The sequence below is a fragment of the Cebus imitator genome, unplaced genomic scaffold (assembly GCF_001604975.1).
Source record: "Cebus imitator isolate Cc_AM_T3 unplaced genomic scaffold, Cebus_imitator-1.0 Scaffold586, whole genome shotgun sequence".
NCBI lineage: Eukaryota > Metazoa > Chordata > Mammalia > Primates > Cebidae > Cebus > Cebus imitator.
Window position 1 is genome coordinate 860915 of NW_016107901.1, and position 103536 is coordinate 964450.

The 103536-nt window shown below is 42.2% G+C and overlaps 1 protein-coding gene and 1 long non-coding RNA gene across 3 annotated transcripts; one reads left to right on the forward strand and one right to left on the reverse strand.

Moving 5' to 3' along the window:
• Positions 1–20776: 20776 nt before the first annotated feature.
• LOC108294540 lies at positions 20777–67674 on the reverse strand. Its single transcript, XR_001821086.2, has 3 exons — positions 67476–67674; positions 41268–41381; positions 20777–21085 (listed from the first exon to the last, which is right to left on the reverse strand). It is a non-coding gene; the product is annotated as an uncharacterized LOC108294540 (long non-coding RNA).
• Positions 67675–67719: 45 nt separating this feature from the next.
• Positions 67720–74327, forward strand: SEC61G (SEC61 translocon subunit gamma). Of its 2 annotated transcripts, none has more exons than XM_017516425.2 (4): positions 67720–67843; positions 69361–69460; positions 70991–71093; positions 74158–74327. In XM_017516425.2, exons 2-4 carry the CDS (start codon positions 69367–69369, stop codon positions 74165–74167), a joined length of 207 nt encoding a protein of 68 aa, XP_017371914.1. In that variant the 5' UTR covers positions 67720–67843; positions 69361–69366; the 3' UTR covers positions 74168–74327. The 2 variants fall into 2 exon arrangements, with proteins under 2 accessions (XP_017371914.1, XP_017371915.1); XM_017516426.2 differs by having other exon boundaries at positions 67747–67843; positions 69358–69460.
• The last annotated feature ends 29209 nt before the right edge of the window (positions 74328–103536 follow it).

Sequence of the window (103536 nt, forward strand, 5' to 3'; positions counted from 1 at the left end):
GTTGGTGCTCCAGTCGCCTGTTGAAGAGGCACCGCGGTGTGTGTTTTTTCCCGTGCGACAACTCACTGCGCTGGCTTAAACAGCAGCACTGAGATTCATGGGGCTTTTTTTTTTGCCCTGGAATCTACTGTCCTGGTTCCCTGCTCAGTCCCCTTTTTAACCAGAAGAATGGGCGACTTTCCGTGGCTCCAATCACCAGCCAAAAGGGCACCCGGACCGGCGTATTTTGTATGGAGAACTGCTGCTCCAGGGCGCCGACAAAGCAGCCGCGCAGGGCAAAGCAGCGGCGCCGGCCGGCACAGCCGCACTGGCCGAAACAGCCGCGCTGGTGACCAGTGGAGCTCCTCCGCCTGGGAATTTCCTAGTCTGTGGACAATAAAAATGCGGCGTCCACTCACCCTCTGTGCTTTCACTGGGAGCTGCAATCCTGAGCTGTTCCTAAAAGGCCATCTTGGATCGATCTCCAAAACAGGCTTATTTCTATAAGGAAATAGACTTTAAAGGAGTAATTTGCATCATAATAGAATCCCTTATAACGTTTCTTAACCAGGATGAGGTAAAAACAATTCATTTTGCTTGAGGATCACTGTGAATTAATTGTTTAGATTATAACTGAGTATTATCAAGTTTTGAACTTCTTGTCAAAATTTAAGGCTGAATGCTGGCTTTGAAAACAATGACAGACATATTTGTTTTTCAAGGAATAAGACTGAAAGAAACCTTATACAAACAGTAGTAGAGATATTTTATAAACATTCAGTGTGGTTTTTCTTTCTTTTTAAAATTGCCTTACCATGCCGTACTGACCTTCATCTTTGACCTGCAGGGAAATGTGGCTTATGGTGGTGTGATGTGAAGCCGGCGGAAGCAGCAGTGGAGGCTGTCTGGAGAGAGCTGTGGTAGAACCACCTGGAGACCTTTTGAAAAGCAGAGACTCCCAGAACCTACTCACAGGGGTCCTGCCTCCATGTGTCTTGTGTGAATCCTGGGGATTGGTATCTAGAAAAGCTTTGCAGAAGCTTTCTGTGGTGCTGCCCAGTCTCTTGCTAACTCCCCCTGCTGATGACGCGGTCCTACAGGCCTGGTTTTGTAGAAGGAGAAATTCTCCTTTTATATTTTCTCTAGGTTTAGTAAAACTTTCTATTAATCTGGAATCAAACTAGGCTTTTTTTCTGGAAACAATTTTGCTCTTTATTCATATGTTTATTCATTCAGCAAATATTTATTTAGCAAGCCTTTTGAAAAAGATACAGCAGTCACTTCTAAGACTCACAGGTTAGTTCATTCATAATGTTTATGTTCCAGTGGGGGAAGATTCTTTCAATCTGAAAAAATGGAAAGAAGGAAGGAAGGAAGGAAGGAAGCGAGGGAGGGAGGGAGGGAGAGCGGGAAAGAAAAAAGGGAAAAGAACAGAGGAAAAGGAACCCTAAGGAGAAATATGTCTAAAGAAGCATTTACTTTCAAAAGAAATATTTACAAACGAGTGTGTGTGTGGAACAGTATGTATTGGTGCAGTGTTCCCGAGTGACAGGCAGTCTGGCTTGTATCATGTGTACAGAGGATGAGAGTGTGGCTACTTGAATCCAGAAAGCAGCTAAATCCTGTACAGTGGGCTGTTTTTAGAGAAGCTGCACCTTTACATAGAGGCACAGAACCTGGTATAAACTGGAAAAAGTTATTACCAGCATATATATCTGACAAAGGATATGTATACAGACCATACAAATAACACATACAACCCAATGATAGAAAATAACCTAACAAAAATTGGCCATTTCCCCAGTAAGTACACAAAAAGGTGTTTAAGAACATTACTCATCAGAAAACACAAAATAATAATGGACCCACTACAATGGCTACTTTTTAAAAAACTCAAGCAGTAACAGATAGCAGCAAGGATGCAGAGCAAGAGGAACTTCATACGTGGCAGATGGGAATGTGAAATGGTACAACTACTTTGGAAAACAGTTTGGCTGTTTCTCCTAAAGTTAAACATATGCTTGTCAAAAGATGCAGGAATTCCTCACCAAAGCATTCCCTCACTCCCCCAAAATGAAAACTATGTCCATATGAAGACTTAACTTGAATGTGCATTGTAGCTTTACTTATAGTAACTAGAACCAAGCACGACCCAAATGTCCATCTAGAGGTGAATAAATACACCTCTTTGTGTATTTGTGGTATAGTCACATAATGTAATACTACACAGCAATAAACATGAAACAAACAAGCAAACTGATATGGCATGCAGTCCCAAGGATGACTTTCAAAAACGTGCCTACTGAAAGAAACCAGACATTGGAAAGCCCCTAGACAGAATTTTAATCTACAGAACAGGATAAAGTCTTACAGGGAAATTATGTATATAAGGAAGAAAATGAGCCCAATATTTGTTCTAGAGTTTCCCAGTATTTCCAGGCCAAGCAGAAAAAGATGATCCCAAAAAGAAAGCTATGGAGTGACAGCCCAAGGGATAGTAGAAAACCAGGAGAGCAGGGCACCACTGATATCAAGAGCGAAAGGAAGTGATGGCTGTCCTAGTCTGCTGCTGCTGAAAGAGCAAGTGAAATCAGAACAGGAAAGTGATCCCTGGGTATAACAAAACAGGGCACATTGCTGACCTCAACAAGAGCTGCCTCAGTGAAGAAATGGAGAAAGCATGGCTAGAGATGTTAGCAGAGGAAATGTGATGAGAGGAAGTGGAAATGGCAGCTCCAGGCAACACTAGCCAGCCGTTTTGAATTGAAGGATTGCGTAGAAATCAGGCACAAGCTGATGCAGAACCAAGGGAAGTTAATTTATATTTTATTAGCTTGTGTTTGTTTGTTTGTTCATTTTAAGATTGTAGACAACAGCCCACGTTTGTATATGGGAATGATCTGTCAAAGAGACAAAGATAAGTAGATGACTCAGAAGAAAGTATAATTGCAGAGGAAAATAGAATGGAATTGCAATAATATGAAATTAATCAAAAATACATAGTGTCCTTTTAATTCATTGTGGTCCAACTGTATATTTACTTTGTAATACAAGTATTACTCCAAACATCCCCTAATCAATCATCGTCCAGAAAACTTTGATCTCAGGTATCCTTGGTTTATTCCTTGTATAAACACCAATTTGATTTTACCTGCTAGAACAAGTAAGAAGGAAAGAGTTGGAAAATAAATTGATGCAAGGGCTCTTTTTTTTCCCCTTTATTTATTTCATTGCATTTTCAGTTTTGGGGTACATGTGAAGAACATGCAAGATTGTTGCATAGGTACACACGTGGCAGTGTGATTTGCTGCCTTCCTCCCCATCACCTACATCTGGCATCTCTCCCCTTGCTATCTCTCCCCAGCTCGCCATCCCTCACCGTCCCTCCCCTATTTCCCCCCAACTGACCCCAGTGTGTAGTGCTCCAGGGACGAACAGTGCCAGAGAACTAAGTGACAACTGTCTTTCTCAAAGTCACAGGGAGATAGCCATGAAAAGATAGGATAGAATTAACACAAGAGACAGCTGTACTCATGTATACAACTTTAGCAATGATCACTTGTATAATATTTATAAATAACCAAAATGCAACAGAATTGGAAAGAAATAAATGTAATAGAAAAAGCAAGCAAAGGCAAATTTAAAAGATAAATGTCAAAAAAAAAAGAAAAGAAAAGAAAAAGAAAGAAACCACACAGTCCACAGAGGGATAATAAACGTGTAAAAGCTATAACAAGTAGATAAGAAAAAAATGGACTCAATAATTTTTTAATGAATAGAAATGTGAAATTACTCATAAGAAAGAAATACAAATAATATAAAAAGGACATTTTATTTACTACTGATGGAAGTGCAATTTTGGGTGACTTTTCTGTAGAAATAATTACTACTGTAAAACAAAAGCTTTCAAAAGTCCTTAAAAATTGACTTAATCATTCAATTTCTAGAATTTTCCTGGAGAACTAATCAGACATATCTTTAATGATTTTATATACAAGAGTGTCTGCTATAGGAGAAAAGGGAGTATATGCTCCAAGCACTCAATAGAGTAAGATTCTACAGCATTATAAAATTGTACTGTGGTGAAATATTCATGCTGCGCTAGGAAGCAGAAAAAGGAATTTCACAAAGCAATATATAAAATATTATCTCATTTTAATGTATTTTACATATGCTTAGATTAACAATGAAAAATATATATGACTAAATATTGATAAATTATCACTGTATTATGGAATACAGCTAATTCTTTTATTGTGCTTTCATATTTTTTTCTAAAGTGTTAGAATTATATATCCAAAGGATTATAAATTGTTCTACTATAAGGACACATGCACACGAATGTTCATTGCAGCACTGTTTACAATAGCAAAGACCTGGAACCAACCCAAATGCCCATCGATGATAGACTGGACAGGGAAAATGTGGCACATATACACCATAGAATACTATGCAGCCATAGAAAAACGATGAGTTCGTGTCCTTTGTAGGGACATGGATGAACCTGGAAACCATCATTCTCAGCAAACTGACACAAGAACAGAAAATCAAACACCACATGCTCTCACTCATAGGCGGGTGTTGAACAATGAGAACACATGGACACAGGGAGGGGAGCACTACACACTGGGGTCTGTCGGGGGAAAATAGGGGAGGGACAGCAGGGGGTGGGGAGTTGGGGAGAGATAGTGTGGGGAGAAATGCCAGATATAGGTGATGGGGAGGAAGGCAGCAAATCACACTGCCATGTGTGTACCTATGCCACAATCTTGCATATTCTTCACATGTACCCCAAAAACTAAAATGCAATTTAAAAAAAAGGAAAAAAAAGAATTACATAAAATGCTACTTTAAAAATATTAACTTGTGTATCTATTTTTAAATCCAACCTCTCAAATAACTAGTGAGTTAAGGAGGAAAAATAAAAACACAAAAATATAGATTTAGAAAATAATGAGAAAATAACATATTTTTAGCTTTAACTTTGCCACAATCATAGATGTCTTTATTACTCTGAATAAAAGGAGGAAAATAAATAAGTTGCCCAACCAAGAAACAGGTGGCAACAAAGACATTTTTAACAGAACAGGAGCAAGAACATAATAAACCTAAACTAGAAATAATTCAAATAAGCACAATATATGCAATAATAAATAAAAATTTATTTTACATGATGACTGAAAAAGTTCTGTAGCAAATGTAGTAAAGAAAAAACAATGAAATTGCACATCTATAAAGAGAATTTTTAAGTCTACAAATTGTAAAATAACATATCATATAATCTCAATTTGTACGTGTGTGATGGATGTGTATACACAAAGACGAAGCGAAAACAGCAAAATGTTAACAATTGTTCTCTCTCTGTGATGGTATTACAAGTTATTTGCTGCATGTTTATATTTGTGTTTATTTCCCAAATTTTATAATGACAAATATTTTAATTATATTTAAAAATAATATTATAAACACCTCTTCCTAACAGAATGTAACTATATTTCTCACACAGATGAATGCAAGTTCACTCTCTCCCCGAAACAGGGAGCACAGAGTGGGCCCCTGTGAGGGGCGGCTCCGGCCACTGCACTCATCCCAGAGTGATGTGAAATGCTCATCCCTTTTAGTCACCATTCCACCTTGGACATTATATAAAAACATAGATTAAAGGGTAGATTGTAAAATTTACCACCAACACTCAACGTTATGCACAATAAACAAGGAAGAAAATGTGTGTAGCTGTTTTGGTAATAAAACTAGCCGATTGGTTAAAAGAATAACATTATAAAATATTTGAAAATACAAATTATAAGTACATACTCCATATAATTATAAATAATTGATAAAAATGTCTAAAGGAAATAGAAATATATGAAAAATATAATCAAATATTAAGCATGATCTGTTAATAGTTACAGATAAAGATAACGATTTCTTAGCAACAGTATTTCTGAATCATAAAATTACAGACAATTTAAAATGTCTTTCCTTCACCTGAATTTTCTACAAGACACACATATCACTTTTTCTTTTTTTGACTGAGTTTTACTCCATTGCCTAAGGCTGGGGTGTGGTGGTGAGATCATGGCTCATTGTGGTCTAAACCTCTTGGGCTCAAGTGATCCTCCTACCTTAGCCTCCCAAGTAGCTAGGACTACAGAGACACACCACCATTTATTTATTTATTTATTTATCTATTTCTTTAAAGTTTTTATAGAGACAGAGTGGTGCTATGTTGGCTTGGCTGGTCTCTAACTCCTGGCCTCAAGTGATCCTCCCATTTCAGCCTCCAAGTTGCTCGAATTACAATTGTGAGGCACTGTGCCCAGCCATGACACATATCACTTTTTAATAAAGGAAAATAGTATTTATTGCTCCAAACAAAAAGGAAGAGTAAATAATGTGATTCCTTTTAAAAAATATATTGTATATTCTTATTTGTAAGTAGGAGCAAAGTACCCATAGACACAAAGAAGGGAACAGTAGACACGGCAGCCTGCTTGGGGGTGGAGAATGAGGGAATGGGGAGATCTGAAAATCTACCTGTGGGGCACAATGCTCACTACCTGGGTGATGAAAGAATTTGTACACCAAACTCAGTGACATGCAATTTACTCATGTAACAAACCTGCACTCATAGCCCTGAACCTAAAATGAAAGTAAAAAAAAAAAAAAACCCAGTTCAATGAAAATAAAAAAAAAAAAAAAAAAACAAAACACTGAAACAAAGTAAAAATAGCAAAAAAACCCCAAAACACCATTGTCAATGTTTTCTAAATTCTACCAATTTCCTCAAAAGCTACATTTATACATACGTACAGTTAGTATTGATGGTGGAGGTGCTCGAACTTTCAAGAAATGAATAAATCCCATTCCAAATAAACAGTCTCACAGAACAGTAAAAGTTACTGTGTGCAATTCAGGTTTCACACATAAGCATTGCAAGCATAAATCTCAGTTCATAGGTTTGACCACGCAAGAAATGAAACTTTTTGTTTCTCTTTTTCAATTCAGGATGGCAGTATTTTAATCCTGGTTTCCTCAGGATTCCGCTTACATTCTAAGGAGTGTAATAGGTACCACAGTGTTTCAGGTGACTATCTGATTTATCCCTCAATTACACTTATTAATGGAGGTCATGACTGATTGGTTCATCATCTGCTGTATTCCAGGCAGCTGCTGGCATGCCCATTGCCCAGGCAGTTAGTTGTATATGGGGCCTGCCCTCTTCCCCACCTGCATGGTCTTTGGGGTTTCGTGGTTCTCTCTGCCACTCCCGTGATGCTCCTGTGTGCTTGGGAATTATTCTGCTCTTCCTGGATCTTGCTGTCTCTCCAGGAAACGCTGAATGTCTCAGATCCACACATCAGCCTGGAGTTTCTGTCTTCCTCCTGTGGCATGGTCTGGGGAGGAGTGTGAGAGGTCACTCTTTCTTGGACCTACTAATGTTTTCATCTCTAAGTTTCCTTCCAACTCTATGTTTTTCCCTACTTTAAGGAACAATAATTATGGTGAAGAAGTCTTGTTTTTAATAATTTTCTTACCATCCCATAAGAACTTCCTCTCCTTAAGGGTCCATTTTTTTCTCTCATTTTTGATATCTCATGCCTTTTCTTAGGTAATGAGCACAGGTGACCAGGTCATGACTATGGGAGAGGGCCAAGGGAAATATTGAGATAATAAGCTCTTCATATTGAAAAAATAGTTCCAATATAAAAATGTAACTGGCCGGGTATGGTGGCTCATGCCTGTAATCCCAGGACTTTGGAAGGTTGAGAGAGGCGGATCATCTGAGGTCAGGAGTTCAAGACCAGGCTGGCCAACATGGTGAAACACTGTCTCTACTAAAAATACAAAAATTAGCTGGCTATCGTGGTGGACACCTGTAATCCCAGCTACTCAGGAGGCTGGGGCAGCAGAATCACTTGAACCCAGAAGACAGAGTTTACAGTGAGCCATGATCATGCCATTGTACTCAAGCCTGGGCAACAAGAGTGAAACTTCGTCTCAAAAAAAAAAAAAAAAAAAGTGACTGAGATAACATACATAGAAGTGGAGTAGGCCGAGGTAGAAGGACTGCTTGAACCCAGGAGTTCAAGGCTGCAATGAGCTGTGATTACTCTACTGCACTCGAGCCTGGCCAATATGGTGAAACCCCATTTCCACTAAAAATACAAAAGTAGCCGGGAATGGTGGTGCATGCCTATAATCCTAGCTACTCAGGAGGCTGAGGCAGGAGAATCACTTGAGCCTGGGAGGCAGAGGTTGCAGTTAGCCAAGATCATGCCATTGCACTCCAGCCTGGGCAAAAAGAGCAAAACTCCACTCAAAAAAAAAAAAAAAAAAAATGAACAAAGCTTCCAAGAAGTTTGGGATTATGTTTAACAACCAAACCTAAGAATAATTGGTGTTCCTGAGGAAGAAGAGAAATCTAAATTTTTGGAAAAGATATTTTAGGGAATAATTGAAGAAAAGTTGCTTGGCCTTGCTGGAGACCTAGATATTCAAATAGAAGAAGCTCTAATAACACCTGGGAAATTCATCACAGAAAGATCATTGCCTAGGCACATAGTCATCAGGTTACCTAAAGTTGAGACAAAGGGAAGAATGTGAAGAGCCGTGAGGCAAAAGCATCAGGTAACCTATAAAGGAAAACCTAACAGCAGATTTCTCAGCAGAAGCCCTATGAGCTAGAAGGAATCTGGGGTCTCATTTTTAGCTCCTTAAACAAAAGAATTATCAGCAAAGAATGTTGTATCCAGTGAAACAAAGCTTCATAAATGAAGAAAAGATACAATCTTTTCCAGACAAAAAAATGCTGAGAGAATTTGCCACTACCAAGCCAGGACTACAAGAACTACTAAAAGGAGCTCTAAATCTTGAAACAAAGAGGAACATTATATAATGCAAAAAGGACTAGTCCAACAGGAAAATATCACAATTCTATATATATATGTGTGCACCTAACACAGGAGCTCCCAAATTAATACAATAATTACTACTGGACCTGAGAAATGAGATAAACAGGCTGGGTGTGGAGGCTTACACCTATAATCCCAGCACTTTGGGAGCCTGAGGTGGGCAGATAACGAAGTCGAGAAATCAAGGCCATCCTGGCCAACATGGCGAAACCCTGTGTCTACTAAAAATACAAACATTAGCTGGGTGTGGTGGCACATGCCTGTAGTCCCAGCTACTCAAGTGGCTGAGGTAGAATTGCTTGGACCTGGGAGGTGGAGGTTATACTGAGCCAAGATTGTGCCACTGCACTCCAGCCTGGTGACAGAGCTAGACTCCATCTCAAAAAAAAAAAAAAAAAAAGAAAAAAGAAAAGAAAAGAAACGAGATAGAGAGCAACACAATAACAGTAGGGAAATTCAATACTCCAATGATGGCACTACACAGGTCCTCAAGACAGAAAGCCAACAAAGAAACAACAGACTTAAACTATACGCTAGAACAAATGGACTTAGATATTTACAGAACATACCACCCAACAACTTCAGAATATACATTTTATTCATCAGTACATGGAATATTCTCCAAGATAGATCATATGAGAGACCACAAAACAAATCTCGGCAAATTTAAGAAAATTAAAATTATATCAAGTATCTCTCAGACCACAGTGGAATAAAATTAGGAATTAACTGCAAAAGAAACCCTCAAATCCATGCAAATACATGGGAATTAAATAACCTGCTCCTGAATGATCATTGGTTCAACAATGAAATAAAGATATTTAAAAATTCTTTGAAATGAATGACAATAGTGACACAACCTATCAAAACCTCTGGCATACAGCAAAAATAATGTGAAGAGGAAAGTTCTGTGAACCTCAAAATTTTGAAAAAAGTCTCAGTTAATTTAGAGAGTTTATTTTGCCAACGTTGAGGACACACCTGCGACACAGCCTCAGGAAGGCCTGATGACACGTGCCCAAGGTAGTCAAGGCACAGCTTGGTTTCATACCTTTAGGGAGACATGAGAGCCATCAATCAATATATGTAAGAAGTACATTGGTTTGGTCTGGAAAGGCGGGACAACTTGAAGCAAAGGCAGGAAGACTGGAAGCAGGGAGGGAAACAGGGAAGAGAAAAGTGGAAAGCATTCCCCCTGAGAACTGGAAAAAGACAAGGATGGCCACTTTTACCACTTCTATTCAACACAGTACTAGAAGTCCTAGCCAGGGCAACCAGAGAAGAGAAAGAAATAAAGGGCATCTAAATTGGCAAAGAGGAAGTCAAATCGTCATTGTGTGCTGATGATATGATCATATACTTAGAAACCGTAGAGACTCATTCAGAAAGCTCCTGGAACTGGTAAATGAATTCAGTAAAGTTGTAGGATACAAAATTAATGTATACAAATCAGTAGCTCTGCTATATACCAACAGCGACCAAGCTGAGAATCAAATCAAGAACTCAACTCTTTTCACAATAGCTGCAAAAACAATTAAAATACTTAAGGAAATACCTAACAAAGGAGGTGAAACACCTCTACTAGCAAGACTACAAAACACTGCTGAAAGAAATCATAGACAACACAAATGGAAACACATCCCATGCTCATGGATGGGTAGAATCAATATTGTGAAAATGACCATACTGCCAAAAGCAATCTACAAACTCAATGAAATTCCCATCAAAATGGCACCATCATTCTTCACAGAATTAGAAAAAAGAATCCTAAAATTCATATGGAACCAAAAAAGAGCCTACACAGTTAAAGGAAGACTAAGCAAAAAGAACATATCTGGAGGCTTCCCATTACCTGACTTCAAACTATACTATAAGGCCATCATCACCAAAACAGCATGGTACTCGTATAAAAATAGGCATGTAGAGCAATGGAACAGAATAGAGAACTCAGAAATAAAGCCACATATTTACCACCAACTGATCTTCAAAAAAGCAAACAAAAAAACAAAGTGGAGAAAGGATACCCTATTTAACAAATGGTACTGGGAAAATTGGCAAGCCACATGTAGAAGAATAAAACTGGATCCTCATCTCTCACCTTCTACAAAATCAACTCAAGATGGATCAAGGACTTAAATCTTAAGACCTGAAACTGTAAAGACATTAGAAGATAACATCAGAAAAACCCTTCTAGACAATGGCTTAGGCAATGACTTCATGGCCAAGAACCCAAAAGCAAATGCAACGAAAACAATAAATAGATGGGACTTAATTAAACTAAAAAGCTTCTGTACAGCAAAGGAAATAATCAGCAGAGTTAACAGACAACTCACAGAGGGGGAAAAAGTCTTCGCAATTATACATCTGACAAAGGACTAATATTCAGAATCTACAAAGAACTCAAACAGATCAGCAAGAAAAAAACAAATAATCTCAGCAAAGAGTGGGCTAAGGACATGAATAGACATTTCTCAAAATAAGATATACAAATGGTCAGTGAGCATATGGAAAAATGCTCAACATCACTAATCATCAGGGAAACGCAAATCAGAACCACAGTGTGACATCATCTCACTCCTGCAAGAATGGCCATAATCAAAAAATAAAAAAATAATAGATGTTGGTGTGGATGTGCTGAAAAGGGAACACTTTTACCTGTTGATGGGGCTGTAAACTAGTATAACCACTATGGAAAACGGTGTGGAGATTCCTTAAAGCACTAAAAGTAGATTGACCACTTGATCCAGGAATCCCGTTATTGAGTATCTACCCAAAGGAAAAGAAGTCAGTACATGAAAAACATACTTGCATGAGCGTGTTTATAGCAGCACAATTTGCAATTGCAAAATTATGGAACCAGCCCAAATGCCCATCAGTCAATAATTGGATAAAGAAAATGTGACATATATATACCATGAAATACTACGCAGCCATAAAAAATAAATAAAATGATGGCATTTGCAGTAACCTGGATGGAATTGGAGACTATAATTCCAAGTCAAGTAAGTCAGGAATGGAAAACCAAACATCGTATGTTCTCACTCATATATGGGAACTAAGCTATGGGGATGCAAAGGCATAAAAATGACACATTGGACTTTGAGGACTTAGGGAAAAGGGTGGGGGGAGTGAGGGACAAAAGACTACACATTGGGTGCAGTGTACACTGCTTGGTTGACGGGTGCACCAAAATCTCAGAAATCATCACTAAATAACTTATTCATGTAATCAAACACCTGTTCCCCAAAAACGTATTGAAATAAAAAAATAAAATAAAATAATTAAAAAAAAATGGAGTAGACACCACTTAGGGTGGCTGCCTGACTCCAATTTCCTTTGCTCTAAAAGCTCTCCCAGTACACAGTGGTTTTTGCCAACCATCGTGTCCATGGTAAGAAGCCCTGCCTCCTGCTAGAGTTAGTAAATATTTGACTCAAACTGAGCCAGTCAAATTTTATGCCAGCATTGTGTAATTTGGAGCTGGGAATCTAAGGGCGTATAAACCTGCAAAGTTGAAATTATGAGCCCCACGGTGTATCAGTAGACAGACGCACTCTACAGCGACAGCCAGGAATCCCTGGGTGCAAAACCTCGGAGCTGCCCTGGTTGCCCTTCCAATGGAATCTTCCGTGATTCCATTCTATGGACCATTCATTGCAACATCCTCCAACTGGGAAAACAAACAAAAGGATAAACAGAAACAAAGTCAGGAAAATGCAAATCAACCTATTTCTGCAAGTCTCCTCACTAGGGAGAGAGGCAGGGCCATAAGCGGTAGTAAATTGAAGACTTTACGTTCACCCTATTTGGGGGCTGAGACTCAGGGTGACCACATAATGTATTTTCTAAACTGGATCAATTTGCAAGTAAAAGTGCGTTATTAATTATGTTGGAATAGGAGCTGCAGTCTGATATACGAGGACAAATGGTCACTCTTCCCTGATTGCACTTGATGCATCTTCCTCAATCCAAAATCTGTGATAGAAATAAACCAATCTGGACCTATTTTCAACAGGTAGCTGCAAATCAAAGGCAAAGGAGGGCTTACAAATGATGACCTTGTCTAGGAAAGTTTCTATGTGAAGGAGTCTGCAAAACAATGCAGGAAAGCACAACTTCCGTGAAATGAATAAAAAGCGGAGCACACAGGCCAAGCTGAAGGCAAGTCAGAAAAGGGAGCCGGAGGTTTTACGTCTCTCTGGCAGGAAGAGTTGCTTTCTGCACTGCACCAGAGCTGAAATGGTTGCTCCATTGTTCAACACCATTTTTCTTCCTATAAACACAGCAACATTCTTCTGGCAACAGCTTCAGGGTGCGAGCTTTCCAATTTTACATCCAATTCTGTGGTTTGCACATGCACATGAGCTAACTGGAATTCAGGGTGGGGTGTAAAACAGGGACAAAAACCAGAGCAATGCTCTAAAGAAGTCCCATCCAGTTCAGCGCTGTCCTGTGCAGCTGTCTCCCGAAGGCACCCAGCACGGCAGTGGGCTCAGGCTTTCTGACTTGTGACTGCTGGTAAAACAAGAGAGACCATCTCCTGTAGCGGAAGGTCTCTGATGGAAAAGATCCACAACCAACACAGAAAATACGTTCTTGAGGTAATTAAGGGGAAGATGACATTTCGAAAGGACTGAATACATGATGTCAATTGAGAAAAAAATACAGCTTCTTTTTTTTGTAAATAATTTCAATTCTCGTTCAAGGAGACATGCGGTAGAATTACACAATCGATAATTAAGATGGTCTGTAGTTGATGAAAACAAAGGGAAAAATGATAATAATGATAAAAACAGAATTCTATATCGAGCACTTAGGTGTTCCAGAGACCGTATTAAGCATGCTAGTTTAGTGGCTCATTGCCCACAGTGGTGGGAGGACGTCATATCTGAGCCTTACAAGTGAGGAGACAATACGTTTTCATAGCCAGTGCATGGTAGAGCTGGTAGGAATTTGCATCCGGCCAGTCTGAAGGAGGTGGACCACCATTCCAAACTACCACCGAGTCTTGGCTCCGACAGGGATCGAAACAGAAGCTTCTCGGAGCCCCACGTGTGCACACTGCACACTTAAGTCAGTGAACTGTGCAGCAGGCATTTACAGACCCTGTGAAGAGGACTCCTAATGGGTAATGTACCGATTGGATATTACTCCAAAATCAAGTGCGCTTTACATCCATGAACTAGAACCCCATTTACAGTAAATATAATTAACCCACCGAATATCCATGACTAGCCAGCTTTCTGCAGAGGAAGATTTAATAAAATGTTGTTTTTAAAATAAATATACTTTTTTTCCTAGGAGCCCACAGCTAATGTTAAAATATCTTTAATGGCCGGGCGCGGTGGCTCACGCCTGTAATCCCAGCACTTTGGGAGGCCGAGGCGGGTGGATCACGAGGTCAAGAGATCGAGACCATCCTGGTCAACATGGTGAAACCCCGTCTCTACTAAAAATACAAAAAATTAGCTGGGCATGGTGGCGTGTGCCTGTAATCCCAGCTACTCAGGAGGCTGAGGCAGGAGAATTGCCTGAACCCAGGAGGGGAGGTTGCAGTGAACCGAGATCGCGCCATTGCACTCCAGCCTGGGTAACATGAAACGCCGTCTCAAAAAAAAAAAAAAAAAAGAAAAATCTTTAATCAACTGTCAAGCAGCGGGGTCCGTAAGTCTCCTGTTCAGTAAGAGGGCGGAACTTTGTACTCAGTGTAAGTAAACTGAACAGTTTTCAAACTCTACATGGAAAATGGCTTTTCCCTGCTTACATCAAACAAGTAGACAATTTATCAACACATCACTTCTGACTATTTCACATCTGAGCTAGAGCCAAGGTTTAAAACCCCAGTCTGAGAAAGGCGTACATGCTCTCTGAAGGAAAGGTATACCGTTCTGACTTTGGCATACGTCCTCAGGAACGCGTTTACACTGAGAAGCCTGTGGTATGATGAAGGTCACTCGGCAGTGTGGCCTTTCCTCTGTTTGGCAGTGGGAGGCCACGAGAGCCAGAATTCTCACGAGCAGCAGCGGCTGGGCAGCACTTGGAAGCAGATGTGGCACAAGTCTCCCCATGCGGCTTCGCTGTTGACTCTCAGGACATCTATCCTGGGACTCCCCGCACCAAGAAGACCTTGAGGTGAGATAAATAGGCATCTTTTCTTCAACATATTAAACAAAAGCGGATAACTCGATGGAGTAGCAGCAAGTCAAGGCCACTTGCTTTTAGAAATGTGGCCTTATAACGTGAAGGTGAATTGGAACATCTGGAAATATTTTTGAAAATAAATCACTACTCAACTGAAACATTAAATAACATTTTTATTTGGCAAGTGATCTATCTTAGCATTACTTAGAAATGAACTCCTGGCAAACCACAAACTTAATGCTCTCCGATGAGATCAGCACATAATTTGCTGTATTTTTAGGATTATTGTGCTTGACCTATTTCAAGAGTTTGGCCTGGCAGGAAATGAGTTTGGGGTGAAGTGGGGATGACAGGCACTAGGATTTCTCATAGTAGATTTATCAATCAGTATTCAAATGGAGAACAGCATAAAGTCAGGAAACCTTACAGGAAATTGTCTACACATACTTGGTTAAGAATTTTATTCCCATAAAACCACAGTTAAAGTAAAAAACATGTGAAAAGCCATGTTTGATGGAAGTAGAGACGCTCTATAAAAAGAAACAGGAAAGCCCCAGAGTGGAATTAAACACACAAACTCACATTTACTTCAAAGAAAATAGAATAACTGTGTCAAGGCCTCATACGATGGGAACCTCCTCTTTGCAGAAAAAGCAATGTTTCCTGTTTTGGGTTTTCACTATGTTTCTAAAAATCCCTGGGAACAGAAAGTGTGATTTCTGATCATTCTTCAAACACCATATGTATGACAAAAAGTAGCATTTCCGTGTGTGTGTGTGTGTGTGTGTCTTTGTGAAATGCTTTGGCCAACACAAAAAATTAGTGGCGTACATCAAATATTTTTGTGTGTGGAAAAATTTAAAAAATCATAAACAAAATGATACTACAATGACAATAATGCAAAGATATGCTAACTTGAGAATAGCAGATAAAATGTGTTTACAAACAAATGAGCCAGAGTCCTGTAGGAGGGGCTGAAGCACATTGTGTTGACTTTATGTATTTTTAAATTAATAGCCCTTGAGATCTTAGGAGTACTCTGTGGACTAACCTGGATTTTGAAATTTCCTCTGAAAAAGAACTCTGATCAGCAAGAATTATAGGGGTTTTTCTGTCTGTGTAGAAGCGTTTCTTCAATGATTCATTTCGTTGTTTTGATAGCCTCAATGAATTGGTAAGAAAATATTTAAGATGGATAAGAACTCATTTTCTTAGGAAGAAGAAAACATTTCTGGAAACTTGGAAACACCCATTGAGCATGTGTAAGGAAGTGAAATAATCTTTTATAACGTGTATACCAGTAGGACACAGAATGATATTCTGTTCTTTGTGAAAAGGTGGCAGGAAGGATTCCCAACTCACTGCTGAAGGAATATCTTGCCGTCTAAACAGATGGTTTAATCTGTCTTCCTTAGTAGAACATTCACCAGTAAGAATGCTAAAGGCAGTCTAACTATAGAGAACAGTGTGATTTTATTTATGTGTCCCTAAGAATGTCTTTATTCTAAATGCAGAGTGTACTGTAATTTTGTAAGTGGCTTTGCTCCTGCAGTTGCTGGGGTCTAAGTGAGTTCACCCATCAGATCTGAGAACTTATGCCCAGCACTAACTTTACTTAGAAACATTTTCACATCTGTCTGGGGTCTTTCACCAGAGACCTTTAAAACCAAGATGAAAATCGATTTTAATACATTGAAATGTATTCAACTTGAGCAAATTAAGACGTATTAGTAGTCAAATTGTCATTTGCTTCACTTGATTTCCTCTGTCTAGTTATCTGCTAACTTTGATAATATTTGTAAATAGAAAGATTAACTAGCATTTATTGACTGCTTAACCAAATGTTAAGAAAATTGCTATAACTGGCCGGGCACGGTGACTCATACCTGTAATACAGGCATTTTGGGAGGCCAAGGCAGGTGGATCATTTGAGCCCAGGAGTTTGAGACCAGCCTGAGCAACACAGTGAGACATTGTCTCTACAAAAATTAAACAAAAAATTAGCCGGGCGTGGGTTGCATGCCTGCAGTTCCAGGTACTCAGGAGGCTGATATGCGAGGATAGCCTAGGAGGTGGAAGTTGTGGTGAGCCGAGATTGTACCACACTGTACCAGCCTGGGCAAGGTTAGTGAGACCCTGTCTCAGAAAGATTGCTATAGTTGAGTATTAAATTTAGCCGAGACAAAAAGATGCCACAAGAAACGTATAACGATTATTGGAATATTTTTTTAAATATCTTGATGGAGGCCGGGCACAGTGGCTCACTCCTGTAATCCTAGCACTTTGGAAGGCCAAGGTGGGCAGTCATGAGGTCAGGAGTTCGAGACCAGCCTGGCCAACGTGGCGAAACCCTGTCTCTACTAGAAATACAAAAATTTGCCAGGCATGGTGGCACAGGAGCTACCTGGGAGGCTGAGGCAGGAGAATTGCTTGAATCCGGGAGGCGGAGGCTGCAGTGAGCTGAGACTGTGCCATTGCACTGCAGCCTAAGCAACAAGAGCAAGAAAACATCAAAAAAAAAAAAAAAAAATCTTGGAGGAGAAAAGCATGTTTCTGGCCATATCCTTTAAACAAATATTGCCCTATAAATTTTGCTTTGACAAATATTTCAGTGCCTATTTGTACCAAGTCTATTGTGGGCAAAGGTGGATATATCAGTGTACAAAATAGGTGAAACCCCTGTCCTTTTGCATTTTGTAGGCAAACCACTAATAAAACATATAGGATGTCAGATGATGCTATGAGGAAAAATTACAAAAGAAGTGGCAGAGGGTGAGGTGTGTGGGTCTCCAGGATGGGCTGGCCAGGCCTCACCAGAAGGCGACACTTGAATTCCCATTGCAAGGGAAGTGAGGAAATGAACCATCTAGAGAAAGAACATTTAGGGTGCAGCACGCAGCCACACAAAGGCCTGGAGCTAGTACAGTAATACGAGATCTTTTCATTTGAGAATCTTCCACACGACCTATATCGTAATGTCCTTACAGAGAGTGCAAATGAAGTTGAGCCTATGCTATTTAACAGGAATATTTTCCTTAGATACCTGAGCAGATACTTTATTTGGGACTGATATCCAAGGAGGTGGCTGGAAAAGTCAGACAAAAAGGAGAAAAGTCAGAATAGGGTATGCCCATGAGCGCGTTACTGGGCGCACAGCTAGGCCTCCATTCACCGGGACCCCATTCACACAGAGCATGTCTCACTGTATAAAGGCAGCTGGGCACTTACTTTTCATTATCATTTTTTTTGCAGAGACCAGGGGTTTCACCATGTTGGTCAGGCTGGTCTCGAAGGCCTCAAGTGTTCCTCCTACCTTGGCCTCCCAAAGTGCTAGAATAACAAGCGTGAGCTATAGCTCCCGGCCCCAAGGAATTCATTCACTGCATTTTCTTTCCCATTGGTTGAGGATTTTCCTGGGCATTTTACCCTTCACCACCTCAAAGTTTCTGATGGTTGGGTGTCCCCCCAACTTCAGGGAGAGCCCAGAGGACGCAGGGCAGAGAGATGCCTGGCAGAAACCTGCGGACGAGGGCTCACCACGCAATGCATCGTGGGTGGCTGTGGAAAAGAGAGCAGTTACTGTCACTTCCCGCTCAGCGTGGATAGTGTGACATGAAACAGGCAGTGTGGCTACGGAGTTGACAGCGTGTTATTACAATCTGGAAGCCCCACTTCCCTCTCTCGAGCAGCAAGCTGATATGCACACTCACCAAAGAGGCTCTTTAAGGTGCCACCAGGCAACGCCCTTTAATTTTAATTTTGTGCAAAAAAAATCTGGATTTGTTTTAAAAAATTAAGAAAACCTTGTTGAAATCAAGGAGATTTATCAAAGAAGCAGTTTGACTTTAAAAATCTCAGTAGACTCCAGCTAGCTGGAATAGCGTTAGATCTTCTCTGACATCTCAGGAGAAACCCTTGAAAATATACCTCAAATACCTAAATGTGTGACGTGTAAAGGGAGTTACCGGCTAACATTGGAAGATCCCGGGGCTCAGTCCTCACTCCTCTTCTCTGTCTACAGCCACACGCTTGCTGCTGTCCCCTCCTCTGATGGCTGTAAATTCTGTCTGCCTGCTGCTGTCCATGAACGGAAGCCTGCCGGGGACTCTCTCCTGACCTGGGGGCCCCGATGTCCACCTGCCAGCTTGGCAGCTCCTGTGGATGTTTCATGATCAATATTCCCAACAGTGAAATCCTGAACACTCCTCCCCAAATCCGCTCCACGCACCGCCTTCCATGTCCCTTGCGGTGGCAACTGCATCCACGGTGGGCCTGTGGGCCCCCCTTTCTTTGACTCCCCAGCTCCAGTCCCCCAGCAAGGCCAGCTGGCTCTGCTCTCCGCACGGCCAGGATCAGCCCATGCCTCAGGGCCCTCACTGCCAAGCCCACACATGATGCTCAAAGAGATGCTCGCATACGTCCAAACATTTAAAATTTATAAATCAAACCCACAAACTTTGTTAAGTAAAAAATTGTTTAAATAAACAACTTTAAAAGTACATTTAAAAAGTTCTCCTTCCTTGGTAGAGATGCCTTCCTAATGATGTAGAAGGCAAAGTTCTACAGAGCTTGGGACTCCTGAATTTCCCTGATAGGAGGTATATGGGACTGAGGGTGAAGGGGGCAGCCTGCCCATGGCCTACCCCCTGGCTTCCCCTCCCGGCTCTGTGTGCACCCCTGGTACCCCATCCACATATTCACTTCCACACACACGTTCCTCACACCAGTCTCAGGGATATGCACGCTCACTTCGGTCTTCCCCAAATTGTAGTTGCCCATATAGCAGATTTGTTTCTTTCATCTTATCTTACATTTTCAATTCACTATGCTTCATTTCTGTTTCTTTCTTTAACCTTCCTCTGAACAGTTCAAAATTTCTCTATACCCCGAAAGCTGTCACGCTCTGATTTTGCTCATAGTTGTTCTCATATTGACAGCTGACTTCTTGGCTGGCTCACACTTGCGCTTTCATTCTCCTGACACTGTTTCAAGATTATTGCTGTTTATGCCTGTTCTCGAAGCAGCTGAAGACCGTAGCACACTCTCATCTGCCGGGTGCGAGTCCAGGGCATTGGGTTTGGGGTGACTGATGTGTGGAAGTCATTGCTGGTGTGTGTGTGTGTGTGTGTGCGCGTGTGTGCGTGTGCGTGCGTGCATGTGTGCGTGCGTGCGTGTGTGTGTGTGCACCAAGAGCAGTAATGGGCTGTGAGCTTCCCATGTTCCATGCCAGCTCCTAAGCCAAGGCAGCACTGGGCAGGGCATGGGAGGTGATGCTGCCCAGCTCTGGATGGACCAAGCCCCAGACTCTGACAGCAGCTCTCTACCAAGTCTCCTGTGGAAAATGTGAGGGATTGCAGGGGGTGCAGAGAACACTTAAGTTCATATCCCCAGGATGGTCAGCCCTTCTGTTCCCAACACCTGTCCCCAACACCTAAATTGGAATTGAATCATCTCCTGTCTCTGCCTTACCTGTTTATTTCAGGTGCAGAGCATTGTTCTGTACTTTTGACCTGCTGCATTCTCTCTGGAGTCACTGGAGACAGGTTGGCGGGAAGGGGTGGCTGTCTCTGTTTTACTTGAATTCTCCCCCACACAGACAGGCTATATGTTGAAGGTGTGTGGCCCGAAATGCATTGGGAATAAAACTATTAAATAAGCCACGCTGCTTATAAGCAATACTCCAAACTACCACTGTGGGTGGGGAAAATTAATGTCACTACCCAGAAAGTATTGTGACAAACTTTTTGAGACATCTACTTCAAAATCAGTTTATTCAAAAGAGATTAACATGTTTACTCCCACGCCTGCCCTACAGACCTATGCCGTCAGTGTGCCAGGGAAGGCCCAGGGAAGAAGTGCTCCGAGATCACAGACAGTCAGTCCCCCGCGGTGTGAGAGACCCACCTCGCAGTGAGGAAAACAGTGCGTTTTAAAGGAGCACAAGGCCCCGGCAATGTTCATGAAAGCTGCTCTTCAGTGGATCTTTCAGGAAGTGATGCATAAAGATGATGGACTTTCTATAAGCAGTTACAAAATGTTCAGTCTTCTGACTAGGTCAAGAGGGAAAAAAAATCCCAGACACAGGTTATACATCTGTCTGCACTGGTGGGATGCTCCCATCCCCGCGAGGGGACCCCAAGCTTGGGAGCTCCCAGCTGGCACTGCCAAGTAAGAAGCTCCTCCTAAAAAACGCAGTCTCCAGCGGGCTGTTTAGCCTGGGTGTGCCACATGTTGACACTCTGCCCGAAAAACAGCTGTTTTAACTAAAGTGGAATATTCCACACAGCATTGATACAAAAGCAAAATACCTCTTTGTCGTAGACATTAGTGGAAAATACAGGCTTCTCTCTTTGTCAGTTCTATAAATGTAGAAACAAAATACAGAAAACATAAAGCCTAATGCACAAATTGGAAAGCCTGTTTATGTTGTGACATCATGTTACATTCAAATTACAGAGACAATTCACCGGAAATGCTCATTGCTGAGACCAGTTTGTTTCTGAAGAGACCATGGATGTTGGCAAACCCTCAGCTGCATGTAAGACAGACGATGGGCATCTCAGGTCGGGTTCCACACCCAGGGTTATCCGGGAGGCAGCTCCTGTGGGCTCCAAGCACCAATTGTTAAATGCACAGGAATTCTATGAGCAAGTTGTTAATTGTTTATAGCTTGCCATCATCCATGGCAGGAAACTTTACACCACAGAAATCAGCAAATTCTGCAAATCACAGTAGTTGCTGTTGTTGTTGAAATTGAGAAAGCATGTTTCCACCACCATGCCACCTTCTAGGAGAAGGAGGGTAAAATGTGGATAATTACTACAGGGTGATCGCGCCGCTTGGAGCAGTCAGATACATCATCCAGAACAGCATACGGTACCGGGAACATTTTTAAAAGCTGCCTGCTAACATGTTTCGGTCTCTGAATTTGGTTGGATTATTCAAGATTCACATCCTGCATATTGTTATAATTATCATTTCAGCCTAAGAATTAGCTAGCCGACGTTTCGTCTCCTATATGTCAGAAAAACTTGCCATGACTGGTTACCATGCTTTCAAAGGACATCTAGTGGAGAGGCAGCAAAAAGGAGCAGGCCAGGAAATTGCTCAGACGGATTAGAAGAGAAAGTTGTCAGCAACCTTGTCGGAAGTCCTAGTCACCTTCCGACCAGTTCCGACTCGGCAAGCCGCGCAGGAGCGCACCCACCAAATCCAGGGGAAGGCCTGGTAGGTAGTGAGGGAAGGTGCCAGTCCAGCACCCTCAGCTGAGATGTGAGTCAGTGAAAGACAGAAATAGGCTCCCCTGACTCAGCCACATTGTGCAAAGGCAACAACCCAGTGGCTAAGAGCCAAGTGTGATTTTTCATGGAGAGAAAATATAGACGCAAGAGCACATGTAGGAGTTTTTCCATTTATCTCACAAATTATCCTGATTTAATTGACCCAGGCATCAAAAAGCCAGTACTCAGAGAAAAGTGGCAGGCAATAGCATAAGGGAGAGAGTGAGATAGATTTGCAGACGTCAGAACGTCAAGGAGGCCAGGCCTGAAGACCCAGAAAAAGATGTAGAATAATTATCTGAGCAAGAGAGATCCATCTGAGACTTAGTGAAGGAAACAGGGGCATTGAGTTACAATCCAAGGGCAAATGCAAGAAGGATTAGGGCCATCTTTCAAGTAACTTTATTCCAGGCAGAAATTTCTGCATATCAAGTAATGTCTGAGAGAATGGTCCAAACTTATTCTGGGGGAAAAAATAAGTAGTTTTGTTTAGATGCAAAGGAAAGACACAGTAATAAATGAAAGCAAAGTGTACGAATGCAGGTATGAATGAAGAAACTGGAGAAGCCCTGCCCTGGAGTGTGGCCCTGTGCCAGCCAGCAGCTGCTGGGGTTGGCATTGCGCTGTGGCTGGTGAAGAATCTGCCTCTGACTGCAAGTTCACCTCTTACCATAGCCTTCCCTGATGCTAGCCTCTGATGGTTCTGATTTTTCTGCCAGAGCTGCCCTGAGTTTTCTCTCTCTGCTTTTTAGATTTCCTTGGCTATTTTAAAGGGAAAATTAAAAAGAATAAGATGCTATATCCTGTTCTAAAACATTTTCAGGAAGGCCACTACAAATTGCATTTGTGAAGAAATAATAAGTGGATTCAAAGGATTAGGCATGTATTTCTATTCAGCCCACAGCCTAGCAGAGCCAATAAAACCAAAGTCAAGTCCCAGTTTCAGGTGGAGGCCTCTCGAGTCATGACATCCCTTTTAATGATGTTAGGCTTATTTATATTCAGGAGGTGGATGGAAGAACATGGTTTGTGGATGTTACCATTTTCGTTCCATTAGGAAACAGTTTTATATTCCTTGACTACCAAACAACCGGGCTAAAAGCTTGAAATTAGCAATCCTTGTCATAAAGACAGAAGGGTATTACCTTGAAATGGGGGAGGAAGAGTATTTCATTAATTCAACAAATTATTATGGAGCAACTGTTTGAAACAGTTACGCTGTCAGATACTGGAGTATGTAAATGAATGAGACAAATTCACCACTCTGGAGGGACCCGAGGGACTGCTGAGGAAGACATCTGGAAAGGTTGTTACCATCCAGGTCAGTGAGATTTCATGTGAGTAACGTACGTAATCACATGAAATGCGGAGTTACTGAATGCCCATGACGTCCTCACATCAGAAGGCTAGCTTACTGATGTGCAGAGCTGGCTAGTCACCAGAAGTGGAGAAATCAACTGTATAACAACTCTAATTCATTCAGGCAGAACATAATAAAAGGAACTCTTAACGGTTAGTTAACAAAAAGCATCCTGGAAATGCAGAGGGGAACTGCACATGGTCTGGAGAATTGGGAAGGGTGTCCTGGGGAGAATATTTTTGTTGTCAAAATACGAGTTGGCCAGAGAGGGACGATATAAAATTGAAAGGTGGTTAGAAACGGCACAGTGAGTGTGGAGACCACAGGCCATTCTGTTTCTGGATCGTGACGTGCAAGGCACAGCTGGCAATGGCAGTCTGAGAGGGAGGGCTCTGTGTGTGCTGGTAGCATTCATGGATTTCTTATGTGGGCAATGGCAAGGCACTAAAAGCGACGAAGCCAGACAAATTTCCCTTTAAAGGTGAGGGCCCAGACCCCAGGGTGGAGGACAGATTTAAGAGGGACAAGACTTGAGACTAGAGATGCTTTTGGAGGCTACTGAGTTGTCTAGGTGAGAGCGAGGGATCGGACCGGAGCAGCAGCAGAAGAGGAAAAGTGAGTAGAATGGAGAAATACTCATGAACGGAAATTGGCAAGACTTCCAGGGATAGAGAAGGTGATGGAAAAGACAGAACTTCTGAGTTTTGATAACTGGTGACAGCCCCCACCAGCCACAGCGAAGTACAGCAAAGGCAGGGACTAAAGAGGTAAATGATGATGTCATTGGAGACACGAGAGGAACAGTGATGATTCCCCAGAGGCAATGAGGTTCTTGTCTCTGCGGCCTGAGGAAGGGCAGAACTGGAGAGCAGGACTGGAGAGTCAGAGAAACAGGCAAAGAATCCAAAGAGTGCTCGTGACATGAATTAAGGGGAGTATGTGGAGCAGATAAGCCGGGAGCCAAGAATTTAAGTTCTGAGCCAAGAAAAAGAAAGGAAGCTATGGAAACACTAGAGATACCTCTAACGTTTGGGGACAGGCATTTGGGGGTGACTGGGCCTGCTGCCCTCAACTTTCTTGAAGAAGTAGGATACAGAGTGGCCTGCTAGCACACGTGAGGGGTATCTTGAGGTGAAAAAGACAAGTCTTAAATAGATACGATTCTTAATTTTAAAACAAATTCAAAAAAGAAAAAAAGAAAATTCTCCCCAAAGACAATTAGAAGAATGAAGTGAAACCATGAGGCCAGCTGAATGCTGAGAACGTGCATCTTCAGTGGCGCAATCCTGCCACGCTGCGTCGTGATCCTTCTCCCACGCTGGCCATCAGCCACTAAGGTTGGAAGAGAGAATGCTGACCTGAGCACAGACACTGCTGGATTCCCCTGGGCTGTGTGAGGAGAGGCAGGATAGTGGGGAGGGAGGGGGGCGGGTGGGTTCACCTGGGGTGCAGAGGGACTCCAGGCCAGGCCAGACCAGACAGAGCGTGCTGTCACTTAGAACCGCAGTACTTTCTAATTGGCTGTGTTTATCAAAGCTATTTCCCTCCTCTTCCTCCTCATCTGACATTGGTGTCTCCCACTTATGAAAGTTGTCCTTAGCTCTTCCATGGTTAAGAACTTATTAATACTTATTTCATTACTCTTATCCCATGATAATTTTCCTTTTATCTGGGGTTATCTCCCAAACACTAATATAAGCCTGATACATGAACAGCAATTCCATTCTATCTTGCTCACCAAAAATATTTCTGAAGAAATCGTTAATGTGTTCCACCCCGTAGAACCAAATTAGGAATGTTGAAAAGTCTTCCAGCCATTTGTCCCATGTTAACCTAATTCAAGCCATTTCATGTTTTATGAGTGTGGTTACACAACACATAACCGTCTAATTGGCTTAGCTCCTCCCCTGAAAGTAATTTGAAAACGTTTCCCTGAGGTCAGGAGCTCCTCTTGCGTGTTAGTTCTCAGACTGAAACATGCGTGAACTTCAGAAGAGTGGCCACCAGGAAGGGGAGTAAACCAAGTTCAGAGGGCAAAGGGTGACTGGGAAAACAGTCTAGAGTCTGGAGATGTCCGATTCCTGGACATAAATGAACGACTTTGCAGACCTTCACCCCCAGTCGTCCACCCTTGCATCTGCCCCTGCATGGGAGAAAAGGCTTGGGCCGTGCGAAGTTCTGTCCCTGAAATGTTCCCTCAGTGTCCCACACTTATCTGGAAATCCACCACAGGGAGGATGGTTTAAAACGTGCGTATTTGCCAGTATGTGTAAACGTTCCAGTCGCGGGCAGCCCGGTGTGAACGAGTCTCAGACGAGATCTGCCTCCTCCTAACCTGCTGGCCACATCGTCACACACTGGCCGTGCTCGCGGTGGGCGTTTGCTGTTCTTCGGTTAGCACAGTCCCATGGTTCACCGTTTTTCTAAAAGTGAGTTTGGGCCTGGGAGAGACGAAGGCTGAACGATGAGAAGCTAAAACGTCCGAGAGCTCTGTGATGTCCAGCGCCCTGGCGCGGCCTGGGTAGTGCGGTGTGCTCACACACCCTCCCACCCTCAGCGTGGATGGGACAGGGGACACCACACAGCCGCCTCCGTTCTGCTGGCGGCCTCAGGCATTCAGTCAAAATTAGCAATGCTTGCACACGGCCTTTCTGTGCCCACAATACTCCGTCTTCCTGATCATTCTGTCCCTTGCTACTCTGCTAACCCTGGGCAGCTTTGGGCCTGGGTCCCTTCTTGCGTCTTGACTGACATTTCAGTGGTTACTCCCCACGTTGGTACACATGCCTGCCTGGGGCTGGCCATGCCTTTTCTTGATTGGCTCTCCCCTGAGGCCTGTGCTGCCCTGACCAGCATTGGTCAAGACATATAGGCCTTGATGAGACAAACTACCCAGATCTTCTCTGAGTTAATAGCTCATGCATTCATTTTATAGACATCAATTGGTGGGACAGCAGCTTGATGCCAGGCTCTGCGTTAGGCCTGGGAATAGCAACATACAGAGACAGTGGTCTCTGCCTTGGAAGGTCTCTGAGATTGCAAAGACACACAGACTGCAGTGACAATAACCCGTATTTGCACTTGTGAAAATGGTCTGATTATTCGGGAGCTGGCAGCTGGAGTCTTTTCTGATGTCCCAGCACATAATTTTGTGATTTTTAGCTGGCCTGCAAATACAAACTTAGAGGTTGCCAACAGGATCTCTTAACCTCCACGAAACCCAAATGGAGGCAAGGAAGTGAGCAGAAAGGAAGTTGGAAATGCGTGTTCCTACGTGATGGTGAGCTCCATCCGCATCCATGGTGCTCAGGATGCCACGCAGCAATGGCAGCACTTGGGCATCTGCCTTGGCTGAACACGGAGCTAGAACTGCAGCTTTAAAAAAAAACAATCAGCTATGAAAACCTGGGAAAAATAGAGCTTTTGGAATGCCACTCTGGTTTGCATAATTCTGGAAAAAACAAAACAAAAGAACAGTGTTTTGGCATTTGTCCTCAATAACTTGTTTATAAAAAGTACTTGAGATACAGCCTAGCGCCTAGAGTAAATGAAAAGATTAAATAAGTGTCTACTAGAGCTACTTTATGTGATAGCACGGGCCAAGTCCAGGTCCTGATATCACAGCGCTGCTTCCACGAGAAAATGTAATTCGACTTCTGTCCATTCAAATACAGCCCCTTTCCTGATGCATGTGTGCAAGAGAATATCCTCTGGTTCAACACGTCCTTGTTGAGACAGACCTCAGCAGGGACATGCATGCCTGGCCCTGCCTTCCCTGGAAACTGGGGGTCACCTGAACTGGATGTCATTACCAAAGAAAAAACCTTAAAATCAGTGCTCACCCAGGTCTAATACAGGGCAGAGTGATCATTAGGCATCCCTTGAAATGGGGATTCTTTGTCTTAGTCCAGTGCTTTTCTAGAGGAGAAGGCTGGGTGCTGCCTGGGAGAGAAGGGAGAAAGGTGGTCCCTGTCAGCTGTTCTTATCTTCTCTAAGACAGCAGCCTCTGGGAGCAGCCCTGCCTCGCTGCAGACAGATTAGTGACCAGGTATCTCTCAAGCATGGTCACTGCAATGGTCTAACGAAGTATTTTTTTCAACATCAGAATGTCCTGAAAGCCTTGGGTGATCGCATTACACAACCATCTTGCCAGCTTTCCATGATGATGGACTATTGCCCGCGAACGGCTTGGTGGCTCGGGGGTGGCACCACAACTTGCTTAATCCGATACTGATGAGAAACTGATGTTCTGCTCAGAGACGAGGCTGAAAACAGACCCTCTGCTTTCTCTGTGTCCTGGTGAGTCTCAGGTTACACCAGTAAGTAACCTCTCTTCTCTATTAAAGAACCATGCAGAAGTAGCTCAGGAAATTACTGTTTAATCATGTAATACCCAGATTGCTCAAACAGTAATCTAAAGAGAGAATTTTTATGCTGCATTTAATATTTTATTATTTTAAGAACATGCTGCCTTGTGTATAGCAGAATGTCTGCAAACATTTGTGGACTCATTGATTATAGAATTAAACTATTTACCTTTTTTTTTGAGATGGAGTCTCGCTCTGTCGCCTAGGCTGGAGTGCAGTGGTGTGATCTCAGCTCACTGCAACCTCTGTCTCTCGGGTTCAAGCAATTCTCCTGCCTCAGCCTCCTGGGTAGCTGAGATTACAGGCACCCACCACCATGCCTGCCTAACTTTTGTATTTTTAGTAGAGACGGAGTTTCACCATGTTGGTCAGTCTGCTCTCGAACTCCTGGCGTCAGGTGATCTGCCCACCTCAGCCTCCCAAAGTGCTGGGCTCACAGGTAAGCCATCATGCTTGGTTAGCTATTAACATGTTTAAAAGAAACATCAAGAATTAGGCTTACTGCTGCTTTTAAAAATATACATCAATGCTTTTCTGACTGTGAAAAATTAAGTTCTAGAAATTATCCTGCATCATTTTTAAAGGGCATGTATAAGGAAATGCACGATACAGTCAAAATCTTAAAAATATCAGCGCAAGGTGGAGATGGCATGACAAACATTGCAAAAGAAGAAATAAATGCAGACCAGGGCTGGCCGTCCACTCACCAGCTGGGGCACTGCTGTTGGAGAACTTGATTGACCCATATTGAGAAAATTCCTATTATTGTTGTTACTCTAGTTTTCATCCGCAAAATACACATCAGAGTCAATTGATAAGGGGAAAATAATATTTTTTTCCTGGAAATCTTCATCAGTTTTCTCAGTGTTTATAAAGAATCAAGGAAGAACAAGAGGCTTCAAATACAATAGAAAATATTTCATTCAATAAAAGCTCTTAGAGGAAATCATTGCAGCATGGCCTTCCTGGCTTCAAGTGTTCTTGGGAAGAAATTGCACATCCATCTGTGATGGCTTGACAAAACATGTCTGCCTAGGAGGAGAACAGGCCAAACTCATCCATTCTTAAGGTTCCTCTCGTATTAAAGTGATCATAATCCATTTTTAATTGGATTTTTATGAAAGTAGCTATCGAATGGTTCCAAAGTTGTGACCAGCCCTCGCATCATAAACATCTTAATTTGCAAAGCACCAACCCTGGTTCTTGGAAAGCAGGGAGATTGTGTCAACAGGATTGCCCAGTGGGCGGCCTGCAAATACAAACTTAGGGGCTGCCAACAGGATCTCTTCGACATCCGCGAAACCCAGAAACTGTTCACAGCATCGTATCGTCTTTGTGTGTGCACATTTGCCGGAGAAAGGATCAGTCTCAAAGAGGTGCCGATTCTAAAGCTGTCCCCCTTGGGAATTCTGTGAACAGCACTGTGCTCTATTTGACGGCCCCCAAACAATGTAACCTCTTTTTTTTTATTTTTTCTTTTCTTTCTTTCTTTTTTTAAGATGGGGTTTCACCATGATGGTCAGGCTGGTCTTGAACTCCTGACGTCAGGTGATCCACCCACCTGGCCTCCCAAAGTGCTAAGATTACAGGCACGAGCCACCGCACCCAGCCATAACCTCTTAAATCTCTGTATCTTTCATTACATTGAGATTACCTCTTCCCCTTACTTGTGGGACTCATTAAATAGAAGACTCCCTCTGCGTGTCTCCCCATGACATCCACCCTGGCCCCTCCAAGCAAATGGACAGCTGTCTCCTCTGCCCACTTGGCTACTGCGGCGGTGCTTACCCACACTGTGGGGGATTCACGTGTGCTGGGCTCCTGCTTACCTCCGGGCCCAGCCTTTAGCATGGTTTCCGGAATTAAGACCAAATAATATGTATTAAATGGAAGGGATTTGATGACTCTCCTATCCCCCCATTTCTTCCACTCATAAAGCTGGCCAGTTTCTTTTTCTATTTGTTTTTTGCCTGTGCTTACCTTTGTCTTATTTTTTGTTTGTTTTTAAGTTCAGCGGTACCTGTGTAGGTTTGTTATACAGGTACACTTGTGTCATGGGGGTTTGTTGTATAGATTATTTCTTCACCCAGATATTAAGCCTAGTACCCATTAGTTGTTTCTCCTGATCCTCTCCCTCCTGCACCCTTCACCCTCTGATAGACAGGCCCCAGTGCATGATGTTCATCTCTATGTGTCCATGAGTTCTCATTGTTAGCTCCCATTTATACGTCAGAACATTTGGTATTTGGTTTTCTGTTCCTGCGTTAGTTTGCTAGGGGCAATGGCCTCCAGCTCCATCCTTGTTCCTGCAAAAAGCATGATCTTGCTCCTTTTTATAGTTGCATAGTATTTCTTGGTGTATATGTGTCTTGCTATTGTGAATAGTGCTGCACTGAACATACACACGCATGTGTCTTTATATTAGGATGATTTCTATTCCTTTGGGTATATACCCAGTAATGGGATTACTGGGTTGAATGGTAGCTTTGTTTTTTGGTCTTTGAGGAGGAGTTCCCCACTGTCTTCCACAATGGTTGAACTAATTTACACTCCACCAACAGTGTATAAGTGTTCCTTTTTCTCTACAACCTCGCCAGCATTGGTTATTTTTTTGACATTTTAGTAATAGCCATTCTTACTGGTATTCAGTGGTATCTCATGGTGGTTTTGATCTCAAATGATCAATGATGTTGAGCTTTTTTTCATGTTTGTTGGCCTCATGTAGATCTTCTTTTGAAAAGTGTCTGTTCATGTCCTTTGCCTGCTTTTTAGTGGGGTTGTTTTTTTCCTGTAAGTTTGTTTAAGTTCTCTATAGATGATGTTGGAAATTAGACCTTTGTCGGATACATAGTTTGCAAAAAATTTTCTTCCTTTCTGTAGGTTGTCTGTTTACTCTGCTGATAGTTTCCTTGGCAGTGCAAAAGCTCTTTAATTTAACAATGAAATAGGTCCCATTTACCAACTTTTGATTTTGTTTCAATTGCTGTGGCATCCTCATCATGAAATATTTGCCCGTTCCTATGTCCAGGATAGTATTGCCTAGGTTATCTTCCAGAGTTTTTATACTTTCGGGTTTTTCCTTTAAGTCTTTAATCCATCTTGAATTGATTTTTGTATATGGTATAAAAAAGGGGTCTAGTTTCAGTTTTCTGCATATGGCTAGCCAGTTGTCCCAGCACCATTTATTGAATACAGAGTCCTTTTCCCATTGCTTGTTTTTGTGAGGTTTGTTGAAGATCAGATGGTGGTAGGTGTGCAGCATTATTTCTGGGCTCTCTATTCTTTTCCATTGGTCTATGTGTCTGTTTTTGTACTAGTACCATGCTGTTTTGGTTACTGTAGCCCTGTAGTATAGCTTGAAGTTTGGTAGCATGGTGCCTCCAGCTTTGTTCTTTTTGGTTAAGATTTCCTTGGCTATTTGGGCTCTGTTTTGGTTCCATATGAATTTTAAAAATGGGTTTTACTAGTTCTGTGAAGAATGTCAATGGTAATTTAATAAAAATAGCATTGAACCTGGTAATTTAATAGAAATAGCATTGAATCTGTAAATTGCTTTGGGCAGGATGGCCATTTTAATGATATCGATTCTTCCTATCAATGAGCATAGAATGTTTTCATATTTGTTGGTGTCATCTCTGATTTATTTGAGCAGTGTTTTGTAAATTCTATCATAGAGATCTTTCACCTCCTGAGTTAGCTGTATTCCTGGGTATTTTATTCTTTTTCTGGCCATCGTGAATGGGATTGCATTCCTGACTTGGCTCTCGGCTTAAGTGTTGTTGGGATTACCAGTTTCTGATTAGGACAATTTCTGGAATTCCCTCTGTCTCTTCAAGTTCTTCGTGAAGTAACTTTTCCTCAGGCTCCTTAATCTACCACTGAGGGAAATTTTAAGAAAACACGGAATGGTGCAGGATTAAAATGGCCATCGATCTCATCTCAGCACAAAGGTTTGGAGAGAGCCTGCTTCTCTCTTCCTCAATTGTTTTGGCATGACTGGCTGAACAAATAAAGGGTTTTGGAGTGTGAAATGATGAAATAGTGTTTTAACATGAAACTCGACAGTAACACTGTAATGCATTCATGGTAATGGGGCACAGTCAGAAGATGTGACTCTGCCGATGTTTGATATTTTACTGGTGTGTACAAACTAATTAAACTGATTGCACTATAAGCATGGCAAGTTATTTCCACGTACTTTCCTCTGACAGAAAATGTGTGAACTGTAAAGTCAGATCTTAAATGAAGGCCTGTAATGACGTTTACTTTCTTGACCTGTGTAGCCAAATTGAAGTTTATATGGTTCTTCCTTGAAGCCAAAAGAAATGTAAGTTTGAGTCAAAATTGCTTTTAGGATTCTGACGTGAGGGGCCCAGGCAGAGTCCATACAGCAGAGGTGTGTCCCAGGAGCGCTGCTCTTGCCAGTGGAAAACCATCTCCTTGTCCAGAGCCCAGCGTGAGCCATAGGGAGATTGCACTGGGCAATGGATAACAAGGGACGAGGCTCGGACATCTAGGACTGTAGGATTTTAACACCCAGACATCTATTTCTATAGAAACACTGAGACACAAGAGGCAGAGGGTGGGTGGCAGGCACTGAACCAAGATGATTTTAAGAATTTCAGTCAAGGAAAATACCAGATAGCTTGGGACTCAGAAAATGAATGGGGATTCAGGCATGAAACTAAGGACCCAAAGCAGCTTAGTTCCCGAAAAGAGCCAGGGCTCTTCCTGGCACTGCTGTATGCGCTGGGCGCTGGCCGGGCGTCCGTGTGGCACTAAGTCCCCAGAAGAGGGTCTCCCTCCGTGCGGCAAGAACTGCTTGAAACAGGGGGCACATGGGTTGCCTCGGCTCCAAAGGGGAAAAGACCTACAGCGTCCTCACATCACTCCGTGAAAAGCACTGTGGGGCCACCCACGGCTGTGGCTTCAGATGAGAACTGCAGGGAGAATTGTGAACCGAAGTGGAGACAACACAAAACGTGTTGAACATGAAAACTCACGAGCACCAGGAGAAAGCAATGCCTGCCCTCTCCAGGTGCCACCATACCCCGTGTGAGAGCTGGTGTGCTCACTTAAGGGTTCTGAACTCCAACTTTACAAAAGCAACCTCAATCACCTTCAAGGGCGTCTGGTGACATCTGAGATGTAGAATTGTGCTGTGTGGCTTCCTGGATGCAGTTTCAAGATTGTCTCAGAAGTGTTCTTGATTGACATGTTTCTGAGTCAAGTTCCTGTGGGTATATGTAAGAACTTATCAGGGCTGCAATGTCTTGAGACTCGATGGTCAGATGGCAACTCTCTCCTGCTCTTTGATGATGGAGATGGGAAAATGACTGCAACAAGGTGCGTGGGAACCCTCAGTGTCGTCTCAAAGCCTGGAGGGGCTACAAGTCTCCTTTTATTCATACCTCCTACTTCTGTCATCCAAGGTCCTGCAGAACAAGTGACTGCCTTTAAGATGGCTACAGATGGCTGGCAGGGTCTCTGAGTCTCTCTTTTCCAGTGTTTCCTCAAAGGAGAAAATTTTGAGTCCTCCAACTATCTTAGTTGCTTTTTTTTTCCTGAATGTGCCAGTCTAACAAAGAATATTTGGTCTCAGAATTTAACATTATATTCCTCCACAAATCATGACAGGCATCAGGGAGCCAGTCGGAAGTCTGCAGAGAAGAGCAGGCCCACTGTGCGCAGATGTCTCTCCTGCTATAGCATGTGGTAGGCTTACATCTACAGAGCTCCTGAAACAGTAGCAGCAGAGAGTGATGCTCGTGTGTTCTCTGTTAACTAGAAACCCAATTCATAGCTGTTAAGAATTGAGAGCAACCAAAATGACCTCTGATAGTTGAGTGAATAAGCAAACTACAGTACACTGAGACAGCAGAGTATTATTCACTGGTTTAAATAAAAGAGCTCTCAAGCCACAAAAAGACATGGAGAAATCTTAAATGCATTTGACTAGGTAAAACAAGTCAGCCTGAAAAGACTCCATACTATATGATTCTTACTGCATAGCACTCTAAAACAATTTATAAAAATAGTAAAAAGATCAGTGGTTTTCAGGTGTTGAGAGGTACAGGAAGGAGCATACATAGATTAAGCACAGGGAATTTTGAAGACAGTAAAAATATTCTCTATGATGCTGTGATGGTGAATGAGTGATATTAGCATATGTGAAAACTCAAAACTATACAACACAAATTATACAACTATACAACAGAAGGGTAAACCCTAATTTAAATTACAGATGTTAGCTAATGTACTAATGTTGGCTTGTTGGCTTGTTGGTTGTAACAAATGTACCACACCAATGCAAGGTGTTAATTTAAAAAAAAAATAGACAAAAACCAAAAAAAAAAAAAAAAAAAACCAAACAAAATCAAAAATACTTTTCCTAACTCCTCTCCTGTCCCGTCACATTGCTCGCTGTCCCCACAAGAGCTTCGGATCCTGATTCTGTTGCCCGGCACATGGCTGTTCTTTCATAGGTACATGAGTATTTGTTAGCCAAATATTTGGTGAGCATGTCTTTATTCATCCGTATGCCATGAATATAAGTGAATGGAGCAATTTGTTCAACAACTATTGGTTAAGTAACTGGTAGGAAGCAGGCATTGCTCTGTGCGTCATTGAGGAAAATGGCCAATGACCTCTGTGGTGGAGCTGAGACAGACAGCCGTGGCATCGTAATGAGGTATGTAGTGACGGTACTGTTTGATTCACTGCATCACCAAAGCCTGTGGCAGCAGGTGGAGAACGCAGATCTGAGTGGGATCCTGCTTCGCCAGTTACTGGTGAAGTGGCCTTGAGGGCTGACTTGACTTTCTGAGCTTTAGCGCTCTCTTCTGTAAGTCCGGGTCATTACTTCTGTGAGGAACTTTTTTCAGGCTTGGAAAAGAGAGTGTGTACAAACTCCAGCAGATCGGGTTTTTTGAGGCAGGAATTCTCAACTCTGTCTCTGTCCCTGTGTTCCTGTGTTTCCCCTTACACACACAAGCACGCACGCACGCACACACACATTTCCTTCTGTAGTTTCCTATTTCCTATTTAAGTGAATGTTACTGTTAAAAAAGGGAATTTGATCTTACATGCCATGCCATGTTCCAAGGGTAATTCTTTTTTGAGACAGAGTCTCACTCCGTCACCAGGTGCCAGGCTGGAGTGCAATGGCACAATCTCGGCTCACTGCAACCTCCGCCTCCCGGGTTCAAGCAATTCTCCTGCCTCAGCCTCTCGAGTATCTGGGACTACAGACACACGCCACTATGTCCAGCTAATTTTTGTATTTTTAGTAGAGACGGGGTTTCACCATGTTGGCCAGGATGGCCTCGATCTCTTGACCTCAGGATCCACCCACCTCGGCCTCCCAAAGTGCTGGGATTACAGACGTGAGCCAACGTGCCCGGCCCCAAGGGTAACTCTTTAGTCTCCTAGTTGGTTACTGACATGTCTTAAAATCTGTTCCAGAATTTTTAACACTGACTATGAGAACGTTGTTGATTGGAGAATGCAGCATATTTTGATTTCCCAATTTCAATCTTCTGCTGCCCTGACTCAAATCCTGCATGTGCAGCCAGAGAAACTAGCGTAATTCGACAGAGTCCCTTGATGTCTGTGGGGCTGCACCCAGCCGCTGAGGGCAGACACTGAGCCTTCACAGACAGGGGCCTCCAGAGTTGGAAATGCTCGACGTAGCTCTGGTGGATGGACAATAAGTTGTGAAATGTGAAATGCTGTTGGGATTATCCTATAATGATTGATCATTTTGCTCATCCGGGCTGAGAGGGGTAGATCCGAATGGTGCAAAGTGCAGGTGATGGAATGTGAGAGTGGAGAAGGCGAAGGGAAAGAGTGCGTGGCTCAGTGTGATTTACGTTTGTTATTTCAGAGGTGGGATGATCGCGGTGCTGGCTTAGCTTAGGGTGTGGCCAAGACCACAGACTACTCAGACAGCATGGAAGTGAAGATTGTCAGGGCAGAAGAGAAGAATGCTTCTTAAAAAATCATAACAAGGGATACGCATCTGTACCTGATATCAAAACATACTACAGCATCATGTCTAAAGCAAAGAAAGATGGAGGAAAAATATAAAAACATATGAACACAAAAGCAAAGAGAGCCCAGAAATTGGCCTAGGTAATTATGGGATTGATATAACCTTTCAAAAACAGCAAAACATAATAAGTGATATTGAGTTAATGATATAGTTTTGTGGAAAAAATAAACATACAACCGTATTCAAAGGTTTCCATATATATCAAAGAACAAGTTATTAAGGAAATTAGAGATGGGTCTGCAAAAAGGCAGAACTTTAAAGTGTTGATAACATTCTAAGAGTTAAAGCAACATAAGAAAGAAGAGAAAAATAACAGATACAATTACATAAAAATATACAGTTGTTCTAAGTAAAAGGAAGTATAATATAAAAATTACAAAAGAAGATTGGGTAAGACATGCAAGTTGAATGCAGACATATAATGAGGCAAGTCGTATAAACAAATACAGCCCTCATGGAAAGTTAAAAGGCTATACAAATGTTCACATTACCTAGACCATTCTAACTCCAAGGATTTATTCTAAGAAAACTGTGGAGAGGCCTGTAATCCCAGCAGTTTGGAAGGTCAAGGCGGGTGGATCACCTGAGGTCAGGAGTTCGAGACCAGCCTGGCCAACATGGTGAAAACCCCATCTCTACTAAAAATACAAAAATTCGCTGGATGTGGTGGCACATACCTGTAATCCCAGCTACTCAGGAGGCTGAGGCATGAGAATTGCTTGAACCCGGGAGGCAAAGTTTGCAGCAAGCCAAGATCGCACCATTGCACTCCAGCCTGGGCAACAGAGCAAGACTCCATCTCAAAAAGAAAACAGTGGAAAGGAAAAAAAGCGAAGTCCATGGAAATATTGATTGTAACATGATCTGTAACTGTAAAATAATAATCAAGTATCTAACAATAAGGAAATGGTTAAGAAAATTAGGACATAGTAGCTAAATGGGATATTTAGCTATTAAAATAGTAATTTAAAAGTATAAAATTATATTATGTAATAATATGGAAATATTTGAAAGAAAAATTTAAGGCCATGACTATCATTATTCATATGGTTACAGACATGAAAATAATAGACTAACATGTAAAGTAATTACTTTGTGAGTTTGAGTTATGGGTGACTTTTTTCCTACAATTTTATTTGACAGTTTAAAACACTGTTCTGTAAGAAGAGTCTGAGAGCATGAAGCAGAAGCATGGGCAGGAAAGAAAGCTGAGCCGGTTCCAGCTCTCACAGAAACCAGGGCTGCAAGGCACCCAGCTGAGGCACAGGTGCAAAAACGTGTAGACTTCGTCTGAGGCTCAAAGACTATTTCCGGAATGCCAAATTCTCTAAGTAACACTGAAGTTAATTTGTGTTCCTTACAGGACTGACCAAACTACAGCAGCCGTGTGCCCTCCCGTAGGGCCTGCCCCTCCTGGGAACCCCAGGTCACCCTCACTGTCTAGGAATTACAGTTGAGAACAATCAACCCCACGCTTCTGAAATGTATAATAACCGATCTTTCAAAGTTGATTTTTCACTTCTTGAATCTTCCCAGAACAAAATGATGTCACAGGGTGGTACCCACAAGGACAGGTTCCACAGGTATATCGTTTGCTCCAGCACCCAACAGAACAAGGTTTTATGTGAGTGTGTGCAAGAGAGAGAGAGAGAGAGAGAGGGAGGGAGAGACAGGGAGAGAGGGAGGGGGGAGAGAGAGAGATGGGGGGAGAGAGAGATTTCTTCATTTTCATCCACTTCCTCCACCCCACGACTGATGGATCTCTTCTGATGATTAATCATCATAAAAGGGAGGCACGAGAAGAAACGAGGCCAGAGAGGAGGGAAGCATGGTGGGAAGGGCGCATGAGCTGTTTGTCTACAAAATACAGCATCCGAATGAGAGGGCAGGAGTGGGCTGAAAGGCAGGTGCTGGGCTTTGCTAGAGGAGAACAGCTCTGAAGTGAAGGAAAGGGGGCTGCAGGAAGGAACGCTGGAGAAGTGTTGTTCTTGGTTTTCAATCTGATAGACTGTTCATGTCCTGAACGCCCCCCCCCCCACACACACACACACAGACACACACAATAGCTGCTGGGGGCAATGGAAGCGTTAATGTGAAAATTATTACACAATGAGTATGTGTAACAAATTATCACATCTTATACCTTGACTGTAACCGCCTTTTATAATAGTTTGGTGGCTGAACTGGGTTTCTTTGCTACCCGAGCCATGAATTTCACAGAAGTCCAGCAGGGCTGCAGAGTGCATGAGGGTCCTCCTTCCACCTCCGGTGCGTGCTGGGATGGTGTAGCCCACGGCCTAGCCCTCCAGTGCCTCTCATGCCAAGAGGGTGAACTTCTGGGCAGCAAGGCCATGCTGAATGGCTAAGGGGAGGTTGGCTGGAAGTCCTCTCTGCTGGGCTTTTTCCAAGGAAGGGGAGTGAAGGCAGCGTCTTCAGCATCAACGTTGCAGGCTAAAAGCTGCCAAGGGGAAGAGCATTTCCACGGGAAGAGGGATTGTGTGCCATGGACATCACGCTCTGGAGAAAGGCACTGAAACGTAGAGAAGGTCTGTACTTTTGCCACATGTTCAGTATTAGTTCTCTTCTGGGGCAATACTTAAAACATTCAAGTGGTTAGGACCTAACCATTCTAAATTAAACATACATTAACCCTGTAGTTGCTGGAAGGGGAAAAGAGTGACAGGGTGACAGGGCACTGGGAAGGGAGTAGGTTTGGAGTGGTGGCCATTTACCAAGCAGTTGGAAACATCTCAATATTTTAACAAGACACAAGGCCATCTCAGTGCTTATTAACCAGTTACCATCCTTGGTCCTTCCTCTTCTATTCTTCTTGGTGGCTGCAGCCTCTATTTGTTCTTCCTTTGCCTTCGCCAGCTGAGCACAATTCCTTCTCCCTCTGTTCACGAGTCACGTCACGTGCTTCCCTTTCTGTATGGTAGGGACTGGGATCCCACATGTGATCTTATTGCTTAGGTGAGATGAGGGCAAGTCAGCAGTGATGCCATAGCCAAACTAAGACCCACCATCACCAAGGAGGCCACGGTCTGTTCCTCTTGTGGCCAGGAAGCCAGAGGGCACCATAGTGGCCAAGCAGTGTCCACAGGGACGTTCCCAATGGGAAGCATGTTCCATGACAGGCACTGGCGCAGCAGGCACCCTTGCAAACCACTGACCGCCTGGATCACGGTGGGGATCACGGCGGGGATCACGGCAGGGATCACGGCAGGGATCACAGCGGGGGGCTGGCATCAATTCTCGTCCAGTGATACTGACTGAGGAGGCCCGACACTGGCTTTCTCCACATGGTAGAACCTAGGCTGGCAGCCTGAGACCAGGAGAAACCTCCTTCTGGTCTGCCACCTGGCCAGGCATGGAGGGCAGTGATCAGGTTGTGAGTGCTGGAGTCAGACCCTTTGGGCTGCAGTATCCACTCCCCAAGTACCTGCCTGAGTGCCCTTTGGTTACCTCGTCGCTCTGAACTAACAGCTCTAAAATGAGAACAGCAAGTGTACCTACTGCCCTAGGTTAGCGTGGAGGTTAAATGAGTTTGTGTTTGAAGAGTGCTTGGCGCGCAGTAAGGACTCAGGAAAAGGTCTCTTTGTTATTATCACGTTCCCCCTGTTTTATGCTGGAGCTGCCGAGACTCACTTGACTCCTTCGCCCCAATCCTGTCTCTCAATTATACTCACATCTAGATATTGAAAGTAGCCTACTTTGTTCTTAGTTTCTCAGCCTCTCTGGCCTGTGAATACTTATGATGAGCATAAAAATAGCATGCGCAGTTCTCCAAGGGGATTTTGACCTGCTCCTCTGTGGAACTTGCCCCAGGGGTGAGAATCGTTTATTTTTTAATGACAAATTGATCCCTTATTCAATTTGACTCTGAACAAAAATTCCCAAGTACATGAAGAATTTGTTCAGCATTGGCTCTTAGCCTTCCAAAGAAAAAGTGTTAGAGAACTTTGGAGGCCAATGCGGGCAGATCACCTGAGGTCAGGAGTTCAAGACCAGCCTGACCAACATGGTGAAACCCCGTCTTAAAAAAAAAAAAAAAATGTTAGAGAACACCTCCACAAACGCACAGAGATTTGAAGAGCTGGACCTCCGCGAACGACCTGCAGGATGAAGGCTGTGATACACTCCAGAGAACCGTGTTACGGGAGGAGGAAGGTGGAGGTCAGGTTTAACAAACCCAAGAGGAGAGACAATGGGGTGCTGAGCCAGAAAGATGCAAAGCCCAACCTCAGATCCAGATGCACTCCAGGAATAACCCCCAGAGTCTGGATCCAGAAGAGAAGGAAGAGCAGAAGCAGCAGGTGGAGAATAAGAGGAAAGTGGAGCCTGGAACAGCGCTATGGCCTGGCTGGGCCTGGCTTTCGCAGAGAAGGCTTGGAGGGGTCCGTGTCAGCACAGCTGGCCTTGAAGGACCAGGGACCAACCACACGGGATAGCGGGCTGACAAGTTAACTGCCGGACATTCTCGAACCCAGCTGTAGATTGTGTGCCCATGATGACACTTCAAAAGACCAAAACGAAAATCACCATTTGACAAACCAGAGTAGCATCTGTTGCAGGCAAAGGTCATTAATAGGTGTTAAAACCAATGGGGGCAGGGTGGGGGGACTATCTCGAGAAACAGGACATTTGCTTAGTTTCAATGTAGCTCTCTATAAGACACTTAATAATTGCCAAAGAAAAATGGTAAATGTTCTGGTGGAGAAACCTGCCATATACTACCTTAACCAACACACCAAAGTTACTAGACTCGAGAAACAGAGGAGATCATACATTCTGATATGACGCATTTAGGAGGCACAACAGTCATGGTGGGAGAGACTGAGACATGACAACTAAATGCCACCATGGTCCTGACCTGGACCCTGAACCGGGAAAAAGGACATCAGTGGGGCATGGCAATCTGAATAAGGTGTATGGATGTACTTATGGTATTCTGTCAATTTGAGTTCCTTGCTTTGATGATTACACTGCAATTATTCAGGATAGTGACATTTTGGGAAGGTATATAAAGGGTATATTTTTTGCACTATTTTTGTAACTTTTTGTTGTCTAAAATGATTTAAAAATAAAATGTTAAAAATAAAGAATACTTTTTTAAAAGACAAAGAGCAGCAGTAGAAACAATAGCAAGTGATTGCTAGGCACTGTAGTTACCTAATGGAGGCAGTGGTGGAAATTCCCATCCACGACAGAGCCGTGGAGGGAGGCTGGGACCCAGCCAGTAGCCCACAGAAGCCTTGTGCTCCGAAATCAAAGATCCTGACTGACCTGGAGAGAAACAGGAAATGCATTAGCCCTAAGGAAAGGGCTGCTACCTGTCCAGCCCAGCTCCATGCTAGAATGCACATGGGGTGGCTGAAGTCTATGCAGCCCCGGGGTAGAAGCCACGTGCGGACAACGAGGCTTTAGAAATCTGGGAGGTGAGTCACCCTTTCAGAGGACACTGTGTGGCTGCCACAAAGGGCCCAGGCTGCCTGTATGCAGGCTGCTTCACACACAAGGAAAAGAAACTTCTTCCTTGTTTAAGCTATTGCTAGTTGAAATCTTTGTTTTGCTATTAGTTGCAGCTATTCCTCTGTTGCCATCTTGTCCTTGCCCAAAGATGCTGCAGAGAACTGCACTCCCTCCACCACCCAAGAGCCCCTTTCTGAGTGGTCACATGTGTACCCCGTTCTCTGACCTCACACGTACCACCCATGTTATCTCCATTCTGCACACCACAACCCCCAAAGGCCATGAGGCTAGTGCATGGGGATCGAGGTGCACAAGGCGTCCCTGGCGGTGCCATGGTCACACGCAAATTCCGGTGGCAAACAAGGAGAGGCTGTGTAGGGCCTTGGGGCCCTTGGATGGGTTTCCGCCCCCTCCATGCACACCCCCTCCTCCCGATCCTGTGCCTGTACCTGTGCTCTCGGCGCACTGTACACTTCCCTGCATTCTGTGGGTTCTCCGATGCCTCTGAGCCTTTGATATACAATACAGCTTCTTCTGCCAGGAGCATCCTCTATTCCACCTTTTCACCTGTGCCACCTATTTTATTCTTCCGGTTTCTGCTTAAATATCATCTCTTCCAAAAAGCCTTCCCTGACCTCGGAAGACGGGTTAGACGCCACTCTGGTGTGCGACTATTCTCACTTCATCTTTCCCCATCACAGTGTCCACCACATCCCATCATCATCACTCACTGATTTGTCCATGTGGACTATGGAGCAAGCACGCTGAATCCCCAGAACCTAACGCAGTACCTGGAATATAGCATGACTTCAATAACTAATGGACGAGCGGGTCAACGGCAGACTGTATGAGTCACATGTTAATCATGATTTATCCCAGTGGTATGAAATTGGACGGCTTGCAACACCTCTGGCTTCTCAAAGTTACAGCTATCGCTAGCTTTTGTGAGACCACCCAGACCCCCACTGAGCCCAGCTGCGGCACTGTTTCATAGCAATGGATTCACTGGACCATATTCTGAAGTAGGGGTGAGACTGAAAATGGGAAGGCTTTCCCATGAGCCATTGATTTCGTTAATCTCATCCCCACTACTTGCATCACCCACGAGAAGGAGAAAGTGAAGTTATCTGTGCTGCTGTCTCCAATTCAAGCTGGGAGGAAAAAAGAAGTAGTGTTTCCCATCACAAAGAGAAACAAAGGAAAAATAACGATCCTTTAAAAGAGGTTGACGATTTCAACACCTCCAATCCACTCATTCATTCAGCACAGCAAACCCTACTTAGTAAAGTCAGACAAAAAATGTCCCATTAAAGAAGCACACAAAACATTTGCATTTGAATGAGTAAAATTCCAAAACCCCAGTACTGTAAAGCAGCAGCTGTGGTGGGGGAGAAAAGAAGTTTTGGACTCGGAACTCTAGGCCTGGCTCTGCTTCCAGTAGCTTGGTGACTTTTCCAACTCAGCCACACTGGACTTGGGTTTTCTTTTTGGTACATGAAATGTTGAACTAAATAAATGACCTCTAATAGTCCCAGCCAAGTTTATCTCTTATCGTTGCGTGCAATAGACACAAATGGTAGTTTCTAATCATCTCCCCCAACTAGTCCACACCCAGGAGAGCCTGGAGGTCAGGGAGCGGCACCTTCAGGGAAGGATTATGCAGCTATATTTTCCCCAGTATCTCTCTTAGATCATCAGTAGTGGTGGAAATGCTTTCAAACCTGGAAGTCCCTGGGCATAGGTGAGAGGTGAGTCTTAGGCTAACCTTACTGAAAGATCATAAAAGTCTATAAACTTTTCTCACTTTTTTCCTTTTTTGCTTTGTGCAGCAAAATCTTCTTTCTCAGGAGCTGAGGAGTCAGAGAACATTTGGTGCTGCTGTGTCTAGGTAGGGGTTTCCTGTCTGTAATTTCCGCTCCAGACAATCTGGGTTCCTTGAGGAATGGCTGTCAGCACTGTTCCTTGGCAGACGGGGTGGATTCTTCATGGAGTTTCTATTACTGTTTCCTTAAACTGTTATTTTAAAGTATTACTGATATTTTACTTTACAGTATAAAAGTCTTGTGCTTCTAAGTAATAGTAATTATGATTTGATGATAATCAACCATGTGCAAGTTTGGGGGATGTAAGCTTTATATGCATATTATAATTTAACTGTCAAAATGTACCTTTGACTGAAGGGTTCGTCTTCATTTTACAAAGAAACAAAAACTAAAGTAACTTGCTGCAGTCAAACAAATGGAGGAGGTAAAATCCGGTCCCGGGTCACTGTTACCTTGGTTTCTCACCCACTCCTCCTTCCAGAGGTCAGGATTCATATCTTTCACTTCCATTTTTTTTTTTTTTTTTTTTTTGAGACAGAGTCTCGCTCTGTCGCCAGGCACCAGGCAGGAATGCAGTGGCGCGATCTTGGCTCACTGCAACCTCCGCCTCCTGGGTCCAAGCAATTCTCCTGCCTCAGCCCCCCGAGTAGCTGGGACTACAGGCGCATGCCACCACGCCCAGCTAATTTTTGTATTTTTTTTTAGTAGAGACGGGGTTTCACCATGTTGGCCAGGATTCATGGTTTTTAATTCCCAAATTCTTTACATTTTTTATATAGAAGAAATATTTATTAGCATAAATTGTATTTCATCCTGATACATTCTCTGTAATTTAAATATAATGAATTTAGAGCCATATAAAATCTCATCTCAATGAAGAGGCTTGAGGAGACTTGGTGATGGGGGCCCACTCCTCCCAGCTGGGAGCTGAGTGCCTTCTGAGCTTAGGGAGACCAGGCATGAGCTTACAGTGGTTCCAGCTGGAATACGATGTGTAGGAAGGAAAGATCCCAAGGAATTGTAGGTTGCTGGGTTGGTGGCTGGATCCAGAGAGCGGTGGTGAGTGAGAGCGCGGGATGCAGAAAGGTTCCCACACTTATCATTAGAAAGTGAATCACACCCATCCCTGTATGGACATCAAGGGAGCACCTAGAGTTGGTGATGGGGACAGAGGAGCTGAGGGTGAGTGGAGTGTGAGGAACCTGGGGGGCTGCTGTGTGGTCATGAGTCCAGTTTTAGATGTGGCTACAAACGTTATTGAGAAGTTTGACTGAAAGCCTATACTTAAGTGAAATTGGAAGCTATGTGATCAGATGAGGTTAAAAAAAAATAAAAACATCAAGTATGAGAGGAGAATGGATTGACTGGGGACGATCGATGTTCAGGAGGTGATCAAAGAAAGAAACGTCCTAAAAAGCCCACAGGGAGCAGGAAGAGAGCAGCATGGAAATGGGGAAGGATGGCGCTAAAGAGAATGCTAAGGAAAAAGTAGTCAAGAGTGAAAAATGTCAGAGGTTGAGACTGTGTCAAGCTAATCATTAAGATAATTGCTTTAACGCTACTGCAATAGACTACTTGACTAGTAGAAACACTTAATGACAAAATGGGTATAATTTCTCCATTATACGTAATTTTTTCAGTTCCTGAGAGCCTGAAACACAGATGATTACATTGGTGGAGAAAAGTAATTCCACTAATGGACCATGACAGAGACCACTAAAGATTTGTTTTGCTTACTTAATAGTTCTTATTGACATTTTGAAAACAAATTTTGTCCATTTCACAAGTCAATAATATCTATTCCAAGGTTGGTAATTGTGAGATGAAGGCGACCAGAACACTGACTTCATCTCCAGGGAAGTGTCTTCCAATAAGAAACCCTCCCGAGGTGCATGCGGTCAAGTGCCTGATGAGTATTTCATATGTCTGTTAGTCATTCTCCCAGCATTTAGCTCATCGCACACTTTTCCTTCATTTAACAAGTTTTTTCACTTTTCTAATTTAGAAGCATTTCAGAAATTGATTGTGATGCTCTAAGCATGAACAGCTTTGACCTTATCACCGTGGAAATGAGTTCATTGTCACTCCTGTTGCCAAAACCCATCCAGGGCACACTGTGATGCTGGTTTGAGATAAACAAAACAGAATGAGAAAGATTTTCCTTGGCATGAAGGGCAATTGTCTCCCAAAGAATCCCAATCTCTTTCTCTGACAAAAATGAATGTGAAACTTGGCTTCTGATACCAAAGAGTAATTTAAGAGATAGCATGTGTCAACTTGGTGGTGGTAATTCCGTAAATGAAGCTGTGGGCAGCACAGGACCAACATGGGTGTGTATGTAAAACCAAGAAAAGAACCTTTAAGAGTTGGAGCCACATCAGCGGCTGCCCTCCCTCCCTCTGTGCCTTCTGTGCTCAGCTGCAACACTGCAGTAAATTAGTCAACCCCTCCCCATCAGCTCCAGGTCGCTACCGAGATTGCATTTCCAGTAAAGATGGTCTTTCTCTCTGCATTTGTTACTTTCGAATGACGACTTTATCATTACTCATTCTGCTATTCTCCCATTCACTCAACAAATGGTTTTTTTTTTTTTTTTTTTTTTTTTTTTTTTTTTTTGGAGTCTCAGTTTTGGGCCAGGCTGGAGTGCAGTGGCAGGATCTCGGCTCACTGCAACCTCCATCTCCCAGGTTCAAGCAACTCTCCTGCCTCAGCCTCCTGAGTAGCTGGGACCACAGGTGCACGCCACCACGCCCAGCTAATTTCCATATTTTTTAGTAGAGACAGGGTTTCACCATGGTCTCGATCTCTTCATCTTGTGATCCGCCCACCTCAGCCTCCCAAAGTGCTGAGATTACAGGCGTGAACAAATGTTTTTTGATTGCCTTTCTATGCACCTGGTACTATTGTAGCTATACACAAGATAAAGTCTCTTTCTTAATAGGGCTTGTATTTTACTGAGGAGAGGCAGACGTGCATGGCCCCAGGGACTCGGTTCCTCCCTGCCTTTATATAGAAATAGCTCAGTAGAGCACTTAGTAGGCGCTCTACCTGAGTCTCACAGGAGCAGGTAGCTCAGCAGAGCACTTGGTCAGGGTCTCCACCCAGGTCTCACAGGAGGACGGTAGCTCAGTAGAGGGCTTGGTAGGCACTCTACCCCAGCCCAACAGGAGGGCCGGTGAGTGTCTGGTTGTCAGGTTCTGGAGGACCTTTCCTTCCAACAAGGCCACTTTCTCAACTAGGGAATGTGTGTGGTCCCTCGGAAATCCTCTGTCCCTTCTCTTATAGGCACCATAAATATACAGATCGCCACGGGGACATCGTCCTTCCTTGCTGGTACCTTGGTCATGGTGCCCCAGACCATCTATATCCTAAGAGCTAGGGAGTAACACGACTTGAGAAGACCGTGTACCCCACTATTCTGTGGCCTGTTTTCCTCCAGTAAACTCTATTTTACATCTAAACTTTGTGGTGCTGGAACAAATAGACAATTTTCTTTTTCTTTTCTTTTTTTTAAGACGGGGTTTTACCATATTGATCAGGCTGGTCTTCAACTCCTGACGTCAGGTGATCCACCCGCCTCAGCCTCCCAAAGTGCTAGGATTACAGGCATGAGCCACCGCGCCCGGCTCAAATAGACAATTTTCAACAGCGAGCACTAAGTGTGATGAAGGGAAAGAACGTAGCCTGAGACAGGGGCTGAGGCCAAGTGAGGAGTACTTCACGTGGGCATCCAGGGAGACCTCTCTGAGGAGACAGCGATAGAATCAGAGCAAGAATGACAAAAGGCAGCAGGCTGGTGAATGAAGAAAGAAGATTCAGGCACAGGACTAGCAAGTCGGGAGGCCTGGATGAGAGGGGGAGCTTGACACATGTGTGGTGGGAAAGAGCCAGGAGCACGGTGAGGAGGGGGAAGAGAGGGAGCCTGGGGTCCGTACGAGGGTAGGTTTGACTGCAGCCACAGCAAGCAGCTGTGAGAAGTGAAGGTGAAGAGTTACATGATGTGATGACCGTATTTAAAAGTTGAGCTCTTGCATGTGGAGGAAAACGGCACACAGAGCCACGATTGAAGGCAGAGAACCCAGCAAGGAGGCTGTCACCACTGCGCAGACTAGAGCGAAGGGCAGAGCGGCAAAGACTGTCCAGGGCAGGGAAAGGTGGCAGAGCGGACGGCTCCGGATGCAGTGAGAGTGAGTGCTTTTAGTCCCTGCGGGCACGATCACACAAAGTCATGTAAAAGTTGCCATTGACCGAAAAAAAATTTTAAAAAGAAAGACAGTAATATAGGAGGCAACAGGAAATGAAGATGACTAGAGAATCTCACGCCAATGCGAAGTCCGCAAGGCCACGGTTTGCACAAAGCAAGCGGTTCTGATGCATTGCTGGCACATTGATAACTCCTCAGCTTGCTGGCTGCGGCCCCCCAGGGGCTCCCCGAGGAGGTCTAGCAAGCTGGTGCTCACCGCAAAAGCGTGGCCCAAGATTTCAAAAAGGGAGACAGACAAGATAACCACAGCTTGTGAGAAGCAAACTCACAGCGTTTACGGAAGATAGGACCGGAGGCCCGGCTGACTTGGGGGGCTGCCGCTAGAACTGACCTCAGAACGGAGCCAGTCACAAGATGCCAGGGAAACCACAAAAGAGAGGTGGGGGGCCAACGAACGACAGAGCAAGCCCTCTGCGTCAGGCGCTTTGCTCCCGTTGTCCCCGGTGGTCCTCAAAGCAGCCTCGGGAGAGACGTCTGGTTTCGTCGTTTCTCTGGAAAACGAGCTGAAGCTCAGGGAGCTTTGGTAACAAGCTCAAGGCCTTAGGAGTAGCCCAGGGCTGCCCTCTTCCAGCTTCGGCTCATCTCTCCACAGCGCGGGGAACGCGGATGGGGCCGCGGGGCCTCAGGGTCGGGCCTTAGCGAGGGAAGCCTGTCCGGTCCTTGCAAGGCCCAGCTGGAAAGTGACCTTTTCCTCGCGGTCTGCAGCCCCCTGTCTCCAGCCTCGTCTGTTTGCCAGCTCCCCGCCAGCCTCCAGTGACCGGTTATCCTGAACTTCGTCCTCTGATCTTCAAGGCAGTGGGGTGGTCGCCATCTGAGCTTTCACCAACACGTGGCACAGGCCGGGGGCCAACCCCACAGTACAAGTCGTGGAAATGGGAGGTTCACCTGGCGCCTCCTCCTCCTGCAGGACCCTGCCCTCGGCCCCTGCCTGCCCTCCTCTCTCCAGTCGGCCCTTAGCTGCTCTGTACATCCAGGCCAGAGTCCACGATTATCTGTAGAGTTCGTGTGATGGACAAAACTTTGTCATTACCAAGAAATACTCTTTTCTTTCTTTCTTTCTTTTTTTTTTTTTTTTTTTAAGACGGGGTTTCACCACGTTGGTCAGGCTGGTCTTGAACTCCCGACCTCAGGTGATCAGCCCGCCTTGGCCTCCAAAGTGCTTGGATTACAGGCGTGAGCCACCGCGCCTGTCCTCTTTTTTTTTTTTTTAAGATGGAGTCTTGCTGTGTCGCCAAGGCTGGAGTGCATTGGCATGATCTCGGCTCACTGCACCCCCTAACCTCCCAGTTCCAGCAGTTCTCCTGACTCAGCCCGGGATTACAGGCACACACCACCACGCCCGGCTAATTTTTGTATTTTCAGTGGAGACGGGGTTTCACCACGTTGGCCAGGCTGGTCTCAAACTCCTGACCTTAGGTGATCCACCCATCTCGGCCTCACAAAGTGCTGCGATTACAGGCGTGAGACACCGAGCCCAAAAAATAATCTTTTAAACAAGACCTTCTGAATCTAACGGGTGGTTTCCAGGCTGGATTAATTTTCCTTTCTCCCTCCGCGCTCTCATAGCCTGGTCCCGGCTCCCTGGGCAGGCCCGTTGCTGCAGGTGCCCCGCCTCCCCGGCAGGTGCCTCGCCTCCCGGGCAGGTGCGGGCACTCACGCGTCTGCACTGCCCTCTAGTGGCCGATCTCCTGAAACGCGAATCGGGTGCTCTGGGAAGCAGAGCGCTCGTCCGGACGTGAGGCGCCTTCTCACGGGCTTGCACTGTCGGGAACCGGCTGCAGCAGACGGGAGGCTCCCTAATAACGGCAGGGATTACTGAGTGGCGACCGTTTACGCTTTTCACTTTTATTTGCAAAAACTCTATTTCGAAGCTCTCGAGATGTGTAAAGGACCTGTGGCGTAGCCGCTGAGTGAAGACAGTCATTAAGCATGTTAGAGAAGACTCCCTTGTATAAGCACCTGGAAAAGAAAGTACTGAGGATCAGTCGTGTCAGTGACGGGCAGGGCCGCCAGTGGACGGGGCTTCGCTGAGAAAGACACCGTACACTTGCTTTCTCTGAGTTACACCGCCATCTCGTGTCTTTTCTCCATACTCCCCATAAAACTCTGCTAACCGGCTACTTTGAGCACTTCTAAATGTTTTCTAACAGAAAAACGTTGGAATGTTCTTTCAAAGCTCAAACAGGAGAACTTAAATACACATAAACTTTTCTTTAAAAAGAAACTGCATTGAGGTGCAGTTGTTATTCAATAAACTGCACCTTTATATCAGTTCGAGGAGTTTTGGCAAACGTATACACCCCTTCAACCCCAAACAGGATGTAGATTTCCATCACCTCCCAAGGTACCCTTGTGCCTTTTACAGGCAAGCCCACCCAGCTCTTGTCCAGGAAACCACTGATCTGCTTTCTGTCAGCAAAGATCCGTTTTGACTTTTAAGAATTTCATCTAAGGAATTATATAGCACGTGCTCTTTTGTGTCTATGTAAATGCTTGGTTTTTCCATTCAACATAACACTTTTGAGATCTGTTCATTTGTTAAATCTAACAGTGTCTTATTCATTTTAGCTTCTTGGTACTATTCCCTTGTATGAATACATCCCAATTTATTGACCCAGGATCCCGTTGATGGGTATCTGGGCTGCTTCCAGTTTTTGACTATTATGAATAAGATTGCTGTGAGCAAGTGTGTACAAATATTCTCATTTCTCTTGGTAAATACCAAGAAGCAAATTGCTGGGCCTTAAAGTTAGTAGATGTTTAACTTTATAAAACTAACAGCCAAAGTATTTTCTAAAATAGTTATACTATTTTCTTTTCTTTTCTTTTCTTTTTGACGGAATCTCACTCTGTCACCCAGACAGGAGTGCATGGTGCGATCTCAGCTCACTGCAACCTCCACCGCCCAGGTTCAAGCGATTCTCCTGCCTCAGCCTCTAGAGTAGCTGAGATTACAGGTGCCTGCCACCACACCCAACTAATTTTTGTATTTTTGGTATAGACAGGGTTTCACCATGTTGGCCAGGCTGGTCTCAAACTACTGACCTCAAGTGATCTGGCCTCCTTGGCCTCTCAAAGTGCTAGGATTACAGGCATGAGCCACAGCACCTGGCCCGTTACACCATTTTCTATTCCCACAGCAATCAGTGAGAGCTCAGGCTGAGCTGTCTTTGTCAATATCTGGTATCATCATCCTTTTGAACATCATTGATTTAGTGGGTATGTGGAGGTGACTGATGGTGAGTTTAACTTGAGTTTTCCTGCTAATAATGTTGAGCATCTTCGAATATGCTTATTGGCTATTTAAATGTATTGTTTGGTTAAAGTCTGTTTAACTCATTTGCTTGTCTCCCTTTATAAAATTGGGTTATTTATCTTCTAATTGTTGAGTCATAAGATTTATTTATAAATGATGCTCTATATAAGTATCTTGCCCGTATATATATAAAGAGAGAGAGAGAGTTACTATTTTTTTCCTAGTTTGTTTACTCTTAACAGTATTCTTTAGGGAGGAAACATTTTAAATTTTGATAGTCTAATTTATCAGTTTTTATAGTTACAGATTTCTGTTATTTCAAAAATGTTTGCCTACATTGAGATCACAAAAATTTTCTCTCATGTTTTTCCTGGAAGTTTTATAGTTTTAGTTTTTGCATTTTCACCCATGATCTTTTTCATGTTAATTTTTGTGTTGATATGTTGGAAGTACTAAAGATTTTTTTTCCCATGCAGATATATAATTGTACCAGCATCAGCTCTGTTCCTGTTCTTCGAGAAAATAAGTTCAGTCTTTTGCCATTAGGTATGATGTTAGCTGCACATTTTTAAAGTGTCCTCTATAAGCTTGAAAGTTTCTTTTTATTCCTGCTTTGATGAAAGTTTTTGTAATAAATGTGGCTAAATTTTGTCAAGTGCACTTTTTCTTCTAGTCCTAGGGGAGAAAAAAAATTTCCCCCTTCTATTAATATGAGGAATTACATTGGTTTTTCAAATTTTAAGACAACCTGGCACTTCTAAGAAATATTCCACCTGATTGTAATATATTGTCCTTCTTCTACACAGATGGAATCTATTTGTTAATATCTTGTTAAAGATTTTTGCATCTAGATTTATGAAGAATATTGATGTATCCTGTAAAGTATTTGTCTGGTTTTGGTATCAGCATGATGCTGGCTTCAAAAATTGAGTTGGAAAGAGTTCTCTTTATATTCTGAGAGAGGTTATGTTTTATTACAATTATTATTTCTTTTTAAATGTTTGCTAAAATTCACCAGTGAAGACATTTGGGCCCTGGAGTTTTGCCATAAGAAGGAAATTGTGAATTTTATTTCTTTAGTGCACATAGAGCTATTCAGATTTTCTGTCAACAATTTTTGTTGTATGAGTAATTTTTTCATTGCTTCTACGTTATGAAATTTAATGGCATAAATGTATTTGTACTGTTATTACCCATTTAATGGTTCTAGGATTGGTAGCACTGCCTTTTCTTTCATTCCTAATACAGGAAATTCCTATTTTTTTCTTTTTTTCTCATCAGTTTAGCAATAGATTTATCGAGACTGATTTTTCAAAGAATCCCCTTTTTAGTTGTATTGATTTATCTCTGTTGTCTATTTCTAGGGGCAGCACATTTTTCTGTAAGCAGCTAATACATATTTTAGGTTTGCCGGCCGTATGATTTCCAAGGCAGCATGAGGCAATAATAAGTAAATGAATTAGTGGGACTATTTTCAAACACAAATATTCACAAAAACAGGGGTGAAGCCAGATTTTTGCCTGAAAGTTGTGATTTGCTGACCCTTGTTTTATTAATTTCAACTCTGTCTTTACTTTTTGCTTCTCTCTACTTTCTTTGGTGTTAATATTCTCGTGTTTCCTAGCTTTCTCATGTAGAAAGCGTAATTCCTTGGTTTTGAAGAACATTTCCAATGGAAATGGAATTCAAGGTTCACACTCCCTCGTCTCACTCCCCACTCCCACTAGTGGCATAAAGAGGTGATTCTGCCCTTAATTCCTTCCGAGGATATATCTGCTCTTTCGCTGATTTTATCGTTAGCAGATATATATCTGCCGTTGGTTACATGATTATATGTGTACTTTTAAAAATCGGGCTATTTTTAAGATTATATTTTTCTATTGTGTATTTTACTTAGGTTTTTGAGCTTGTTGGACATGTCAGTTTATAATTAATCAAACTTGGAAGAATTTTGTGTTCAGAGATGTGACATTGGCACCTATGCCAATGTGAATCAGCTACAGTGGAAATATTTACATCGCGAAAATTGGCCAGTGCTACAGATTGAGGCTTTTGTTCTCCATAAAGGCATTTGTTAAAATTTGTCAATATATTTCTGCCCACAGGTCACTAATGTTGGGCTCATTTTCCCTCTTTGCTTCTACTATCCTAGTTTCTATTGCTGTGTTCAAATTACTGATCTTTTCTTCTGAAGTTCTCATTGGACGTTATAGCTATAGTGGGAATTTTTCATTCTAGATATATTTTCTTTTTAGCTCTAGAGGTTCTGTTTGGTTCTTGTTAAAACATTTTCTATTGATCTTTTCATTATGTTTATTTTTCTTAATCTTTGGGCTTATTTGTACAAACGGTTTTAAAGTTATTCACTTAAGTCCTTCCTCTCTGCTATTTCTGTGTCTGCCTCTGTTGACTGATTTTTCTCCTGGTTACAAGCCCACATTTTTCTGCTTTCTTGCATGTTTTGTAACTTTGAGTGGATGTCAAACATAATTTTTTTTTTTTTTTGAGTTGGAGTCTCCCTCTGTTGCCCAGGCTGGAGTGTAGTGGCAAAATCTCAGCTCACTTCAACCTCTGCCTCCTGGGTTTGAGTGATTCTCCTGCCTCAGCTTCCAAAGTAGATGGAACTACAGGTGTCCACCACCACGCCCAGCTAATTTTTGTTTTTTTCAGTAGAGTCAGGGTTTCACCATATTGGCCAGGCTGGTCTCGAACTCCTGACCTTGGGATCCACCCTCCTCTGATGCCCAAAAGGCTGGGATTACAGGCCTGAGCCACTGTGCCCGGCCTCAAACATAATTTTTAATTTCAAGTACGTAGCTTTGATTTTTTTTCCTTCCTTTCTTTGTACAAGTTTTTATGCTATGGCTAATTTAGCCCTGTTACTAAGATGCCACCCTCCTGAGGTTTCTACTGAATGCGCCAGAGAGTCGAGAACTCGCCACCTGGCTGGTTGGAACTCGTAGTCTCCCAGCCGTTGTGTCCTCTGCGAATTGTTCATCTTACAGCTCCTGGTCATTGTTCGCCCGGCTTCATGGTGTTGCATCTTACATAGACATGATTGGCTTTCCTCGGCAGACTCAATGGGAGCTGTCTGCAGATTTCTAGAGCTCTTTTTCCATTTAGCACCCTCCTCTGTGCTAATCTGCCCTAGAAATTCCAGCCATCTGTCTTCCTCATCGCCAATAATTACCTTTCTCTGCACAGAATCTTTTCTCCTTACCTGTGGCTTTGGTTTGAAAACTGCCTTTCCAGCAGAATTCTGGGATGATAGCCTCACTCTGTTTTTTTTTTACCCTCCCCTTGTGGATCATAGTCTTGTATTCCTGTTTCCCAGTCTGAAAGAGTTGCTTTACACATTTTGTCCAGTTTTCTCATTTTTGGTATTGGGAGGACAGGTCTTGCTCCAGTTTCTCCAACATGACTGGAAGCTGAAGTCCTTGTACACTCTAGACCCGACCAATGATCTCTTCTTCCCTCACTGAGGATCTCTCAACCCCTTGGACAGAGCTGTTTTTTGTTTGTTTGTTTTTGTTTTTTAACAGAGAGACAGGGTCTTGCTCTGTCACCCAGGCTAGAATCATAGTTCATTGCAGCTTTGAACTCCTGGGCCCGAGAGATCCTCCCACCTCAATTTCCTCAGTAGCTAGGACACAGGAGCATGCCACCATGCCCAGCTAGGTTTTATTTTTATTTTATTTTATTTTATTTGTAGTGATGGGGTCTCACTATGTTGCCCAGGCTGGTTTCAAACTCCTGGCCTCAATTGATCCTCCCACCTCGGCCTCCCAAAGCCCTGGTATAACAGGGATAACTGAGGCACAGTGCCTGGCCTCAAAAGAGCTCTTGTCAGAACTATCCGTCTTAGATGGGAAGGGTTATGAACAATAATAAGAAGATATGAAAATCCACTTAATTAATCCCACTTATAACTGAGGGAACTGGACATTGCAGCTGGATGGTCTTTTGCAGAGTGAATAAATTATGTCCTTCCTTGACTCTTAATTCTTAGACTGAACTGAACTAACCTGAGGACTAGATATTAAATTTCCCATTTCGAAAAACAGGTAGAAAGTAACCATCCAGGGGCCAGTGAGGGATGGTAGAAAAGCACGCAGATAAAATGGGCGAAAAATCATCTGTCCTGGGAGTTAGGAAGCTTCGTTCAAAAGCCTCAGTATGTATTTTCCTCATTTGCTTCCATTTCTGTCTGTAACAGTAGGCAATTGAACTTTTTACCCTGTAATAATCCTTCTGGCTCCTTCATTCTTCCACTGTTTTGGTTGCTCTCCCTGGCTAGCATTACCCCGTGTGAAGTGGGGTCACCTCGGTAGGCTGGAGCAGATCACTGCCACTGCACCAACGAGCACAGGGTAGGTCTCAGAGCAGCTCAGGGGAAGTGACTGGTGTGGAAAAACAGGACATATCCAATAGCTTCTTGAAATAATGGAGAGATCTCTGTGCTTTCAGGTTAAAAAAGACTTCTGAGTGAAAAGGATCACAAGATGGCAGGCCCTGATATTTTAATTCCCCATCTTCTTACTAAAATAGCAAGGCTGTGAAGTAAAACAGGCGCCTGGAATTCACCTCCTCCAACATCCGATGCCATCAGCAATAATGACTGACAGCAGCAAAAGAGCAAGAGCAGGAAGCCGGGACAGGAACGTGTGCCACTTCATGGCACCGTCATGAAATAAGAAAGCAGAAAAAGAACATTCTGCCGTGGCTTGGCATAGCTCCCTGTCATGGACCCTGCGCCCCAGAAACAGAGTAAATAAAATGTTGAGACTTTCCACAAATCATCCCTGCTTTGGAGAAATGTCAGAGGGGTGGAGCTGGAAGCTCACGCAAAGTCAAAACACAGTCCAAGAGCAGAGGCCTCTCCAGTGAGAGGCGGAGTGCGGGCCAGAGGGACGCCGTCTGTGGTCCTGGAGGAAGAACCTGAGACCCAGGGTTGTCCCTGCTGTCACTGCGCCCTGGATAGGGCCCTGGGTCAGACCTCTGAGGAGGAAACAGAATCCGCATTCTTAGCAAAGGAGCAGCTGGAGTGAGGCCTAGTCATTTGTCTCCATTTCCAGGTACAGAGAAGGGAACACAGCAAGGCACAGCTTGCAGGCCACAGCTCTACGGGGCACAGGGGACTCTGGAAATGCACCGAGGGCACGGAGGGAAGCCCGGCCACATGGCAGGTGGGGTGGGGGGAGGCAGAGCCCCCCACCCTGTGTGAGAAAAGCCATGACAAGATTATATGCTCTTCAGCCTTAAATTTTAAACTTTTATAACATACATTTTTTTAAAGGATCTACTAAATTTAAATTATACAAACATGCCACTGAAATACAAATACACGGAGAGGTGGTAAGTTGCCTGAAGAAGCCAGATGAGGAGCCTGGTGAGTGGGCAGCTTGGAGACAAGAGGCCTCCATGGCCACTCCCTGCAGCCAGAGAGGTCTAAGGCCTGAGCCCCGCAAAACGCTTCCCCATCAGCGAACTAACCTAAAAATAAAATGAAACAGGATGGAAGATGGCCCCACTAAAGAAAAAAATGAGACTCAAAAGAACGTCACAGAATAAATTTAAAATAGCAAGAAACATAGTTAAAAACTGAGTTAATAAAGTACAAAAAAAAGTAAAAATATAAAAATAAACAACAACTTTGAGCTAACTGAGGTAAGTACAGACTGTTTAATTAAGGTAAGACAATTAAGAAAATATAAAAAAAACAAAGAAAAACTAATAAAAGGGTAGTCACCTTAAACAGATACTCCAACAGATCAAACACAAAACATATTACAAGGTGTAAGAACACAACGTTTTCCTCAAGTGAAGTAAGAATCGAGCAGTCTTGGGGAAAAAAATGATATAGAATGTCACTTTTCATTGAGATCCTGTTTGTCACTGAAGCTCAGTTGCAAAGAAAGAATCTTTTAACCACATCAAAGGGACAAGGATGGGACAGTCTGAGGTAGCGTCAGATTTCCCCTCTGAAACGCTGAGTGCTAAGATGTAATGGCGTAGTTATCTTTCAGCTAGATTATACAGGAAAGAAGGTGATACCCAAATTTATATGCACCCACGTCACTGAAGTATACAGACAGGCATATTCGAGCACACATCCACCCAGGTAAAACAGTGTCCTGAAGCTCCTTAAGGACAGCTGACAGTAAAATTTAACCAATTAAGAAATAATTTTTAAAATGAAGTCTAAAAACTGTCAGTATTCACAAGAGTATTCACAAAGCTCTCTTCCTAAGAGATTAGTTCTACATTGCAGCAATGGGGCAGGACACTTTCTGATTTTTATATTCCCATGATTACTCTGTGTGTCCAAAAATTACACTTGTTTGAACTGTTCATATTTCTCTTAAGAAGCAGGAAGGAAAAAAAGACAATGAAACCTTGCCTTCTATGTGAATTTATGACGGCTGTCATAACAAAATACCACAGACCGGGAAGCTTGAACAACGGAGACTGACCCTCTCACAGTTCTGGAGGCGGGAGACCTGACATCGAGGCGCAGGCAAGGTTGGTTTCTTCTGAAGGCTCTCTTTATTTTGCGCATCTTTTCCCGGTGTCTTCACGTCACCTTCCTTCTGCGCATCTGTGTCCATAAGGACACCAGTTATATTGGATTATAGCCTACCCCTCTGGCCTCATTTTAACTTTTAACTTTTGTTTTTTTGAGACAGAGTCTTAACTCTGTTGCCGAGTGCAGTGGCATGATCACAGCTCACTACAACCTCCACCTCCTGGGTTCAAGCGATTCTCCTGCGTCAGCCTCCCAAGTAACTGGGATTATGGGTGGTGCGACCCCACACCTGGCTAATTTTTGTATTTTTAGTAGAGAGAGGTTTCCTCATGTTGGCCAGGCTGGTCTCTAACTCCTGACCTCAGGTGATCCACCTGCCTCGGCCTCCCAAAGTGCTGGGATTACAGGTGTGAGCCACCATGCCTGGCCTCTCATTTTAATTTAATAACTTCTTTAGAGACCTTATCTCCAGTGGTGAAAGCCTGTCTCTACAAAAAATATGAAAAAACATTAGCTGGGCGTGGTGGTGTGTGCCTGTGTTTCCAGCTACTGAGGAGGCTGAGGTGGGAGGATCGCTTGAGCCCGGGAGATTGAGGCTGCAGTGAGTTGTGTTAGCACTACCGCACGGCAGCCTTGGTGACAAGGCGAGACCCTGTCTCAAAAAACAAACAAACAAAAACCAGAAAATACCTTATCTCCAAATACAGTCAAATTCTGAGGTCCTAGAGTTAGGCCTTCAACATGTGAATTTTGGGGCGACACCGTTCAGCACATAACATCCTCCATACCGCAAATCATGTAAAGAAGGGACTGCACTCTGTCGTAAGTCGTAACTCATCATACAGCTCCAGGAGATGCAGCAAAGAAGCCAGAACCCTTGCCTTCTTTAAGTAAGCCCACATGACAAGGTTTGTGGTGAAACTGGACTCCGTCAACGTCTTAGTCTTGGGAAAGGCACTGGGCTTTTCAGAATCTTGACAGAAAGATTGACTGGCAGTGGAGGGAAAGCGTGCGGAAGCCCCGACGGGGCTGGGCATGGCTTCAGACAGAGCACAAAGGAAGCGGCGAGATGACTCCCGTTTCTCTCCTTCTCCTAAGATCTCATATTTTGGTTTCAATTTTTACTAAGAGACTTTTAGGGTAGCTTTAGCTTTTCAGAAACATTGGTCAAAGTAGAGAGAGCTGTCACGACCCTTTACACATCCTTCCTGCACGGTTTTCCCTATTATTAATATAGTACTATCGAGCATTTGCTACAATTGATGAACCAATATTGATACACTATTGTTAACTACAGTTCATAGTTTACCCTAGGGTTCACTCCGTAGAGTCCTTCAGGCTTTGACAAATGCCCTGTGGCATCCATACACCATTGTAGAATCAGCGGATGATTTCACCTGCGCTAAAAATCCCCTGGGCTCCACCTATTCTTCCATCTCACCCTCCTCCCTCAGTCCCTCAAGCAGGGGCAGTCACTGATCTTTCCACTGTCTTCATAGTTTTGCTTTTCCAGAATGTCCTATAGGTGGAATCACACAGTGTGTATGTTTTCAGACTGGTTCTTTTTTGCAGCAGTATGAATCGGAGGTTCCTCCCTGTCTTTTCCCGCTGGAGAGCTCATTTCCTTTTAGCATATTCCATTGTTTAGGTTTATCACAGTTTGTTTATCCGTTCATCTGCTGAAGGACATCTTGGTTGCCTCCAAGCCTTGGCAATCGAGAACAAAGCTGCTGTAGACATTTGTGTGTAAGTTTTTGTGTGAGCATAAATCTTCCTGTTATTTATATACTGACCAGTGCAGTTGCTGGAAAGCATGGTGGACTACCTTTAGCTTTGTGTGAAGCTGCTGACCTGCCTTCCGCAGCGGCTGTGCCACCCGCATTCCCACCAGCAACGAAGGAGGAGACTTCCCGCTGCTCCACATCCTTGCCAGCGCTTTTTTTTGAGACAAGCCTTGCAATGTTGCCTGGAGTGCAGTGGCCTGATGTCGACTCACTGCAACCTCCTCCTGGGTTCAAGCGATTCTCCTGCGTCAGCCTCCCAAGTAGCTAGGATTACAGGCGGCGTAACCTCAGGCCTGGCTAATTTTTGTATTTTTTGTAGAGGCGGGGTTTTAGCAGAGATGCCAGTGTCTTGGACTTCAGGCATTCGAATAGGCTTGCAATAGCATCTCATTGTTTCAGTTTGCAATCCCCTGATGACAGGTAATAGTACCTTTCCATATGATTATTTGCTATCTGTGTATCTTCTCTCATGAAATGTCTCTTCAGACCGTTTGCTTATTTTTTAATTAGGTTGTTTTCTTCTGAAATATACTAAGAACCCTCAACACGCAGTAAAGCTCTGCACCCTGGGAAGCCTGAAACCCTGCACGACTGTGTGGGAAGAACACGGCCTTGTGCCACAGCCAAGAGACTGGCCTGGGCCAAAGTCAGCGTGGGGTCAGCCCCGCGGGTGCTGTGTGTGTTGGAGCAGTTAGACTTCCCTGTCTAATGCAGATGGTGCGGGAAAAGAAGTCCGCTAAGCAGATTCAGAAAAGGTTTTTTGTTTGTTTTGTTTTTTAAGAAAATGGTTATGAAGTAAAGGGAACAGTGAGTATCAGGAGGAAGTAGTAAGTTGAAACTGTTTACTGTAATTGATAACATAGAGTCACTGGCAATTGATTCTGTGATATCTGAATCTCTCAGTCATCTTCACCACCCTATTCTGGTTATGGCATTTTTGGCTAAATAAGATGGAATAACTTTTTTTATAGTAGTTAAAACCCTGTTTTTTCAAAAAGGATTTGGGGAGGGAAGAAAACTTTATTTGACCTGATCACATTTAACTCTAAAATATTCCTGTCTTTTTGTTTCTTTTTTTTTTTTTTTTAAAGATGGGGTTTCACCATGATGGCCAGGCTGGTCTTGAACTCCTGACCTGAGGTGATCCACCCACCTCAGCCTCCCAAAGTGCTAGGATTACAGGCATGAGCCACCATGCCCGGTCTTAAAATATTCCTAAAAGATTCTATGTCTGTACCTAGGTCCAGTCTTTAACTTTTCTTGGGGAACTGCTGACGCTTTTGTAATTTCGGCCACTCTAACTGAGGAAGAAGACCCTTAATCCTCTTAAGCTTCTAAGACCCCGTGGTCCCCCTAGACTTCTACATTACATGTCAATAGGAGGAGTAAAGGCTGGCAGACGGGGTGCCAGCCTTATTCGCACTCCTGAAGATTGCAGGCATGGTGTGAAGGAATCTTTCCGGAAGGCATTGTTTCTGCTAAAACACGATCAAACCCACGCCTAGTCACGTACCCCACGCCTACTTCATGGATCAAGACCCTTTCTCATGTAATTTCTAGGAATGTAAGCCTTTTTTTAAAATCCTTTTGGGCAAGGATTTTCTTTGTCAGGGAGCTCAGTTGTTAAGGTATTTTCACCTGCTGCAGCTCCCAGTGGAATAAATCACCACTTCCTTCTCCGTTAGGTGTTTGGGAGGTTTGTTTGTGGCCGCTCCTGCTTCATAACCACAAATCTACTATAATTAAGGTTTGAATGTCAGCTTCATTTTTTAAAAGATGTAGCTCTTTCCACTTTGTCATAATACCTAAATGAAGTAATACAAACCAAAAGGACAGGTGCTGTGGAGTCCTTGGTTCTTGATAGAGTTTCTTAAACTTTTTCTTGCTTCAGGCAGAGATTCAAGGATATAAATGGAATATTAGTTCAGCTTATCTCAAATGCTGTTATTAATATTTCAGGTATTGTAAAATTGACGGGCAATTTAAAATTTCTGCTGTACATACATTCAATTTATGCTCATTATAGTTTACGTCAACATTTTTGAAACTTGATTTGGTGATCTATATATAGGCCATCTTATTATAAACATTTTTAAACATACAGAAAAATTGAAAGAATTATTCAATGAACATCTTACACCACAGCTAAGTCTACATTTAACATTTTATTGTATTTGCATTAGCAGGAGTCTATTTCTCTACTAATGACTCTGTCTTTTTTTAAATCAAAATAAGCTGTAGATACCTGCAAATTTCCCTCCTAAATGCATCGACCATTGTATCATTTAACTAAAGCTCATATTTGTTGAGGCTTTTTTTTTTTTTTTGAGGTAAATGGCACAGACCCTAAGAGTGCTGTTTGATGAGTTGTGACAAGTATACCCACCTGCTGCAATGGACAGACTGTTTGTGTGCCTCCAAATTCACACGCGGAAGCCCAAATGTGATGGCATTTGGAGGAGGGGAAACTGGGAGGTCATTAGGTCAGGAGGCTGAAGCCCCATGATGGGATTAGTGTTTTTAGGAGGAGGAGCAGAGCTGGTCCTTTCTTTCTGTCTTCCTCCACCCCCAGCCACGTGAGAGTGAAACGCGAAAGTAGCTATCTATAAACCACGAAACGCCTTCACAAGAACCTGACCATGATCTCTGACTTCCAGTCTCCAGAAGTGAGAGAAGTAAATGTTTGTTATGGAAGCCAGCACTCTATGATACTCTGTTACAGCAGCCCACATTGACGAAGTCCCCCCGAAACCCTAAGCCCTGTTAAATTACAGAGCATTACTTTCACTCCCCAGTTCCCTCACCCCACTTCTCAATCTGTACCCCAAGGCAAACGCTGTTCTGATTTTTTCCACCACTCATTATTTCTGCCTTGTCTAGAACTTCTTGCAAATGGAGCTGCACAGCGTGCCTTCTTTAGCACAGGCTCGTTTCACTCACCGTATCTGTCACTCTTCAGGGTTGTGGCAGGGAGTTTTCTTTCCTCAGCTATGGAGTACGATTCCATTGTGGGACTATCCCTGTATGCTTATTCATCCTATTGATGGTACGCTGTTCTTTTAGTTCTGCTAACAATAACGCTACTATGAACATTCCTATAACAAGTCTTTTTGTGAATTTAGTTTCATGTATCTTCAATAAGTACCTGGAATTGGAACTGTGGAGCCATAATTATGTATGCTTAGTGTTAGGACAAACTACTGAACTTTTCCCAAAAGGGTTATACCATTTTATATACCTGGTCACCAGGACGGAGAGTTCTAGAGTTCTGGTTGATATTTTTTTGCACAAATTTGCTGTTACTGGCCTTTATAATTTTTTTTTTTTTAAGAGACAGAGTCTCGCTCTGTTGCCCAGGCTACAGTGCAGTGATGTGATCTCGGCTCACTGCAACCTCTGCCTCCTGGATTCAAGTGATTCTCCTGCCTCAGCCTCCTGAGTAGCTGAGAGTACAGGCGTGTACCACCACACCCAACTAATTTTTGTATTTTTGGTAGAGACGGGATTTCGCCACATTGGCCAGGCTGGTCTTGAACTCCTGACCTCAGGTGATCCGCCTGCTTCAGCCTCCCAAAGTGCCGGGACTGCAGGCGTGAGCCACCGCGCTGGGCCAGCCTTTTAAATTTTAACCATTTCCATGGGTATGTACTGATTATCTGGCAGTTTGATATACTATATTTTCAATACCATTCAGTTCAAATAATCCAGTTCAAATTATTTTCCAATTTCATTTGTGACTTCTTTGAATCATGGTTTATTTAGAAGCATGCTGCCTTAATTTTCAATACTGGGAATTTTCTTGTTATGTGGTTGCTTATACTTCTAATTTAACTGTGGTCAGAGAAAACAATGTATGAGTTGAATATCTTTTTAATGACTTTTTAAGAGCAGTTTTAGGTTCACAGCAGAATTGAGAGCAAGGTTCAGAGATTTTCCATATAGCCCTCCCCGAGCAAATACATAACCTACCCCCGTCATCAGCATCCCCACCAGGGCGCTGCATTTGTTACAACAGATGAACCTGCACTGACACATCCTGACCACCTCAAGTCCACTTTTCACGTTAGGGTTGACTCTTGGTGTTGTACATTCTGTGGGTTTGCAGCAGTGTATAATGATGTGTAACTGCAGAAGACCCTGAATGGCCTTGGCCAACTCAGCTCCTCTCCCTCATAATTCTCAGGCAGAACGCAGCATCCTGAGATAAAAATGAAATGTTTGGGACAAACTGGCTCGGTCGGCATCTCTCCTAGAGCAGGATGTCATGCAACACCTGTGTATGGTGAGCCCCGCTGTGTCCAGCATATAAAACTCAGAGTGGAGCTCTTTGGGGTTCCTCAGCTCTGGGGCAGAGTGGAGTAGATGCAAACTCCATCCATGCTCGACAGCTTTCCTGAGCTTTAGGAAACTGGTTCACCGTGGATCCCAGGCTGCCGTTTATCCCTGCTGCCTATGTTCGAGTAATAAATTGACGTTGCCTGACATGCCATGTGTGCTGTTTGACCAGACTCTCACTCTGCTCGCTAGGTTTGTTCAGAACCTCCTGTCAGGTCTGGGAACCTGTGCAGTATCCATCATTACAGCATACAGAGTACTTTTACTGCCCTAAAATCTGTGTGCTCCCTCTATTCATGTCCTCCCATACCCCCACCCCAATACAACCACTACTCTATTTCCTTTTTTTATTGAGACAGAGTCGCGATTTGTTGTCCAAGCTGGAGTGCAGTGACATGATCTTGGCTCACTGCAACCACTGCTTCCTGGGTTCAGGCGATTTTCAGGCCTCAGCCTCCCAAGTAGTTGGGATTACAGATATGCACCACCACGCCCAGGCAATTTTTGTATTTTTAGTAGAGACGGGGTTTCGCCATGTTGGCCAGGCTGGTCTCGAACTCCCAACCTCAGGTGATCTGCCCTCCTCAGCTTCCCAAAGTGTTGGGATTACAGGCATGAGCCACTGCTCCCGGCCTTATTTTCTCCGTAGTATCACCATCTAGCCATTCACCTACTGAATGACATCTTGATTGCCTCAAAGTTTTGACAATGAGGAATAAAGCTGCTATGAACTTCCACATGCAGGATTTTGTGTGGACATAGTTTTCAGTATCTTTGGGCAAAAACCAAGGAGTGTGATTTCTAGATAGTAAGGTGAACTTGGTTCTGTTTTGTAAGAAGCTGCCAAACTGTCCTCCAAGGTGGCTGTACCATTTTGTATTCCGATTTGAACCTTTTTGTATTTACTGAGACTTGTTTTATGACCCAGTATATGTTTTATCTTGGTGAAGTTACCACGTGGACTTGAAAAGAATGTGTATTTTGCAGTTTGAGGCGTGGGGCAGTGCTCCATGCTCCATTTATAGAGCAATTAGGTCAAGGTAGTTGATGGTGTTGTTCAGATATTCTATTCCTTTTCTGTCTTTTTTGCCTAATTTTATCAATTGCCGAAAGAGGACTGGTAAAAGTTCCTACAGGTTTGTAGATTTGCCTATCTTTTTGCTAATTTGTGCTTCACATATTTTGAAGCTCACTGATTAGAAACGTAAGTTTTTGTCTGTTATGTCTTGTGGACAAACTGATCTTTTATCCGTATGAAATGCTCTTCTATTTTCAGAAGTTTCCTGTGTTAAAGTCCACACCACCTCATATTATCTGGTATCAACAGACTCCAGTGCCAAATTCTGAGTGTCTTCTCATTGTCTGCATTTTCATTTATGTACTCACAACCTGTATATCTTTGCCATCAGCATACAGCTAAGTCTTAGTTTAACTGTTTTAAAAAGTCTACTCTGACCATCTTTAAGGGGAATTTTTAAACATAAAAATTACATAAAATTTAAATGTAATGGAATTATATACCTCTGTCTATATTCTCCCATTTTGTTGATTTTGCCTCCCCACTGCCCCTGCTTCCTCCTTTCCTGCCTTCTTTTGGGTAAGTGTCTCTTTACAGTAGCTACTTTTGCAGGCGAGGGTGGGAGGATGCATTCTTAAGGCAGACTTAATACAGTACCACTTCATGAGAAATGTAAGAATGTTGCAATAATCTAGTTCCATTTATCCCTTCCATGGTCAAAGGCTATGTTATATGACAGTCAGCATTTCCCAAATCAATGTCTGTGAGCTCTGAATTCAAAAGAAACTCTAACCACTTATGTCTAGATGTAGCAATACAACTCCACATATTCCATAATACTCAGTGGTCTCGTAGCATTTGTGTGGTATGGTGATAGGCACAACTTTGTCTCTAAATAAGATCCTATGTTTTCTAAATATGTGATGATATGATTATGGTTTTTATGCATGTCAGAGCAAAACACTGCAGCCTGTTAATACTTGTTTCACAGTTCTACTGGTTGCAGTATGTATTGGATATGAAGCAGAGTATAATAAATATTCTTCCAAAGCACAGAAGTCTGTGTATTTCCTTTTATCTTTTTTTCGAGACAGAATCTTGCTCTGTTGCACAGGCCAGAGTGCAGTGGCACGATCTCGGCTCACTGCAACCTCTACCTCCCAGGTTTAAGCAATTCTCCTGACTTGGCCTCCCGGGCAGCTGAAATGACAGGTGCGCTCCACCACACGCAGCCAATTTTTGTATTTTTAGTAGAGATAGGGTTTCACCATACTGTCCAGGCTGGTCTCGAACTCTTGACCTCATGATCTACCCTCCTAGGCCTCCCAAAGTACTGGGATTACAGGTGTGAGGCACTGCACCTGGCCATATTTCTTTTTAATCTTAACAATGAAGCATAACAAGGGTATCTGAGGAACAATATTACTCAGGAATAGCTGACAGAACATTAAGAGGTGTTACAACTCTCAGTGCTTCTTAAACTTCAGTAGCTAAAATCTCCTATTAAGTTTTTTAGTAGGCCAGGCGCGGTGGCTCATGCCTGTAATCCCAGCACTTTGGGAGGCGAAGGTGGGCGGATCACGAGGTCAGGAGATCGGGACCATCCTGGCCAACATGGTGAAACCTCATCTCTACTAAAAATACAAAAATTAGCTGGATGTGGTGGCGTGTGCCTGTAGTCCTAGCTACTCGGGAGGCTGAGGCAGGAGCATTGCCTGAACCCAGGAGGTGGAGGTTGCAGTGAGCCGAGATCACACCACTGCACTCCAGCCTGGTGACAGAGGGAGCCTCTGTCTAAAAAAAAAAAAAAAAAAAAGTAAAAAAAGTTTTTTAGTAAATGAAATTTGTAACCCCTGAACCTCTAGATATTGATTCAGTGGGTCTGGGTTAGAGGTCACACACCTCTGTATATCTCACTGTAGGTGGTCCATACACACTACACATACCTTGCCTTAGCTTTAAGAATCACTTTTAAATTCTGAACAGACTGAGATGTGTTTGACCAGGACATCAGTCCATGTGTCATCTGCTTAGAGCCTATAGTGACCATCTAAGGCAATCCTGTCTCCTTCATGCTCTTTTTTCCTTTCACAACACCCTCTTTATTTGCTGCATAGCATGTATATTCACATGTAATTATTTACTTCTCAGTCAGTCTCCCTACACTGTAAATCCCCTTATTTGACATAAGCTCCATGTGAGAATAACATGTTTGGATTACTCACAGCGCCTAGTAAAGAGTTAAACATAGTAAATGCTCAATAAATAATGTTCAAAAGAATAATTTATTCCAAAAAACATAAAATCAGATGTTGGGAAGTTCACCAAACACCAAATGTCTTGAGTTCACAGTATTTTCAGCAAAACACAGAAAATCAAATAACACAGTGCTTCCCCTTAGCCAAGAAAATCTGGTTCAAAAAGAGAAGTGTGCCAGAAGATAATTTGGGAGAGGCCACATTCAAGTAACTTTTATTACAATGTATTGTTATAATTGTTCTATTTTATTGTTGTTGTTAATCTTTATTTACTGTGCCTTTATCATAGATATGTATGCATGGTACAGGAAAAAGCAGAGCATACACAGGGTTTGGCGCTATCCGAGGTTTCAGCCATTCACCGGGGGTCCTGGAATGGATCCCTGCGGATAAGTGGGGAGCTGTGTGTACATTATGACCACTCCCCTAACCGAACCTAGCGTTTGACAAAGAATGGCTTCAACTGTCGTGAATGACAGCCAAAGTCACAGTTAGGGGTAGGGAGACTATTTTGAATTAGATCATAACATCGTATTGCTCATAAGCTTTATTTCGACTAACGTTACATACGTACAAAAAGTATGCACCGTAAGGACACACACCAAGCTGGGCCGCAGGGAAGAAACATATTGCTTAGGATTTACCTAGTCAGCCGCTTCTAGAGAGCAAGCACCGCGCAAAGCCGCTGGAGCTCGTGCTGTGGACGCCAGTGGGGTGAGGCTGTGCTGGCGGGGTAACCCGGGACCCAGCCGGGAAAAAACGGCTGACGCCACACTCACACTCCTAAGGAACGCCAACGCCCTGGCAGCCAGCCCCGCTTGGCATCTCTTCCGGGAAGCGTGGCCGGGACTCGTATCGCGCTGCGCTTGCGCACTGAGGTTTCGCGTAAGGAACCAATGGGACGGAGGAGTGGGCGGGCGGTTGGCAGAAACCCGGATTCCGGTTCCGGTGGGCCTCCGTCAGTCCGCTCCAACGCTACGTGTCTCTGGCGTTTTAGGTGGAGGCTGGGCAGGTGAGTTTCTTCCCACCGGTGGGCACAGGCGAACTGGGCGGCCAAGGCTTTGCGACTCGCGGGGGCGGCGGGCGTGGGCGAGCCGGCTTGTCTCCCCGGGAGGCCGTGGTGCGGCTGGCGGAGAGTGGGCCCTTGGCTGAGGTCCGGGGCGGGGGTCTGGCCGCCTGCATCCCACCAACCCGGCCTCTGGTGGAAGGCAGACCCGGGGAGCGGGGTCGCCGGCCCGCGGGCCTCCAGAGCTTAGCGTCCTGGCCGGGTGTCTTCTGTGCTGCAGTGGAACATGATGGCCTGCTTCCCGGATTCGGGGCTGTGTCTGTTACGGGTGTGGAGTCCTGTCTGGGAAGAGCTGTAGTCAGCCTTGGCCCCGCCGCTGCTCCGAGGTTTAAAGTGAGAGCATTGGTTAGAGTCTATTTCGAGAAATCATAGTTGGTTTTTGGATCTCTGCCCCTGACATTGAGTGCGGTATTGTGAGTAGCGAGCATTTTTCTGGATAAAGAGTTCTTAGCTTCCTTCATGACAACTATGATTACAAAAAGTTTAAGCCCTTTGGATTTCAAGAGCAAAGTTAAGTGAAATACAGAAGAAACAGACATTACTGTGTTTTTGCCCCAGTCCGTTGCAGAACCTTTTGTTTCATTGACATTTCGTTGTTTATAGCCTACATTAGGCTAGGGAACCGGGAATTACAGAGGTTTACATTCCATAGCCAGTGATTTCAACCACCACCTGGTCACTGTTCTAAGTACTAGAAATGGAGGAAAATACAAGTAACACCCTGGCCTCTTTACTTACTATAGCCGTGGCTCTCAAAGCTGAGATCTGATGATATTTCTCTTGGGTAATAGATTCCTCGAAAGAACCTATATGGTAAATTGTATATCTCTTTTTCCTTAAAAGATGTGTTCAAACCAAAAAGTTTGGAATTTAGCTAGTAGCTTCTCAGAATCTGCATCTTGCTTTAGCCATTCTTTATAGTTTAGAAAAGTATGTTGTATTGGTACGTTTTAGAAAAATCAGATTGAAATTCACGTTTGCCTCCATTTTAGGCTCTTGCAGCAACCATAGTTGGCATTCACTGTATAAGACACTGGCTTCTGCATAGTTTAAAATATAATATGGAAAGAAATTGTAGGATTTCAACGTTGATAGTTCTTTAGCAGGAGTGGTAATGGGTGGGACTGCAGAGTGAGAAAAGGAATGGATGTGTTATCAGTTGCTTAACCTTTTTTTTTAACCTTTTAATAGAGATAGGCTTTTTATATTGAGTGTGCGATTCTTTGTCAGAGAAGATGAGTAAGATCTTTGCTTATTGCCTTTGATCCCATACTTAACTGAAATTTACAAAAATATATCAATTTAGGCTTTGGAGTTTGTTTTTTGTTTTATTTTAGGAGGTGGAGCTGACCCATATTAGACGTGAATTCAGTGGCTGGTCTCATGTACATCTTGATGTAAATGAGCAAGTCCTTACTGTATGATAACCAATGTCAGTGAGCATCTTTGTTTGTTTTAAGCAGGCAGCCATGGATCAGGTAATGCAGTTTGTTGAGCCAAGTCGGCAGTTTGTAAAGGACTCCATTCGGCTGGTGAAAAGATGCACTAAACCTGATAGAAAAGGTAATTGCTTGACCGTGAGAGAAAATTAAATCTTTGCATTTTCTAAGCCTTTTGTTTCATTAACATCTTCTTGATAGCCATTGCATTATATTCATCAACATTTTTATTGATTGATACTGCTCGACGGCTTCTTAACATTGTCATGTCTTCCTAAATTTTTTACTCTTGTCTAAATTTTTATTTTATGTATTTTCAAATGGTGTAAGATTATTTACTACAGCCTCATGTTCCATGTTACATTCGAGTTAGTAATATTTTGACTTTAGCGTCTTATATGTTTCCTCTTTGGGGAAGCTTTGGAGTTCTCCCTCCTCAGCTCCCACCCCAACAAACAAAACCTTAACATGAAACCAACAATATAGTTTTTCCAAGCTAGAAAGTTGCTTTTGTTATTTATCATGATTCACGTGTTAAATTGCTCTACTTTTATTCATTCATTGAGTTAGGAGCTGGTAATATAACAGAGAATATAACATGTATGTAATGTAGTATATAAATAAAGAGAATAGTCCTTGATATCGTGGAGCTTAGAATCTATCAAGGAAACGCTCATAAACAAATTGTTGCAATTATGTTTTTTAATTACTGCTATGGTAAGTATTATGGAAGATAACTAGAAGGCAGTTTTACAGCACATAACAGGAGGACTAACCAAGTCAGAAGATTAGGGAAAGCTTCTCTTAGGAAGTAACAAAATGAAAACATTACCAGGGTAATATTTTATAAAATTGTGCTCAACTCAGTTTGATTATTTGTATTTTATTTTTTCGAGACAGAGTCTCACTGTGTTGCCCAGGCTGGAGTGCCGTGGCGCAATCTTAGCTCACTGCAACCTCCACCTCCCAGTTTCAAGCAGTTCTCCTGCCTCAGCCTACTGAGAAGCTGGGGTTACACGCCACCATGTCTGGCTAATTTTTGAATTTTTAGTGGAGTCTGGGTTTCACCGTGTTGTCCAGACTGGTCTCAAACTCCTGACCTCAGGTGATCCACCCGCTTCTGCTTCCCAAAGTGTTGGGATTACAGGCAAGAGCCACCATGCCTGGCCCAATTTGAGTTTTCAGGCCTTAATTTTGGCTTCATTGTAGTATCAAAGACAATGGACCCATTGTTTATAGTGTACCAAAAAAAAGATATGTTTCTGCCTGTATAATCAACATGTTATAATAAAAATCACAATGTTACATTTTAAAATTTAAGAAAAATAATGTATATTTCTTGTATCCATGACCTTTTTTTGGTATATTCTGGTTATTTGTTAATAAGAAAAAATATTTTTAGTACTTGTTGATGAACTCACTAGCACAGACATGCACTATTTGTTTCCTTAAATATAAAGAAAACATGGAAATTTAAAAACCTGTGAAACAAGTTGTTTACTATTAATAGTCTCACCTTTTTTCTTTTAAGTTACATATCTGTTAACAGGAGAAATGTGTACTAGTTAAGTTCATTTATGTTGCTGATAGTTTTTTTCCCCATACTTTCAGTGACAGTGCAAAAAATATGTGAATTTCGTGTTTTTAAATGCAGAATTCCAGAAGATTGCCATGGCAACAGCAATAGGATTTGCTATAATGGGATTCATTGGCTTCTTTGTGAAATTGATCCATATTCCTATTAATAACATCATTGTGTAAGTAAGCTTTATTAAATAGACTAGGATTAAATGAAACTTGAAACCATTTGAGATGACAGGCTGCTATTGCGTTAATACAGAGATACATCTCTTGACTTTTTTGTGCTATTGGAGTTTACTGATATTTACAAGTACCCAATAATTGAGTGCTTTTAGACCTTACATGATCTTTCCAGAAATTCTGTATGCTAGGCACTATTTCAATAAATAAAATTTTAGAGTCCAAAAAGTATTAAAGGCACTCGTATGTCACAAAACCAGCATTGAAACCTGCCCTCTTTGTGGTGTATCTTGTTAATTTCCAAGGTGCAGAGGAATTGCTTCCCATCCAAAAATCACTGCTGTGATAGAATTCTAACTCTGGACCAGATTGCCTAGATTCAAATCCCTTTTCTTGTTAAGCAGTAGCTGTCCTCTCTGTGCCCAGTTTAGTCAGTGGGATAATAGTTCTTAAATTATGACTTTGAAGTCAAGTAAGGCCCCAGAAACAATTGGAGTAAGAATAGAAGTGAAAGTTGTTGCTGTAATGAGCCACTGATACTGATCGCAGTTTAGGCCAAGGACTTAGTATGAGTTTCAACATGTACTTACTCTGTGATTTTTTTTTTTTGTATGTATTTAATCTCAGCCTCATTCGCTGTTTGGAGGTAATAAAATCTATTATTACCTGATAATATCAGTTAAGCACCAATTAAGTGTTTGTTGAATTAAGTGAACAACTTCAGGTTCTTTGCCTTTTCCGATGGTGATGGTGGCAATAATAATAGTTCACATTCATCGAGAACTTTCTGTATGCTATTGATATCTATCCAATATCAATCAGTAATATCAGTTGATTTTACGGGGTGGTAAAGTTTGAAGCAATGATTTTAAAAAGGTTTCTGAACTGTAAATCTCCTAATTACTGGGTATTTTATCACAGATACTAGTACAGGTTGCCTTTTAAATGACAACAATGTGTATTGTCAGAGGGATTTCTTAAGTAGGTCGCCATAGTTATTAAGCAGAAGTGCCACAAAGTGATATTCAGGCTCATGAATAGTTAAGAGCTAGATGGGCCCAAGTCACTGAGATCGCCTTTGTCAGTTCAGAAATCCCTTCTATTTTACCAGTGAGAAGTGCCAACTGTGGAATTGTGGAATCCTGGGGAGAATACTGAAGTAGAATGAGGAAATCAGTATGAAGTGGCAGTCTCTGACAAGTCCCTTTTTCATTCTCAGTGCTGCTGCTCTTCTTGCTTCCTATTCTGTCATGAGACAGATTTAATTGATAGGAAGTGTTTCTTCACAATGATAACAAAATTAGTTTCCTGTGATAATCACCCTTCATTGTTCTTAGTGTAGTACCCTCCAGAAGATCATGTAAGCCCAGCTTTTCCAATTTTTGGTATACAAGCAGCTTTCAAATTTCCCCCCGCTTCACTTAACCTATATTTTTGTCTCTTTTGCCGGACATCACTGTCTGCCTTGTGTCATACTCATATAGGTTCGTCTTTCACATTAGATTATGAGTTGTGGGGAATGCCTACCTTTTTATTTATATTATGTGTGTCTCCTATAGAATCTAGTCCAGAGCCCTCTTGTATCCCTTAAAAGCACTGAATAAAGTGAGCAACTACAGGTTCTTGCCTTTTCTAATGGTGATGGTGGCAATGATAATAGTTAACATTCATTGAGAACTTTTCATGACTCTGTGTGTCCACTCATTTAATCTTCATGGGGAAACTGAGGGATGAGGAGATTAAGTAACCTACTCGGATTGCATGGCAACACAGGAAACCTTTCAGAAGCTACTTAGAAAACTTTCCTTCCAGTTAAAAAAGTGGTTTCATTGTTTAAGGAGTTAAAAATCTATCCTTAGATATTTTTTACCTTAATGTGAAGGCCAGTTAAAACCTTTTGTGAGAGACACTACAGAGAACATACTCTTTCCTCATGTTATGCCATGATAGCTGTAAAACTGAAAGGAATCTCTCTTTCCCTACATGAAAGAGCGTAAATCATTGTTTAAATCATTTTGAGGTAGTAGCAAGGGAAGTACTCATTGGGTTGAATTATCAGTTTTTTCTCATGATTTTTTTCTTTTTCTTTATAATTATAGTAGTCAAAATTAATATTCACGGTATTAGAATTTAAGATAATTAAGCACTTGCTGGCCTTTTAGTTACAGCAATACTATTTAATAGCATAAGCATTTAAAATACTAAGCATTAAAATATATACTCAGGAGTATTCTATTTAATAAGTTTTTTTTTCCTTTTTTTTGAGACAGAGTCGCACCACCACACCTGGCTAATTTTTTTTATTTTTATTGTTAGTAGAGACAAAGTTTCATCATGTTGGCCAGGCTGGTCTTGAACTCCTGACCTCAAGTGATCTGCCTGCCTCAGCCTCCCAGAGTGTTGAGATTACAGGTGTGAGCCACCACGCCTGGCCTGTTTTACATAATTTTCATCTGGTAATGAAATTATATTTCTTTATTTAACATTACTACAATGTATACCTGACTACACAGTTTTAATGTTCATGCTTTTAAAACTCAGAAGTTCTTCTGTAGAAAAGGTGATTTTTGTTTCCATCATGACTAACCCAGATTTTTGAATGATTATGGTAAGATACAGTGCTTGAGCAGATTTTTCAATGATTATGGTAAGATTCAGTGCTTGAGTGCCTCGTGCTCATCTGCAGTCTATTTTCTGCTGGTGTGTTCTCCTGGTGTGTCAACGTTATCAAATTGGAAAGCTGCTCAACTAAACATCCTGTCATGTAATTGATAGTTTATGTTGTGTTCGGAAAGACATTATACTAGACTGTTCCAAGATGGCAATTCCTGAATGAGCATTGTGAGTTTAAAAATAGACCTCTCCCAGTAGCCACATCATCTTTTCAGGTTTAGGATTTTCAAGTTCACTGTGCCATTCTTTTTGCCATCTTTAGATAAAGTTAGGTGTTGTTCAAGTAATTAGTCTTAACCCCTTAAAATCATAGCATATTGCATTTCAAATAATAATTATTAAAATCTTATCTGTGCTCAGAGGTAACAATTTTTCTTTCTTTTACAGTGGTGGCTGAATACATTTTGGAAGAGAGTTTTTCATCTTAGAGACTGGTGAACAAGTGGTGAGGGTGTGAGAAGCTCACAGCATACAAATTTGCCTCTATGTTTTGTGGGTTGTTTTCTCTTTCAAAACGTTTTCTATTTCTAAATTAAAGTAATTTCAAAGTAAATAAATATCCCGTTTTTCTGTCATAGATACTTATCACATTTCAGCTATAGAAAATAGTAGATTCTTTCTCTGAATAATTTGGTTTATAAAAGAAATTAAAGGGCCTGGTGAAATATTCATCTTTCTGAGAGCTCTTGTGTTTTAGTTCCTTTGTGCTGGTATTATAAAATACCTGAGACTGGGTAATAAATAATAAAACTTTATTCTCACTGTTCTGGAGGCTGGGAAGTCCAAGATCAAGGTACCAGCAGGTTTGGTGTCCAGTGAGGGCATGGTCTCTGCTTACAAGCTGGCACCTTAAATGTTGTGTGCTCACATGGCAAAAGGGATGGAAGGGCAAAAGGAGCAAGGGCTTTGGGAAGCCTCTTTGATAAGGGCCTTCATCCCATTCATAAGAGAGGAGCCCTGTGACCTCCTCACCTCTTAAAGATTCCAAATGTAATCTCCATTTTCTTTATATATATATGTATGTGTGTGATTACATTTCTTTATATATATGATTACATTTCTTTATATATAAGATATATGTATGTGTGTATATATATATATATACACACACGTGTGTGTGTGTGCATGCGTGCGCGTGCGCACCCTAGAGATAGGGTCTTGCTCTGTCACCCAGGTCATAGCTCACTGCGACCTCAAACTCCCGAGCTCAAGCCATCTTCCTGCTTCAGACTCCCAAATAGCTGGACTACCAGCACATGCCACGATGTCTAGCTAATTTTTTGTAGAGGTGGGGTATCACTATGTTGCCCAGGCTGGTCTTGAACTCTTGACCTTAAGCAGTCCTCTCACCTTGGCTCCCAAAGCGCTGTAATTATAGGGCTAAGCCACTGTGGTTGTCTGGAGATTGAATTTCAATATGAATTTTGGAGGGACATAAACCTTCAAGTTATAGCATCTGCTGTCAGATAAATGTTTTTTATGGTCAAAGAAGAAACAGCAAGTAAAAGATGGTTGTTCCCTATTAGAACTTGAGGGTAGGGCAGGAGTTTTTCTGTAAGCGCTTAATTTTTTTTTTTTTTTTTCCAGACAGAGTTTCATTCTTGTTGCCCAGGTGGAGTACAATGCCGCCATCTCAGCTTACCACAACATGCACCTCCTTAGTTCAAGCAATCCTCCTGCTTCAGCCTCCCGAGTAGCTGGAATTACAGGCATGCGCCACCACGCCTGGCTAATATTGTATTTTTACAGAGAGAGTTTTACTATGTTGGTCAGACTAGTCTTGAACTCCTCGAACTCAGGAATTTTAAACAGGTAGTCAAAATTATTATAGTTTAGAGGCTACTTGAAATAGTTTCCTAGAATTATGATTAAAACTTAAAAGTGAGAGGTCCTCTTCTAGATGTAATGAGTCAGTCACTCTATCTTGAGCACTGGAGGCCTGAATTTTATTAAGAATTCACTGATCGAGTCTGAAATGAAAAGGGGATTTACCCTCTTTCCCCTTTTAAAAAAAAGTAAAGCCAGGTGCAGTGGCTCACTCCTATAATCTTAGCACTTTGGGAGGCCTAGACAGGAGGATTGCTTGAGACCAGGAGTTCAAGACCAGCTTGGGCAACATAGCAAGACCCAAACTCTACAAAAAATTTTTAAATAATTATTTAACCTGGTGTGGTGGCACACACATGTAGACCCAGGTATTTGGGAGGCTGAGGTGGGAGGATCTCTTGTGCCCAGGAGTTGGAGGCTGCAGTGAGCCATGATTGCACCACTGCACTCAGCGTGGGTAATGGAGTGAGATCTTGTCTCTAAAAATAGAATAAAAATAGTAATTTGAATGTGAGTTTGTTCCCCCTTTTTAAAAAAGCAATTGCACATCTTCAATTTGTTCACTCAGTGTTTAGTTATTGACCTTTATTTCCCTGCTTCTAATATTTTTTAAAAACTTGTTAGTGGCACACATGTTTAAATGTTCTTTCATCAAAGGCTGCATGTGGTGGCTCACACCTATTATCCCAGCACTTTGGGAGGCCAAGGCGGGTGGATCATGAGGTCAAGAGATAAGACCATCCTGGTCAACATGGTGAAACCCTGTCTGTACTAAAAATACACAAATTAGCTGGGCATGGTGGTGTGCGCCTGTAGTCCCAGCTACTTGGGAGGCTGAGGCAGGAGAATTGGCTTGAACCCAGGAGACAGAGGTTTCAGTGAGCCGAGATTGTGCTATTGCACTCCAGCCTGGATAACAAGAGTGAAACTCCATCTCAAAAAAAAAAATGTTCTTTTATCAGTAAGACAGGGAAGTGTCTAATTAATGTGGTTGGGCAGTGTTCCTTAGTTTTGGAATCCACAGTTCAGGCCTGTTTTTGTATAAGAGTAATAGATCTATCTGCCTACTTATGAAATGTTGACAGTGTTTCAATTTTGAATGAATTGATGTCTTCCAGTATAAAAATACAGTGAAAATTTGGCCATCTCTAAGCTTAAGGAGACCATATAGGCACATTTATAGCTATTAACTGCCCAAAGGCCAAAATTGTATGTGTACATATATGCAAGTGCATGTATATTTGTATATGTTTACATCTATGTACGCATGTACAGACGTTTACATACATGCACCTGTATACATGTATATTTTAAACACTTGTGGTAGAAATTCTAAAATGTAGACTTGCCGCTGGCAAATGTGTATATTTTGTTGTTGGTTGAGATGATTCTGAACGTTAATATTTTTTGACATAAGATAATTGGAAATTCCTATTTATAGCATGCATTCAGGCTGATTATTTTGATGACTGACTTGGTTCTTGACACATGAGTGGATAAGGTATTACATAAATATATGATATGTACACATGTGAATGAAATGAGGGCTGACCAGAGGAACCTTCACAAGCAACATTTGCATTTCTTAGTAGGAAAGTATAAGTAGATTTTTCTTAATTCAGCCTCCTCCTAGCATATATGAGAGCTGGCATGTTAGGCTTAAAACATTACTTATTAAACTTCACCATTCATGAATCCCCTGAAGGAATTAAACATTTTCTATTTTTAAAATGCCTGTAGCAAAACATACTAATACTTTTCCTGGGCAGTTCCCCAGTTTCTCTTCTTTGCAAGCAAAGTCGTCTCAGTTTTTTCAGGTTGTGTGCCACATGTATGGGTATGTGAACAGCACTTTTTGTTCACCTGTTTTTAACGTCACGTCATTGGACTCATGCTGTTTGCATTCATCTGTGACTTGCCTTCTCTCTGAAAATAGTATTTTTGAGGTTCATGCATGCTGATAACACAGCTGCAGTAGCTGTGGTCCATTTATTCGCACTGACATGTAATTTACTACTATGAAATTCTTCCATAACTTTTTATTTGTTTTATTATTGACGGACATTTGGGTTGTTTTCAGCTGTTTGCTTTTAACAAGTGTTCTTCTAAGTGTTCTGCCAAGAATGTGAGTAGACATGTCTTCTGGCATAGCTGTGCAAGCATTTCTTTCGGTCTCACGCCTGAGGGTGAAGCTGCAGCGTCAAAAGCATGTCTGTGTTCGGTCTCGGTAATGCCCATCATTTTCTGCTAAGGGGTAGAAGTCCTGCTAATTTCTCCCCCTCTAGTAAGAGACTCCTGCTCTAGCTTCTCCTGCTAGTACATTGTACCTGTTTTGTTTTGTTTTGGCAGGTGTTTTCATTTACTTTATGGTATTTTGGGGTCAAGAAATTCTCAATGACAGTATTTTTACTATATAAATATTTTCACTTAACACTTGTAATCTTTGTGTCTATTATTATTAATACTGTCAGCTTCTTACAGGATTACCCAGTCTCATCTTCACAGACCAATGCTTTCCACCCTTCTCAAATACAAGAGTCACCTGGGCACTGGCCCAGCTTAGATCTACCACATCGACATCTCTAGATGTTGGGCCTTGGCTTCTGTGCTTTATAAAAATGCTCCTAGATGGTAATTTGTAACATCAGTTGAGATTTGAGAAACATTACCCAGCCACACAGCTCATCTTTTCAACTAAAGCCCCGCTGGACGTCTCTAGCTTGTTGTATTATGACTTCTGTGGTAGAAAATGCCCCCATGTAACTAGCCACCATGTAACTACTCAGAAACATAGCCTCATTCAGAAAAGAAGACTTCTGAAATATGACTGCACAGTTGTCACGCTGAGTTCATTAAATGCTTAGCTCAGGCACTATGCAGAGCAGGGTGGAGGTCAGTAAACTTAAAATCTTTGTATTTCTGATTATTTTTTAAGGCAACCGCCAATGCATTATTTACTCAGAACCTTTCTTGTCTCTGAGGAGTTAATTCTGGCAATAAATAGGTCATCTCCTGCCAACTTAAAGTACAGCCGGGTGAGGTGGCTCACATCTGTAATCCCAGCACTTTGGGAGGCCAAGGCAGATGGATCACCTGAGGTCAGGAGTTTGCAACCAGCCTGGCCAATATGGTGAAACTCTGTCCCTACTAAAAATGTAAAAAGTTAGCCGAGCTTGGTGGCATGTGCCTGTAGCCTTAGTTACTCCGGGGGCGGAGGCAGGAGAATTGCTTAAACCTGGGAGGCGAAGGTTGCAGTGAGCCAAGATTGTGTCACTGCACTCCAGCCTGGGTGACAGAGTGAGACTCTGTCTTAAAACAAAAAAAAAAGTAATTTGTATTTCAATCTCAAAGCCTCTGAATATCAACTAGGCATCAAAATATTTCTCCTCTGTGAATAATTATATACAAATCACTGACAGATGATACAGGCCGGGTGAGATTGCAGTTGCTAACATGGGGAGGATGAGGGGAAGTGTGGATGTTGGAGAATGGCTGGGAGTTTGGTTTGGGAAATGCTAGCTTGAAATGCCTGTTGGATAGTGAAGTAGAGGACGAATGTGCAGATGTTCCAGCTAGAGATAAGGATTTAGGAATCATGAAGCCAGAAGAAAGTGTTTCCAGGAGTCTGAGCAGGCGAGCCAAATGCTGCCGATAGGTTGTGTGAGATAAAGATCAAGATTTGACACAAATTTAGCAATGTAGAGGTTGGTGGTGATCTAGAGGTCCTGGTTGGGGTGCTTCAAGAGACACTGAAGGGATAGGCATAAGAGTTAAGGAGTGTGGACAGACGGCTCCTGTGATTTTTGTAAAGGGCAGTAGGTAAAGGGGGTATTTTGTTTGATAGAGGATTTATTTTTAATATGAGAGAAAGAGCAGTGTGTTTTCATGGTGACAGGAATGGTCTGAGGGGAAATTGATAAGGAGGGGGTGAGAAGAAAGGGGTCTGTGGTTCAAGTAGCAGTGGGAGTAGCTCATTCTTTCTGATGAGGGAGAACATGGGTCCAGAATCAGACTCTTTCCGAGGAGGAGACGACAGGAAAAGGCAGCGAGGTTGAGGACACAGCGTGCCAGAGAGTGATAGAGTGGAATTCAAGCTGGGTAAGGAGTAGAAGGCAAGACAGGTGTGACGGGCAAAACGGACTGTGTGCCCCAGAGGGGTAAAGGTTTGTTTAAACTGGGGCCCTAGGGAATTAACTAGAAAGGTAGAATTGGTGGTTGCAGAGTAGAATGCTTGGATCTGAATTGTGGAGGCCCTGTAGTTATTGGTAATAACCAGTTATAACACTGGAAAGACCATGGGATTCAGTAGCTAATACAAGTTGAAAATCAAGATTCTTGGAGGTGAGGAAGTCAAGAAGCTGGGAGGCCAGTGTGTGAGGGTTATGTTTGTGAGTATTGAATCACCATTAATTGCCATAGAAGTAGGGCGGGGAAGAGGGACAGCTAGGCGCCAAAGTGTTCCCGGGCAGGGTGGGAGGGCACAATGGCTGATGGTGAGTGCTGTTTCAGATGAATAGTGCTAGGAGGGGTAGCGGATGCTGCTGACTGATGATACACAGGTTAGAACTGGAGGGTGGACATGTGAGAAGAGGAGGAACAAGGAGAAGCTGCCTGCCCTCTGGTCCCAGCATTGTGAGTAGGATGGGAGAGGGAACGAAATCCATGGATAGGGCTACAGTCTATACAGTGCTGGAACAGCATAAAGGGAAAGGCAATGTTCTGAAATGAGGTTGAATTATTTGTGATTCTCTATGACTGACCATGGAGTCCGAAGGGCAGTGTGGAAGGGTTTCGGAAGTTAAGGAAGGGTGAACGATGGAATCAGAAAAAAAGAAATAAGGAGCAGCTTATGAGGGATTCTCAGGAGTCTTGGTCTTCTGGAGTGGGAATTGAGGGCATGATGGTTTTTGCCCTTCTTTTCCTGAGTAGTGAGGCAAGGTGGTGAGATTCACTGAGGCAAGGCAGTGGAACTGGAGACGGGGCAAGTGTGGTTCTGAGGCCTCTCTTCATGTGCTGGTGGCGCTGGGAGCAGAGCTTCCCACAGTGCAGGGTGCACGTGAACCACCTGAAGGCCTTGCCGCAGATCCCAGTTCAGGAAGTTGTGGGAGGGGCTGAGATTTCACGTTTTTGTAGAGTTTGCCGAGACTTCCAGGTGTCGCTGATGCTACTTTGAGGAACAAGGGTAGAGGAGACAGAAGATTTAGTTTTATCGAGCCCATTGGCTATTTGTGCTTTAACACTCTCCTGGCCCCCATGTGACCTGCCCTATGAGGACAGTTCTCACACTTTTGTGAAGAACCAGAACACTCATAAGCTCTCCCAGGATGGTGACCTTGGACCCCTGAACGCCATAGAAATGTGGAAAGGGTGGCACACAGGTATGTTATAACTACTGTAGTTATGAAGTGAATCCCTATTTCATTTTAAGAGGCAATTTTAGGGTGTAAACTCTACAAAAGCAGAGATCTTTGTTGTTTTCATGGATGCATTCCACAAACAAAATAGTGCTTGACACAGGATAGAGGTTCAAATATTTATTGATGAATGAATACAAATGGTTACTATATTAATTTTCTTAAAATCCCTTGCATGTTAGAGAAGGTAGTACAGAAAAATGCTTCAGTGAATTTCCAGCCAGTCTGTATCCTAATGAAAAGTCCCCCTTAAGCGTAGATGTGGGGGAGAAGTCTGGCGCCAGTCTCCACAGATCATCAGTGTAGGTGGGCATGATGCAAGACAAAGAGGCAGAAGTGACTGCAAAGATAGGGCACGAGAAAGCTCCTCTATAATGGAATGAAAATTATGTTAGCCAAAGCTTCCTGTTGGCACAGTAAATGGTCCTGCATTGCCGTTCACAGGGTCTCATGGTCTACGAGCTAAGTGGAAGTTTAGCTTAGGTAGTAATAAGAGAACAGCGCTCATAATTTGGGTAATGAGTCCACTTGAAGCCCAAATCTACCATTACACAATTTATGCATGCAACAAGTCTGTACATTGTAAACCCTGAAAATCTGGGACAAGTCTTAGTTAACTTAGAAAGTTTATTTCCTAGTTCCTATTACCTTGTTTTATATATAACCTTTAAATAAGCTTTGAATTAGACAAAAATTTTTAACCTTTTTTTTAAAAAGGACACACTTTTTTTTTTTGTAGTGTGTAGGAAAACGTACAATATATATTTATTGTTTTTCTACAATATATATTTATTGGAAAATACCCAAATAATGAAATATCTATTATTTAATTTAACTTTACATCCTAAATTATGACCGGTTTGTCTACAAGTATTTATCCTATTACATTTATCTAATTATTTTAATCATTTACCTAGATTATTTATGAAAACTCTGATCATGAATTTAAAGTTATGAAAGTACCATTCCAAAATTATAACTGAGGCAGTGAAAAAAGATTTGACCTAACTGACTCCATCTTGCTCTTAACCTCCAAGCTGTCCTTGTTTAGTCCTGGGCATCAGCTGAACTAACTTTGGGAGGAACTTAGTTTATAGTTTAGCTTTGAAACAAAGATGGTAACAGTCCTTTCCCAAAACAGACCTCCTTATTGCCTGTGGACTAGATTGTTTAAAGCCCCAGGATTAAAAGTTATGGTAATCTTACTAAATTCAAGATGCAGCTATTTTCATTAAACCCATGTCAATGTCTTACTCATTTATGAGACAGAATCTTTCTTTATTGCCCAGCCTTGAGTGCAGTGGCGCAGTCTCGGCTCACTGCAACCTCTGCCTCGTCGGTTGAAGTGATTCTCCTGCCTCAGCCTCCCAAGTAGCTGGGACTACAGGTGCATACCAGCATGCCTGGCTATTTTTTTTTTTTTTTTTTGACAGGTGCCCTACTTTGTTGCCCAGGCTGGTCTTGAACTCCTGACCTCATGATCCACCCATCTCAGCCTCCCAAAGTGCTGGGGTTACAGGTGTGAGCCTCCACATCTGGCCATCAATCTCTTATTTATTAAAAATTACACAAGCAACCATCATTCCATTTTGAGTTGGGTTTATAGTTTTGAAACCCCTATGACAAATTTTGACACCTTATATATTTGGCAGGGATAAATATGAAATTGTTTGATCAATAAATGCGAAACAAAACAAATGTACGCTGGTAATTCTTAAGACATTTCTAATTTTTTTTTTTTTGAGACCAAGTTTCACTTGTTGTCCAGACTAGAGTGCAGTGGCACGATCTCCGCTCACTGTAACCTCCGCCTCCTGGGTTCAAGTGATTCTCCTGCCTCAGCCTCCCAAGTAGCTGGGATTATAGGCATGCACCACCACTCATGGCTGATTTTTGTACTTTTAGCAGAGTTACGGTTTCACCATGTTGGTCAGGTCGATCCTGGACTCCTGACCTCAGGTGATCCACCTTCCTCGGCCTCCCAAAGTGCTGGGATTATAGGCCTGAGCCAGTGCGCCCAGCCTCTAGAATTTCCTTACCAATCATTTTAAAGTTGGCGTATTTATTAAAGATTTTACTTGTTACATAAACTTGAAAAAGCATTTGGCTAGTCTTTTTTAGTATCTGATTTAAGTGCTTTTATTTTTCTTCAAACCAGTTAATTAGAGCTTTTTAATATATTTTTAGTAGTGAAACATTTTGTATACAACACATAAACACATATAAAGATGTATTAGGCATGCCAAAGGAAGTACATTTTATAGATTTATAAATACCCCCCCACCACTTTTTCCCCCTAGCTTAGACTTTCAGATTCTTGATAACCTGTTTCACAACCCTAGGCAGTTCTCAGCTATTAAATAGGCTTAAATTTGCACATTAAAGGAAAGTACTCAAGTGAAAATCAAATAGCAAATTTACTTCATAAGGTACAGAGAGGAAAAGCCTGGTGCTGCTAGAGGGAGACGCTTTTATTTTTCTTTGAGCCAAATGAAGCATAAGATTACATTCTTAAACACCCAAGAGTACCCTCTGTTGCACTATTTTAGTTAAAAATCAGGTGAAAACAATTCAGTAAACTGAAAAAAAAAAAGCTTTTGCTCAACAAGACAAGGTTCTAGGAGAGTCAAATCTTTAATGAGCTACCTTGTAACAAAAATATGAAGGCCTTTCAGATACAAACATGCATGCGCGCTCACACACACACATATATCTTGGATGTTAGTGTTTTAGTTAAGATGACTTTTAACCATTGAACTTTTTAAAAAAAAAACTTAAAAATCTTACTACTATATTTCAGCTAGGACAAAATGCTGCTAAATCAACAATGATCACACAAATTACACAATTTCTGAGCACTCTAAACATAAGCAGAAATTAACACCAGCTGTTTGTTAAATGCTACCTTTGTCATTTAAAGGGAATCTGCAAGACAGAATCCCAAACCAGTTTCTTACCTAGTGATGGGTTTCAGGCTGTAGACTGCCCTCTACAATCGTACAAGCAGGAAAACTCATCTTCCCTGTTGGGAGAGAGCTCAAACTTCATAAAGGAGTTACTTGCCTTCCATCATCACAGAGGCAGGAAAAACTTGTCTTCCTTGTGTTGCAAGTGAGCAAAACTCCAAAAAAAAAGAGGAATTATACAGCAAAATAAACTCTAGAGCTCAAATTTTGGGAGATCAGGGATTCTCTGGAGGTGGTGCTGTCAAACCTCAGCAAATTGTCCTTTTGGTTTGAGCCATAAAGTTAGCTCATGCTGGTACCAAGCACCAATAGGAGATTTGTCAAAGGTCAAGGGCATCTCCACTCAGAATCCCCCTGTGGTTACGAAAATGTGACCCGAGAGATTTTGAGACAGGCCTCAGTTAATTTAGAAGGTTTATTTTGCTAAGGTAAAGGATGAAGTGAACCCCTGACACAGCCTCAGGAAGTCCTGTTGACATGTGCCCAAAGTGGTCGGGACACAGCTTAGTTTTATAGATTTTAGGGAGACGTGAGCCATCCATCAATATTTTTAAGAAGTACATTGATTTGATCTGGAAAGGCAAGACAATTTGAAGCAAAGGCTGGAAGGCTGGAAGCAGGGAGGGGGCTTGCAGGTCACAGATGGGTGAGAGAGGGACTGTTGGTTGCATTCTTCTGAGTTTCTGATGAGCCTTTCTAGAGGAGGCAATCAGACATGCATCTATCTCAGTAAGCAGAGGGGTGACTTTGAATAAAGTGGGAGGCAGGTTTCCCCTCAGCAGTTTCCAGCTTGACTTCTCCCTTTAGCTTAGTGATTTGGGAGCCCCAAGATTTATTTTCACAACAGGTACCCTCTTTCACAACATGTACCCCCAGAATCTCTATTTAAAAAAAAAAACTCCCCAGGTCATTCTAATGTGCAGACAGGGCTAAGAACCACTGCCTACCTCTCACTGACTTTGGTTCACTGCTACACTTTTACCTAAAATGAAAATTTTATTATTTTTGAAAAGGTAATGGAATTACAGATTTCATAAGTAAAAACAACATTAAAAACATCTAACTAGAAAAATAAAGACAGTCCTCAGATTGGTGACAATAAATAGTACTTTGTGATACTTCACATTTAAAGAAGGCACTAGGAACTCAGGAGGAGGCATTTCTGGTATGTTTTCTCAGAGAAGATGGACCTAGGCGCGCAGCCCAGGAGGTTTTGCACAGAGGGTCCACACGTGTCAGTGAGTCTCAGCTGTGGGGTGCCCGGCATGCCGCAAGGCTGTGGCTTTCTTCTGGTCCAGTCTCTGTGGCGCAAAACCATCTGCTGCGCCTCCTCTCCTTTCCCCTTGGCTGTTTGTCTGGTCTCAGTTGAAAAGTCACATCTCCCGGGAGAACGTCCCTGACTGAAGGATGAAATTGTGTCCTTTCCTGTGTTCTGCTCTAGAACGCTGTTCCTTTCGTGATAACCCACAACACGGCTTGCTGTAAACATGAGTTCATTTACGTGTGTGTGGTTTCCTGCTCCCTGGTCAGGACCTTGTCACCCTTTCTCCTCCTTCCCTGGTGAGTCCCGGTGCCTTGTGTGGGGAGATGCAGGGAAACAGGGCCTTTGACAGATAGTTTGGCTTCAGTTCCCAGTTCTTAGTTCCTCTGGAGCCCACCCCTGTCTCCCTGCAACTTCATATTCTTCCTTATGAGACCCCTTCACCTGAGCTGGCCTGAGTGGGTAGCTCTTCTTTGTAGCTAAAGGGCCCCAGTAAGGCAATTTAGGAATGGATACTGTCCATGGATAGTCATCATTTGTCCATCCCACCAGTATTCTGACAGAACAGATTGAAATGCTATTTTCTTTGAGAGTACATGACTGGACACATTTTTACAAGAAGTGTAAAGTGTCCAGTGAGCACACTGCCCGCTCTACTATTTCCCATCCCTACCCCAAACCCAGCAGAACATGGAAGACTGGAGGTGGGGCAGGTGTTTTCCTTGTTCCTCATTGCCATTGTTGCCATTCTCCCTAAAACCCCAGCTCCTACTCATTCCATCATAGAATATCACCCACACTTATCACCTTCTGATAACAGATTTTTGTGCTTTGTTTTTAAAATTTTTAACAATCCCGCAACTCCCGGATGCCAAGTTTACACATACTTTCTAATTACAATGGGTGAAAATTTCTAAATCTAAAGATTGCTGAGAAGAGCCCCCTTCGCACTATGCAAGCCCATTTAGACTAGGCCTTCGCTTTAAAAACACACATTGAAAATAGGCTACTGCTCCCAACAGAAGAGCCTGCCCCTGAGCAGCTGCTTAAGGGCCGTGAGTGTCTCTGCAGGGTCTTTGACTACCGGTGACATCCTCCGTGAAAGATAAGAGTCTTGGTAGATATGACAATGTTAACGTTACATGGTATCACGCACTTTTTATAATTGGGGCACATATAACTGCATGTCAGAAACCATTCGTCTGTGGTTTCAAAAGAATGTACAGACATCCAGATGTGTTTGGTTCTCGAGTTGAGCACAGTGTTATGAAGACCACATTGTTATTTGTGGAAAAAGGGATTTGGGCATCAGGCATTCCTAGGCTCTCTAGGGTTCTGTAGAATCCGTTTCCTATCATTAGCGCTGCAAATTTAACATAGTCTTCATATAGAAACCCCTCTTCTCACATAATTTGTGCTCTAAACTGATCTTTGGTTTCTCAAAGCTTTCATTCTATTGAGCGAGAAATCCAGGCCTCTCTTCTAATCTGTTCCTCAGAAACGCAACTTTGTCCATGCAGTCCCTTTCCCCACGGCAGTGTCAACTCTCAGGCCCATCTCACGGCGTTCCCAAGGGCTCTTTGTTGTGTGAAATATATGCTGTGGTTCTAAGATTTGCATGTATGATTAGAAGCTTGTGAATATTTAATGAAGAGTACTATTATCTTTATGTTCCCATGCCTATAACAGGGAATTGAAATAATTGGTTCTTTGGTTCACACTTGCTTTAGAAGACTCAAAATTTATAGTGATTCAAAATTTAGGTTTGTTTCTATTTAGGAATAGTTTTGTTTTATGGAAAGAGATATTTTCCCGATTTGGTAGAAAGTGTAATAAGTTTGAGCTTCAAGAATTACTGTGTGTATATGTATGTGTTTATATGTTGGTTAATTAAGTCCTTAATAAATTTTCTAATAAGTATTATAACACTGTATGGATAAAGAAAAGAAAATTTGTATAATCCTTCATTATTCTTCTAAGTTGTTTAGTGTTCTATAAATATACTGTTCGAAGCAGCAGAAAAGTATTGGTGTTTTACTGGACTTAACGGTAAAAGTTTTCTATAGTGATGAAAAATTGTCCACACTTGAGAAGCCATTGCCATCTGAATTTCATTTATGCAATGTTTTCTCAAGAGACTACCATATTTTTACATTTATCTTAAACTAATTTTAAATCTACATTTGCAGTTTCATTTTTTTCCCATCTGTGGTTTATACAGATGAAGACGTTTATTACAGGATTCAATTTATTTGCTATTTACTTAATAGCCAGTTTCACTTCAAGTGACCTTTACTTGATGAAAAGGAAATAGAGCATCAATAGATTCTTTCATCAATAGGATACAATTACCTTGGTGATGACTTAATGGAAGAATAATGTGAGAAGAGCTGTGTTAGAAGAGCTATTTTAAGACCAAAAGACAACTTCATGCAAAAAGCACTCACAGAAGGCAGGGATTTCATTAGCCTGTGGTTGGCAATGAGCAGTGACCCTCTGCTCTCCTGTCTTACTTCATGCTTAAGCAATCATCAGCGTAAATGATATGCATGATAAATATAGTTTATTTCTACAAAATCAGATAAAGAATGTTGAGTTTAGAGAAAACTTCAGTTCTTCATTTTCTAGAAACTTTGCAGAAACAGCAGCCACCAACAATAAAGCTATTTTTGATATGATCCGCCTCCCAACTCATTCTCTTCCATGCAACCTGACACATCTTGTGGGCAATTCTGTTGAAATGCATGGAAATGGCTTTATTGCCTTGATCTGTGAGGGGCTGTGTTAAGGAAAAAAACCTGTCTTTCCGGGTCCATGAGGGGCCTGGTTTCAAAGGCAAGAACTTGCCAGCTCCATGCCTCCATCAACCTCCCCATTAGGGACCTGGAGTTTTTGTCTAATTTCTGCACCTGGGCTAGGTAAAATTCCAGATGTGCTCCTTTGTTTAAAAAGCCTGTGAAAAGCTCTGGGAGGAAGGGCCTCTGTTCTGGACCAGACAGCCAATCCAGCATCAGAGTCGAAGATCAAGTCACTCCAGAGGAAGTTTGAAAGAACTCCTCTTATTGGACAAGAACATGAATGGGACGGGAATGACTTCAAAGTGAAAACTCCACTGCACCTTTCCTATGAGGGTTTCCCTCTCTGGGATCCCCTCCCACAACAACGTGGGGGCTGTTTTTCCCTCTCTACCTGTGCGGATATCCCCTTTGGGTTCTCCCACGGCAGCATGGGAGCTCTCTCTCTTTCTCTCTCTCTCTGCCTAATAAGTCGCTTTCTGCTAAACTCTTTGAGTCGGTGATATCTGTACTCACGGTAAGCTCACTGCCGCCAGGGCCTTTTCCCCATTCCTGGGACAAGTGAGCCCAAGAACCTGGGGCACATCAAATCGGGGAGGGAGCTGAACCCCGCCCCGTCCCAGTTACATCTGGACAAACATAAAACAAAAATTATTGTGATATAATATGAAATGTGTTATGTTTGTAATAAAGTCAGCACTTTAGAATTTGTTCCACTTTCTTTCTGCAACCTCCAGTTAGAATTTATGAAATGTCAAAAGCATGAAAAGTTGCAATCTTTGATGATTATTGCTGAAGGCTTTATTTGGCATCAGCACTGGTGACCTATACACCTTTTAACCCAAAAAGGAACCAGTCTCCAAATACCAATGCATATGAGTTTTAGAATCAATTTTTAAAACATTCATAATCGTTTAATTTTTTCTTTTAGTCATGTCAGCTTAAAGACTGTCATTCTACTTTCTAAGGTTTTTTTTTTCTTAAAAATTATGATGTAAATTTTAAGATAATTGTCCAAATGTCTTTTTCAGTGGCACAGCCAGTTACTGGTCATTGGCTAAGTGTCTCATTTATTATTATGTAACAAATTACCCCAAAATTTGGTTGCCTCAACATTAACAATTTATTATTTCTCACAAATGCATTGGTTGGTTGGGGCTCACTTGGGTGGTTTTTCTGATGGGTGGTCATGTTGAAGTCTGTTATGCAGAAAGCTTGGCTGGGACTGGAATATTTAAGGTGACCTCATTCTACATGACTTCTCTCCATATGGTCTCATTCACTTAGTACTCTAGTCTGGATTTCCTTATATTCAAATGGCCAAGCTCCAGGACAAGAAAGTGGAAGTTATAATTATTTTAAGACATAGGCTGGGAAGTCCCAGAATGTCCATTCCACTGTTTTCTGTTGGACAAGGCAAGTCTCCCAATCAGCCCAGATTCAAGGGGAGGGAAACAGATTTCATTTCTTGATGGGATGAAAGGCATGCTTTTACAAGAAGAAAAATAATTGATGTCTGCTTTCATTAAGCACTCGAGTACCCTAGGGTGGTAATATTTATTTGTTCATTGTAAAACATTTATCAAGCTCTGGGATACAAGATGGAGATAGAGTTAATAAATTGATGTAATTCCTATCTTTCTGATAGTTAACAATGGTTGTAGAGAAGATTTATAATGAAACATGTGCACAGTATTTGCATTTCTGGCAACATAGCAGATAAAATAACAAAACGCAGAATAAATTTTGACCAAATTTGTGAATGCATAGCTAGGAAATTTCAAGTGACATAAATAAAGAGAAAATTCATTTGAAGTATGTTAAGTATGCAAAGTAGTGTTGTGGTGACTTACAAGGACATCAGATAGGATATGAACTTTAAAGCTAGAGGCAGGGTTTGAACATGCACACAGGATACACAAGGTGGAGGGCAGAAACTGACGTGACTGCATGTTTTGTGTGCTGGGTCTAAAATTTCTAAGTGAGCAATAAGTTAGCTTACTTGTGTAAAACAATCCAGCAAAATATTGAAACTGTAAACCTGAGCAACCCTTGGGCAGACAGACAATATGAGGTTAGGTGAATCAAAGCTAAAAAGTTAACACAAAAACTGGTTATATTTGTGAAATCTTAAGATCCTTGGGGCATCAGGCAGAAATTAATGCAAATATTTTCTGTGACAACACCTCAGATATACAGAGCACAAATAGTGCTCATCATAAAAATAGTTCTCAACAAAGTTCAGCTCACAATATAAAACTAGACACCATGGGTGGTAGTTCCTTGAGCTGCTCGTCAACACATCTGTGTTTCCCCCTTTTTAGGCACTCAGTGTTAATGCATTCCTTCATCCTCTTGAATAAAATGAGACTTGCTCTAGCCAATAAAGTAGCTTGGAAATGCTTTGTGTCACTTCTGCGTGGAAGCACTTAAGAGTCTGTGTGGTATTTGTGGTTCTCCTTCTGCCAAGGTGGTTGATTCTGGAAGCATGTGTTGATAAAGAATGTCCACCTCAGTTTTCATGGGGAGGGTGATACCAATAGAATGATTTACACTCATATCCCAATAGATAGGAGTTTTAAAAACATTTAAACTTTCAGATTACTTGCTTCTTAGACATAACATATCATAATTAATAAACCACATATGGAAATAATCTATTTTAAGTGAGAGTAAACAAAACATGTCCAAGTATAGTATTTAGAAGACTTGAGATAAAGGACAATCTAAACATGTCAGTGAGGTAGTATTCATTATTTAATTTGAAAATTTATACACGTTTATACACGTAAAAGAAGAAATAGGCACTATAATGAAAGAAAAAGATAACATAAAGGCAGTTTTTAAAAATAGTCAATAGAGTTTCTAGAAATACAAAAACATGATTATTTAAATCGAAAACTTGGACATTCACGCAAAATCACCAAGCATGTCTGTGTTGTAAAATTTTGATGTCGCAAAAGAAATAGCATTTGAAGATAAATCCTCTCAGCAAGGCTGTTTACTTCTATAGAAGGGTGCGGTGCATGGATGGAGCAATGGCGGCTGCACACTTTGACAACGGGGAAAGGGGTACTTTTGCCTGACAGGCGTTGTCCCTACTGCTGTGTCGTTCCCCTATTGGCTAGGTTAGATTAGCTAGACTAATCCCGACTGGCTATTTTAAAGAGAGCAGGGGTCTAGGCTGGAGTGGCAGAGTGGGTGTTTTGGCAGGAAGGATGGTTACGGGCAGGTTAGAGCAGGTAGTCAGGGGTGACCTAGGTCAATGAAGGTGACCAGAGCAGGTGAGTGGAGCAGGTGACCAGAATGAGTCAGGATGGAGCTGGGGCCGGGGAAACAGATGTGAACTACTGATTAGAACTGGTGGAGAAGGTTGTTTACCGGAATTACAAGGAAGTTAAACTTTAAAATAGAGAATTAAAGAATAAGAGAGCTGAACATACTGACATACTGATTCTTTGAAGACAAACTCAGGGTTCACTATAATATCTGCAAACGTGACCAAGTGACTGATAACCAAGAGTAATATCAGACAATAAAAATAGAACTAGAAGTAATCCAGACATTGAGCTTATCAAAGTAACTACAGTTAGTTTCCTGTCAGTGTGGGTGATGGGCATTTCTCAAGACAGCTAGAACAAGTACTCCAGGTAGGACTAAGAGAAAGAAGCAGACATATGAGGTGAAGTCAACACAAAATATCCACCAACACAATAATCACCCTTTATTGCATGCTGACCCTGGAAGGAAGCAGCAAGAAGTAATGTGTTCTGAAGTGTGGAAGTGCTGTACTTATAAGACTAGAATCGTCCATGGGGTCCACAGTGATTCTAATAATGATCTATGTCATTTGAATTTGAGCTGTCTCTGTGACTTGCTTTGAACAAGAGAATCTGGTGAAGTGGGGCTTTATCACTTTTGAGCCTGGTCTCAAGACAGTGTGCAGCTTGCAGCCTAGCATTGGAATACTTGGAGCATGGCACCTTCTGTGGGAGCCCGGGCTGGCTCCTTGAGGTTGGGAGACCGTATGGAGAGAAGTCCTGATCTTCAGCCACTTTAGCAGAGTTCCTCAAGTGAGTAAAGCCATCTGGGACCAGCCAGCCTCCAGCTGACCCGCAGCTGACCCACAGCTGACAGCAAAGCCTGAGTGCACTCAATCCTAGCTGCCCCTTCCACCTCCTCCCAAATTACTGACCCCTCGGGCTGACAGGAGATAAATGGCACTGGAAGTCCCGAAGGCTGGGGGTGCTTTATTTACAATGAACCAAGCCAGCACAGTTGCTCTTACATGACAAAGGGCCAGAGTTCTCAGGAGATAAAGATTGTTAGAACGTCAACCCTGTTTTCCTGTTTCCTTTGTGTAGAATTGCTTCTGATGTTTACCTGCATTTCCAGTTTGGATCTGGGGATATGCCTTCTGAATCACTTATCTTTTCTTCATTGCTCTGAGTGGTCACTGCGGTTGGCAGTTGTGAGGACATTCACACATGCTTCATTTCACTCAGTGTTGACACGCACGGGGATTTGTTTGTGATGGTGTTCCAGTCAATCTCGGTTATTGAACCTTTTCCCCTAGTGCTCCTCCTCCCTTTGCATGTTATAAATGCACATATAACTTAAATGCAGTCAAGTGCACACTTCTTGAATATACAGCTCAATTAATTTTTACATATGTATTTGCTCAGGTCAACACCACTCAAATCAAGATATAGAACTTTCCCAGCATCCTCTCTGTTTCTTCACAGATGATGTTGCTTCTAAATTTACAGTCTAGTGTGCCTGTCTTTTGATGTTGTACACTACCCTCGTGTGATTGTGTGTGTGTGTGTGTGTGTGTGTGTGTGTGTGTATGTGTTGTCTTTGTAATCATCCTTGAACACAGAATAAATGATACCCTTTGGGAGGTGTTCATATAGTCACCCCTATGGTGCTTCCTAGAGGGGCCTGCCATCCTCCTCAGAGCATGGTGGGGTGAGCATGGGCACACACAACCAGATGTCGGACCACAAACAACATTGCTGAGAAATTCACGGAGGAAGCCACAGGAGAAGATCAGTGGAACTCTGACTGGGAGCCTATAGAGGACGGAGCTTTTTCTATGATAACCTAAACCACTTAAAAATATTAAAGAATGAACATTTGAATAGAGGGCCAAACTACATGGCAGAATGATTAATGACAGAGATATAGTACAGAAATGATCGGATCATGATTTTGGAAATAGAATACTGCATAACTGACCTAATATTGGAAAGATTTTTCTAAAATGAATATTGAGCCTATTCCTAACTCAAGTTATAATGCTTTGGATCCTTTACACATTTTGTTGGCAACATTACAGTATTAAAACTCCATATATATGGTATGTCACAGAATCTCCCTTACACATTTTTTTCACTTTGAATACAGCTGCACACGTCTTTAGAAGACATCGCTGACATTTATATACTTTTTCTCTTAACCTGAATTTCGCTGACATTGTTGTAGGAAAAAATATTGGTGTTTAGGTCTTATTAACAGTCCGTGATTGTTTATTAGCTAATGTTTCATCTTCTTTGCCTTGGCAGGTAAGTATCTGCTCTCCTGCTGGTTCAGTGTCATTGATGTCTCTCTCTCCATTCATAATTAGTATTTCATATAATAAAGGGCTTTCCTCCCTAAAACTCAGGACAGTCTCAACTGTGCCAGGTCACTGAGACAACACTGAATTTCATTATCTGCTACTCTCTTCTGAGGGAGCAGGGAACTAGAAAAGATTGTCAATCTTAAATATGATGCCCTTTGAATGACCTTGAAGGTATTATTTTTCCTACTGCGGTAGTGGCATACTGTGTGCAGGATACGAAGGGAACCAGCAGAGACATTGGCAAACAGAGCAAGCCGTGAGGCCGTGCTGTGGAGCAGCATATCAGCAGGAGGGAAGGGATATTCTCCTGCATTCACCCGTTGAGGCCATCCTGTGTCATCCTCAAGTCTTACATATTCTGGCTCTGCTGTTTCAATTTAATATTTTTTCAGTGAGCAAGTTATATTGTGTACTAATAAAAACATGAATTTTAAAAGAAGCAAAAATGTTCACTTTGGGAGGCGGGTGGATCATTTGAAGTCAGGAGTCTGAGACCAGCCTGGCTAAGGTGATGAAACCTCATCTCTACTAAAAATACAAAAATTAGCCTGGCGTGGTGGCGTGCACCTGTAATCCCAGCTACTTGGCAGGCTGAGACAGGAGAAGGGCTTGAACTCGGGAGGCGGAGGTTGCAGCGAGCCTGTAGCAGGGGCGGCCGCGAGAAATGGAGCTCAGAACACCCAGTGGGAAGGAAGACGTTTATTATTACGGCCGGGAGCTGGGCGATGATTTGTCTAAACCCAGCTCCTCTAATAAAGGAAGGTTTTGTCTTTATAAAGGCTTACACTTTAGATACTACACGTGAAAGAATCTTAGGTTTACAGCCTTAGAAATCACGAGCAAAAGGGTTTTTGGATTTACAGCTTTAGGAATCACATATGAAAGGGTTTTGGGTTTGCAGTTTTAAGAATCACACGTGAAAAGGTACTGGTCTCCAGATGGAGGTTTGATCTTGTTTAAGTAAAAACTGTCTTCCAGAGAGTTTCCTTAATACCAAGCCTGTTATTTACAGGAAGGTGATTCAGGAGGCGCCAGTTGGCCAGCCTTTTCTTCTACTGAAATGCAGTGTGGAAGTCGAAGGGGGAGTTGATCCCAGATGCCTGGGTCTCCTTCCTCAAGCTGAGATCAAGCTACTTGTGCTCCAACCTGGGTGTCAGAGCAAGAGTCCGTACCAAAAGAAAAAAAAAAACACGTTGGAATTTTGATTTTACCATTTATTAACAGTTTGAGTTTTAAGAAGTTAGGATACTTCCATGGACACCTACAATCTTTTAAAAATACACTTTAAAAATAATTACAAATGCTCTTAGAAAATGATTAAGCACCCCCCAAAAAGGGATGACAAGTCTCTCTGGATTCCACTCCAGACAATAAACACAGTTGAGCTTGGTGTGAATACTTCCAGTATCTTTTCTTGCCTACACCTGAACTCGCTTTAAAATTAGGTTAGAGCATACATGTATTTACTTTTAATTCAACTTCATTTTTACTGACTGTATCTTAGGAATGTACTGTTATTTATTTCACTAATTAGCTATTGTTTCACATAAATGCACAGATATACACACATCAATGACTTTTTCTGCTAAACATATTTTTTCCAAGTGGTTTTCTTCAAATTTATGTCCATAATTGTCATATATGACTAGTGTATAATAGATGTCTATTGCTGCATATTATGGTTCTTTAAAGAATGTATGCTTTTTTGATAAACAAAAATATTTCTCGGTTGCTATAATTTGCCTTTCATTGATTAATAATAGGATTGGACTCATTTTTGTTTGTTTACCTACACTAGTATTTCTTACTTTGTGAATTTCATGATTGTGGCTTTTACCTATGTTGCTATTCTTAAAAAATATTTTTCTTATTAGTTTGTTAGAGTTCTTTATGTAACAGAATTAATGTTTCCATGTCCTGCGTTCATTTCAGGGATGATGAACCAAAGGTTAGGAGCCTTCTTCCTGCAGAACTCTAATTTATTCATTGCTTTTCTGTAAAAGGCAGAGAGGATTCAGGAGAGTGACTTTAGTCAGAAGTTTGTATCTTTTTTTTTTAAATGGTCCTTTACTCTTTAAACAAACAGCATTAATGACGGGCTGCAATCCGCTCTGGCTTTATAGCTTTTTGTTGGCAAGGTTTATTTCTTTGGTTTGTTTCCGACCTACGCAAATTCGGAAACTACTTTTCAGAGGTGGGGACAAAAATGAGGTGGGTCAGTGGTTTTGTGGACGCAATCCTTTCACTGCTTTTTTTCCAAGGTGAAGTGACCTGACTTTCTCTATAATATGTAGGATGATTAACAGTAATGGCATCCAATTACGGCAGTTTCTCTCATACTGGGTACAGAGGGCTGGACTTCTTTCCTACTCTAATGGAAACATTATAATAAACATGCATGATGAAGATATTTTTGTCATACAAAACAAGCTATAACTATTTTTTTTATCTCATACTTTCATTCTTTCTCTCTCTGTTATAACTTATACATAAGCCTGTGGCATCATCATCCCCCACGCCAGTTTTCCAGGATTTTCTTTTTTCTGGATAAAGGAAGAATGTTTTTAATTTGGAAAATGACCAAAGCATTTTCAGGCTCAGACAAGCTTTGTCTGGGTTCTCTGGCACAGTAAATTGGAAATAACATTTTTCAGTGTATAATTTCCCATTTACTTTTGTTAATAGTGTAATTCCCCACAATCTCATTGTGAATATTTTCAAATATCCAGAAGTAATGAACTAATACAGTGAATACTTCCGTGTCCTCTACCTGTCTTCACTAATTGTTAACCGTTTTTCATATTTGTTTGATTTGTTCTCCATGTATTTCTTTAAACCATTGGAAAATAAACTGCAGAAATTATATATCCATAGGAATATTCAGTTTTCTGCATAAACACATATCATTGCTATCCTTATATCCCATCCAAATACGGTATTTTTGACATATATACATTCATGTTTTAAAATCATCAAAGCTACTAATGTTTTCCTTTGAGTTTCCTTTCTTTGGTGATATGCTTTAAAAATTTCTCTACCTCAAGAATTAAAAATATTTTGTTATACACGTCTGCATTCTTGTCCTTATGTGATCTTTCCTCCATTTGGATTTCTGATTTATCTATATCCATTTGGTTGTGTGTTCCAAGGTAAAAAATCCAATTTTATTTTTTCCATATTCTTAGATGATTATCTTAGTACAAGTGGCCAATTCATATTTCCTCTACTAATTAAAAATGAGATATTTCTAATTTATAAAAATTTATGAAGTATTTTGGTCTCATTTCATGACCCTGTCAATTCCTCTACCAGCAATGCACAGTTACAGTTTTGTAGCTTTGTCTTAAGTTCTAATGTTAGATATCCATTACGTCCATCCCCCAAATCCCTGTCAATTTCTATCTCTATTCCTCTCACCACCTTCAACCTAGTTTGGTCCTACTATTATGTAGTGACTAGGCATTCTTGAATACAAAATGTCAGTCGTATCTGTCATGCACAAAATGTTGGGAGTACCCACATTTACTGTGACAACTGAAATTGCCTACATGAATTTCCAAAGTGCCACCTAAGGGGTCCAGTTTGAGATCACTTAGTTGGAGGCTCATTTTATTTAAAATGTCACTAAGCATCATTTCATCAAGCAATGTCGTTCTGAAATAAAAGCTGAATCCCTTGGTTGCTTACACCAAAGCACATTTGTACTCCCTGAAAAATATTAATCATTCCAGATTTGTCTTGCTCATCAGCACCTATTACATACAGGGTCTGACAGTTGGTGTGTATTCAATAAACATTTGTTAAGTGGCTAATGAATAGAAAAACAATATACAAACTGCATTTGAAAATAGACTTTTGGCAGCAAAAGTCTATACTATCTAAGTAATGTGTGAGGGCTATATAGAACAATTTAAATTATTATAAAACATAAAAGAATACTTGAATTAATTGAGAGAAGCAAATTGTGTATGGCAGAAAATATCAAATATTATGAAGATACTGTTTTCATGAATGTAAATGGTTTATTGGTTTAATGCAATTTGGATTTTCTAATTTTATAACATTAAAATAAAACTATCATTCAATAATTCTAAAAATCTTTGAAAAATAAACAGATGATGAAACTCACCAAGGAATGTTAAAAAAATTAACCCTGCAAAATGGCAGTGCCAGAACCAATAAATAAAATATTTTAAGGAAGCAGACCCCAAAGAGCCCTGTTGTGCGCCTGAGTACTGAGCCTCAAACACAACAGGAAGGCAGAGCCCGTCTAGCGCACAGCTTTGGAAAAACTGAACAGGTATCTGGAATTTTAAAAGATAGATGCTTAACTCTCATCACACTAGGAAATGATTTTTAATATGGAATAGTGAGCTAAGTATTAAAGGTAATAAACATTTTATTTATTATTTACCTCCTTCCTTCTAATGAAGTAGATGAAAAATAGGAAAGGGTGACATTGAAGCACAGGGCACCCTGCTGCCATGGCCGTGAACTCGAACTTTGAATCGTGATCTCTGTTCTACACTCGGACCTAAATCTGACCTTAGACGTTGATTTTGGACCTGTATTTTGGGTCTAGATCAGGACCTTGGATCTGGATCTGGCCAAAGAAATTGGGAAAGGACCTTGGAACTGGGCCTCTAAACTTCAATTTAAACTTCATATCTGGACTTCTAACTTGCCCGTGAACATGACTATGGATGTAGATCTTGGACCTGGACTTCATATTTGGAGATGGATCTTGGCCTGGATTTTTGACTTTGCACTCAGAACTTGATAATGAAATTCAGATCTTATTTCTAGACCTCAGACCTAGAGATGTTTCTAAATAGGCCTCAGAGAGCTAGAACTGGAATGCGCACATAAGCATCATTCCCTAGACCTGAACCTGGGCCTCACGCATGGAGGAAGACTTGGACAATGAAACTCAGAGTTGGACCTTAGACATGGACATGGACCGGGGCTTCAGACTTCAATCTGAACTGTGGACCATGACTTTGACTTTTGACCTGGGCATAGGACCTCAGCCTTGGGCCTGGATATGTCTAGAGCCTTGAGTCTGACCTTTAATTTGGTCATAGTCATAGACTTGAGACTTGGATCCAGATGTCTAAAGTCTCTCTTGGACCTTATACCTGGACCTGGACTCAACCTTGGACCTGGAACTTGTAATTAGAACTTGATCCTCGATCCACACTGTGGACTTGAACCCTGAATTTGCCCTAGATGTTAAACACAAATTTGTAATTGTTTCAACCTGTACTTTGGAACTGAACTGAGACCTGGATTTTGGACCTATTTCTAGGACCTTGGCGGTCAACCTTGTAACCGCTCTTACCGCGGGATCAGGCAGTCAGATCTGAACCTTAGACTTGACACGGGACTTAATCTTGGACATGGATGTTGGCTATTAAACTTGGACCTGGGATTTCAAATTTCTTGGATATGACCTAAAACCTGAAATTTGGGTCCATATCTTGCACTTGACTATCAAGCCTGGAACTATACCTGGACCTAGCATTTGGGCCTAGATCTTATACTCTGTACCACAACTTGATCCAACTGCGCATCTGAAGTTTACTGAAAATATTATATAATAAAAAAAATAAAAGAGGTACTGAATGGATTCTGTGCCTCTGCGGTACAGGCTCCAAATTGACATCTGCTGAAATGCTGCACTGGTAAACCTTTATGGCCTTAATCTATACTGGACCTCAAATAATTATTATAGTTGGGGATCCCACTAAATTTAAATAAGTTATCCTATACTTGGGGACCTCAGTACGTTTAAATAAGATATCGTCTATAGTCTTAGAGGAAATGCAAATATAAACTAGAAAAAACATAGGTATGCCACACCTTAACAATCAGAACTATTGCTTTGTCCAAATTCCCCAAGGACATTGTGCCAATTGTCTTAAAATATCCCATAGCAGGCTTGGATACTCTGACCCAATGAGTGATGCATTGGAATTAAATTCAGTCTTCGTCACTTAACAATTGCCATAATAGAATGTGACCCTGTGGGTTTGTTCTTATCTATCATAATTGTTACCACATCACCAAATAAATTAAATCGGGACCTTCAAGGATCGAAACCCACTATAAAAGTCCTATTTTGGTTCAATTTAGCCTATTCTTAAACCTGGAAAAAATGAATTGTGTCTCACAGTGAGTAATGCCATGGGTCTACCCATTATGATCCCCGTAATCAATGTTATTAAAATGACTGACTTCATCCAATGAGCAGCTGGAAAACAGCTTGCAGTCATAGCTTTGGCTTGTATGTTCTGTTCTGCACCTGTTGCAACAGCCTCTTGGAGGCTTTCACCTTCACCGATACAATGCACCATTACCCAGCTGCCCATGGGGTACCTGGACAGCCTGACCATCACACTGCCTGTGTTTGTCCTGACCATCACATAGTCTTTGTCCCAACCATCATACAGTTCTGTCTTGCAGGAAAGATCTTAGCTACAGCCACCTTCCTCCAGGAGCATAGGTGTGATGTTGCATTGCTTTCTTCTCCTTCTCCAAAGAGATTCATCTGACACACTTATTTAGGACATACAAATATTCACAAAGGAGTTCACAGAAAAGGATGAACTACTGTCCCACACACAGAACAAGACCCTTCCGCCTTCGGAAAATGTTTGGGCTTTATTTGATCATTTGAGGGCCACCTCATCCTTGACACTGTCAAAAAACAACAATTGACCCTGCCAGCCTGCACAATGTTAGAACATTTGACATCTTTTAGGATTTTCCGGGTTTGGGTTTCATTTACATTTTAACTAAGAGCATTTATTCTGCCACTGGCTAATTGACCCACTTTGAATGAGGCCTCCTACAACAGAAGGCTCTAGTAGATGTTCAAGTGGCAACAAAACAGGCATTCCCATCAGGGGCCTCCGGAGATTCCTTCATTGTAGAACTTTTGCAACCTCTTTTGCCGTCTCCTGGAGTCAGGCCGGAATGATCTAAAGTTGCTCTGTGCTCCTGCCTGCCTGGGCCCCTTGCTTTACACCATTAACTATATTACGGCTGCGCATTGGGTTTTTCTGGGCGAAGTCTCTCACGGGCCCTGAGCTTCCCACTATCCCTTGGGTCATGGAGGAAGTACCCTGCAGGCATGGTGTGGCATGGCCACTGAAACCTTGCTGAAGGAAAAATGATATTTTTTAGGATAGGGCAAGATCTGCACCATCTGGCATATCAGCTTTTCAGGAGAAAGCAGCTTCCCTTGTCCTCAGTCACTTGCCATATAGCCCTGGAGGAAATCATCCCTTTCTTGGACTCATTGGTCACCTGGGGGTCCCTGAGTGAATAAGAAAGCAAGCTAATATACTTTATGGATGGCGTCACCAACATTACACATGCCGGAGCCTGTTGAGAGCTGCTCCTGACCATCCCTTAATCAGGGTCTCAGATGAAGTCTGGGACTGAATGTTCAACGCAATAGGCTGAACTTCAGGTGGGCATCTTAGCACCGATGCTCTGTCCCACAACCACCCTTGCTGCACATTCTTATAGATCCTTGGCCATTGTCCATGATCTGGCCATCAAGTTTCGCCAATGGCACCAAAAATTCCTTTTCTAAGAACATGACCTTGGGAGTAAAGGACTTCTAGAACTTCTTGCCTCACAGCTATCAACAATATAAACCAAGGTCATGCTTGTCTCAGCAAATGTAATCAACAATTCAGGTGCTCCCTAGCCCTCTCAACAGCTGAGATATTATTGACTGACCAACATGCTCAGTTCACTTTTAAAAATATACAACGTTGGGCTCTTGAACATGGCGTTCAACAGAAATTTTATCTCCCTTACCAGACTCAGACTATGGGCGTCATAAAACATCATAAGGGCATACTTAAACACATTAAATTCAATTATGTGAAATGTGGCACATTTCGGCCATCAGTCATTCATCAGGTGTGAATTACAATGAAAAGCCTTATGCCACTTTTAATGTCTGAGTGACTCAAGCCCAGCCCTCCCTCTTTCCCACTTGTCTCGTAGATTGGAAAGCTGATTAGAAATCCCACACGCTCCTCCCTTGGCATTGGCAGAAAATTGAGACCACGAAAGTCCTGGTCCATGCCCTGGCCCCACCTCCAATCACAATAAAGCCCCAAGCTGCTTGCTCCTTCTTGCTCTCTCAGCTTCTTTGGGACCATCCGAGATGCCTTTCCTGCATCCCCAGAAAGCCTCACTGTGTAAATAAGAAACCTTTCGTACTCTTTTGGTGAGCCTGTTGCATCAGCAGTGTTGACATCTGTTCTGTGGGGAGTTGATCCTGTGCTCACAAAAGAAAACCACAGATAAGGTGCAAATCCCAGATCATAGCCAAAGGCACAGCACCAGGGCTCAATATGTAGGACTAATTTTTAGTCCCAAATTCTGGACAAATCCAGGTCCAAGTTCCATTTTCCATTTCAGGCCCAGGTTCAAGTCCAGGGTCTGAAATGGAAGATCACGATCCAGGTCTGGGATTCTATTTCCAGGTCAAAGTTCAGACCCAAGACCTGAAGTTCAATTCTAAGGTCAAGGTCCAGGTCCAATTTCTATGCCTCAGGTCGGGTTTAATGTCCTGATGGGAGCAAAGTCCAAGATCCAGTTTCAAGATCCAGGTTCTGGTCCACTCTCCAGATCCAAGTTCAGACGCAAGATACACATTCAAATATAAGGTCTATGTCAAAGGTCCAGGGTTGAGGTTTGCATCCATGGTTCTGGTACCAGGTTTAATCTCTCTTTTCAAGGTCTAAGTTCAGCATATTTGAAGGTCAAGGTCCAAGTTTCCAGTCCAACATTTATGAGAAAAGTTAGTCTAGGTTGAGATCTAATGTCAAGGGTAAAGTGCTTATCTGAAGTAAGAGAGCCAATTCCACCCAGGAGTAAAGTCCAAATCCAGGACACAAGTTCAAACTCTTATGGGAAGTTCTGGTCTAAGAGCCACATCCCAAGTATGGTTCCCAGACGGAGTTCCATGTACAGTCAGGTCCAATGAACTGAAAAACTCCAGTTACGGGACAAGGTCCAGTGTCTGAATTCACCCCCTACCTACCTGCTCACTATTTACATCCCACCCCAAACCCACTCAGAGGTGACACTGTCATGCAAACTCACTACCTTCCCCTCACTCTCCACAACCCACTGCACATCCACCCATGATCCACCCACCTCGGCCTTCCAAAGTGCTGGGATTACAGGCAGGAGCCACCATGCCCAGCCTTAAAATAGCTATCACATTTCATTTATTCTGTGTTATCTTAGCACCTTGTTAATTATTGCTTTGAAATAATTCAAGATATTCATGCAGTCTGGAAGCAAGTATTTCCAGAAATTGGCATAACTGTGTATTGTTTATGAATTGTGGACCAAAAATAATTGTAAGCAACAAGAAAATCTGTGTGATAGTTTTTGCAATATCACTATTCAAAAACATAAAGAGTTCATATTTTTAGCTTTTAATCAGTACATACTAGGCAGATGAGTAAGAGCGATGGGACACCTGGAGACACAATGCTTATTGAAACTCCAGGATAAAACCCTGGAGCAGGTGTGTTGTGAATGAATTACAAAGCAAATGCATGAATCACTACATCACACAACTATTGGACACATAAAAAAGATTCCAGCAGGTGCAGGAGAAAGCAACGAATCTTTCTGATCTATTTTGTCAAACTGAGGGCTTATGTCATGTTTTTAGAACACTTGTAGAGAAAACCAATTCTTCTTACCTTGAAAAGAACATTTCAGCTTTTGTTTTACACCTTTGATATAAATCACTAATATTATAATTTCCTCTGATAAATTCTTCTGAAAATGACTAAATCTTTTAAGTGAAACCAATTTTCCAAATCTGTTGATA

What these genes read in the sequence shown, in the direction of transcription:
- SEC61G (XM_017516425.2), top strand. Translation starts at nt 69,367, where the DNA reads ATGGATCAGGTAATGCAGTTTGTTGAGCCAAGTCGGCAGTTTGTAAAG. An exon ending in CACTAAACCTGATAGAAAAG is followed by an intron (nt 69,461 to 70,990) that starts GTAATTGCTTGA and finishes TTTTAAATGCAG; the next exon opens with AATTCCAGAAGATTGCCATG.